Source organism: Arachis hypogaea, chromosome 9 (assembly GCF_003086295.3).
Source record: "Arachis hypogaea cultivar Tifrunner chromosome 9, arahy.Tifrunner.gnm2.J5K5, whole genome shotgun sequence".
NCBI classification, from domain to species: Eukaryota; Viridiplantae; Streptophyta; class Magnoliopsida; order Fabales; family Fabaceae; genus Arachis; species Arachis hypogaea.
This window is the reverse complement of record NC_092044.1, coordinates 105270919-105415097: the sequence shown is the minus strand read 5'-3', so window position 1 is coordinate 105415097 and position 144179 is coordinate 105270919. Positions and strand designations below refer to the sequence as shown.

The 144179-nt window shown below is 37.8% G+C and overlaps 6 protein-coding genes, 2 non-coding genes and 1 pseudogene across 8 annotated transcripts; 3 read left to right on the top strand and 6 right to left on the bottom strand.

Moving 5' to 3' along the window:
• Positions 1–5131: 5131 nt before the first annotated feature.
• On the bottom strand, positions 5132–6974 carry LOC112711486 (zinc finger protein ZAT5-like). Its single transcript, XM_025764154.3, has one exon. It carries the CDS (start codon positions 6778–6780, stop codon positions 5713–5715), a length of 1068 nt encoding a protein of 355 aa, XP_025619939.1. The 5' UTR covers positions 6781–6974; the 3' UTR covers positions 5132–5712.
• Positions 6975–34324: 27350 nt separating this feature from the next.
• On the bottom strand, positions 34325–36589 carry LOC112713060 (uncharacterized; annotated as a pseudogene).
• A 20005-nt stretch (positions 36590–56594) lies between these two features.
• On the top strand, positions 56595–59767 carry LOC112711485 (uncharacterized). Its single transcript, XM_025764153.2, has 7 exons — positions 56595–56752; positions 57516–57596; positions 57720–57833; positions 58026–58304; positions 58422–58535; positions 59315–59387; positions 59487–59767. Exons 2-7 carry the CDS (start codon positions 57531–57533, stop codon positions 59522–59524), a joined length of 684 nt encoding a protein of 227 aa, XP_025619938.1. The 5' UTR covers positions 56595–56752; positions 57516–57530; the 3' UTR covers positions 59525–59767.
• Positions 59768–66360: 6593 nt separating this feature from the next.
• On the top strand, positions 66361–74341 carry LOC112711483 (pullulanase 1, chloroplastic). The gene is made up of 28 exons (XM_025764151.3): positions 66361–66807; positions 66907–67054; positions 67153–67205; positions 67341–67449; positions 67629–67765; positions 67867–68066; positions 68248–68397; positions 68501–68561; positions 68906–69026; positions 69426–69516; positions 69597–69690; positions 69842–69937; positions 70060–70200; positions 70422–70472; positions 70709–70779; positions 70936–71028; positions 71146–71236; positions 71767–71838; positions 72023–72079; positions 72221–72289; positions 72445–72501; positions 72638–72712; positions 72966–73054; positions 73237–73314; positions 73390–73528; positions 73631–73740; positions 73845–73944; positions 74102–74341. The coding sequence occupies exons 1-28, from the start codon at positions 66580–66582 to the stop codon at positions 74210–74212; spliced, it is 2892 nt and encodes a 963-aa protein (XP_025619936.1). The 5' UTR covers positions 66361–66579; the 3' UTR covers positions 74213–74341.
• Positions 74342–75054: 713 nt separating this feature from the next.
• On the bottom strand, positions 75055–75461 carry LOC112711484 (small acidic protein 1). The gene has a single exon (XM_025764152.3). It carries the CDS (start codon positions 75413–75415, stop codon positions 75227–75229), a length of 189 nt encoding a protein of 62 aa, XP_025619937.1. The 5' UTR covers positions 75416–75461; the 3' UTR covers positions 75055–75226.
• A 1639-nt stretch (positions 75462–77100) lies between these two features.
• LOC112709426 (uncharacterized) lies at positions 77101–79773 on the bottom strand. The gene is made up of 4 exons (XM_025761311.1): positions 79741–79773; positions 79620–79648; positions 77724–78442; positions 77101–77624 (listed from the first exon to the last, which is right to left on the bottom strand). The coding sequence occupies exons 1-4, from the start codon at positions 79771–79773 to the stop codon at positions 77101–77103; spliced, it is 1305 nt and encodes a 434-aa protein (XP_025617096.1).
• Positions 79774–88061: 8288 nt separating this feature from the next.
• Positions 88062–90032, bottom strand: LOC112711481 (protein PHR1-LIKE 2). The gene is made up of 6 exons (XM_025764150.3): positions 89606–90032; positions 89216–89292; positions 89080–89134; positions 88929–88995; positions 88784–88853; positions 88062–88696 (listed from the first exon to the last, which is right to left on the bottom strand). Exons 1-6 carry the CDS (start codon positions 89817–89819, stop codon positions 88313–88315), a joined length of 867 nt encoding a protein of 288 aa, XP_025619935.1. The 5' UTR covers positions 89820–90032; the 3' UTR covers positions 88062–88312.
• A 21645-nt stretch (positions 90033–111677) lies between these two features.
• LOC112713990 (small nucleolar RNA R71) lies at positions 111678–111785 on the top strand. The gene has a single exon (XR_003158948.1). It is a non-coding gene; the product is annotated as a small nucleolar RNA R71 (small nucleolar RNA).
• A 15115-nt stretch (positions 111786–126900) lies between these two features.
• LOC112713569 (small nucleolar RNA R71) lies at positions 126901–127008 on the bottom strand. Its single transcript, XR_003158539.1, has one exon. It is a non-coding gene; the product is annotated as a small nucleolar RNA R71 (small nucleolar RNA).
• Positions 127009–144179: the final 17171 nt, after the last annotated feature.

Genomic DNA, 144179 nt, shown 5'->3' with positions numbered 1-144179 from the left:
AGCATGCCAATGTAGTTCCACGATCTCTACTATCTAGATCTTTTCTAGGATGGAAAAAATAGGATTTGATTGATATTGAAAATCATCATTCAAGGATGTGTTTACCATGTCTGCCATTTTAAGAAATTAATGAATCACAGAGTAATAAGGATTCAGATCTTCTTCCTTCCAACTCGTTGATCGGAACAGCTATGTTCACCAAGAAAGAATAATCTTGAGAAATAGCCTCTCATCAAACTCTATTTAATGAGTTTGAAGGAAGAAGTAAAAATGGGAAAAGAAAATGTTGAAAGAAAAAATAAGGAAAAAAAGAAAATAGAAAAATTGGATTAGATTTTAATTCACAACTTTTTCAATTTGAATCACAGTTTAGTGGTTCTCTACGTTCACCATATCAGGAAGAAAATTTTATACCCTAAACCGTTCAAGCTGTGATATTGATGGTTTAATGAATCAGAATTGATTAAGAGAAGAAGCAAAATAAATTTTTTTCATTGTTAAAAATAATAAAAAATTTCCTTAAAAAATATTTGTTGAGTAATCATATTCGCTAATCATCGTTCTAAACCATCTAATAATGTAAACTGTTTTGTTTTTCTCATGTTAAAAGAAAATATTTATTTTATGATAGTTCACGCACTTTGGAAAAGAAAGTTATACAAGACGTGTCATCAACAATATATTTTAATATAATTATTAATAGAAAAAATCTTTGGAATCAACGTTATAACAAACATTCAACACAAGAAAAACTGAAAAAGAATCCCAAATTTTTAAAACAAAAGATTTGATATTCAATTAGAAAAAATATTTAAAATTCAAACTCAATAAAAATTTTTTTAGTGAGTTTTATAATGAACTTATTTGATAACTTGGTATAATATTAACTGAAATTAACGGTTATAGTGCTAGATTTTTTTAGCATTATTTATATTAACAATATTATTTTAAAGACTAAATTGATTGTCTGTTTAGCATATTAAGAACCATAAACACAGCAAAGAAAAGAGAAAAAAAAAACTCAAGATTGGGTAGTTTGGGATGAAAATATAATTAAGAAAAACCTATTACGTAAGCAATGATTAACTAAATGTTTAGTTAGGATATGGAGAATCATGTTCGTAGTAAACTTGGAAGTAACAGATAAAGGAGGTAAAGTGGGGTAGAGGCAAAGTATATTGAAGACTGTTGTATTGTGTATACTCTACGTATATATTACCCTTTGCCACTACAAGTAGTTATGGGTATACTCGTTTTCTAGTTATATATCTATATATATTGTAATCTAAATAATAATAAACCTAAAGGCAAAGTGTGCTTCAAAATTAAGCTTTTGTCTACTATAAAATAATAAATTAAAATATTAGTAATGGCTTATAGCTGCAAGTGCAGTGTGCACGAGCAAGCAAGGTCTGCAATAGCAGTGCAACTAGGGTTTTCTATTGAAAAGCAAAATGCTTGGTCAACCAAATAAATACGAGAGTGAAAATATTCTTAATAAAAGATGGGTTCATGCTCCTTAATTAGCTTGGAGAATTTAATTTATGTATGTAGTAGTTGAATATATTCATTTAAGGTAAAGTACTGAGCACTCTCTGCAGATGAACTTGATGAATCAAAAGTAGAACTTAACTATTGACATACATAGATTAAAATCTGTTCTACTATGTTATATATGTATATTGAAATCAATTATTAAAATTATTTATTAATATAAAATACATATTAAAATATAAATATATATTAAAAATAAATTAAATTATCCATATATTTATATATAAATATATTTGTGACTAATTTTAATATACGAAATAATATTTTTAAAATATGTTACATAAAGCTTGCGGTGATAGTAATTAATTAATTTGAACTAAATAGTTAATTTATTTGTCATTTGACAAATAAACAAGTAAACCAAACTAACTAATTAAATACAATAAAATAATATATTTATATAATATTTTAAAAAAATAATTTTTTTATTTTATTAATTTAAACCGGTTAATCATTTAAAAAATCAAATGGTTCAATTAATTTATTATTTTTTTATTTTTAATTGATTGACTAACAATCGAATTTAGCTAAAAGTAGCCTAATTTAATAGCCCATTTCTAGTTATAATCCGATCGAAGAATTGGTCAATTTCATCCCACTCTCAAAAACCATAAAAATTATTCTTTTTTTTTTTCATTTCATTGTTCACCATTTTTAAAGGAAACTTGATGGTTTTTTTTAACTGAAATAAATTAAACAAAATAAAACAAAACAAACGATATATTTAAATAGAGGAATAGTTCTTTTTAAGACTACTCTTAAACTCTTTCCAAAATGAAAGAAGCTCTACATGAGAAAATTGTAACTTCATCGTCATCTTTACTATATTATCTGTCACCGTGTTTGTATCTCTCATAATCAAACGAAAGTTAGCACGCTAATTCCAATGCATGATATCTCTTATTTTGAGTACCAATGGATCAATAAACCCAAAATCATCTTGGTGATTAGTAACAAGATTAAATGCTTCTACACAATCCGTCTCACAAATAACATCTCGTTGACCCACATCCCAAACTAAGAGATATCCTCTCCAAATAGCAAACAATTCCCCTTGAAAATACTATTACTCTCAATCATTTCCAAACACTCCCTTTGCCAACTTCCATTACAATCTCTAATAACACAAGCAAAACCAACACTATCACCCGAACCAAGATAACTAGCATCACAATTAATCTTAAAAGTACTAATGGATGGAAAATTCCAAAAACTATTTAGAGTAGAGGAAAGGGACATACGTTGTAATTCAAAAAAATTTCTAAACTCCTTTTCTGAAGTTAATGCCAAACAAATCGCTTTTTCCGGAGGCCAAGTTTCATGAGAATTAAAGATGTCATTATTCCTAACTCGCCATATCCACCAAAGTCCCGAAAAGAACATAAACGGATGATTTCTGCTATGAAACAAGAACCAGTTCTTCAAATCTAAAGGATGACAAGAAATATCCAACCTATGCCATACAAGCTGAGCTTCTGGGCAATCCCAAATATAATGTAAAACCGATTCCTAATTAGAAAGACATCTTGGACACCTATCCGATGACGACATCCCTCTTTTAAAGCGAAAACTTGCAGTAAGATGGTTTATTATAAGAGATTATTGAAACGTCAATTGAAAAATTAATTTAAATTCCACAACCATATTAAAATGATAGAATCCCGCTAGAAAACCAAAAAGGGTCTAGCCAACAATAAGCCAACAAATATTTTTGAATTATATTATATATTAATTAATAACATTAATTGTCATTAATTAGTAGTTATTTAATTTTTTAAAAGATATAAAATTAATTATTATTAATTATCTCTTTTTACTCTAACTTACCTTTTACTATTTATTACGCAAACACTAATTCCTCTTTTCAAAAAAAAAAACTTCGAAACTCCAAAAAATAAAAAGCACCAAAACATAAGATAAAGAATCATCCAAATCTTAAGAAAAAAAACATACAAAACATAAAAAAAAGGAATCATCCAAAACTAATAAAAGAATCATCTGAAATGTAGAAAAAAGAAACATAAAAAACTAGTTAAAAAAATCATTCAAAACCAAATAGGAGAAGGAGAAAAAGAGCCGCAGGGTGGCCGGCGACGATGTCTTGGACGGTGTTGAGTGGACATTAGGAGGACTCGCGGTGGCGTGTTGCGACGAGTGGAGGAGTTTCCATATGGATCAGAGTAATTAATCGCACGTCGCGAATGGGGACCTGGTGGTGGCTGCGTCGCGACGGATGGAGAGTCGTGGGGTGCGAGTGGCGAGCGATAAGGAGTCGCGATGGGACGCGAGGAGGGTGAAGTAGAAGCGCAATGGTGGCTGTCTTTCCTGCACGAACGGCAGATGAGGTGGTGGAGAAGGATGCAAGGATGACTGGCGATGGCGCGCAAGGATGGTGTTGCGGCAACGCTAGTGGCGCAAGGACGAAACTGCGACAGTGTGGGGCATTGGAAAGAAGGATTAGGATTTGTGGTTTTGTGTAGTGAATGGTGAGTGAAAGTAAAAATAAATTAGGGTAAGTTTTGATTCAAAAATGCTATTAATGTTAATTAATCAAAATTTAAATTAGTCAACAAAAAATACAAAGTCACAAAAAAAATCAAAATTTAAATTTAAAAGATAATTTAAAATTAATCATTATTAATTGAGTTATTCGGTTCTTAGCTAGTGGGCTGCTATACTTTTCCAAATTGAAAACCAATTAACTAAACTAGTTAAAAACCCTTTGCCCCCATCATGCTCGCTCCTATCTCTTCTTTCATTTTATTTCTTTTAATTTGTTCAATATTTGATTAGTAATTAGATAAATTAAATCCTCAATACCTAACTTAATTGCACTTACATAATCTCATGCAACATGAATTCTGACTTTTGATGCATTTAACGAAATATAAAAAGCTCTTTATGGATATGAAGCCTTTTGAATATTGAACTTCTAAAACAAAATGGCCCTACTAATAATAATAATAGGTTGAGTGTAAATCTCTACTTGTGGATGAGGAATTAAGTTTTCTTCAACGCCTTTCTCTTCTTACTTTATCGAAAAGAAAGGGAAATCATCAGCATAAAAAAATTTTAAAAATTAAATAATGACTCAAATCTTATTAACTACTTTCTCATAGCTTGTGGGTTTGATCTAATGATTCAACTTTGGTACATGTATTTATTAGCTGTATATTTAAGGCAAGGTTGAGATCAGAATCCAGTGGAGAAATTTATAGGCTTGTGAATTGTGAAGTGTGATGGATGTGGTTTCATGCTGAGGTGTAATGATTAGGCAATTAACTAGCACAAGAGAAGAAGCAAGCAAAAGAAAACAACAAAAATAACTGAATAAAATAAGACCGAGTAACATTATTTTTTTCGAAAAAGATTAATGGCAACATAATGTTATAAAGGAAGAGAAAGGACTGTTAGGATTCATGTGAGAATAGCATTTACTCACTGGCTTTCCATATTTTTATTCTATTTCCATGACCAAGAGGACACTCACTTCTAAATCATATTTAATATATACACATTCTAATTATATTTACAGTTACTTATTATTGATTTATATATAACTTTTAAACACTAGAAATAAAAATATAATAAATGAATTAATGAATATGCAGCTATTTATCCAAACAGAGAGTAGAAAAGGTTTCTTGTGCACAATAACAATGAAAATTAAACAAAGACTTTTGGGACAGTACCAATAACCTATGAGCTATATGCCTCTATCTCTCTCTTTGTAGTAACAATAAGGGTATTAATATTTAATACATCATATTCTGTGGCACTGAAAAATAGCCAAAAAAAGAAAATAAAAAACAGAAAAAAAGAGAGTAGCCAACATGAGCTATCCATGAGTTGTATAGAGGACTTATCCAGAGAACAAAAATTATGATTTTTTTTTTTAAAACTTTCAATGAATTAAACAACTGATGAAGTCACCATAATGATTATTCCAGGTGCTTAATTCAAGTTGGTAAAGGATCAAAGGAATGATTGTAAAATCTTTTCAAATGTGTATGTGTGTATAATCAGTTAATCATACATACATACAAACAAATCAATAATGTATTGCTAAACAAAAAAAAAATGTTGTTCTTAATTCTTTCACATGATGAATGAATTGAATGAATGCCAATAAATTTTCAAACTTTTTAGTTTCCCTGTTCAGTAATGACAATCCACCAAAGCTGGTGTAGTAGAGAAGACAAGACTTGTTTGTGGTTGCTGCTTCTGCGGTTGCGGTTGCGGTTGCGTTGGTGGTTGCTTGGATACAAAGGCAAACTTGGATTCCCTTTGATCTTGATCTTCCGGTGCCGGAAGGTTGAGATCCAAATCCAAAGACAACACCTTCGTCTTCTTCTTAGGCTGCTCCTCATCTGCTTCCATCGCGGCCGCCGTGGTGGTGGTGGTCAGCGAAAGCGTGGTGTTAGTGTTAGTGTTAGTGTTAGTCCCCACCGGAGCTCGGTGCCGCCTCATATGTCCACCAAGTGCCTGTCCAGATGTAAATTCAGCTCCGCAAATGGAACATTCGTGAACCTTGGATTTGTTATTGTTATTGCTATACAAATTATTCCCTCTTGTGTTCAACTGGAGGAAGCTTGATTTGTTGGCGGTGGTGTTCTTGAATTGGAACTCTTCTTCGTCGGAGGAGAACAATGGCGGTGGTTGTTTTCTTTCTTGGTGAATGGAGATTGCAGGAATGGCGGCCTTGGGTTTCTTGTGGCTTGCCCTGTGTCCACCAAGTGCTTGAAAAGATGGAAATGTCCTGTTACATGTTTTGCACTCGTATACATAATATCCTCCTGTTCTTCCTCCTCCGTACCCAACGCCGACTCCGGCAGCTTCTAGAAACTTCCTACTGCTGTACTTGTTGTAGCTTGTTCCTCCTCCTTCTTCTTCTGCTACGGCGGCCGGGCGTCTTGGGGATTCCCTGGATTGTCCTTGTGCTAACAGGATGAGGCAGTTGGCCATGTCCTCCTCTTCTTCCGTGCTGTCTCGTGGACCCACGGAAGAAGTAGTTGCTGTGTTGCCATTCGCATTCGCATTGTAAATAATATCTTCTTTTTCTTCTTCTTGTTGTTGCGATGGTATATTATTCTCCCCTCCTTCTTCTTCTGCTGCCGCGACGGAGAAGGGGATGGGGGATTGAGGCCTTACCCTCTTTGTTCTCTTGCCTTTGACAATGTTGGTATGGTCTTTGGAACCCAAGGTGAGTTCCTCTGGTGTTTCCATGATGGTCCTCACCGTGGGGAAGGAAGAGAAACCTTAAAAGAAAGAGAGAAGAGAGAAGAGAGAAAAGAGAAGAGAAGAGAGGCTAGGAGAGTTGTAAGGAAGCAGAGGAAAACAAGAGTTTAAGGGGTTGGTTATTTATATATTGATGATATGTGTTTAAGGGATGAGTCAAAGTGAGTGTGAATTAGGCGTGCAATATCTAAGTTATGCTATGTGGGAGATGTTTAATTATAGAATGATTTAGGAATTGAGAGGGGAGGGAATATAGCACTCTAAGGATAGAGCCAAAAATAAACGTGATTAACAGAAAGTGACCAAATATGGTTAGTGTTAACAGATTGGAAGACAAGAAAATTGAAGGACTGGTTTCTTCAGCACATAGTCCGTCCCACACTCTCTTTCTCACACTTTGCCAACGCACTTCCACCATATCAATCAAACTAACTCAACCATTCTTCTCTTCTATTTATTTTCATTATACTACTTATTTATTTGCTCCTTCAAAAAATACATCCCATTAAATATTTAATTTGGTTTCTCAAATTGTATGTGCCAGTCAAATTAGTTTGACCTACGCTGATGAATAATATTAATTAATTTGGAGAGACTAATTTAGTTAACCTGTAAATTACAATAGGCCAAATTAATTATCGAAAATATTTGATAATTAAAAAATATTAGTCAAAAATCGACAAAATTTATTATTTTTTATTTTATTTAATATATTCTGTAATAAATAAATTTAAGCTGTTTGGACTTATTATTTTTCATTTTTCTGACATTATCATTTTTATAAGATGTATATTTCATCGATTCAACTATTAAATCACAATTGTATATATTGGAAAACATCTACACCATATTTTATATTAAAAAAAGACATTAATAAATATGGAATTGAAGAATCATTTGTTTATATATATTTTGAACAAATTTATTACGTTGATTTTTAAAGAATATAAAAATCACAACAAACTATTTTGGATTTAAATGAAACTTTCTAAAAATGATTTATAATTATAAATTTTTAATTTATTGGTTGATTTTTTTTAAAATTACACAAATAAAAAATTATTTAACTATATAGTATTTATTTAAATTAATTTTGATGTCATTTTATCCTAATTATGTACATAAATAATTTGATTCAAATTGAAGAAGCTCATTATGTGAACAATTGTTACTTTTCTAAAAAAAAGGTTAAAATTGATATAATTTCACTTATGTGGGATTCCATCTTCAAGTGGTTTAAAATACAGACCAAATGGTGCAAGTTACAAACATAGAAGTACATCAAAGCTTTCGGTGGCTTAGATCACCAAGTTAGTGAAAAGTTAGAAGAAAGCTGCTTCAATTTTTGTAGCATGAAATTTAGGGTGCATTCTTTTTCTCCTTTTGTTTTTAGTGGTTTGCATAAAATGGTGCAAATTACAACACAGCAAACCCCAATTGTGTGGTTACATATCCAAGTCAGTGAAAAAAATATTAAAAAATAAAAATAAAGCAACATTTTGAGAGGCTGGAGTCACATGCAAGCTATCTATAGAAACAATCCACCCCATCAAAATATTAGGGTAGGAAGGTGGTGTTGGCAGTAAATAGTAAGTACATTCATTACTTGAAGCAGCTTAAATAAATTAACAAATAGAGGGTAATAATTGGTAATTGACTAAATTAGTCATTTCATCCACTGGTATAGTATAATAATGCATATATTTTCAGTTTAGTCACTAAAAAAGTTTGTTAAACTCTAATTTGAGTTTTAAAAGATTGTGACAACGATTTATTTTTTGAAAATTTTAAATCTTTTTATTCTTTTTATGAATTTATTCAAGAATAAATAATTTAATAACAAAAAAAATTAGTCAAAAATAACATTATAAGTTCTGACTTTTTTTTTATATTCCTAGCATTATTCTTTTGTTAGTATTTAATCATCAATAATTTACTCTCATATTTAAGGAATTTCGTACCTATATTTACTAAAATTTTTGTACCATGAAAATTAATATAATTTGTATTTAATATTTTTTAGAATTTATACACATAAATAAATAAAATTTATTTGTTAAAAATAATTTAATGTTTGTGTTAGTCAAATAATAACCAAAAATATTAAATATAGCTTACTCTCAAGAATTTTTTTTTTACTTAAATTAACACTAATATCAACATATAAATATATAATTAAACTTGTAATAAAGTTATTAATTTTTTTATTATATATAATATAATCAATTTCTTTTATAATACTGAATATGTGGTGATCATTTTTGTTGTGTATGATTTTATTATATATTATATTAGAGTTTTGTATGTATTATTATGATGGCGTTGAAGAAGAGGTGAAGGAAGGGAATAATGAGGAAGGATGGAAGCAATAGGGCATAGACAATAGAGAAAATGCATTACTTTGTTTCAACGGTTTGTGTATCTGATAAATATTACATGATTGGAATGCAAGCCTGGAACCACGGAATCTGCGTTGCTTTCTCCTTCTTCATTTGCCTTAATCTTCCCCTTTCTTTTTTATTTTCTGTTTTTTTTTTAATTATATATTTGGATTGAGTCCTGACTCAATGAAGGTCTCCTATAAGAGATGAAAATTTTAAGAATTCAAGTCTAAACTGTTAATTAAGAAACCAAAATACATATGATTATCATTATTAGAGTTTAATTAGTTTAATTTTGATAATCATCTTACATAGACATTTAATCGTATATGTAACTGAGTGTGCGTATAAAATTATTTTACATTATTATTATTATTATTATTAAGTGTGATGCTTTTTGGCATTATGTGATGGCTGCAACTGCATGAGCAACAACACATGCATTCCATGGACTTCTTGTGGTTCCGTCTGCCACTCTCACTCTCTTCTCTTTATTTTTACTTATTTATTCATATATGTCTCTCACCAGTTGTATGTGGTGAATGCAACTAACTCACAAATTTCAGGTTTCATTTCCCCATTTTGATGTCTTGCTTTCCAGAACTTTCTAAAGTATTTAGAAAATGATGCCAAGGAACAGGAAACCACTCAAAGTGTGAATGTGACATCAAATTAAACTATCAAACACAATTCATAAAAACAAAAATTTAAAATCATATTTCTATATTTAAATAGCTCTACAATTTTTATACATACAACAATCTAGCTATAATCATTATTACATTAATCAGATTGTTAGTTTTACATATTTACATTGACTTATATATATATATATATATATATATATATATATATATATACCACCTAAAGAAATTAAAATGAGACATTTAATATTTTTTTAATCTAAATTAACACTTTGCAGAATACCAACAGCTCATTAAGCATGCATTGTCATAGACTAAAACCAAATCTATATGTTCTTATTTTTTTTGTTTTTTAACTTTTTTTTGGGTGCTTTATTTGTAGAATTTTCACTGGAGTTAATTAATTCAATAAAATAACCAACATTACAAAATTTTAAATGTCTTTCTTCAACTTTTAATTGCCTTTCATCCTCAAGTTAACTTCAGAAAGAGAAATTAGAGCATGGGTTAACTCATGCCTTCTTTCAGTATTATTTATGTCACAGAAGAATTTTTCAGTGATTAATACTCAGATGTGAGTGTTGATTTAGGATCTCATTATTTCAAGACTTTTAAAAATTCATAAAGGTTTTTGATGTAAACATGCTTATCACACATAAGAACTTCTATATGCAAACATTTTTATTGTCAATTTTAATTTTCTAAACTATGAGCATTTCATACGGTAGATTATGAAAATTTTCAAAAATATAATCATAATTAATAATATATATAGATTAATTAATTAATTAATTAATTAATTAATTATAGGATGAAAATTGTGTGACCAGTTGTGCTGTCATTGGAGTAACGTTACTTTCTTATCTATTGGATCTATACAAAGGAAATCATTTTAGTTAGTCATCAATCCAATTAATGAACATTATTATGACGTACTAGCAATTGCATCAATGGAATTCTTTTTGTCAATAATAATATGATGATGTGGACTTTCGTACACACTGTGAGTGTGAGTGACATTACAGTGTAAGCTAAGTGAGAAACGAGTTGATTATGAAATTAAGTGGGAGATCAGATAACATCTAAGGTTTTGAAAGAGTGTGACCACTATTATTATATTGTATTAAATAATCCGCATTCTTCCTTTCTAAGAAATAGAACAAGTAACTGTATTTTTTTTTACCGAAATAAATTAAATAAAAAAAATAAAATAAAAGATCGGTTTAAATAGAGGACAATCCTTTTTAAGACTACTTTGAAACTTCTCTCAAAGTGAAGGAAGCTCTACATGAGAAAGCTATAATTTCATCACTATCTTTGTCATAGTATCTGTCACCGTATTTGCATCTCTCATAATTAAACGAAAGTCAACACGTCAATTCCAATGCATGATATCTCTTATTTTGAGCACCAATGGATCAATAAACCCAAAATCATCTTGGTGATTAGGAACAAGATTAAATGCTTCCACACAATTCATCTCACAAATAACATCTCGTTGACCCACATCCCAAGCTAAGAGATATCCTCTCCAAATAGCAAATAATTTCCCTTGAAGAATACTATTACTCTCAATCATTCCCAAACACCCCATTTGCCAACTCCCATTACAATCTCTAATAATACAAGCAAAACTAACACTATCACCCGAACCAAGATAACTAGCATCACAATTAATCTTGAAAGTACCAATGGATGGGGGATTCCAAAAACTATTTAGAGTAGAGGGAAAGGACATACGTTGTAATTCAAAAATATTCCTAAACTCCTTTTCTGAAGTTAATGCCAGACAAATCACTTTTTTCGGAGGCCAAGTTTCATGAGGATTAAATATGTCATTATTCCTTACTCGCCATATCCACCAAAGTCCCGAAAAGAACTTGAACGGATGCTCTCTGCTATGATACAAGAACCAGTTCTTCAAATCCAAAGGATGACAAGAAATATCCAACCTATGCCATACAAGCTGAGCTTCCGGGCAATCCCGACTATAATGTAAAACCAATTCCTGGTTAGAAAGACATCTTGGGCACCTATCCGATGACAACATCCCTCTTCTAAAGAAAAAAACTTGCAGTAGGAAAAGCCTTCTTAAGACACAACCAAGCCAAAAACTTGTGCTTTTCTGGAACAAGCTGACGCTAAAGCCAAAGCCAATTCTCCCGCTCCTCCTAACCAAAAAGCTTCTTACACAACCACAAGTAACCATTGCGTGAGTCGTAGACTTTGGCCGTAGACCAAAACCAATACCAACCCACTTCCGGACCTGCTTGCACATCTGGATTGTAAGAGAGAATATTACCTTTCAGATTTTGAGATAAAGGAGAATAAAGAGTATCCAAATGCCATCTACCAACCGATCAAATATCCTGTATCCGGAGATTCGAATTAGAAATGTGAACATAATCCATCTCGTTAAATAACCGTCCTTCTCTCCTCCAGCTAAAAAACCAAAAATTCTGGTTCAAATCTCCAATATACCAAGCAAATCCATCATTCAACACTTCCCAAGCCTTGCAAAGACTCCTCCAAATGGGAGAGCCCTTGTTCTTAGAACAACTAAAACAGTTATATAGAGAGGATTGGTATTTGGCATCCAACAATTGGACCCATAACTTGTTTGGCTGCTGGAAAAAAAGTCCAAATTAGCTTCCCAAGAAGAGCAATATTCACACAATAAGGATCTCTAATCGCCAAACCTCCATATTTTTTTGGAGTAACTAGTACCTTCCAACTAACAAGATTCAATCCTCTTCTATCAACTTGTCCTTTCCAAAGGAAATTCCTCATCATAGACTCCAATTTACTAATGATTCCTTTGGAAAAATTAGAGACCTGCATCTGGTACATGGGAATAGTGGCTGCAACAGAATTAACCAAGCATAGTCTACCAGTCCGATTGAGCAAACTCTCTTTCCAGCTTGCTAGTCTACTTCGAATCTTATCTAGGAGATACACTATTGAAAGCCAAACGGGTCACCCTAGAACGGCTAAGGGTAACCCCAAGATACTTGCCTAAGTCCTGGACAAATCTGATAGAGGATACCCCAGTGAAACCCTCTTTCCTCGTTGCAGAGACATTCTTGGAGCAAAGCGCTTTAGACTTCTCCACATTAATCTTTATCCCAGATGCTTTGCAAAAAGTCTCTAAAACCAACATCACATTTTGCACTTGTCTCTTTATAGCTTTACAGAATAGAAGCAAGTCATCCATAAATATTAAGTGGGATATTCTTGGCCCTCCTCTAGAAATAGCAACTGGCTCCCACAAGCCCAAATCCACCTGATGACTAATAAAGCGTGCCAATCGTTCCATACACAACACAAAAAGATAGGGTGACATAGGATCTCCTTGTCTAAGACCCCGGCTAGGAGTAAAATCATTCAGACGATTCCCATTCCAAAGAATAGATAAGGAGGAAGCAGTGACAAAATTCATAATCAAATTAATTGTAGGAATAGGGAAACCAAAGCTCTTAAGGGTATGAGCTAAAAACCTCCAATCAACTATGTCATAAGCTTTCTCTAGATAAATCTTAAAGGCCAGTGTGCCTTTCTTTGATTTAGTCTTCTTTATAAAGTGGAGGTCTTCTTGAGAAATAATGATGTTGTCAGGAGTTTCTCGTCCCGGAATAAATCTTCCTTGAAGCGGGCCAACAATCTCCACAAGATGAGGACGAAGCCTATTAATAAGGACGTTCGTGATGATCTTGTAAACTACATTGCAGAGACTAATTGGCCTAAAATCTTTCATAGATACCGGTGATTCAACCTTTGGACTAAGAACCAGTAAAGTCTCTATCATTCTTGGATCAAGAGTAACACTGGAGAATGCCTGCTTAACCATCTTCCAAATATCAAGACCAATGATCTCCTAATATTTTTTGAAGAAGAAAGCTTGAAACCCATCAGGACCCAGAGCTTTAAAGGAGTTCATGTGAAAAACAGATGTTCTGACTTCCTCCATAGTAACTGGTGTCGTAAGATTATTGCAAGCTTCCTCATTCAGAGAAGGAAGAGGCACATCACCAAGGCAACCCAAATCAATATCTATACAAATTTTTGACGTAATTTTTATCTCCTTCCTAATCTAACATATATAAATACACAATAGTTTTTATTGAGAAATACTGAGAATCATGAAGATTTATTATTTATGATTAGTAATTAGTCATTAATATTTTAAAAATATGAAATAAAGTATGTTGTTATATTACTTTTTCATACCTTGACCCAACACTAAGGCCCAGGTCCAAATAAGATAAAAGGCCCAATCCATATATTGGCCTTCCCACGTAATCGACCTCCTCCCGAGAGGTCGGATTTGACACAGGCTCCACCCTAAGGAAGTCCGAAACGAGGGTTAGCTGGCAGATAACACTTATTCAAATAAATAATTGCCCCTAAAATCTCTCAACCCACTTCCAAGAGCCATACCTTAACTTCCTTAAGATAAAGGGACGGTTATCCTCCTTAAAAGGTGGAACTACTCCAACGGTGGTTATTAGTTCACCACTATAAATACACTGACATCCCTCAGGTATCTCTAAGTTCCAATATTCTCCAAACTTACTTAGACTCTTGCTGACTTAGGCATCGGAGTGTCTTTGCAGGTACTACCCCCCATTCTCTCGCATGCACACAAGTCGGACGGAGGCTCCTATACGCGAACCTAGTTAGAGGGCTCTTTTCTTCAAGCGATTGGGCCAACCCAACGAGCCCAACTCATTAATCTCTGGTTACTTATCGTAACATTGCCGCCGTTGCCGAGGATCCGAGAGATCGACCAGTGATGGCGGACCATTCGCCCAAAGATGGCCACACAACGTCTGATTCTGAGCAAGAGAATCTGGACATTAGGAACGGCAACGCTGACATAGCCATCCACCAGGGGGCGACCAACCAGGATAGAGAGGGTACCTCTGGGTTAAAAGACCCAAAAGCAAACTCCTTTGAAGGACACGAATCAGAAAAGAATGACAAACCCATGCAGCCGATTTCATGAGATTGTTCCATGGCCACCAAGGGCGCCTGGAATAGTTGAAGCAAGAGTTAGAGTGACAACGAGAGGCAGAGAGAAACTTGAGGAACGAGATAGAGCGATGAAAAAAGTTAGAAGAAAAACTCTTAAAGCTAGACTCCACTCTCAAAAGTCGAAGCTCCCGCAACGACCGAGAAGATTCTCCCTTGGGAGGAGAAGACCCGTTTAGCGAGGACATCATGAGGGCTAAAGTTCCAAGGAACTTTAAAATCCCTGATATGGACCTCTACGATGGAACCACTGATTCAAAGCATCATTTAAGCAACTTCAAAAGTCGGATGTACCTGGCCGATGCTTCTGATGCCACTCGCTGCAAGGCTTTCTCGACCACCTTGACAAAAGCAGCGATGAAATGGCTCGACAGTCTTTCCCCAAGGTCAATCACTAGATTCGACGACCTCTCGTGGAAGTTTCTGATGCGATTCTCTATCCAGAAGGATAAAGTAAAGCACGCATCAAGCCTCCTAGGAGTAAAACAGAAGGTCGGAGAACCTTTAAGGGACTACATGGAAAGGTTCAATAAAGCGTGCTTGAAGATTCAAGACCTGCCCACAGAGGCAGTAATTATGGGCCTAGTAAATGGACTTCGAGAAGGCCCCTTCTCGAAGTCCATATCGAAAAGGCACCCGACTTCTCTGAGTGATGTACAGGAAAGAGCTAAGAAGTACATCAACATGGAGGAAAACTCCAGGCTTCGATCACCAAACTGGCGACCTGGGCACTCTCACTCATCGAAAGAGAAAGAAAGAGAGCCCAAGAAAAAAGAGGAAGTTGGTCTCGAAAGCCCTAGGAGATATCACTCCCATACTCCTCTAAGAGTTTCCCTAGTTGATGTATACAAGGAAATTTGCATTACGGAAAGGCTACCACCCCTTAGACCCATCAAAAATAAAAAGGGGAGAGTCGTGACGACTACTGTGAGTACCATAAGATATATGGTCACTCAACAAATGATTGTTACGACCTTAAAAATGTGATAGAAAAGCTGGCCAGAGAAGGTCGGCTTGATGGATATCTCATGGAAAGGTCAGACCATCACGGAAAAAGAAAGCGAGATGACGATGACCGAAGGGACCCACCATCTTAGACCCCGAAAAGACATATATATATATATATATGATCTCGGGAGGATTCGATGGAGGCGGCCTCACAAAGTCATCTCGCAAGAGGCATTTGAAGGAAGTCTACCAGGTCAGGGGCGAGGCTCCCGACCTTTCCACCATCTCATTCACCAAAGAAGATGGGCAAGGAATCATTCCTGGACATGACGATCCTGTAGTGATAACTATGGTCCTAGCCAACTCCTATCTTCACAGAACCCTGGTAGATCAGGGGAGCTCAGCCGACATCCTTTTCAAGCCAGTGTTTGATAAGCTGGAGTTAGATGAAAAGGAGTTAAGAGCTTACCTTGACACCCTGTATGGACTGGGGGATACACCAATAAAACCACTATGATTCATACCCCTCCACACAACTTTTGGGAAAGGGGAAAAATCCAAAACTCTAAGCATCGACTTTATAGTCGTCGATGTGGGGTCAACCTACAATGCCTTAATCGGCAGAACTACCCTAAATCGGCTCGAAGCAGTGGTGTCCACCCCTCATCTTTGCATAAAATTCCCAACACCATAGGGAATAGCAACCATCAGGGGAGACCAGAAATTGGCAAGAAAATACTACAATGAAAGCCTGAATCTGAGAGAAAAGGGCAAAGAAGTTCACGCATTTCAGCGGAGTCAGAGCTAAAGAAGAGCTGCGGCCACAACCAGGGGAAAAACTGAAGAAGTACAGGTTGGAAAGGAGGAAGGAAAAAACACCAATATAGGGGACAGCCTAGGGGAAGACCTGAAACATAGGCTGATAAAGCTTCTACGAGACAATTCTGACCTCTTTGCCTAGAAAGCTTCTGACATGCCAGGGATAGATCTCGAACTCATGTCTCACAAACTTTCAGTGTATCCCAGATCACAACTTGTTCAGCAACGAAGACGGAAGCTCAAACCAGAACGGGCTCAAGTGTTGGAAGAACAAGTACAAGCCCTCTTAGAAGCCGGCTTTATCAAAGAGGTCAAGTATCTGGCATGGCTGGCAAATGTAGTGCTGGTCAAGAAGCAAAATGGCAAGTGGAGGATGTGCGTCGACTACACTGACCTGAATAAGGCGTGCCCCAAAGACCCATATCTACTTCCAAATATTGATACCTTGGTAGACTCCAGCTCGGGGTACCAACACTTGTCGTTCATAGATGCATACTCGGGATACAATCAAATCCCAATGTACAAAGCCAGATCAAGAAAAAACATCCTTCATCACGCCTAGAGCAAACTATTACTATGTGGTCATGCCTTTTGGGTTGAAAAATGCCGGAGCCACATATCAAAGGCTAATGAATAAGGTGTTCGCTCCCCACCTTGGGAATTTAATGGAAGTCTATGTAAACGACATGCTAGTAAAACCAAAGAAGAGACCGACCTCTTGACAGATCTCTCGCATGTCTTCAACACCATAAGGTTGCATGGGATGAGGTTGAATCCCGCAAAGTGCACCTTCGCGGTAGAGGCTGGAAAATTTTTGGGATTTATGCTGACACAAAGGAGGATTGAAGCAAACCCCGACAAGTGCAAAGCAATCCAAGAAATGAAAAGCCTGACTTGCCTAAAGGAGGTCCAACAGTTGAATGGCCGACTTGCTGCTCTCTCCAGGTTCTTGGCAGGATCAGCACTAAGATCTCTACCTCTCTTCTCTCTACTAAGGAAAGGATGCCAGTTCGAATGGACTCTTGAGTGCGAAGAAGCATTTCAAGAGTTTAAAAGGTTTTTAAGCCAACCTCCAATTCTGACCCAATCTATAGACGGGGAAGAACTCGTCCTGTATTTGTTTGTAGCAGACAAAGTTGTAGCATCAGCTCTAATACGGGAGGATTGGTGCGGTATTTTATAACCCACAGACTATCCAGCAAGTGTACCGGGTCGTACCAAGTAATACCTTACGTGAGTAAGGGTCGATCCCACGAGAATTGATAAACTAAGCAACAATGGTTAAATGATTTACTTAGTTAGACAAGCATAAAATGGTTTTGAGATTTTTAAAAGGTTTAAGTTTGAACTCAGAATATCAAAAGGATAGACAAATAAATAAGTTGGGAATAAAATATTAAGAAGGCAGTTAAGGTTTCAGAGTTATCTATTTTTCCAGATTAACTTTTCTTACTAACTATTTTAATTATGTAGGATTTAATTTATGGCAAACTATATGTGACTAGACCCTAATTCCTTAGACCTTTCTAGTCTCCTCTAAAAGTTTATTAACTGCCAATTCCTTGGTCAATTAATTCCAATTAGAGGGTGATAATCAATTTCTAGTTTATATGCCACAAAAACTCTAATTACCCAAGAAATAAAAGGATTATATATCACGTCTCCTGTTAAATTCAGATAATTAAAATTTAGGAGAATTTGTTTTCAAGCTGTTGTTCAAGTAAAGAGCTTTTCCAAGTTTTACAGGAACTCAAATAGAAAGAGGGTCATACTTCCGTTCCACCCAAATTCATAAGATAAAGAACGAAAACAATTCTTAAATATAAATCCAAAACATAAATTAAAATAGAAAGAGCAAATGAATCAATCCATACAAATAGACAAAGCTCCTAACCTTAACAGTGGAGGATTAGTTGCTCATAGTTCAGAAAAAAACTAGGATTGTGATCAAATGTACAGAGTTCCAATCTAATGGCATGTGAATGGAATCCCCTTTTTATATCTATTCCCTATTTAATTAAAAAATCTATTTATCTAAAATTAAAAATAATATCTTTTCCTAAAAGATAAGATTTGAATTTAAATTTGAATTAATTAACAGGTCTTCAGTTGATGGGTGGGGTACTTGATTTGTCCATTCTGCAACTTCTAATCTGTGTTTTCTGGGTTAGAAACTGGGTTGAAACAGCCCAGAAATCGCCCTCAGCTATTTCTGTTAATTCTGCAGATCGCGCATATGACGCGTCTGCGTCGTTCACGCGTTCGCGTCATTTGTGCAGATTCCAGTCCAGGCATTTGTGTCAGGCACGCGATCGCGTCATTGCAGTTTTCTCCATTTCGTGCGGTCGCGTGAGCCATGCGTCCGCATCGGTATTCGCTGGTCATCTCCTTGGTTTCTTGTGCTGCAGAAACTTCATCAAATCCAGCCGATTGCTACCTAAACTAAATAAAATTGCACAAAACTCAAAATAGCATCCATAGTAGCTAAAATATAATTAATTCTTAATTAAACTCAACAAATTAGATGCAAATTCACTAGAAAAAGATAGACAAGATGCTCACACATCACATTACCAAACTTGAACTGTTGCTTGTCCTCATAGTGGGGTTTATAACTGTAATCCTAAATAGTGGGGTTTATAACTGTAATCCTAAATAGGTTTGGCATGTCACTCTTCTTTGAATAAGAAGAATGTTATTGTCATTCGGAATTAGAATCCGAATAATATTATGAATTCTCTGATCTTTTATATTTCAGTTTAATCCTTGAACACAGCAAAATTTACTTTAATTTTTTTTTCATTGGTTCTTTGCACCTTGAGCCTAGTCGTGACTTTAAATGTTTTGTCTCAAGCTTTACTTGACACAGAAACACCGCAAGCACTTAATTGGGGAACTCTCTTTGAGTTCTGATTTTTTTTTCAGTTACTCCCAGACAGTGGTGCTCAAAGCCTTTGGCATACTCTGTTAAATGCAATTGATCTCGACTCTAAGTGTTCTGTCTCAAGTATTACTTGACATAATCACACTACAAGCATATGACTAGGGAAACAACTCTTTGAGCTTTTAATCATGTCTGACCTCTCTAGTCATTGATGCTCAGAGCCTTGGACTTTGCTTTTATTTATTAATTAATTTTTTTTATGTTTCTTTTGCTTCAAGGGTTGGCCTTTTATTTATTTCAGAGAAGTCATAATAATTCTCTAAATTTCTGTTTCTTATACATCAACATTCTTTGATTCAAATTCAAATATGAACTGTTCATATCATGCATTCAAAAATCACAGAAAATACCACCACATTTAAGTAAATAAGACTATTCTTAAAATTAAACTCAATTTCTCATGCAATACATCACTTCTTTTCTTTTCTTTTTTAGATTCAAGTTCAGTGAGTGGTACATGAAACATCTTTTCAAAATTAAAGCAATTAAAAGAAAACTAAACTAGTCCTAGGATTCTAACTAATAAAGGATCATGCAACAAACAAAGCAAAATAGCAGAAGGCCGGAACATAACATAGAAAAAGAGGAGAGGAATAAAAAATGAAAGGAACTCAACCACCTTAGTTATCCTAGCGGTCGTTTTATTCTTCAGGTTGTGCTTCCTCAGTGAAGATGATTCGCCTCCCTTTTGGTGCCATAGCAATAAATAGAAAACCCTTAAGCGAAGCGTCAACACCAAACTTAAAGGTTTGCTTGTCCTCAAGCAAATAAGAACTGAAAATAGAAAGAGATAAATATTATAAGGAAAGAAAAATAAAAGGGTAAAATAAGAAGAGAGAATTAGGATTGGGAGGGAGAGAAAAAGAAAATTGGGCGGCGAACTAGTGTAGTTGTGTGGCGCAAGCGACGCGGACGCGTGGGTCACACGTTCACGTGTTGTTGCAGTGACGCGGACGCGTGGAGCATGCGTTCGTGTGGAGTGATTTGTGCCATTGGCATGAGAGCAGCCTCGCGTTCACGCAACTTTCTGGTTAAAAACTCATTCTGCCAAAATTGTGGGTGACGCGATCGCGTGGATGGCCTATTTTGAAAAACAACGTGGACGCGTGGGGTACGCATTCGCGTGGTAGAGCTTGTGCTCCTAGCATGGTTCCAGCCCAATACTAGCTCAACTTACTGCCATACACCCTTTTTTACGTTGATTTTTAGGTCACGCGTTTGTGTGAGTGACGCGGACACGGTCGCGTGGATCCATTTGTGCCAAAGGCATGCCTCCAGCCACGCTTTCACATGACTTTCTATAAAATCTCTTTTCTTCCTAAGGCAACTTTTTTTATATATCCGGCTCCTGTCCTAAGATAGCTGCATGATCAGAAAATTAGTAAGATCTCAATAGAATCAAATAAGTAAGAAAACTACTACTACGAAAAATAACTAAGGATACGAAATTATCGGGTTGCTTCCCGACCAGCACTTCTTTATTGTCACTACCTTGACGGTCAGCTCCTCTAAGGAGGAGGATCATAGGGGCTCAGCTCTTCACCCCTTACTTTGAACTTCTTTCTTGTGTCTCCATAACGTAGCTCAATATGCTCCAGAGAGAGGATTCTGGTTACTGTATAAATCCACTTTGGATCGCTAGTCAACACCACTTTCATTCCTGGGGAGAAACCTTCAGTGAGGATCTTTTTGTTTTTCCATCCTCTGAGTACTTTCTTCTTTTTGGGAACATCTTCCTTGGTAGATGATGCATTCCCAACACCAAACTTAGGTTTAATGTCAGGAGGAATTTTATTAATTGTTACCAAGGGAGGTTTGAGCTGCAGATTCTGCTGCGTATCATCAGGGGGTTTTTGAAGGGTTGGATCAATAAGCTCAGTCTGCATGCACCTCTCTTCTTCACCTGCTGAATGTACATCTTTGAAAACATAGAAGACAAGTTGCTCATCATGCACTCTAAGCACTAATTCGCCCACTTCTACATCAATCAAAGCTCTTCCAGTGGCTAGGAATGGTCTTCCAAGAATTATAGAGGCATTCTCATCCTCCCCCGTGTCAAGAATCACAAAGTTTGCTAGGAGGAAGAACTTACCCACTTTGACCAAGATATTCTCCACTAATCCGAATGCAGGCTTCATAGATTTGTCTGTCATCTGTAATGCTATCTTTGTGAGTTTTGCCTCTTGGATTTGCAGCTTCTTCATCACAGATAAGGGCATTAGATTTATGCTTGCACCCAGATCACATAGGGCTTTCTCAAAGGTTGTGCTCCCAATGGTGCATGAAATTTGAAAGCTCCCTGGATCTGGCATCTTTCTTGGTAAGTTATTCTAAATTACAGCACTACATTCCTTAGTCAAGACTACTGTCTCATCTCCCTTTAAACGGCTTTTCTTTGACAACAGCTCCTTCATGAACTTGACATAGATAGGCATTTGCTCCAAAACTTCATGAACTTCCAAGAACTTTGAAAACTGCTTGTCCTTGGTCTCCTTTTAAAGTCTCTGAGGATACGGCATCTTAGGCTTGTACTCAGGAGCCTTTGGCAGTCTAGGATAAGTGTCAAGAGAGTCTGGGAATGGGTTGTCCGCATGCTTTGGAGGGGCGTGCTCTACTTCTTCCTTCTTCTCCTTTGGAGCTTCTTTTTCAACTAACTCTTCATTGACCTTGGTCTCAGAGCCAGCTACTTTACCACTTCTCAGTTGAATAACATTGCAATCTTTTTTAACTGGCTCCTCATCAACTTGTGCTTTCACTTGTCCACTTATCAATGTGATAGCCTTGCATTCCTCTCTTGGGTTTGGAATTGTGTTACCAAGAAGGCTATTAGTGGTCCTCTGATCAATTTCATTAACTCTGGTGGCTATTTGACCCATCTGAATCTCCAAATTCTTGATCGATGCTCTGGTTTCCTGCGTAAAACTCTTCATCATTTCCCAATTAGAATTTTCTTGGGATTTAGAATTTGCCTGTGGAGGTGGTTGTTGTTGATGAGATTGAAATTGGCGGTTATTGTAATTGTTCTGTTGGAAGCCGCCCTGAGAATTATTGTTGAAGTTTTGAGGTCTCTGAGGTTGGTCCTTCCACCCAAAATTTGGGTGATTTCTCCACCCCAGATTGTATGTCTTAGAATATGGATCATTGTTGGGATTTTTGAGACCACTCCCCATGTAATTGACCTGTTCAGAAGAGGGTTGAGCATAATCATAATTATCATTTTGCACAAAATTACCTGTCATGTCATAAGAGATCTCTTGAGGTAGATTTTTGGTGTTGATAGCTGAGACTTGCATGCTATCCATCTGTTGAGTAAGTAGACTTATTTTCTAAGACATAAGCTTGTTTTGAGCAAGAAGAGCATTAAGAGCTTCTACTTCCATAACACCCTTCTTCTGAGGAACCTCAGAGTTCACAGGGTTCCTGTTAGATGAGTATAAATATTGGTTACTAGCAACCAATTCAATAAGCTCAATAGTCTCCTCTGGTGTCTTCTTCTTGTGCAATGAATCTCCTGCAGAATTATCTAAGCACATCATGGACATTTTCCCCAGGCCTTCATAATAGATATCTAGTTAAGTCCATTTGGAGAACATGTCTAGAGGGCATTGCCTAGTCAGTAGCTTGTATCTCTCCCAAGCTTCATAAAGAGTTTTACCATCCTTCTGCCTGAAGGTCTGAACCTCCACCCTAAGCTTCGCCAGCTTCTTTGGTGGGAAAAATTTAGTCAGAAACTCAGTAACTACCTTGTTCCAAGTATCCAAGCTCTCCTTGGGTTGGGAATCTAGCCATAGCTTTGCTCCATCTCTTAGAGCAAACGGGAAGAACATGAGTTTGTACACCTCTGGGTTCACTCTATTTGTCTTCACAGTATCACAAATCTGCAAAAAATTGGAAATAAATTGATTTGGGTCTTCGTGGGAAAGACCATGATACTAGCAGTTTTGTTGCACCAGGGTGACTAGTTGTGGCTTCACTCAAAATTGTTCGCAGCTATAGGAGGCACCACAATGCTTTTTCCATAAAGATCTGCAGTAGGAGCAGAAAAAGAGCCAAGCACTCTCCTTTGTTGCTCATCCCTATTCGGATTTGCCACATTGGCATTATCAGCATTATTAGGATCCATAGTGAGTTCTACAGCCTTGTAAAGTCTTTCTTGTTGTAAACATCGCCTGAAAGTCCTTTGAGGTTCAGGATCAAAGTCTAAGAGATGTTCTTCATCTCTGTTCCTACGCATAAACAAACAGAAAACAAGAAAAGATGGGAATCTCTATGTCAGAGTGCAGAGAATTTCCAGTGAGGTAACCTGTGTAAAGAGATAAAAATATATATTTTTTTCGAAAATAATAAAAAACAAAATTTAATTAAAATTAAAAATAAAACGCCTAATTTAAGCAATCAAACAACTGATAGTTGTTAATTACTATCAATCCCCAGCAACGTCGCCAAAAACTTGGTGCGGTATTTTATAACCCACAGATTATCCGGCAAGTGTATCGGGTCGTACCAAGTAATACCTTACGTGAATAAGGGTCGATCCCACAAGGATTGATGGACTAAGCAACAATGGTTAAATGATTTACTTAGTTAGACAAGCATAAAATGGTTTTGAGATGTTCAAAAGGTTTAAGTTCAAACTCATAATATCAAAAGGATAGTCAAATAAATAAGTTGGGAATAAAATATTAAGAAGGCAGTTAAGGTTTCAGAGTTATCTATTTTTCCAGATTAACTTTTCTTACTAACTATTTTAATTATGTAGGATTTAATTTATGGCAAACTATATGTGACTAGACCCTAATTCCTTAGACCTTTCTAGTCTCCTCTAAAATTCATTAACTGCCAATTTCTTGGTCAATTAATTTCAATTAGAGGGTGATAATTAATTTCTAGTTTATATGCCACAAAAACTCTAATTACCCAAGAAATAAAAGGATTATATGTCACGTATCCTGTTAATTTCAAATAATTAAAATTTAGGAGAATTTGTTTTCAAGCCGTTGTTCAAGTAAATAGCTTTTCCAAGTTTTACAGGAACTCAAATAGAAAGAGGACCATACTTCCGTTCCACCCAAATTCATAAGATAAAGAACGAAAACAATTTTTGAATATAAATCGAAAACATAAATTAAAATAGAAAGAGCAAATGAATCAATCCATACAAATAGACAGAGCTTCTAACCTTAACAGTGGAGGATTAGTTGCTCATAGTTCAAAGAAAAACTAGGATTGTGATCAAATGTACAGAGTTTCAATCTGATGGCATGTGAATAGAATCCCCTTTTTATATCTATTCCCTATTTAATTAAAAAATCTATTTATCTAAAATTAAAAATAATATCTTTTCCTAAAAGATAAGATTTGAATTTAAATTCGAATTAATTAACAGGTCTTCAGTTGATGGGTGGGGACCACTTGATTTGTCTATCCTGCGGCTTCTAATCTGTGTTTTCTGGGCTGAAAACTGGGTCAAAACAGCCCAGAAATTGCCCCTAGCTATTTCTGTTAATTCTGCAGATCGCGCATGTGAAGCGTCCGCATCGTCCACGCGTTCGCGTCATTTGTGCATATTCCAGTCCACGCCTTGGCGTCAGGCACGCGATCGCATCATTGCGATTTTCTCCATTTCGCGCGGTCGCGTGAGTCATGCGTCCGCGTCGGTATTCGCTGGTGATCTCCTTGGTTTCTTGTGCTGCATAAACTCCATCAAATCCAGCCGAATGCTACCTAAACTAAATAAAATTGAACAAAACTCAAAATAGCATCCATAGTGGCTAAAATATAATTAATTCTTAATTAAACTCAACAAATTAGATGCAAATTCACTAGGAAAAGATAGACAAGATGCTCACGCATCAAGGATGAGGTCGGGCAGCATCTTGTATACTTCACCAGTAAAGTTCTACAAGGCCCTGAACTGAGGTATCAAAAATTGGAGAAGTTTGCGTACTCCTTAGTGGCAGCCTCACGAAGGCTACGGCCTTATTTCCAAACGCATACAGTAAGGGTACGAACAATCCAGCCCATGAAGTAAATCCTTCAGAAGACGGATATTGCGGGCAGAATGTTTCAATGAGCAATAGAGCTCTCCAAGTTCGATCTGAAGTACGAAACTCGGACGGCAATCAAAGCCCAATATCTCACCGACTTTGTAGCAGAATATGCAGGAGATCAAGAGGAAGAATCCGCTACATGGGAGCTATATGTAGATGGATCCTCAAACAAAGTAGGAAGCGGTGCAGGGATAATACTGGTCAACAAAGGGAGAACGCAAATAGAAGTCTCCCTCAATTTTGAATTCCCAACTTCCAACAATCAGGCAGAATATGAAGCCTTGATTGTAGGATTAAAGCTGGCAGAAGAAGTCGGTGCAACAAAAGTGGTGATATTCAGCAACTCTCAGGTGGTGACCTCCCAAAAAAACGGAGAGTATCAGGCTAAAGACCCCAACATAAAGAGATACTTAGACAAAATCTTGGAGCATCTTAGGTGCTTCGCAGAAACCGAGGTCAAGCATATAACTCAGGATCTTAACAGCAGAGCAGACGCCCTTTCCAAGCTAGCAAGTACCAAGCCAGGGGGAATAATAGAAGCCTGATCTAAGAAACTCTCCAAGAGCCCTCTGTGGCAAAAATAGAGGCCAAGCAAGATGTCCTTGAAGTCTCTGGATTAGACCTCAGATGGATGAACCCTTTAATCGAATACCTAAAATTCGACATCCTACCCAAGGAGGAAAAAGAGGCCAAGAAAATTCGGAGGGAAGCACAAAACTACACTCTGTAAAAAACATCCTCTATAAAAGGAAATATCAACACCATTATTAAAGTGCGTCCCAACCTCAAGAACAATAGAAGTTTTAGAAGAAGTCCACAATGGTATCTGTGAAAACCATCTCGGAGCTAGGTCATTAGCCAGGAAGGTCATCCGAGCTGAGTTCTACTGGCCGACCTTACAGAAAGATGCCACAGAATTCGTGAAAAAGTGCCAGCCGTGCCAAATGCATGCAAACTTCCACGTCGCTCCCCCTAAGGAGCTCATTAGTATAACTTCTCCATGGCCTTTCACAAAATGGGGATTGGATTTGTTAGGACCCTTTCTCCAGGCGCCTGGACAAGTAAAATACCTAATAATGGGGGTAGATTACTTTACAAAGTGGATCGAGGCAAAATCATTGGCCACCATCACCATCCAGAGAAGTCGAAAGTTTCTCTACAAAAATATTATCACAAGCTATAGAGTACCTCACTCCATTACCATTGATAATAGCACTCAGTTCACCGACTCAACCTTTAGAAACCTAGTAGCCAATATGAAAATCAAACATCAGTTTACCTCGGTAGAACATCCACAAGCAAATGGACAAATTGAGGCAGCTAACAAAGTCATACTGGCAGGGTTGAAGAAAAGGTTGCAAGATGCAAAGGGAGTCCGGACTGAAGAACTCCCCCAAGTACTTTGGGCTTATCGGAATACACCTCAGTCTGCCACAGGGAAAACACCCTTCCGACTTACTTATGGCGTAGAAACCATGATACCAGTTGAAATCAATGAGCAAATTCTAAGGGTAAGCTTCTACGACGAGGTGAAAAACATACAGGGGCACAAAGAAGAGCTTGGACTACTCCCTAAAGTCCGAGAACAAGCCCAAATAAAAAAATCAGCATTGAAACAGAGGATGACAAATAGATATAATAAAAAGGTCATTCGAAGAAGTTTCACCCCAAACGACCTAATTTTGATTAGAAACGACACTGGAGTCAACAAATCTGGGGATGGAAAGCTTGCTGCCAGTTGGAAAGGACTATACAAAATTAGTGAGGTCTTAGGAAAATGCTACTATAAGGTGACCGACTTAAACGGCACCGAGCTACCTAGGTCGTGACATACTTGTAATATGAAAATGTACTATAGTTAAAAGCGAACTCCACTCACTGATGTACTCTTTTCCCAACTTCATGGTTTTTTCCAAAAGAAAGGTTTTCCTGAAGGGGGTTTTTAACGAGGCATCAAAGTGGGGACTAAGGGCCAACGAATTGTCAAAACCCTTAGTAGCAAAAAGTACCTTTCGTGAATAAATAAAGATCCTTTTCACATCTCTTTATAAATTCCTTTTGCGTTATTTTCACTTTTTCTACGAAACGCGCCGACTTAAGCTCGACAAAACGTGAAAATCCCATGAACCGACCTAGATGGTCGTCAGAATAAAACGACGAGGTATAGGTCAGTGTAAAGAGGTTATAAAAGTAGATCATAATAAACTCGGAAATTAATCGACCTACAAGTCGGATAAACCGAGAAGAAAGAAAATGCATCGCGAAAATAACCTAAGTTACGGAAACTCAATAAAACAAAAATTGAGTACAAGGAATACCAAAAAAGAGATAAGAAAATCCATGAAAAAATCAAAGGCAGAGGCTGTCCTAAGTCGTTTGAGAAAACTCAAACAAAAGACAGCCAGCCAAGATAAAATATTTTCAGAACAAAAAGATCAAAAAGGTTTCTCAAAACCTAAACAGAAAGCATGCACGCAAAAAAGATATCCTAAACCCTTATCCAAAAAAGGGTATTTTTAAATATTTTGTTTACGGCCACAAAGAGCCAGAAAATGTTAAGTACCAACCACCACATGAAACAAAATATAAATTGTTTAAAAACAGGGGACCCACAGGTCGGGCCCCCATATAGCCATAATCAGTTAGAGGAAGGGAGATCACCATCACCAGGAGAAGGACCATCACCACCAGAAGGATCTACAGGGCGAGAAGTCGGAGCAGCACCAGGGGAGGATGGAGCAGACTGTTCGGGACCCTGAGAAGGAACCCCAGACGAACTTGGCAGGTCTTTATCTTGGCGAGGAGGGGACTCCGCTATCCTTTTCCCCTCGTCTTCAAGTCGGAGTCGGTCTCAGGACGGGGAGGATAGACAATGGCCCCATCAACTACGATTATGTCGGGGTCCAGCGGAGAAAGATCCAGGTTGGGAGCAATAACCCCGACTTGTTCCTTGAAGATCCTCCACGCCTCCTCAAAACCTTTAGCTACAGAGTCCTCCAGGTCCTGGAAGGCCTCTCGACATCCCGCCAGCTCCTTTTTTAAGTCCCGATTCTCCCCGAAAAGCCTAATATAGTTCTGCTCCGCCTTCTCCTTGAAGCCCTCCGCCATGGCGCACTGGCCCATCAACCTCTTCTCCCTCTCCTGGAGACGGCCTCTTTCCTCCTTCAACTCGGCGATCTCCTCCCTAAGCCTCTTCTCTTCTTCTTGATATAAGAAAATTCTCCCCTCCAGCTCCTCAACCTTTTGGGAAGAACCTAAAGAGCTGAGGGGAGTCTTTTCAAAAATATCAAGCAATTTGATGCATACTCCAGCCGTACGGACGCTCCTCTGGACCAGAATGTTAAGATGGTTTCGCACAGAAGCATCATCGATACTTATTCGAGTATGAGGATAGACATGATTCTGAACGAATTGAGGGCCATTAAATTTAGCCTCACCATTAAGAGAAGAGCCAGACTCTGAAGTCTTGCACTTCTTCTTTTCTGGTTCAGGGGAAGATCGGGGTGGAGGAGAAGGAAGAGAAGAAGTAGAAGAGGATATCACAATAGGTCGGGAGGGGGTCCCCAAGTTGTAAAGAGGAGGAGGAGGAAGAGTGCCAGCAGTCCTGGCAGCATTCACTCGGGCACGAGATCTCGTCTTGGCATCTTGGACCCTCTAATAGGAGGAGCTGGAATTCTTCTTCACCATTTCTATAAAAACCATAAAGTAATAAAAGAATCAGGCTACAAGTCAGAGATAACAGCTCGAAAAAAAATCAAAGTTGGAAGTAGCAAAATCAAGTCAGAAATTAATAAAAAAACAAAAGCTACCTAATTGAGTTCGTACAAAAGTCGGAGACCCCTGAAGAAACTTTTTTGTATCAAGATAAGGGGCTCTTCTCCAAACTTCTCGAAAGAATCGCATAATAGCCTCCTTTACCTCGTCCAAATTATCCAGGCTATATTTCTCTACAGGAGAGGCCTCTGACCAGTAAAGAGGAAAACGGGGAGAAGAATTTTCGTCCAAAAAAAAGGGGTGGTGACCTTCTATGGATTGAACTTTAAAAAAGAAATTCTTGAAGTCATGGAAAGATTCATCAAAAAGGATAAAAACTCTCCGACCTTGAATGGCCCGGACAGATACCCACTGTTGTTTATTATTTTGTCCACTGAAGGGCTTGGTCATATGAAAGAGAAAGAAGAAAATCTTCAAAAGAGTTGGAAAATCTATTCACAGCTAATGAATTGGTAAATTTTCATGAAACCCCAAGAGTTGGGGTGAATTTGGGTGGGAGCAATACGGCAGTGAGATAAAACCGTTATCTCAAAATCAGAAAAAGGAAGAAAAATACCCAGGCAAGTAAAAAGGCTCTCATACATAAAAAAGAAATGGGAGTCTGCATTATAAACCCTTCCAAAACAAACCCGGTCTTCTGGACCCGGGGCAATCAATTCATATTTTGTCTCATCCTCGTCAAAAGCACAGATCCTATGATGGGTACGCAGGTCGGTAATATAGTTGGTATCTACCAATGGGCTCTCCCCAAGAATGGTGTCATCCATCCACAGTGAAAGATACTCTAAAGAAGACATCTTTTGTAAAAAGGTGATGAATCCTACAAAGAAAAAAGGAAAAAGAATAAAAAACAGGGTCTCTAAAGGGCCTAAAGTAAGTTTCTCAATAAAACAAAGTCAGTAGGCCTACAGTCAACACTCCTCTAAACAAAAAATATGCAAATAAAAGCATTTGTAAAAGAGGAAAAGGAAAAGGAACTGACCTTTCGCTTGCGAAGAAAGTAGATGCGACAAACAGTCAGAGCACTCAAAGAAGGAAGGAGTTTTTCTTTCGAACAGAGAGTGCAAGTGAGAAAATTTTCAGAAACGAAAAAAAAAGAGAGGAAAAAGTATTTATAAACACGCTAGGGGCATAGTAGTAAAATGACATAATCATTAAAGAGAGACACGACGTTTGATTAGACGCGACGGTTGAGGAATTTTGAATCACATCGGTTTTTTGAAAAATCACGTCGGTTCCTCACCAAGTCGGCTACGAGCCCGAGTTCAATACTTGAGCCCAACTCATAAATGAAAGAGCTTGGACTCGAGTAGGGGCACTGTTCATACCTTGACCCAACACTAAGGCCCAGGTCCAAATAAGATAAAAAGGCCCAATCTATAGATTGGCCTTCCCACGTAACCGACCTCCTCTTGAGAGGTCGGATTCGACATAGGCTCTACCCTAAGGAAGTCGGGAACGAGGGTTAGCTGGCAGATAACACTTATTCAAATAAGTAACTGCCCCCAAAATCTCTCAACCCACTTCCAAGAGCCATATCTTAACTTCCCTAAGATAAAGGGACGGTTATCCTCCTTAAAAGGTGGAACTACTCCAACGGTGGTTATCGATTCACCATTATAAATACACTAACATCCCTCAGGTATCTCTAAGTTCTAATATTCTTCAAACTTGCTTACACTCTTGCTGACTTAGGCATCGGAGTGTCTTTACGGATACCACCCCCATTCTCTCGCACGCACACAAATTGGACGGAGGCTCCCAGACGCAAACCTAATCAGAGGACTCCCTCCTTCAAGCGATTGGGCCAACCTAACGAATCCAGCTCGTTAATCTCCAATTACCCATCGTAACATTACTAAATTAAAAGATTTAAACTAAAAAAATTAAATAATAAATAAAAATAATAAATTCTAATAGTTCTAATATTTTTTATTTATCATTTATTGATTTCACCTATAATAGTCTATAGCATTTTTATTACCATAAAATAATATAAGTGGTTTTTTCTTGTTAGAGTACAAGGCCTAAGCCCGAAAAAAAAAACAAATCAGACATTACATTGGAGGCACCTTTTTCTTCCTTCTCTAATTAACTGCTCCTTTAAGTCATCAGGTGGGTTGTCAAGGAAAGTGATCCGTGGTTGAACTTGAAACTTCGCTTGGCTAGCCAGTCAGCGCATTCATTCCTCTCCCTTCGTGTGTGTTGGAATGAGATTTTTCATAGTCTATTCTTCATCTCGCAAATCTGAATTATAGTGAGTTCCACCATTTAATTCCCTATTGATTTTTTCTATTATCTCCATTGAATCACTACTTTTTTGATCTCATCCCCCAAGTTTCAGGCTACGAAACCATTAATCTATTCTCCCTTGTATGTTCTTAACAGTCCTCTAGATTCATTCTTAACTGATCTATCAGTGTTTAATTTCACCTAACCTTGTATAGGTGGGTTCTATTTGATGTCTTTATTCGTCTCTTTTGTTGTCGTCTTATACGGTTCATCCTTGTATAAAGTCTTTTTAATTTTGTCAAGGACTACTGTGATCTACCAGCATACAACAAAAAAAGGTATCTTTTGATTGGTGTTTAGATGAGATGTCGATGTTGTTTTTTAGATTTAACTCCAAAGAAGATAGCCAAGGCCTGTGGTTGAACTAATTATGTCCATTCTCCTCTTTCTCCCACGTAGTCAGCCACTGCTGCCTCCCTTTCCTCATCTGAGATAGGTTTTAGCGTATAATTAGACAGCTTATTTTCATTTGGGACCCAATTTTCCTGTCAGAAAAGAGTATTTTTTTTCTTTGAGATAAGTGATTTAATTTCCTGTCTCTTATTTATGTATTGACTTTTTAGACCCTTCGCCCATAGAGATTCTAGCTCTGTTATGAGTCTCCAAAGAACTTTCATGAGGAAAGCTTCATTCATGCTGCTCATCTTTCTCAGACCTATTCCTCCTTGCATTTTTGGCTTGCATAGCATGTTCCATCCCACATGATGTACCTTTCTCTAACCTTGATTCTCACCCAAGATAAAGCATCTCTAGATTTTTTTCAATCTGTTCACATATGCCTTTGGGAATCTTGGTGTGTTGCATCTCAAAATTTGCAATTGGATTAAAATCTGACTTTGTAATTGTGACTCTCCCATCCAAGGATAAGAACTGCATTTTTCATCCTTTTAGTTTATTTTGTACTCTTTTCAAAACATTTTTGAATTTATCCCTTTCTTTTAAATTTTAAATTTGTACTTTAGAGGGTAAAGTGTGATCCTCTACCCTTGAATGGTTTCTCTCTCATATTTATTTTTGGTCCCACCTATAAAATAAATGGTGAGAGATCACACTTTACTTTCTAAAGTGAAATTTAAACTTTAGAGAATCCAAATCCTTTTTGAATTTATCCCTTTCTTTCCTCTGGTTGGTTAACATAGCACCTAGATATCTCCTTATGCTAGTCTTCTCTTCATACTTGTTCAATCCCATTATCTGGTTTCTCTCTTCTCTTTTTACATTGCTTGAAAAGATAACTAGGTCTTGGCTTCACTTATCTTTAATCCCGACACCTCGTAGAATGTTTTCATGTAATTATTCACTTCCTTCATTTGGTTCTCTGGCGCTTCTGCAAATATAAGTAAGTCATCTGCGAATAAGAGGTGTGATATTTTCGGTCCATCTCTACCAACCCGCATAGGTCTCCACATATCCTTCTCTACCTTCTTTTCTATGAGATGAGATAATCTATCTATAGTTATGACAAAAAGGTAAAGGAATAACGGATCCCCTTGCCTTATTCCTCTTATGGAGGAGAAAATCTTTGTCCCCTCTCTATTCCACAGCACATCAAAATAGACAGATGAAAACACATTCCATAATGAGATGGGTGAACTTCCTTTCTAAACCAAATTTCAGTAAATATTCTTTTAAAAAGCTCCATCTTAAACGATCATAGGCTTTCTTGAAGTCGTATTTGATAGCCATACATCCCAATATTTGTCAAATTTCTCTAACATAGATGCTGTTATCCTCTTTATTATCTCAATTGGAAATTGCAACGACTCCATCAATGATAATTTAACCTCACATATTCGAGAAAAATATAAATTAGGAGCGGGATATTTAGTTCGTGAAAACATCTCAGTCACATTAAAGAAAACTTTTAAGCTATTGCAAACTTACCTTGCAATTTCCTTCCTTTCAATAGGTAAAGCCTTATACTTGGTGTCTCGCTGCTTTAATCTATTAGGTAGCATTTAGTGGAGAGACAAAAATGGAAAGACTGGGACTGAAAGACAAAGACTAAGAAACAGAGATTGAAATAAATCTTAGTATTCTATTTAGTGCAAAGTGGGAGACAGAAATTGAAACAAGAATGAAATTCTAATTTAATTTGTACAAAAGGTAAAATTGGAATTAATAAATTGAAATGAACGTATTTTAAAAATAAAATATTATTAAAATTTTAGTCTCTATCTCTAAAAATTTTAGTCTCCTGTGTCCTCCCTTTTTAGAAGTACTGAAATACTGAAATTTTAGAGACAGAGACAAAAATTTTAGTACCAGTCTCTGAACTAACAAACATGATACTGAATCACAGTCTTCTAGTATCAGTACCTCAAAACGCTAAGAGCGTTTTTTTTATTATTTTATTTCTAAAGTTAAGAGTGAAATTTGAATCTAAAATCTACAAGTAACCATGAAAAAATATGACATTTGAGTTATAAATTTTGGAGATAATGGGACATATTGCCCCATACCCAAACAAAAAACAATCAGGTCGACCAAATCCGCTCCATTTAACATGGGGCGGATAGAATTGCCTTCCCAAAATACAATCTTGACACCATAGATATTTCTTAAAAGTTAAAACCATAAAAACTTCCCTCTAATTCATATGTTTGATGTTTCACCCTTTCAAGTTACTAAAAACAAATCTTTTTCATTACAACAAAAACCACAGATGATAGTGAACTTTTTTCTACATGATGAAGTGGATTCTACTCTAGCAAATCAAGAATCAAAACCAGAATATATACCATTTTCCCTCAACAACCTCTTCTCTTCTTCAACATAACTTTTCCCTCTACTTGCCTGACCAAGTTCTCTTTTCCTCTTTTCCTTCTGAAAGAATGAAAGATTCTTCTTATCATTCCGAGTCTGAACAGTCGCCAGCTGCTCTCCAATCGATATAGCCTCCCTTGTTTTCTGTTGCTATTCGTATGATACTTCAGTTTCCTTGTTGTCACGCTTGTCTTTTCCAGTGGACCAAGGCCAATCCTACTTTGTGTCGCCTTCTTTCGGCGAGGGTACCCTCAATACCGACGGTCCACCTTTATATCCATGCCACCTCAGAGCCTCAAAATCAATTGCAGCACTTTTCTGCTTCCCAGATTTTCCTGCAGACATGTACAGAAAAATCATATTGCAATCAAAATAGTGAGCAAATTTCAATATGTCAACTTTTTAAAAGCACCAAGTATGAAGCAATAATAATAATATTGGTTATGGAAAATAGGAACTTCATGAACCAACAACACTCACCAATCATGCTAAAGATCCCAATGTTTCTCATTTAAGTTCAATTGAAAATATCTAGGGCGAATTATACCGGTGTCTCCCTAGGTTTCATGAAATCCAACTTCTTTCTAAAATCACACATTATTGATTATCCTATCCATAGATTTGAGTAGTAATACACTTGATACTTTCGTATTTTTTATAATATGATACTAAGACCCTATAAACAAGACAGTAACATCAGAAAGGTCAATGTCACCTAGACAAATAGATGAGAATCACGATGAATTTCGCCAAACCTGAGTGAAGGTTGTCATAATTTGCCCAAATATCTGTTATTCTAGAAGGTAAAGAAACCATAACTGGAATCACATTTGTCATACTTGATTGTATACTCACATTTATCAATCCTTTTTATGCATGTATAGATCTCAATCAATTCTTCTAATAGGTAATCTAACATTTCACGTGATATGGATCACGACATTAGGTGACGTAACATCCTCTGGAAGACCATGATTATATAGTCATCAGTAATTGCTTGGTATGCAATTATCCTCAAGACCTCAACATTATCACTAGATTATTAATCACTATCCACATTAACAAGAAGAAACAACATATCTGACAATGCAGCATCATCAAATTGTGCAACCTCTCTTCCATAAATTGTCTCTCAACCATCTTTCAACTTTAGGGTATGTTTGGTTAGAACATACCATGAGAAATTCTACTCTATCAGTTGCCAACAACGATATGATCATCAAGGAATGTTCCATTTTTTTTGTTTTTGTGCTAAAAAATATTCAAAACAAAACCTGAAAGAACCATATCAAGGTTTCACAACTAGAATGGAAGTTGATACACATGCTAGAGTTGAAGCAAATATAGAGAATAAAACCATGAGATACATTGTGAATAATATATATGTTGGGATATTTACAACCCTCGCACAGCTCGAAACACAGTTTTTGTACATAATCATAACAACCATCTATGTGCATTGCCACATTCATCTTTCAATAAAACTAGGATACTCTTCAGAATCTACTCCCTCCATTTCATATTGATAAGTCGTTTTAATTTTTCTAGTATGCAATTTGTACAATCTGCACCTATCATTCATTCAAATCGACCTTTTAGTTTGAAATGAAGGGAGTCACAGTGGGACACATAGATTCAGCCTAGATACAATTTGCAACTATCATTCAATCAAGAACTTTTCATAAGATCAAAACTTCATCATACATGTCACCAATTCATTCAATCAAATACCTTTTGATTTCTTCCCACTGGCTTCATTATCGTTGTCAGAGTCGGAATGCGAAGCCGGCAACTCGTCACCCGAGGAGTCATCATCTTCATCACTCCATGGCATTGTCCTCTTCATGGTAGGTAGAAAATCACTGAAAACAAATAAAGGGTGCTATCAAAATGAAGAAATATGAATAAAATCTCCAAAAGTTTGATACAAACAGGTAAATCAACCAACAAGAACACATTGACAAAATGTCCAATCACAATTAAAAGCAAGCAATTAGCAAGTAATACAGCTAACTAATTCTATGCTCACAACAAATTATATACATAAGGATGAAAGAAAATTAAAAAGTATAACTAAGAAATAAATAATGTCACAAAATTAACAGCAACTGACCATGGCATGCCACAAAAGCAAAGAATCCCATGAAATTAAACAGAATCTACAAACCCAAAAGCCCTGAAAATTTTGCAGCAATAACAAAAGAAGAAACTTTGGTGTGATATCTTTTAGAGTATATACTCATTTTGGTCCTCAAAGAATTTCAAACTGGACACTTTAGTCCCCAACTAAAATTAATTACTCGATTGGTCCCTAACAATTAACTTCGTCAGTTACTTAAGTCCTTTATTCCGTTAATTCTAACGGAGGACCAAATAGTCCCTGACAACTCTAACAAGGGACAAAATGGTCCCTGATCTCCTCTGTTCGGAAACGACACTGTTCTCTTCCAAATTTCATCATATCTCACATAACACTAACAGTCTAACACTGTAACTTCAAACTACACAATGCACACTCTTTAAATTTAATGTTCACAAGAAAAAAAAATCCTTCACGGGTTGAGTTGCTGATGTGGTTTGTAATTTTAGAAAGATTGAATACTAGAGACAGATTATGTAAGTTTAAAATTGTACCAGAAGCGAAATTCTTTTGTGTCTTATGTAAGGATAGATTGGAGATGGTACATCACTTATTTTTTTCATGTTATCATATATGGAAGTTGTGGGCATCAATCTTGGTGGATTGGAGTGTGATTTGGGTTTGGCCAGGAACCACCAAAGCATGCTTTGAGGTATGGATGGATAGAAAGATAAGAAAAGATATGAAGGAAGTATGGATGGTATTTTTTTTTTTGCAATATGGTTCACATGGAGATGTAGAAATAACACTGTCTTTAATAATGGAGTGTTAGTATTAGAGAAGTTAAAGGAGGAAGTTGTAGAATGCACAAATTGATGGTGTCAAGATCGACAATATAGGAGTAATGGATGTACTTATGAGTGCAAATATAAAGTCAAAGGTGAATAAGAAGACATATGAAGTTGATCTTTGATGCATGATTTACTGATCTATGAAAAAGGCCAATAATTTTGCAGAGTAAAAATTGGAAGGAGAATGATCATGATTTGATGTTGTATAACTGATCGGGTTTATCTTGAAGTGTCTTTGGAGGAGTTAAAATCATTATATTCTTTTGCTCCTTGTTTGCTGTTTTATGCTAATTTTTATGTTTTCTTTGTAGTTATTGCTCTGTTTTTGTTATCAAAGACATTATCAGGGTTGGAGGTGATGTTATCAAAGACGTAGAAGTGGATGCTTTTAGTGGGTGAAGTGCAGAGGAGTTAGATGTACCAGTCACAAAGATTTAGGAAGTGTGTGGTCCATGACATGTTGAGGTAGGTGCAACATGTGTGACAATTACACCATAACTTAATCTTGGAGCTAAAGAGGAGAAAGAAAAGATGAAAAAAAAGACTGTGAATGTGAAGAATAAGAGTATGAATGTTAGGGTTATGCGAGATATGATAAAAATTGGGGAAGAACAGTGTCGTTTTCGAATAAAAGGGTCAGGGATCATTTTGTCCCTTGTTAGAGTTGTCAGGGATCATTTTGTCTCATGTTAGAGTTTTCAAGGACCATTTTGTCTTCCGTTAGAGTTGACGGAGTCAAGGACCTAAGTGACTGATGAAATTAATTGTTAGGGACCAATCGAATAATTAATTTTAGTTGGGGACTAAAATGTCTGGTTTGAAATTCTTTGAGGACCAAAATGAGTATATACTCTATTTTTTAAAATAATAAAAAAATATATTTTTTGAATCAAAATCAGCATACATAGCATGGGTTTTAGGGACAAAAATAAGAGATGAAAAAAAGGAAGAGACAAAGTGCGAGAAGAACAGAACAAGAGAGTACCGTGAAAGAGGAAAGAAAAAAAAGCTTATATGGTTCTCTAAATTTCTCTGGCAAGTGGATCAGCTACTCTTATTATTTTGATAGTTTCATGTTTTCAGCTCCATTCATCAAAGGTTTCTATGCTTTCTAGGGATTTCCAAACCTTTTTTTTTCTTATATATTTTTACAAAAATCATTTATTAGTAGGACTTTTTTATTTTTTGCTTTTTGGGTATGTTTTAAATTTTTAATGGCTAATCATTCGGTTAAATTTTATAATTTTATTTTTGGATAAATTATTTTTTAAATGTTTAAAAATATAATTTGTTAAGATTCAATTTATAAAATATAATTTATTCTGCCTAAAATTTTAGATCAATTATATTTACCTAAATTAAAAGATATCATTTATAGGACAAATTATATAAATAAATAAAGTGTAGACCAAAATTATCCAATTATGATAATAGCTAGAATCTCGATTTAATTTTAAAATTTTTTTTATATTACGATTTTAAATAAGTCAATCAATTTTACGAAATTTATATTAAATCTGACGATTTTACGATTTAAATCTTATTAAAATTTTAGGGTAAAAAACCTAATTAAGCCAAGGTGAGGAATTTTTTTACCTGAATCCGCCAAACAGAATTCTGCTTCATGAATCAGCCAATGCACGTTTGTATATAGTTTGAAACAGGTCAATTCGAACTCTATTTGAACATAATTCGAATGACCTTGATTCAAATTATAGAGAGGGAAACACACAACAATTCGAATCAAGCAGTAATTCGAATAAAACTGATTCGAATTACCTCCAACACCCAATTCCAAGTAGTTCGAAACAAGCTATTTTGAATTACACTATATGTAATTTGAATTAGGCTGGTTCGAATTATAAAGGACCAGAGGTGTATATATATGGTGTGAACGTGAATTGATCTCATTAGAGTGGAAAAATGGCTAGTGAGGAGAGTTTTGTAGTCTTGGTTCAGCACAGAGGATCGATTAAGAGGAAAACACGATCCGGTGTGAAGTTCACTGACAAGGATCCTCTCAGTATTTTCGTGAGGCCTACGACGAGCTATGATGACCTTGCTAGTTCTGTTCTACGGAAATTTGGTCTAGAAGGCGTGAAACGGGTTAAGAAGTTCTTCTATCGCATTCTAATCTCGATCCTCCAAGAAATCGTGAAATATGATTGTTTCACGATCGGTAGTGATGAGGACTTGCAGGTCATGTTTCATTGTCGCCGGCAGTTTCCCAAAGTGAGGACACCAGAACTATTGGCGAAGTTGGTTGACGTGGTATCCAGCTCGGGGGTTCGAACCGGAATACCCCCACTTTAGCTATGGTAGCCGATTCTAGCTCCAGACCTGCGGATGCATCTTCCTCCATCCCTGTGTATGAACCTCCGGTCCAACCTGTCGCCTCCCCTTCGTTCGCTGTGGATCTCGATGGAAGTGGAGGCGGCGAGGTTGGAATAGGGGATTATGTGCCGACCCCTTTATAATGTGCTGCACCGGCTGGTCTTAGAGATACATTGTTGGATGATCCAATGGATGACGATGTGTTGCCGGATATCATTGCTGATGATAGTAGTGATGATGTTGGACCGAGTGAGCCTGCTGGTGTGGGAGGTGGTTCTAACTCTGGCACACAGTAGTACCATCCATATTTTTTATCTCTGGACTTGGATGCAATGAGGCAGCAGGGAGATTCTGGGGAGCCTGCTGGTTTTGGCGCTATAGATGCGGAAAGGTCTGCAGGTCTGACAGAGTTTCAGGTTGGTCAGCAATTTCAGGACAAGGATGAGGCCGTGTTAAGTGTGAAGACTTATAGTATCCGACGCGGGGTACAGTATCTGAATATCGCCGGTATGTTGGGAAATGTTCTGAGTTTGGGAATGGGTGCACATGGTTGATTCGGCTTAGCCTCCGGCAGCGCAAGGGCATTTGGGAGGTCAAAAGGTACAATGGACCACATACATGTCTAGCGACCTCCATCTCCAGTGATCACAGGAGTTTGGATTATCATGTGATCTCGGCATTCATCATGCCAATGGTTCGGGCTGATGCATCCGTATGCATCAAGGTGCTCTTAAATGCCACGGCCGCACACTTTGGGTTTAGGCCGACGTACATGAGGGTCTGTGGTGCGCGAAATTGTGAACAATACTTTTCACAACTCTCATAATCCCCGGTCATGAACCCCAAGAACTTGGTAGCTCAGTACCATGGCATTACACAACTTCGCACAACTAACCAGCAAGTGCACTGGGTCGTCCAAGTAATAAACCTTACGTGAGTAAGGGTCGATCCCACGGAGATTGTTAGTATGAAGCAAGCTATGGTCATCTTGTAAATCTTAGTCAGGCAAACTCAAATGATATGATGATGAACGAAAATAAACATAAAGATAAAGATAGAGGTACTTATGTAATTCATTGGTAGGAACTTCAGACAAGCGCATGAAGATGCCTTCCCTTCCGTCTCTCTGCTTTCCTACTGTCTTCATCCAATCCTTCTTACTCCTTTCCATGGCAAGCTTGTGTAGGGTTTCACCGTTGTCAATGGCTACCTCCCATCCTCTCAGTGAAAACGATTGCATATGCTCTGTCACAGCACGCGAAATTCAGCTGTCGGTTCTCGGTCAGGCCGGAATAGAATCCATCGATTCTTTTGCGTCTGTCACTAACGCCCCGCCTGCTAGGAGTTTGAAGCACGTCACAGTCATTCAATCATTGAATCCTACTCAGAATACCACAGACAAGGTTAGACCTTCCGGATTCTCTTGAATGCCGCCATCAGTTCCAGCCTATACCACGAAGATTCCGATTAAAGAATCCAAGAGATATTCACCCAATCGAAGGTAGAACAGAGGTGGTTGTCAGTCACATGTTCATAGGTGAGAATGATGATGAGTGTCACGGATCATCACATTCATCAAGTTGAAGAACAAGTGATATCTTAGAACAAGAACAAGCGGAATTGAATGGAAGAACAATAGTAATTGCATTAAAACTCGAGGTACAGCAGAGCTCCACACCTTAATCTATGGTGTGTAGAAGCTCCACCGTTGAAAATACATAAGAACAAGGTCTAGGCATGGCCGAATGGCCAGCCTCCCAATGACCTAAGATAGCATAAAATGAAGATAGCTACCCTTTGATGTCCAAAAGATCAAAATACAATAGTAAAAGGTCCTACTTATAGAAAACTAGTAGCCTAAGGTTTACAGAAATGAGTAAATGACATAAAAATCCACTTCCGGGCCCACTTGGTGTGTGCTTGGGCTGAGCAATGAAGCTTTTTCGTGTAGAGACTCTTCTTGGAGTTAAACGCCAGCTTTTATGCCAGTTTGGGCGTTTAACTCCCACTTTGGTGCCAGTTCCAGCGTTTAACGCTGGGATTTCTGAGGGTGACTTTGAACGCCGGTTTGGGCCATCAAATCTTGGGCAAAGTATGGACTATCATATATTGCTGGAAAGCCCAGGATGTCTACTTTCCAACGCCGTTGAGAGCGCGCCAATTGGGCTTCTGTAGCTCCAGAAAATCTACTTCGAGTGCAGGGAGGTCAGAATCCAACAGCATCTGCAGTCCTTTTTAGTCTCTGAATCAGATTTTTGCTCAGGTCCCTCAATTTCAGCCAGAAAATACCTGAAATCACAGAAAAACACACAAACTCATAGTAAAGTCCAGAAAAGTGAATTTTAACTAAAAACTAATAAAAATATACTAAAAACTAACTAGATCCTACCAAAAACATACTAAAAACAATGCCAAAAAGCGTACAAATTATCCGCTCATCACAACACCAAACTTAAATTGTTGCTTGTCCTCAAGCAACTGAAAATCAAATAAGATAAAAAGAAGAGAATATGCAATGAATTCCAAAAACATCTGTGAAGATCAGTATTAATTAGATGAGCGGGGCTTTTAGCTTTTTGCCTCTGAATAGTCTTGGCATCTCACTCTATCATTTGAAATTCAGAATGATTGGCTTCTTTAGGAACTTAGAATCCAGATAGTGTTAATGATTCTCCTAGTAAGGTATGATGATTCTTGAACATAGCTACTTTTTGAGTCTTGGCCGTGGCCCAAAGCACTCTGTCTTCCAGTATTACCACCGGATACATACATGCCACAGACACATAATTGGGTGAACCTTTTCAGATTGTGACTCAGCTTTGCTAGAGTCCCCAATTAGAGGTGTCCAGGGTTCTTAAGCACACTCTTATTGCCTTGGATCACAACTTTATTTTTCTTTCTTTTCTTTCTCTTTTTCTTTTTCCCCTTTTTTTTCGTTTTCTCTCTTTTTTTTTTTCATTGCTTTTTCTTGCTTCAAGAATCATTGTAATGATTTTTCAGATCCTCAGTAACATGTCTCCTTTTTCATCATTCTTTCAAGAGCCAACATTCATGAACCACAAATTCAAGATACATATGCACTGTTTAAGCATACATTCAGAAAACAAAAATATTGCCACCACATCAAAATAATTAAACTGTTATAAAATTCAAAATTCATGCAATTCTTTCCTTTTCAATTTAAGCACGTTTTTATTCAAGAAAGGTGATGGATTCATAGGACATTCATAACTTTAAGGCATAGACACTAAGACACTAATGATCACAAGACACAAACATAGATAAACATAAGCACTAAAATTCGAAAAACAGAAGAATAAAGAACAAGGAAATCAAGGAACGGGTCCACCTTAGTGATGGCGGCTCTTCCTTCCTCTTGAAGATCCTATGGAGTGTTTGAGCTCCTCAATGTCTCTTCCTTGTCTTTGTTGCTCCTCCCTCATGATTCTTTGATCTTCTCTAATTTCATGGAGGATGATGGAGTGTTCTTAGTGCTCCACCCTTAGTTGTCCCATGTTGGAACTCAATTCTCCTAGGGAGGTGTTTAATTGCTCCCAATAGTTTTGTGGAGGAACGTGCATCCCTTGAGGAATCTCAGGGATCTCATGATGAGTGGGGTCTCTTGTGTGCTCCATCCTCTTCTTAGTGATGGGCTTGTCCTCATCAATGGGGATGTCTCCCTCTATGTCAACTCCAACTGAATAACAGAGGTGACAAATGAGATGAGGGAAGGCTAACCTTGCCAAGGTAGAGGACTTGTCCGCCACCCTATAGAGTTCTTGGGCTATACCTCATGAACTTCTATTTCTTCTCCAATCATGATGCTATGGATCATGATAGCCCGGTCTTATGGTAACTTCGGACCGGTTGCTAGTGGGAATGATTGAGCGTTGGATGAACTCTAACCATCCTCTAGCCACGGGCTTGAGGTCATGCCTTCTCAATTGAACCGGCTTCCCTCTTGAATCTCTCTTCCATTGGGCGCCCTCTTCACATATGACTGTGAGGACTTGGTCCAACCTTTGATCAAAGTTGACCCTTCTAGTGTAAGGATGTTCATCTCCTTGCATCATGGGCAAGTTGAACGCCACCCTCACACTTTCCGGACTAAAATCCAAGTATTTCCCCCGAACCATAGTAAGATAATTCTTTGGATCCAGGTTCACACTTTGATCATGGTTCTTGGTGATCCATGCATTGGCATAGAACTCTTGAACCATCAAGATTCCGACTTGTTGAATGGGGTTGGTAAGAACTTCCCAACCTCTTCTTTGGATCTCATGTCGGATCTCCGGATATTCACCCTTTTTGAGTGAAAAAGGGACCTCGGGGATCACCTTCTTCAAGGCCACATCTTCATAGAAGTGGTCTTGATGCACCCTTGAGTTGAATCTTTCTATCTCCCATGACTCGGAGGTGGAAGCTTTTGCCTTCCCTTTCCTCTTTCTAGAGGTTTCTCCGGCCTTGGATGCCATAAATGGTTATGGAAAAACAAAAAGCAATGCTTTTACCACACCAAACTTAAAAGGTTTGCTCGTCCTCGAGCAAAAGAAGAAAGAAGAGAGTAGAAGAAGAAGAAATGAGGGGAAAGGGAATGGCTTTTGTTTTCGGCCAAGAGGGGGAGAAGTGGTGTGTATGTTGTGTGAAAATGAAGGAGTGAAGGAGGGTTTATATAGGAGAGGGGGATGGTAGGGTTCGGCCATTTGAGGGTGGGTTTGGGTGGGAAAGTGGTTTGAATTTGAATGGTGAGGTAGGTGGGGTTTTATGAGGGATGGATGTGAGTGGTGAAGAGAAAGATGGGATTTGATAGGTGAAGGGTTTTTGGGAAAGAGGTGTTGAGGTGATTGGTGAATGGGTGAAGAAGAGAGAGAGTGGTAGGGTAGGTGGGGATCCTGTGGGGTCCACAGATCCTGAGGTGTCAAGGAAAAGTCATCCATGCACCAAATGGCAAACAAAATCACGTTTTTAGCCATTTCTGGCATTAAACGCCGGGCTAGTGCCCATTTCTAGCGTTTAACGCCAGCTTCTTGCCCATTTTTGGCATTTAACGCCAGTCTGGTGCCCCTTTCTGGCGTTAAACGCCCAGAATGGTGCCAGACTGGGCGTTAAACGCCCAACAGCTAACCTCACTGGCGTTTAAACGCCAGTGGGTGCGTCCTCCAGGGTGTGCTGTTTTTCTTCCTATTTTTCATTCTGTTTTTGCTTTTTTTCATTGATTTTGTGACTTCTCATGATCATCAACCTACAAAAAACATAAAATAACAAAAGAAAATAGTTAATTATAAAACATTGGATTGCCTCCCAACAAGCGCTTCTTTAATGTCAGTAGCTTGACAGAGGACTCTCATGGAGCCTCACAGATATTCAGAGCCATGTTGGAACCTCCCAACACCAAACTTAGAGTTTGAATGTGGGGGTTCAACACCAAACTTAGAGTTTGGTTGTGGCCTCCCAACACCAGACTTAAAGTTTGACTGTGGGGGCTCTGTTTGTCTCTGATTTGAGAGAAGCTCTTCATGCTTCCTCTCCATGATGATAGAGGGATATCCTTGAGCCTTAAACATAAGGGATTCTTCATTCACTTGAATGATCAACTCTCCTCTATCAACATCAATCACAGCCTTTGCAGTGGCTAGGAAGGGTCTGCCAAGGATGATGGATTCATCCATGCATTTCCCAGTCTCTAGGACTATGAAATCAGTAGGGATGTAATGGTCTTCAACTTTAACCAGAACATCCTCTACAAGTCCATGGGCTTGTTTTCTTGAGTTGTCTGCCATCTCTAGTGAGATTCTTGCAGCTTGTACCTCAGAGATTCCTAACTTCTCCATTACAGAGAGAGGCATGAGGTTTACACTTGACCCTAAGTCACACAAGGCCTTCTTGAAGGTCATGGTGCCTATGGTACAAGGTATTGAAAACTTCCCAGGATCCTGTCTCTTTTGAGGCAGTTTCTGCCTAGACAAGTCATCCAGTTCTTTGGTGAGCAAAGGGGGTTCATCCTCCCAAGTCTCATTTCCAAATAACTTGTCATTTAGCTTCATGATTGCTCCAAGGTATTTAGCAACTTGCTCTTCAGTGACATACTCATCCTCTTCAGAGGAAGAATACTCATCAGAGCTCATGAATGGTAGAAGTAAGTCCAATGGAATCTCTATGGTCTCAGTTTGAGCCTCAGATTCCCATGGTTCCTCATTAGGGGACTCATTGGAGGCCAGTGGACGCCCAGTGAGGTCTTCCTCAGTGGCGTTCACTGCCTCTCCTTCCTCCCAAAATTCGGCCATGTTGATGGCCTTGCACTCTCCTTTTGGATTTTCTTCTGTATTGCTTGGGAGAGTACTAGGAGGGAGTTCAGTAATTTTCTTGCTCAGTTGACCCACTTGTCCCTCCAAATTTCTGATGGAGGACCTTGTTTCAGTCATGAAACTTTGAGTGGTTTTGATCAGATCAGAGACCATGGTTGCTAAGTCAGAGATATTCTGCTTAGAATTCTCTGTCTGTTGCTGAGAAGATGATGGAAAAGGCTTGCTATTGCTAAACCTGTTTCTTCCACCATTATTGTTATTGAAACCTTGTTGAGGTCTCTGTTGATCCTTCCATGAAAGATTTGGATGATTCCTCCATGAAGGATTGTAGGTGTTTCCATAGGGTTCTCCCATGTAATTCACCTCTTCTATTGAAGGGTTCTCAGGATCATAAGCTTCTTCCTCAGATGAAGCCTCCTTAGTACTGCTTGGTGCATTTTGCATTCCAGACAGACTTTGAGAAATCATATTGACTTGTTGAGTCAATATTTTGTTCTGAGCCAATATGGCATTCGGAGTGTCAATCTCAAGAACCCCTTTCTTCTGACTAGTCCCATTGTTCACAGGATTTCTTTCAGAAGTGTACATGAATTGGTTATTTGCAACCATTTCAATCAGTTCTTGAGCTTCAGTAGGCGTCTTCTTCAGATGAAGAGATCCTCCTGCAGAGCTATCCAAAGACATCTTGGATAGTTCAGAGAGACCATCATAGAAAATACCTATGATGCTCCATTCAGAAAGCATATCAGAAGGACACTTTCTGATTAATTGTTTGTACCTTTCCCAAGCTTCATAGAGGGATTCTCCTTCCTTCTGTCTGAAGGTTTGGACTTCCACTCTAAACTTACTCAATTTTTGAGGTGGAAAGAACTTTGCCAAGAAGGCATTGACTAGCTTTTCCCAAGAGTCCAGGCTTTCTTTAGGTTGAGAATCTAACCATGTCCTAGCTCTGTCTCTTACAGCAAAAGGGAATAGCATAAGTCTGTAGACCTCAGGGTCAACCCCATTAGTCTTGACAGTGTCACAGATTTGCAAGAACTCAGCTAAAAACTGATGAGGATCTTCCAGTGGAAGTCCATGGAACTTGCAATTCTGTTGCATTAGAGAAACTAATTGAGGCTTAAGCTCAAAGTTGTTTGCTCCAATGGCAGGGATAGAGATGCTTCTCCCATAGAAATCGGGAGTAGGTGCAGTAAAGTCACCCAGCACCTTCCTTGCATTGTTGGCATTGTTGTTTTCGGCTGCCATGTGTTCTTCTTCCTTGAAGAATTCGGTCAGGTCCTCTAAAGAGAGTTGTGCTTTGGCTTCTCTTAGCTTTCTTTTCAAGGTCCTTTCGGGTTCAGGATCAGCCTCAACAAGAATGCCTTTGTCTTTGCTCCTGCTCATATGAGAGAGAAGAGAACAAGAAATGTGGAATCCTCTATGTCACAGTATAGAGATTCCTTGAAGTGTCAGAGGAAAAGAAGAGGAGAAGACAGAAGTAGAAAATTCGAACTTTGTCAGAGGAGATGGAGTTCGAATTTTGCATTAAGGAATAGTGTTAGTCCATAAATAGAAGGATGTGAGAAGAAGGGAAGTAATTTTCGAAAATTAAGTAAAAATTTTGAAAACATTTTTGAAAAACACTAATTAATTTTCGAAAACCAAGAGTGAGAAAGAGATCAAGTGATTTTTTGAAAAAGATTTTGAATTTAGAAATTAAAAAGATATGATTGAAAACTATTTTGAAAAAGATGTGGTTAAGAAAATATGATTGGTTTTAAAAAGATGTGATTGAGAAGATATGATTTGAAAAACATTTTAAAAAGATTTGATTTTGAAAATTAAAAACTTGGCTAACAAGAAAAGATATGATTCAAACATTAAACCTTTCTCAACAGAAAAGGCAACATACTTGAAATGTTGAATCAAATCATTAATTGGTAGCAAGTATCTTTGAAAAAAAGAAAGAAATTAAATTTGAAAGAGATTTGATTGAAAAGATATGATTTGAAAAAGATTTGATTTTGAAAAACTTTGAAAACTGAAAAAAAATTGCATTGAAAAACAGAATCTTCCCCCTTGTGCCATCCTGGCGTTAAACGCCCAGAATGGTGCACATTCTGGCGTTTAACGCCCAAAACTATACCTTTTTGGGCGTTAAACGCCCAACCAGGTACCCTGGCTGGCGTTTAAACGCCAGTCTGTCCTTCTTCACTGGGCGTTTTGAACGCCCAGCTTTTTCTGTGCAATTCCTCTGCTGTATGTTCTGAATCTTCAATTCTCTGTATTATTGACTTGAGAAGACACAAATTAAAGTATTTTTGGATTTTTAATAATAAGAAAAAGTCAAAATGCAACAAGAATCAAATAACAATGCATGCAAGACACCAAACTTAGCAGTTTGTATACTACTGACACTAATGAGAATGCATATGAGACACACAAATACTCAAGTCAAGAGAATTCAAAGATTAGAGTAAGAAATCATCAATAACTACTTGAAAATCCTTAAGACACATGAATGAATGCATGCAATTGACACCAAACTTAAGATGAGACACTAGACTCAAACAAGAAATTTTTGGATTTTATGATTTTTTTGATTTTTTTGTGTTTTTCGAAAATTAAGTGGAAAAAGGTATCAAAATTCTTAATGAGAATTCCAGGAATCAGTGCAATGCTAGTCTAAGACTCCGGTCCAGGAATTAGACATGGCTTCACAGCCAGCCAAGCTTTCAAAGAAAGCTTCGGTCCAAAACACTAGACATGGCCAAAGGCCAGCCAAGCCTTAGCAGATCACTGCTCCAAAAGCAAGATTGATAAGAATCAACAAGCTTTTGTGATGATAAGTTGAAACCTCGGTCCAATGAGATTAGACATGGCTTCTCAGCCAGCCAGACTTCAACAAATCATCATGAAACTCTAGAATTCATCTTCAAGAATTTCGAAAAAAAATAAATACCTAATCTAAGCAACAAGATGAACCGTCAGTTGTCCAAACTGAACAATCCTTGGCACTGATGTTACCAAAAGCTTGCTCAAAACTTGAACAATCCCCGGCAACGGCGCCAAAAATGGTGCGCGAAATTGTGAACAATACTTTTCACAACTCTCATAATCCCCGGTCATGAACCCCAAGAACTTGGTAGCTCAGTACCATGGCATTACACAACTTCACACAACTAACCAGCAAGTGCACTGGGTCGTCCAAGTAATAAACCTTACGCGAGTAAGGGTCGATCCCACGGAGATTGTTAGTATGAAGCAAGCTATGGTCATCTTGTAAATCTTAGTCAGGCAAACTCAAATGATATGATGATGAATGAAAATAAACATAAAGATAAAGATAGAGGTACTTATGTAATTCATTGGTAGGAACTTCAGACAAGCGCATGAAGATGCCTTCCCTTCCGTCTCTCTGCTTTCCTACTGTCTTCATCCAATCCTTCTTACTCCTTTCCATGGCAAGCTTGTGTAGGGTTTCACCGTTGTCAATGGCTACCTCCCATCCTCTCAGTGAAAACGATTGCATATGCTCTGTCACAGCACGCGGAATTCAGCTGTCGGTTCTCGGTCAGGCCGGAATAGAATCCATCGATTCTTTTGCGTCTGTCACTAACGCCCCGCCTGCTAGGAGTTTGAAGCACGTCACAGTCATTCAATCATTGAATCCTACTCAGAATACCACAGACAAGGTTAGACCTTCCGGATTCTCTTGAATGCCGCCATCAGTTCCAGCCTATACCACGAAGATTCCGATTAAAGAATCCAAGAGATATTCACCCAATCGAAGGTAGAACAGAGGTGGTTGTCAGTCACATGTTCATAGGTGAGAATGATGATGAGTGTCACGGATCATCACATTCATCAAGTTGAAGAACAAGTGATATCTTAGAACAAGAACAAGCGGAATTGAATGGAAGAACAATAGTAATTGCATTAAAACTCGAGGTACAGCAGAGCTCCACACCTTAATCTATGGTGTGTAGAAGCTCCACCGTTGAAAATACATAAGAACAAGATCTAGGCATGGCCGAATGGCCAGCCTCCCAATGACCTAAGATAGCATAAAATGAAGATAGCTACCCTTTGATGTCCAAAAGATCAAAATACAATAGTAAAAGGTCCTACTTATAGAAAACTAGTAGCCTAAGGTTTACAGAAATGAGTAAATGACATAAAAATCCACTTCCGGGCCCACTTGGTGTGTGCTTGGGCTGAGCAATGAAGCTTTTTCGTGTAGAGACTCTTCTTGGAGTTAAACGCCAGCTTTTATGCCAGTTTGGGCGTTTAACTCCCACTTTGGTGCCAGTTCCAGCGTTTAACGCTGGGATTTCTGAGGGTGACTTTGAACGCCGGTTTGGGCCATCAAATCTTGGGCAAAGTATGGACTATCATATATTGCTGGAAAGCCCAGGATGTCTACTTTCCAACGCCGTTGAGAGCGCGCCAATTGGGCTTCTGTAGCTCCAGAAAATCCACTTCGAGTGCAGGGAGGTCAGAATCCAACAGCATCTGCAGTCCTTTTTAGTCTCTGAATCAGATTTTTGCTCAGGTCCCTCAATTTTAGCCAGAAAATACCTGAAATCATAGAAAAACACACAAACTCATAGTAAAGTCCAGAAAAGTGAATTTTAACTAAAAACTAATAAAAATATACTAAAAACTAACTAGATCCTACCAAAAACATACTAAAAACAATGCCAAAAAGCGTACAAATTATCCGCTCATCAGTCTGGCTGGCAAAGTAGAAGGCCGTTGCCCACATCTATGGTGACTGGGATGAGTCGTATAACAAGCTCCCTAGGTGGGTGTTAGGAGTTCAGTTGACGATGCCTGGTACGGTTGCAGTCCTTAGGACGAGCCCAGTTCGAGTTGGGGGACAGGTGGACGAGTCGCAAGCTTATTTTCACCGACTGTTTTGGACGTTTCTACCATGTATCGAGGCATTCCGTCATTGCAAGCCGTTATTCAGTATTGATGGCACCCATTTGTATGGCAAGTATGGCGGAACATTGCCCGTCGTGATTGCACAGGACGGGAATTCCAATATTCTGCCTGTTGCATTCGCCCTGGTTGAGGGGTGCCTAGTCTTGGTCCTTCTTCCTCTCCTACCTGCGTCAGCACGTGACTCCGCAGCCGGGACTGCTGGTTATATCAGACAGGCATAACGGCATCAAGGCCGCCCTTGAGGCTCCGAACAAAGGATGGCTACCTCCAGCTACGTATCGCGCATTCTGCATTCGACATGTGGCAGCAAATTTCGCACTTACCTTCACGGGCAAGGACGCAAGAAGGCTACTTGTGAATGCAGTTTATGCTAAGACCGAGGTGGAGTTCGATTACTGGTTTGATATTCTGCGGTCTAAAGACCCTGCCATGTGTGAGTGAGCGAACCGGATTGAATATTCATTGTGGACACAGCATCGTAATGAGGGTTGGAGATTTGGGCACATGACGACAAATATCTCCGAGTGTGTTAATTCCATCCTCAAGGGGGTCAGGAATCTCCCTGTCTGCTCGCTGCTCAAGGCAACTTACGGTAGGTTGGCCAAACTATTTGTCCGCCATAAGACTGTATGAGGAGGCTCCAACACCTCCGAATGCACAACCTGAAGGACGTCGGCGAGCTATATGGCATCCAGATAAACTGAAAAAACATCTCAACATTGTAAGGCCAAATCGTAAACCGAAGTCTGAAACTTTAATTAACTAGTCATATGAGGTTAGTATACTCACATCCATGGCCTGTAACATGTCTATCTTGAGCCTCCACATCTGCACTCGAGGTCCCTTCTCGCTACCGGAAGGATTGTGACCTGACCACCTGCATATCACATCGGTGTTATAGCGTGTAAAAAGTGTGACAAAATAGTATAACATTATAAACGGACATGGAATTCAATAATTTAACTCGAAATAGAAAAGTCCAAGAATGATACCTTGAGGCCAAGGGCTAGCTGAACTCATCATAATCAACAGGCCTAAATCCAGAAAAGTGCCAGAAGATCCAGGACTGAAGCAACTGTAACGGGCCTGCTAACTTCACCACATGCCTGTTAGCCACTCGGCATATGCACCTGTATAACCATGCTAGTGCCGCCGACCCCAGCTGTATCCACCTATCTCCTCAAGCCTAGCCACATAGGATAGCCATCTAATGTGAACACGGTTGCCAGACTTGTCGGCAAACAATTGGGTGCCCAACAACATCATGATATAGGCACGAGTAAAGCGCCTCACTGTCTCCTCATCAGCTCCCGCGGGGCACTCTTCAAAAGTCTCCTGGAACCAGGTGTGCAGTTCACTGCGAACTTCTGAATTTGGTTCGCAGGAGGTAACACACCAAACAACTCCTGGAATCACACCCAAGCCGGACGGCTACCATGGATGTATATCTGGAAATCTATCAGGGAACCACTAACATAACGTCCATCCACTGGCAATCCCAACTGGTAGGCCACGTCCTGAAGTGTGATCGTGAACTCTCCGAACGGCATGTGGAATGTGTGCGTCTCCGGACGCCACCGCTCGACGAAGGCACTGATAAAGGGCTCGTCTAATCGGAACCATCTATCGTTCAGTCTCGCAAGATGGTATAATCCAGCCATTTGCAAGTACGGAACGTACCGCTCATCGAGTCGCATGCCCTGCTGCGGCCGCATGCTCGAGATGCATCGCTGGGGCTGCGCATTACATGGACCGCGTAGTTAGAATCACTTACAAAACCACTAACAAAAACAATTAACAACATAAACCACTTATGGAAACCACTAACAATAACCACATGCAAAATATTTATAATAAATCCCCTAGCAAGTCAGCATGCATAAACCGTTAACATAAACCACTAACATAAACCACATGCAAATCCACTTAAGAAAACCACCTATGTTACTACTAACATAAACCGTCTAGCAAAACCACTGAATAAACCACTTCCAATACCACCAACATAAACCGCTAACATAAATCGCTAACATAAACCATCAACAAAACCGCATACAAATCCACTAAAATAAACCGCATGTAATACCACTAACAAAAACTACTAACATAAACCGCCAACTAAAAACCATGCAAAACTTCTAAAATAAACCACTTGCAATACCACTAACATAAACCAATAACATAAACCGCCAACAAAACCGCATACAAAACCACTAATCTCAGATAAACCACTAGCACAAAATTTTCTATCTACTAATCTCGTCGTTGATGACCCCGGCTATGTGAGCAACTCCATCCAAACGATATAGCCTTCCCGGATCGTCCCCCATTGGCTGAGTATTCTGCTCGAGTCTTTGTCGGAGCGAATCTGAGTCGTTTTCTCTGGGATTTGGTGGGGTATGAAAATGGAAAAGTGAATCGAATGAGCTTGGTTCGAACTCCTTATATAGTCGTTCCTAGTGTAATTCGAATCAACTCCATTCGAATTACTTATATAGGCGAATTGCTACTAATTCGAATCAACTAGGTTCGAACTACTTTGGGAACAGTGCACAAACGTAGTTCGAAGCAACCTAGTCCGAATTATACGTTTTCATAATTCGAATCAAGTATATTTGAATTAGCTTCATCGTGTGTTACTATATAATTCGAAATGAGCTAGTTCGAATTATGAGCAAATGTAGTTCGAATCTACCTCTTTCGAACTTCATATAAATCTACTTTGGTTGATTAATGAAGATGTTTTGCATTTGGCTGAATCATGTAAATTTGTGCTCTCCTTAATTTAATTGGGTTTTTTGCCCAAAATTTTATGTTTTACATATTTAATTTACTTTTTCGATTTCACGTAAAATCTCAATTTTCTCTCTCTTACTAATTATAATATTTTTAAAATAGTTATATTTTAATCTTGTATTTAGTGTTAAATATTAAAATATAAATAAAAGTGTTAAATAATTTAGTTTTTTTTAGAATAAATATTTTTTTGATTTTTTATTATTTGTTTGGATAAAGCCATTTTTTATCTCTTCTTTTTTTGGGGATTGGAGATTTTTCATTATTTAATCATTCTTAATTAATTACTAATCATTTAAATAATTGGTTAAACCAATCCTCAACAATCAAATAATTAAATTAAATGATCTCTATAAAAAGTAATTTACTAATGTATCAATAACTACTTTATCCTTTGAATCGCACTCCTAGTTAAAAAAAACGAAAATTTGATAGATTAACTTATTATCCATTTATACTAGTTAAAATGTTAAATTTATAATTGCCTTTTTTATAATAAAAAAATAATAGTTAGATTCATGAGATACCAAAAATATCTTACATAAAAGTTAATATACCAAAAATGTCCCTAGCTTATCTAAAATAAAAAAACTAAATAGAGCAATGCTAGGGAACCAAAAGGATATTAGCCAAAAACCAGTCAAATATTTTTAGGGGAATCCAAAATCTCTACGAGTTAATATATATGGATGTTTCTTCTACTAAGTATTAGAATGTTTCTTTTTCATACTAAATGGATGTTCTTTTATATATTTTTCGAATTTTTTTATATTGCAAATGCGAATGTCTCTATTTCTTTAAGAATTTTATTTTTTAAAAAATTTTATAGATATTTAATTATTTTTGCTAAAATATAACTGGATATTTTTTTGTTAAGTATTAGGATGTTTTTTTCATATTAAATAAATATTTTTTTATTTCTGTAATTGTTTAAGTACTCCTTTTAACTAAGATCAAGTGTGTAGTTTGCAGTCTCTTTAATCATCAAAATGATTGTGTACAAGGTAGAATCTCTTCATACAATGTGATGAAATCTTCGGCAGTGTTTAACTCCTGTATTTCAACAACGCAGCAAATAATAAATACCAATTAGCACGTGGCAAAGATCAAGTAAAAGGCCACTTGAAAATTTTTTTCTATTTTTTTGGAATAGAAGGAAAAGATAGAGGAAGCAAAACTCTCTTCTCCCTTCATTTCAAATCTCCAAGGAGATTAATAATTACAGATGTTTTTTTTTTAATAAGAAAAGAGTGTGTTCAAACACAAAAGGAGCGCATTCTATAAAAGGGAACTAGATCATAACAGTCAAGAAATTCAGGAGAACATAAAGAACTAAAAGCATAGTTAGCAGAACCGGACCGGACCGGCCGGTTCGACCGAAAAACTGATAAACCGAACCCTATACCGGTCCAGTCCAAGGATAAGACCGTTCAAGGCCGAGAACCGGAATAAACCGGTTAAACTCGAAACGAATCGGCCAAAACCGGTGAAAACCGGCCCGGACCGAACCGCTCAGTCCCAACCGAAGGCGAAGCTACGACGCATCTGGATTCTGCAAGTCCACCATGCTCTCCTCATGCTCCAGCGTGCCAAGTGTCAAAGCTTTGTGTTTTTTGGAAAATTTTTCAAAATAGCTACAATGGGGTTCAAACTTGTCACATGAAGGATGCAAGTAGGACGCCCATGCCACCAAGCTGCACTGCTTCTTGCCAATCGGTGAAAACCGGCCCGGACCAAACCGCTCGGTCCCAACCGAAGGCGAAGCTACGACGCATCTGGATTCTGCAAGTCCACCATGCTCTCCTCATGCTCCAGCGTGCCAAGTGTCAAACTTGTCACATGAAGGATGCAAGTAGGACGCCCATGCCACCAAGCTGCACTATTTCTTGCCAACCTATATCCAATATATAATACATATAGTAACTTTTTATTATACTTATATTCAATTAATTTTAATTTTAAAGTCCCTCATTTTTAAATCAATTATATTTTATTTAACTATAAATTTTATTAATATATATATATATATATTAAGATAAACAAAAAAATTATTAATCACAAATTATTTTTTCTTTTCATGATTATATGATATTTATTAATTTTTTTTTAATAAATACTTGTAGTATATAATAATAAGTAAAGACTCACATGCAATTGTCTTCATATGAAATTGATAGTTGAAAATCATTAGATGATATTTAGTTAAACTTATCAAATCATCTAACTATTTTTAAATATCAACTTCACATAAAAATTAACTGTATGTAAGTTTTTATTTATAATAATATAATAATACAATAAATATAAATTAATTAATAAAGTATTAAAATTTGAAAATGATAACTATTTTTATAAAAACAAAATAAAAGTACTTATAATAAAGAAAAAATAATTAAATTTTACATAATTATTTAATTATACCAGGTTAACCGGTTCAACCAGTGACCCACCGGTTGAATCAGTAACCCAGTGACCCAGTAATTTCACCGGTTCGATCACCGGTTCGGTTCTGATAACTATGACTAAAAGAAATATGAATATAACCTTGAATTTGATCTGGTTTGCGAAAGAAAAGCAATTTTTGTCGACGGTGACGAATCTGACAAGTCAGATGTCGGTGATAAAAGAGGAATGAATCGCGGTGGAGATACAGAAATAGTCTGACAATAAAAAAGAAGTGTATGTAATTGTTGAAAATAAATAGATTAATATAAAAAAAAGACTTTTATAAATTTTAGTTAAGTTTACTTAATTAATTTTAATTTTTCTAAATTTTAAATTTAAAAAAATTAAAATTAATTATTAATATAAATTAATATGATTTTATTTTGGTTTCATATACTTTTCCAAATCTAAAACCCTTCTCTCTGTGTTCCCCGCTTGTTTCTTCCACAGCCACCAACTGCCAAGTGAGCGTCCCTGCTGCTCTTCTCCCGCGGTCCCGCCACTCCTCGCCGCCGCCGTCACCGTTGGTCTTCGCTCTCCTTCCACCGCAACCGTTACATCCTTCTTTGTGAGTTTTATTCTGCTATTTCCCTTTTAACTCTTTCAGCGCTTCACTCTCTTGTTCCCAAAGCATACACACAATGATGTTGCCTTGCTTCCTTCCGTCATCAAAACCCTCGTTTTTGTGAGAAGTAAAAACTAAAAAACTTTACCGATTTCAACGTGAAATGCTACCATCAATTTTTGCCCCCTTCGGACTTTTGTCAACCTTAAACCCCAAATGTGAAATGCTATCATTTAGAATATGAAATTTTGTATGGAATTGTTTGTGGTGCAGTAGAGACTAGAGATGCTTGTCAAATAATTTGATAGGATCAATTTGGAAGCTGTGGTATTCAATTTGTAATCATGGATTGTCATGCTATTGATATTGTATAAATTTTTTATGTAATATGATTTTGTATCAATTATACAGTCCGCACAATGATGAAAAAAAAAAACTGATTTATACATTGGTTATTGATTTGATTTTGATTATATCATGCTGTTTAAAAAATAATTGTGTGTGTAACTATTAAAATATAATGTTTTATTTCATTTAAATAGTCATTTCAAATCATATAATTGAATCGATTCCATTAGTATACTAGTTCCTAACATCAGAAGTTAATTCTCACATATTCAACTTTCCAAACACTGTCAGTTAGTTCTTCAAATTGCTTGGTTATGTCATTGTCTCTCAACTATTTTCACTTGAATATCATCGCATTCAAATCAATATCGTAACTTTACCATTTCTATACCCGATTTTCCATTTTGTCAAATTGAAGGAATTTTCTACCATAATGGAGGAGACTGAAGCTTGTGCAAACCACAGCCCGCTCGTTCTGTTAAAGCAAGGTGCTGAAGCTGTAAGTGCTAATATACGTCAATGTCATATTGTCAACTTCCTTTATATGAATTTTCAAAAACCCATCCATGTCTGATATAGTTGACTTGCTTTTTGTTCTGTTGATTTTAATCATTCTTTGTAGAGGGTTTTTGAGTCCAATTTTGTGGGGAGGAGGTCTGTTATCAAGGAACGCTTCTCAAAGAAGTATAGGCATCCAACTTTGGATATTAAGCTTACCCTTAGGCGCTTAAATGCTGTGAGTATCACAATAGTTTCATTATTTTCTGTTTATGTTTATTATGATGCCCCGGAATTCAATGACTTGGTTTAATTCATGTAGCTGATGCCATATGGTGAGAAAAGGTTTAGTTGTATTACTATTTTCTGTGCTTTTTGAATTATTTTGACATGCTATCCTTTTACCAATCAAATCAATTTGTTTGAACAGGAGGCTAGGTGCATGACCAAAGCGAGAAAGCTTGGGGTTTGTACTCCTGCACTCTATGCCGTGGATACTGTGTTGAACACTTTAACTTTTGAGTATGTTGAGGGCCCTTCCCTCAAAGAAGTACTTCTTGAATTTGGGTTGAAAGGTGTTGTTGAAGAGCGGCTTGATGATATTGCTTCCCAAGTTGGTGATGCAATTGGTAAATTGCATGATGGTGGCCTTATTCATGGTGACTTAACAACATCAAATATGTTGCTGAAGAGTGGTACCAATCAATTGGTGAGTTGTTTTAACTGTCATCTCATTAGGACTATTGTTATTTGTAGACTCAAATTATGTAATTATGGAAAATATCATAAAACTGATAAAACATAACTCAACTGTGTTTTTATGCAGGTCCTAATTGACTTTGGATTGAGCTTCACTTCAACTCTACCAGAAGATAAAGCTGTTGATTTGTATGTTCTGGAAAGAGCTCTTCTTTCAATGCATTCGTCATGTGGGAATGTGGTAATTCATTATGCCCTTTTTCAATAATCCTAACTTGTATGCGCATATGCTGCAGATTAGAAGTGCCATTGTTTGTGTTTGTTGTGCTTCAAACAAAATGGTGCTGTTAGAAATATTTCCAGTTGTGAATTGTGATTGCAGGCTTATTATATAGCTTTATGAGAACTATAAGAGTGCGCACACAATAATGTCTATTAGAATTTCTAATGAGTCATCACTAGTTTCAACCTTGGGGTTTTTATTTATTTATTTATTTTTAAATTCTTAAATTGTATTTGGCTTCTAAAGAGTCTGTGACATATATTGATAATATATATTACTAGTTGGGTTGTAGCTCCGAATGTGAGATATGAACTGAAACCAAGAAAAAATAATAATGCCTCGGCAGCTAGGTCAATGCATTAGTCCAGGTACTGCTTAATCTCCTTCTAGAATGACTGCCTCTCATCGATTACTTGCACAAGAGTGTGTAACCCTGTAACCCTGACTTGGCAATTAAAACTAAAGCCTAATTTATGATTAGCATGATAATTAACGGAGTTCAAACGTGCGGAGATGGTGAGACATTCCCAAGATGCTCATGCTAGCTGAGTCAAGATTTCCAATGAGGGACTATAGATTGTTATTCTGTTCTAATATATAGCTTATTTTATGCTGATCTAATATTCTTTGTGCTTGGTTTCTTTTATTGAAAAAAAAATGCTTTATGCTTCATCAAACAGAGGCAACAAACAATATTGATTTCTCACTTAGTACGATACCATAATCTTCCTTGACAGATGGATCGAATACTTGCTGCATACCGCAAGTCATCAAAGCAGTGGTCATCCACATTGAATAAACTTGCTCAAGGTATCAACTTCCCTCTTGTTTGAAATTTAGATTTTCCCCCCTTTCCTCTTTCTTTTCAAGAAATGTTACTTATAGTCACACTTAACAATTTTATTGTAGTGCGACAAAGAGGGCGAAAGAGGACCATGGTTGGATGATTCTTTTCCAATAATAGTTTCCTTGCTGCAGTAAAAGAAATATGTTTTAGCAATGTAATGAATGTTACTAATGTAATTTTCTTCTGAACATAATGTATTAGACTAGAAGTGTAAGTTATTAGGTGAAGGCTCAGAAATGGTATCATTATTATATTATCTCTGTAATATTTTCCATCTTCACTATGAACATATCCACGTTGTTTGGAATAGAAATTCAAAGTGACATTGCACTTTTAGTTGCCATCCGCTTGAATGCCTAAACATACCCAACTAAAAAGTCAACCATTTTAAGAATGGTACTGACCGATTTAAAGAAACTTGTGAGCATCGTTTGATCATGTGGCGAACTAGCTACAGTTCTACACTGATATGAAGTATTTTGTGTGCACTGATTGTGTATACATATTCTTCTTTCCACACTGTTTTGGTGTTACACATCTAGATGTGAAAAATGATTTGGCTCACCTCTTGTTGAAGATCTTACAATTTATCATCTTTTGCAACTTAGCCCTTGTTCTCTAAAATTATCATTTTATCTTTATACTTATTAAAATTTACATTATTAATCTCAACCTCCATTTGACTAGAATTACCCTCTACGGACTTATTTGAGTTTTAGATCATTTCAAATAAGCCAACTTTTGTATTTTACATCAAAGACCTCAAACTCTTCTAAAATTACAATTTTGTCCAAATAGCATAACTCATACTAGTTTTATGTTATTTACAATTTGACCCCTAATCATTGAATAATTCTTAAATAAGCCATGTTTCATCAAATTGATCAAGAATTTACACATAACTTTAAATGATCATTCAATCATCATCAGTCACACAATTTCACTTTCAATTTATCAATACATCCATAAATCAACAATCAGCCTACCAGCTATAACTTAAATGATATAGTCTTCTCATACTCAATTATACTCAATTAGAGGTTACGGGTTCGAATTTCCCTATTTTGGTAAAAAAAAAAGTTCAACAATTAGATAAACTAGGTAAAAAGATTCTTCTTAATCCTTAATTTAATTCCAAGTCTTTTAATCAATTCTTGATTATTGAAACCCGCCAATAAACTTAGTTGGCAAAAATAGTGTATTTTGCCAGAAATAATTTAGGGCTTTACAATACAGATTTGAACAAACTAAAATTTATCCATATACCATTATCATTTGATCAGAAGACAGATTAGAGATTCTCAATGTTGATAGTACTATCATTGATTCTCAAAAATAAGATCTTTAAAAGATGGATCTCAAAACACGATTTTGGATGAATAATGAAGAAAATGTATGAGCTTTAGAAGTGAATATTATGATATATGCTTTTGGTCACCATATTCGTTATCACTGTTATAAAACATAAATTGCATGAAAGAAAAATACCTTAAGTTCATACTTTAACTTCTGTCTCATGATTTTTAATGGCAGGAAAGAGCAGAAAGAAAAAATAGCAAATTAGCAATTATAAAACCATGGCAGAGGCAAAACAGATAAGGGGGGCAAAAGCAAGACCAGGTCAATGGCACGGTGGCTATGGTGCTTTACGGCGGTGACGACGGTGAAGCGGTGGTGACGACGGTGAAGCGGCGGTGTATCGTAGCTGAAGGGCTCCTCCTCTTCCACGTTCTCTGCTTCGGGTCTTCCTCTCTACTTTTCTTCTTCCAATTTTTTGCTCTCCTCTCTTTCCAATGACTTTCTTCTTCGGTGGTGGATTTAGCAGCAGCAGTGGCCTCCATTACTGTCGTCACCTCCTTCTTCTTCCTTTCTCCCTGACTATTCTATTTTTTCTCTTCAATTGATTCAGTAGCGACGACAACCTCTCTCACTGCGGTCGTCGCCTCCGTCGTCTCCCTTTTCTGCTTCATCCATTGCGCTTCCCTTCACCGGCGTGGTTTCTTCTTCACTGCTACGGTGGGAAAGTGGGTTGGAAGGAGAACGTGTGAGAGGAGAGAAAAGGGACGGGCTTTGAAGAAAAATAAATCCCAGATTTAAAATTTGAATTCTCACTGAAATTTGGTTTGTCGTCTATATGATAGATAAAATGGTGGTCAAGCAGCGTGTGACCTAGACGCAGTAAAGGACCAAAGGTCAAGAAAAGAGAGAATAGATTTTTGGTTATTATTTACTGATGTCACTTATTGATTATACAAAGCGCCACTTAGTCACTCAACAAACCTATATACTTGTCGTTCAACAAACCAACTATTACTCTTCTATTATATATTAATAGATTATTATCTAGAAATCAAGAGGATTTAATACCCTATGCTCAATTATACATAAACTAGGAATGGAAATGGGTACTTTAACATTAATACAAGTGCTCATATAAAAATTTATGTTAAAAATAAGGTCAAACGAAACTAAAGAACAAAAATCAACCAACCAGATAATATGATCACATATGAATCTATCTATGATCACACTGCATCTTCAACAAAGAAAACAACTTGAGATTACCCAAGTGCAAAAAAGGATCCAGAGAGTGAAAAGGGATACTTCCAAATTCCAATTTGGTTATGGTACCGAAGTTTGAAGAAGCTAAGGAAGCGTAATCAGAGTCACTGGTCACTGGACACATCATCATACCGTACAAACATGAGGAATTAGATTTTTAATGTTGGTCATAGGAGTATACAGGGACAAAGTTTAGCCCATCAATGAATTATTGGTCAATAAATTAGTTCAAATAGCATATTCTCTTCTTTTTTATCTAGAGTTTTAAGTCCCACCAATTGCACCCAATCAAAAAAATCTCCTAACTGTTGAGAAATGGGTGGATATATTATGTGGTACTTAAAATTAAAAATTGTCCAATTCATTTAAAAAAAATTAAGAAATCAAACACAAATTCCATACCAAAAATAAAACACATACCAAAAATAAGATGAAGTCAACCAATTCTAACAAAAGAAAAATAAAAATAAAAAATACACCAAGAAAATCAAAGTAGCATCTAAAATTCTAAATAAACCAACTGGATTCAAAAAAAATAAAAAACTAATTTTGATTGATCTAGTGATTAGCTCACTAATTTGCTTAACAATTTCGTTAGGTAAATAACGAAAATTATAAATAATGTGAACAATAAACTCATCCTAGATTAATTAAACAAGAAAATAATATCCAATGTAATTACCCACTGTATTTTCAATTTCACTTTTCCATTTTACCTTTTTTCCTAACCTAAATCATGTTTTCACCTACCTCTAATGTCAATCTTGTTTTATCACTGCATCACCTCACCACCGCTTTCCCTATCGTCGGAAACAAAGCTTTCCAGTGCCACCGTCGCTAACTTGCCAAGAAGAATCGCAATTCTTCCGTTGCTCGGACACTGCACCATTGCCGCTGTGTCACCGCCGCACAGTTGCGTCTTCTATCCATCCTTCGCGCACCACTGCTTTTTGAAGCCCACGAAGTGATGTCCCACCGTCGCTGAGCCAGAGGTCTTGTTCTGCCATTGCTCCAATGTTGCACCTCTACCCTTGCTTCCACGTCGCTATGTCGTGTCTTCACCACTTTCATCGCATGCTGCTTTGTTTTGTTCGGTCAAATGATATGACCCAAATAAATATCCATATCTTAGTGAAAAGAACCATCCACATACATAGTAAAATGAACATCCGCCTTAGTTGATAAGAGACAACTAACAAGTTTACCAAATACCACTCATGCACCATGTTTAAATGGCATAACTCAAATCCAACTTGAATTCAAGCAAAATTAAAAGAGATCTAATCCAAACCACATAACAAAAGAAACATACGGAGCATGTGCATGCAGAATTAAGCAAATCAAGTAAAATATGGTATTTTACCCAAATAAACATCTACTTTAGAATGAAAAGATCAATCCACATACATAGTAAAATGAACATCCGACTTAGTTGATAAGAAACAAATAACGAGACAAAAGCTACAGGGGGCATATCGGGGTCGCGATACAGTAGCAGCGGCGATGACACAACATTGCGAGAGAGTTGTGGTGGCTGCACGTTGATGAGCCATTATTTTATGGTTTATTTTGTATTGAATTGAGTGAATTTTGTCAACTATTCTCACACTTATTCATGTAAATTGCATGTTTTTAAGTTTCCTTCCTAATTTTGTGCTATGATTGAAAACATGCTTCTTTGGCCTTAAATTTGCTAATTTTAATCCTCTCTTATTACCATTCGATGTCGTGATGTGTTTGTTAAGTATTTTCAGGATTTATAGGGCAGGAATGACTTAGAGGATGAAAAGGAAGCGTGCAAAAGTGGGAGGAATACAAGAAATTAAAGTTTTGAGAAGCTGGCAGCGACGTGTATGCATGGACGACGCATATGTGTGACTGGTGCGGCAGACAAGCGATGCGCATGCGTGGCCGACGCCCACGCGTTGCCAGTGAAAAGTCCAGTGACGCGTACGCGTAGGTGACGCGTACGCCTGACAGAGCGTCACATGCTGCAATTACAGAAAATGCTGGGGGGATTTCTGGGATGCTTTTGACCCAGTTTCAGGGCCGAAATTAGAGGCTATAGAGTGAAGCTAGAAGAGAGAATCAAACTAACTTTCATTCACAAATTTTAAGTTTAGATGTAGGTTTTTTAGAGAGAAAGACTCTCTCTCTCTCTAGGTTTTAGGGTTTCTTCTTTCAATTTTTCCTTAGGTTCAGGTTCAATCTTCCTTTAATTTAGTTTTTTCTTACTTTTATTTATTTAACAACTTTAGTTCATCTTCTTCTCTTGTTAATTTTCCTTTTTCGCCATTTTTATGTTTACGAGCTCTTGTTATGTTTGATATCTTTTAATGTAATTTATGTTTTCTATGTTTATTGTTACTCTCTTTAATTGTTAGTCATTGATTCTTGCAATTGGTTATTTAGATTTTATTATCTCTTATTAATTCTCTATGCTTTTATTTTGTGCCTTTCAAGTGTTTGATAAAATACGTGGATGGATTTTAAATTATATTTTTATATTCTTAGCTTAAATTGAGTAATTTGGAGACTCTTGAATTGTCAAAGTCTCTTGTTGGTTGGTGATTGAAAGTTGCTAGTTGGCTTGAGCTTCACTAACTCTAGTATTTGGTTAAGACTTGTGAACTCAAGTTGATTTGCTCACTTGACTTTCTTTCAATTGTTAGAGGTTAACTAAGTGAGAGCAATTTGCAATTACCATCACATTTGACAATGATAACGAGGATAGGAAATTCCGATTCTCAACCCTTGCTAGGACTTTTCTTAGTTGTTAGTTTATTTCCTTGTTATTTACATTCCTTGCTTATTAAACTCAAAACCCAAAAAGATACAATCTCATAACCAATAATAAATACAATTCCCTGTAATTCCTTGAGAGACGACCCGAGGTTTGAATACTTCAGTTAATTTTATTGGGTTTGTATTTGTGACAAACAATTTAAACATTGATTGAGGTTTAATCGTCAGTTTAGAATTATACTTGCAACGTGATATTTTTGTGAAAATCTTTACCGACATTTTCCTTCGTCACACGTGTAACGCGATACAACGGCACTCGCGGCCAAGCGCACACCTCGCGGACAGACTGACACCTCGCGATGCCTTTCCTTTTGGTGGCGGCGAAGATCTGCATAGGCGGATCGGCGGCACATTATGGATGGCTAGCAGCAGAGGTCTAAACAGTAGGCGGTTAGAAGAAACAGGAGGACGGTACGAAAAGACGGAAGGTGATATTGTTTGAAAAAAATGATTCAAAAATAAAAAAATTTAAAATTATGATTAAACTTAATTAATTTAAAATTTGATTTTTAAAATTAAATTAACTTTTTTTAAATTTATTATTTAGGTTGTTAAAAAAACGTTATTTTTCTATACTTTCTCTTTGCTTAAATAGGTATTAGAAATTCAAATCTCACTTTATTATGTATACAGCATGACCAACAACAAATCATAATGAATTAGTTCTTTGCATATCGAGTTGGGATATAACGTGAAAAACAAAAAAATTGCATTTAAATAATTACTTTTGTGAAAATAAAATTTAACTTATTTTATATTAATTTTGGTGAAATTTATAATAATTTCGGTTAAATCACTATACAAATGAATTAATAACTATAAAGCCGTGTTTGTTTACAGAGACACAGGACACTAAGACAGGGACACAGAGACACAAAATTGTGTTTGGCAGAAGAGACATGAATAGAGACAATGTGTCCAGAGACACTGAATTAGTGTATTTTGTGTCCATCCTGACAAGAAGGACACGGAAACACTAACAAGGAACACAACTTATTTTTTATTTTTTCTTTTATTATTGTTGTTAATTTTTCATAATTATATTTTTTATTATTATATTTTTCATCTCAAATTTTTTGAATAAAAAAAAATGAGAATAAATTGGATTTTCATAATTTGTTCTAGTTTATCACCAAACAAACACAAAATTTTGTGTCTCTGTCCATTAATGTCCTATCATATTCTCAGTGTCTTGTCCTATCCTATTCTTGAAAACAAACGCAGCCTAACAGTTTAATAACTAATTCAGTTTTCAATTTTTTTTTTGAAAAAAATCTTGCTTTAAAGATATCACAAATAAAAAATTTGAATAATTAATTATAATTTTTAGATTTTTTATATATATTGTGTTAAAACAAATAAAAAAAGTGTTTAGCTCCTTTAATTTTAAGTAATTTTTTAAATAAAAATATTATTTATATATTAAAATTAATTACTAATATATTTATATATAAATATATATAATTTAATTTATTTTATTTTTAATATATATTTATATTTTAATATATATTTATGTACTAATAAACTAATTTTAGTGTATATAATCCTTTCTTCAAAACACCTTTTAGCTAGATCCAAAAATAATTAACTGACAATTTTCGTTCCCTTTCGTCCCTTCTATGATTGAATTGGAGGATATTCAGTGATACTTGCATCGTTGCACGTGCATGCAACGAAGTTAGCAATCTCATCATCACACACTCACTCACTCTGTTCCAAACAACAACACAATAATAAGATCTCCATGTCTGTGAAATGATCCTCTCTTATCATTGATTTAACAAAACAATGCTTCTCTTAGCTACTTCTTCTCTCTTTCTTCCTTCTCCTTCCAAGCTTCACCGCTACCTCAATCCTTCTTCTTCTTCTTCTTCTTCTTCTCACTTGATTCCCTTCTCTTCTTCCCTTTCGAAAATCATAACCCCACTTCACTCGCACACCCCAAAACTACAACCCTCACCCCTTTTCTGTTCATCATCTCCTTCTCTGCAACAACAATCTCTTTCATTTTCTCAGGTTTTGTTTTTATCCATTTCAACATCTTCAATTGGTTTCTTAGCTTTCTGACAAAAACTTCACGCTAACCGTTTATTTGACAATGAAATGATGATTCAGATGCAGAATGATAGCTTGTTGTACTCCAGAGCTTATTGGGTCACTGAATCCATCATTGCTTGGAACATTGACATTGTTGAAAACGGTTTTTGTTCCTTACTTGCTAGCAAGGATGCTTCTTTCACCATTTCAGATAATCAAATTCAAGGTTCTAATTTCCCTTAACGAAGCTTTCTAATTCCTTGTGCCCTTTTGATTGATATTAAGTGAAAAATGTATTGACTCAATTGTGGTGCTAATTTGCAGGTGAGGATGTGAAAATTAAGCTTCAAGAGGATAGGGCTGGCCTTCCTGCAAAGGTAATAGATAGACCTCTTTTTGAATTTGTATCATCTTGTAAGGCTTTTCAAATATCTACCATTGCCAAATGGAACTGGGGTTGATTGATATATGTCCAATTGTTCTTGACAATGTGGTGGCTTATGAGCTTTTAGGTGGTGGAGAAATTCCCACATATTCGAGGTTACAAAGCTTTCAAATTGCCACCGGATTCGGATGTGAAATCTCTTCTTAAATCCCAATTAGCTGTTGCTGTTTATGATTGTAAGTCCTTTTGCATTAGAATAATAGAATGTTGAAATGTATCAACTAGTTATGCAAATAAATGTACTTTGATTAGACCCTTTATTAGTATAGCTTAGCTTTCTTTGTCTCAATGTGGGAAGAAAGGGTATCTTGTGTTCATAGGTGAGTAATGAATTTCCTTTCTTCATTTTGCGCAGCTGATGAGAAATGCAGGAACTGTACTGGTTTGCAGTTACCTGGTGTCTTAGATGAGCTTTTCTCGTATAACGGTCCGCTGGGTGCGATTTACTCAGATGAAGCTGTGTCACTTTCCTTATGGGCACCTACTGCTCAAGTATATTATCCTTTAATAAATAAGAAATGTAATTTTGTTTCTCTCTAAAACCTTATCTGCATACTGAGGTATATCTTTCTAAATTTGCCCATATAAAACAGGCAGTAAATGCTCACATCTATAAGTATCCATCAGGAGATGATTCGATAGAAGTTGTTTGCCTTGAAGAGGAAGATGGTGTCTGGAGAACAAAAGGACCAAAAAGTTGGGAAGGTTGTTATTATGTTTATGAAGTATGTGTTTACCATCCTAGCACCTTACGGGTTGAAAAATGCTATGCAAATGATCCATATGCTAGAGGGTATGCTTTTATTCGTGCCAGTTTTCCATCAATCATCTTTTGTGTGTTATTTCTTTGCTCTAGATTCTTGTATTAACAAGTGCAATTTAGAGATACCAATTTTATGTCATTCAATATAAAGTTGAATTTCCGTGATGTTCTAGTTGATTTTAGTTACCTTCTTTTTCCTGTATTCAAGCAGACTTTCAGCGGATGGCAGACGAACTTTTCTAATTAATATTGACTCTGATGAATTAAAACCTGATGGATGGGATAATCTGGCAGATGAGAAACCTGTTCTACATTCTTTCTCTGATATAAGCATATATGAAATGCATATAAGGGATTTCAGGTAACTGTGGTTGTGGTTGTGGCTGTGCTGCTTGTAATGCCTGTTTCCTATTTCTATTTCCATAAACTTTAAAGTTGTTGATTATAGTCTTGTTGCAATACAGCGCCAATGACCTCTCCGTGGAACCTGAATTTCGTGGTGGTTATCTGGCCTTTACATTGCTGGTAGTCCTACAATCCTATATAAGTCTTCTCATTATGATTTTCAGGCTTCTTCGATAAATGGAATCAGATTCTGTATACGCACATAAATAGAAAATATATTGATAAATTTAAGATATCAAGTTTTCCTTGACTTAACAGTAGAAATGATGGGATATTGAGCCCTTTGAAAGTTATAGGAATCATTAAAAGAGAATATTGCAAGAACAAGTGTCATGTCATAGATTCACTTTTGTGGATTTCTTTCATGAGGAGAACCTGTTATCTATTGATGTAATGAATTCATATGATGTCCTAATCCTGTTGTGGAATGTACAATTTCATTTACTATGAGCATCTGTTTGAAGGATTCAGCCGGGGTACTTCATCTAAAGAAGTTGTCTAGTGCTGGTATCACCCATGTCCATTTGTTGCCAACTTTCCAGTTTGCCGGTGTCGATGATCAAAAGGAGAACTGGAGATATGTAGGTAAGGTTACAAGACAGATTATCTTCTAAAAGTCTGATTTTAACCGTCACTTCCGTTTTTGTAGGGAAACCCTTTCTCTTATGCTTTGTAGATCTTTTGAATCTTGAAGTTCACTCATTTATGAATTAGCAATAGTTGTAAAATATTATGTAGTATTTGAGAAAAAGCTATGCTATCCACCCTCTTAGTTTTCCTTCTTTAGGGAAACTTTATCTTTATGGATCTCATATTATTATTATCCTTCTATCATGAAACTTGTTATCTTTTGTTTGTACAAACATCAATACATAATATACATACTTGATTCCTTATGCTATCCCCCTCCTAGCAAGATAAACATATACCATTTGACATGTATGTTTATGAATGCGTTTTTCTCTGACACTAACTATCTGATAGATACCTTGGTACTGGAAAGTTTTCCACCCGATTCAGATCAGCAACAAGCTCTTATTACAGCCATCAAAGACCTCAATGGATTTAACTGGGGGTAAGCTCCTAATTCCACACTGTTGGTAATTCCAACATTTGTTTGCTGTAAAATTTGCTTATTTTCATTGTCTTGGAAAGGTACAACCCTGTTCTTTGGGGTGTTCCGAAAGGAAGTTATGCAAGCAACCCAAATGGCCCCTACCGTACAACCGAGTTCCGTAAGATGGTTCAGGTCTGAACTCAGTGTTTCTTTATCCATGGATCTTGTTTTCTGCTTAGTTTTGCAATGTGGACCCGCAATACCATGTTTCTTTGTGTGTGTATATAGTCAGCTAAATCAAATTTGTGTTGTTTTTATCTCTTGAAATTTATTATACTTACAGGCTCTTAATCATATTGGCCTTCGCGTTGTGTTGGATGTTGTCTACAATCATTTGCAAGGAAGTGGACCATTTGATGAACATTCTGTCCTTGATAAGGTCATGATTCAACATCCTCTTTTCTTTTTTCTTTTCAGCAGTTTAGACACCTATACATATAGATTCCTGTTGCATACTGCTTCATTGTTTTGAAAAATTTCTATTCTTTTATGGATGTGTAGATTGTCCCTGGTTACTATTTAAGGAGGAATGCTAATGGTTTTATCGAGCACAGTACTTGTATGAATAACACTGCTAGTGAGCATTTTATGGTTGAGCGTTTGATTGTAGATGATCTTGTACATTGGGCAGTTAATTACAAGGTGATTGTTTATGTCTTTGATTGCTCTTCACACATTACCTCATCAATCAATATGATCTCGAAACAGCTTCTATTTTTCTATTTTCTGCTCACTCCTGCTTCAATGAATTGGTTGCTATGCCGTTGTAGTGTAAATTTCTTCAGTGTACTTTCCCTTTTTATTTCTTTTCCGGAAACTGTTCATCATAGGTTTTGCGAATATTTTTTCTTTGTTCCTTCCAGGTTGATGGTTTCAGATTTGACTTGATGGGTCATATAATGAAGAGCACAATGGTATTCAATTCATTTTGTTATATTCTTACATGATTTAATTTGAAGATAGATAGCTTATTGAGTTCCAGAAAAATAAAAATTTCACTAATATGTTGTAATTTTTCATTTTGTGCTTGGAAAATGTAGCTTGTAACTTAAGAATCATCCCAGAGTATACGGGGTATATAGGGGAAAAAGCATAGAGAAGTAAAATGGAAATTGTGGAGAAATATTGATTACATGATGTGTGAATGCAGGTGAAAGCAAAAGATGCTCTGCTTAGCTTAACAAAACAAAATGATGGAGTTGATGGTTCAAGCATCTACATGTACTTGTTCTTCAATGTTGGATTTTCTTGAAGTAGACACACTATCTACCTTTTTATTTCATTCGCCCCTCTTATATTTATTCATTTGCATGTTGTTCTTTTGCTACATTATTTCTTTAAACTTCATTTCTTTTCATTTTAATTGGGAAAAAAAAGATATGGTGAAGGATGGGACTTTGGTGAAGTTGCCAAAAATGGACGTGGGATAAATGCGTCTCAATTCAATCTCTCTCAAACTGGAATTGGGAGGTAGGACTGTTCATCTACACAGTGACTTGTGCAATATTCGTTTTTTTTCCCCCTTTCTTTTTTATCTTCATAATATACTTTGTTTCTGTTGATGAGTTATTTTGGTCCGTAATTCAGCTTTAATGATCGCATTCGCGATGCTGTTCTTGGTGGGTCTCCATTTGGTCACCCTCTTCAACAGGGTTTTGCAACTGGGCTACTCTTGCAGGTATTTCTTTCTTTGTCCACATTTTTGGCTTTGACCTTCACATATAAACATCCTGCAATGGTAACAATTTTTAACCTTATCCATTGTTCCTTCCTACTCTGGATCAAGCTCATTGTCATGAAGTTAATATGTTTGATTGCGTTTCCACAAATCTGCACTGGGAAATATTCATAGTTTATATTTTATATCTTCTTCAAGACAAAAGTTCATTGGTTTATATGAAAAAAAATGATATCTATATGAAACTCAGTACACTATATAGCTGCTATTTAGTTTTCTTTCATAGTTGAATATAAACCTGGGTTAGGTAGTGATTATGCTTTCTTCCTAGACATTACATTACACATAACATACGAATCTAAAACTAATTTTGATTTATCCAGAAATAGTATTGCAGAGGTTTTAAATTTCTGCATATTCCTTTTTCAACTTCAACATCTGGCATTCGTCATGTGACGCATAGATCTCTTGCAGCTTGCACGCAATGTATTCGAAAACTTCTGAATATTGTTATTCATCTGTATCTGTAGCCTAATGGTCATGATCATGGAACACAAAAAAATATGGAATCTATGCTTGCTACATCAAAGGATCATATCCAGGTTATTTTGGCTTTATTGATTCTTCTATTTGTTTGGGTGTTCTGTTTTTTCAATTTGAGAAAGCATTTGAATACACTCGTGATTTGTTATATTCTGTTGTTGATAATGATATCGTTTGAATGTTTTTCAATCTGCTTTTGGTTTCGGCGTATATAATCCTTTTGCATTCTTTCATGTTTTCCAGATCGGAATGGCAGCAAACCTGCGTGATTTCATGCTAACAAATTCTGATGGAAAAGAGGTATTCAAATTGGTCCAATTTCTTTGTCTACTTATTCATGAAAATTGCTGTCTTCCCTATACTTGAGGCTAGATGTTATCTTCGAAAGAAATGGTTTATATGCGAAATCTTTTCTAGTTACTTTCATTCTGATTGTCTCAGGTTAAAGGGTCTGAAATATTAACGCATGATGGGTCACCTGTTGCATATGCCTCATCCCCAGTAGAGACTGTAAGTTTCTTTAGCTTGAATATGTTCCGAAATTTAACCAACTATCAACATTTTGAATCACGATTATCCAACATCATTATCAAAAGAGTAGGGGGGAGAGTGTAAAACATTTTGAACCAGACATCATCTAATTGGTTTCTTTGGCCGTTTTGCAGATCAATTATGTTTCTGCGCATGACAATGAGACCTTATTCGACATAGTGAGCTTAAAGGTACGGTAGTTATGTAAGAGATATGATATAAGCTCTTCATGCTCCTTTATGTGATGGCTTAAACCATTCTCAGCATTCTGTTTTGTTTATGCAACATTTTCTTAGTCACTGGTGCTGTTGTGTTCCATGCTTACAGACTCCAATGGACATCACTGTAGCTGATAGATGCAGGATAAATCATTTGGCAACAAGTATTATAGCACTTTCACAGGTTCAAGAAACCAGTTGTTTTCCTTTTACCATTGGCTTGAACTTTTCAAAATTTCATTCTTTTTTTGGAGAAAATTCCTTTCGCATTTGAGAGATGAAGGGCACTTTTAGCCAATCTTATAAAGTATATCAGGGTAAAGTACACTTTTTGTCCTTCAAGTTTTCGAAAAGTTTCAAAACTTTACCCAATATATTACAATAGATGCTTTCTTATAGTGAATCTATTGTGGTAGTAAAGAGATTTTTGTTGTTAGGGTATACCATTTTTTCATGCTGGAGATGAGATACTGCGCTCAAAATCGCTGGATCGAGACTCGTACAATTCTGGGGATTGGTTCAACAGGTACTTTATACAACAGACTCTGTAGTCTGAACTTAACTATTTTTGTTATTGTTTAATCTTCCCAAAATTAATATATGATCTTCCTCATTATAATGTTCCAATAAGAGACCCTGTTATTTACCACAGATTAAGTGTCAGTTATGGTGTCTTTCCCTCTGCATTTTCTACTTTCTCAATTTCAGGCTTGACTTCACATACAATTCTAATAATTGGGGTGTTGGACTTCCTCCACAGGAGAAAAATGAAAAGAACTGGCCACTGTAAGCATTTAAATATTTTCAATATCATAACTCTCTAACATAAACGTGATCTTTGAGTTATCCTTTGGCTTTCAGAATCAAACCAAGACTTGCAGACCCATCCTTCAGGCCTCAGAAGGATGACATACTTGCTGCTGTGGAAAATTTCTTAAACCTTATGCGTATAAGGTACTCTTCGCCACTTTTCCGGCTCAGGACAGCAAATGCAATTCAGGTGAGACATTTTTCATTAGTTTTCTTTCTATACTTAGGTGATATTTGAAAACCTCTATGTTGTATATCATGATTTGTTTTGTTTTCCCGCTGATGTTTGAAGCAACGAGTACGCTTTCTTAATACCGGACCATCATGGGTTCGTGGAGTTATAGCAATGAGCATTGAAGATGGCCATGAAGGCTTTCCTGGGTTGCCTCAGCTGGATCCCATGTATGTTAAAACATATGACACTTTCTTATTTTTTTCTTTTCTCTCCGCCGCAATGATACTGATCTGCTGTAATGGTTTCATTTCGTCGACAATGGGGGCGGCAGATATTCGTCCATTGTTGTTGTTGTCAATGCAAGTCCAAAAGGTGTATCATTTGTTTGCCCTTCCCTTCAATCCAGGAGTTTTGAGTTGCATCCCATACAGGTATGAATAATAATACTTTTTTAAGTTTTGAAAAATTGGGATATTTCCAAACTAGTTATGTTTTGGTAAAATAATTGTTTTGATGGACTCAATAATAAGTTTTGATGGACCCATTTATATCTTCAAATCCATTGTCTGTGCTTGTGCTGTATTGTAGGCAATGTCATCTGATGATCTTGTTAGGAGCTCAACATACGAGGCGCCATCTGGTTGTTTTCTTGTGCCTCAAAGAACAACAGCTGTGTTTGTAGAGCCAAGAAAAAACTGATTTGTGGAATGACAATATTCTATATTGACAGTTATGTATACTAAATTTTCCTGAAATTAAACATCAATAAACGTCTAATTATATTTAAAACAATAATATTATGTTGATCCTATAAAGTTATTTATTAAACTGTTACGTATTGACATAAAATTTTGGTGAATGTTAGAGCATCCTTGTCTAGCTAAACCTTTGTCCAAAAAAATAAAATTTAACTGAACTTCTCAATCGAAATCAAAAGACCATATATTGCAATGCTCGAGAAACAAGGATGGAGACTCACCAACAATGAACACTCTTTACTATATATACAAAGTGTTAAAAAGCAAGTACTTTAGATATACTTCCCTCTTGAAAGTGGACATTGATACAATCCCTGGTCACTGAGGAGCTTAACGGAGAAGGAGGAAGGTCATATAGAGAGGTCTGAAATGGAGCGTTGGTAAAAGAGATTCCATTAAAATTAGAGAAGAACCATGACTGTTTGACTACCACCCCTTCAACCACCCAGAAGGTACTTGTAGTAATCAAAGTCTCCTCAGGTAAGTTAACTATTACTACTATCCATGGTTCATGGGATCAGCAACTAATTAGATTAGAGAAAGTTTCACATCAGAGGTGGCTCAGGCAATTCTTCAAACAGGTACAGTGCAGGGTGAAGATAATCTAATTTGGGCAAGACAGAAGAATGGCATATAATCATATGTGCCGTTGCTAATCGCGTTATTTCGATGGTTCAAGACGGTACTAATTCATTATATTAAATAAAAGAACAGTAGAATCAATCGAAAGAAAACCAATAAATCAAAACAGAGACTGGAAACTAAAGCAGAAAATTAAGGACGTTAATCGCAAGAAGAGGAAAGGATATTATATTATTAATTAACATATAAATCGGCGAACTAAAGTACAACGGTTTTCATGGGAAAACAAAAACCACAAAATAACGAACCCTAAGCCCTAATCAGAAGAGCGAATAAGATCATAACCATAACCATGGCGATGATGGAGGTAGGATTAGTTGATATCAGCATCGTCGAAATCGTCTTCGAAGTTGTTGAAGAAATCGGCGTCGGCGAGCTTGTTGTCGGCGGAGATGACGCCCTCCGGGAAGATCTCGAGAGGGTCGACGTCGTCAACATCCATGGCCATGGCGGAGACCTGCTCATCCATCTCTCCGAACAAATCCATTGGCATTGGCCTCATTATCCTCTTTCTTTATCGTCTTTCTAATTTGTGAATCACTTTAGGTTTTTATATCATAAGAGGAATCCAGAAGCAACGAAAAGATGTTTCCAAATTTGATTTTTGAAAAAAAAAATTTAATAAAAAAGATCATCTTTTTAAGATTTTAAATCGGTCAAATTAGTATTTTGATTTTTATTACTTTCACAAAAATTTTAAGTTAGTTATATTAACTTTTTTCGTTATTTTGATTAAAACAATTTTTAAAAATTAAATTAAAAAATAAATAATTTTTTAAATACAAATTTTATAATTTATTTTTTAATTTTTAATTTTTATTAAAAAATAATGTATTTATGTATATTTTGTTCTTTTATATTTTATATTCTAATTTAAATTTTAAATATTAAATTCTCACACATAAAAAGATTAATTTTTTTATATGAAAAAATATTAGTGTTTTTGTTAAAAATAAAATTATTTAGTATAATTATAGGTGGGTAGATTTTACAAGTAGAGAATGAACACATAGGATACATATATATTGGACACGTATCAACACTCTTACTAACGCAGAGTGCGTATTAGACACGTATCAAATTGCAGCAACATGCCACTGCGTATTGGTGTTTTCTACACATCCACAATTATGGACGGATCTAGAAATATTATCATGGGGATCAATAACATATATAATATTAAAAAATTATGCAAAAAATTATATAATGTAAAATGTATTACAAAAATACATTGATAGAGAATATATTTTAAGGTACAAAAAATATATATGTACTTTTTATTAACGAAATGGTCGATTCTTTGTATCATAAAATTCATTGATAATAGAATCTGTGTTAAAATTTTCAATAATTTTCTTTTCAATATAATTAAAAGACAATTAGCAAGAAATTCATCTTTCATTTTGTTTCTGAGTTATTCTTTACAATATTCATAGCTGAAAAAGATCTCTCATTTATAATAGTTGAAACAGAGAGAATTAATACCAAATGAATTAAGAAAGACACTCACAAGAAGAAAAAAAAATCACTTTATAGGATTTAAAATTTTTTATTTAATTAAAAAATATTAACAATAATATCTTTTCAGATTTTTTTAATATTGTTACTTACTTTTTAAATATTAGAAATCACTAATATTTAAGTTAGACTGGACTTTTATTTATATTAGACTAAATACTAAATAAATTTTTTAAAAAATTAAATCGTACTTAATAACCTATTACTATTAATCTTTTCTTAAAAAAGTTGGGGCCGAAGTCTCCACTCGCCCTCCACCCCCCTGCCCGTATGTCCGTCCCTGCTCGGACCTCCTTGTGTTGTACATCATTCAAATAGTTTGAAGAAAGTGTGGCCAACAATTTTGGCACACATCTTGTGTCAACATAACACTACATTGATGTAAATGAATTTTTTTAACATAAAAAATAAGATAATCAAAATATAGATGCCAAATAAAAAACAAACAACGAAATACAAAATACCTTTTTCCACTCTATCCCTTTTTATATGTCTTTAGTGTACCTGTTTTCTGGTTCTCTTTGTACTCGTTTCGGTGTAGACTTCTTTCACATTTTTCAAAACTAGCAAATTAAGTAACCAAAATTAAGCAACCTCTTCTAGGAATATGCAATGCATTCATATCAAGAACTTCAACTTTATGTTTCTCACAAAACAATATAACTTCTTTTATGAAGCCTCCCAACTTGATTCTCTCATTCGTTGGATTAAAGTCTTGGTAGTAGAAATCAGAGTTAAAACATTAAATATGTCTTGATTTTTTCGTTGCAAAGCTTGACAAAGATCATGACTGACTTCCAAAATATTTCTCATCAAATGCAAAACAAAGACAAATTCAAAAGATGTGATAGCATCAGAAGCAGCACTAGCATCACCACGAGTGGAGAAATTACCTTCTTCAGTGCTTTTTTCAAGAACTTCATAAGTAGCATCAAACATGCATAGCAAGCTACGTACAGAATTCAAATGAGACCTACATCTAGTATCTCCAGCTCTTTGCAAAGTACCAATTTGATTAAGTCCACTACCTATCACAATTTGATCATCAGAAATTAAGTTTGCAACATTATTTGCTTGAGCAATCCTTAACTGATGATGACGTTTAGGAGAAATAGTCACAACATTCACAATTAGTGTAAGTTTGGAAAAGAATTGATGAACATAACAAACTTCTTTGGCTGCAGAAACAAGTGCTAATTGTAATCGATGAACAAGACAATGAATGTAATAAGCAAAAGGGCAATCTTTCAAAAATAGAGCTTGTAATCCAATTCATTCACCACGCATATTACTAGCTCCATCGTACCCTTGTCCCCTAAGATTTTGAACATCAAGATTATGACGAGAAAGAACTGATGAAATTTCTGTTTTCAATGTCAAAGAACACGTATCAGAAACATGTATAAGATCAAAAAATCTTTCTTGAACACAATCGTGCTTGTCTACAAATTTCAAAACCACAGATATTTGTTCTCGCTTTGACTCATCTATTGCTTTATCAATAATTATACAAAATTTAGAATCACCAGTTTCTTCTCGAATTGTTGCACGCACTTTTCTAGCAAAGATATGCAATATATCTTTTTGAACACCGGGAGATATATATTGAGCATTTCCAGGAGCATTTTCAAGGACAATATTATTAACATTCTGATTACATGAAGCTAAAAGCTTAATTAACTCAATAAAATTTTCCCTATTCAAAGATCCAGGACTTTCATCGTCGCCTCTAAATGCACATGCTTGAAATGCAAGCCATCGAATAGCATCAATATATGTCTTCAACCTTAAGCGGTTATTTGCAATAGTTTCATCACTATGCTTATCAAGAACTTTGTCTATATGCTTAGATTGAGCCAATAAATCATCACAAGATTTCACACATAAATTATGGGGAGAATTAGAAATAGAACCCTCGTGACATACAAATGTACAATTCACTCCATTATTTACTTTCTTCCAATTATTAAATCCTAACTCTAAAAATGCATTTTTTCCATCATTGTGAGCACTATAATATTTACTAAACAAATAGCAAGGCAAACAATAAGCAGCATCTTTTTCTGGTGAATATTCTAACCAACTTGAAAATTTCTTAAACCAAGAAGATTAAAAATATCGACAGTGATTGTTATTACCAGAAGCTGGATAGCTAATATTTGTTGGTTGGTATGATCTAACTATTATGTATGCTCTACGAATCTTATCACGTTTATTGATATTATACTGCCAAATTGGACGTCACTTTCCTAGTAAAGAGATATCAACATCTCTTTCTAATCTTGGAATTTTGGCTTCATGTTGATGTGTATTTTGAGTAAGATTAGAGAGTTCACTTACTTGAACTTCTTGTAAAATAAGATTAGAGAATTGACTTCTTTGAACTCTAACATTATCAGTAGCTTTTCTCTTAAAAATTACATCAATTTTACTTTGCTTTCTCATCATAAAATGTTCTAGTTTCTTTTTAACTGGAAAAAAATTCAAAAAATTATATACTCACAAGAATAAACAAAGTCTAAATATTTTTTATTAATTAAACATCAACAACAAATTAAAAATATTTTTCACTAAGTCACTATCAATTTTACTAAAAAAAAAAATAAAAAAACTACTAGGTGTACAACATCAATGAAATAGAACTCAAAGTGGCATTTGTTCACAGTGCATTTGCTCAAAAACTACTAGGCGTACAGGCGGTATGGCATCAATGGCATCCGTATCAATAGTTAAATGGTGGTGAATTGGTCATGATAGATGTTACACACAAATGAGGATGCTATCTTGCAAAGAAGATCAGTTATTAATTTATTACTAAATAATTAGAATTATTTAGAGCTTCTACCGTCTTTGGATCAAACTTCAAAGACTAATTCCATTTATAATGTACTATCCACGCCAGGTATAGAATATAACAATTTTATACATGTATAATAAAAAAGTGTTTAGCATATTGTACCTTGTACGGTTGTACCGTTGTGACACTTGAAAGTGGAGGACATGGTTAATTGGCTATAGCTTCAAAAGAATACTAAGCGTCAAAAGGAATAAGGGAAGAAAGATAATGTAGTGTTTATTTAAATACCATTATATTTTATTGGATTGTGCTTCTTAAATTTTACTATTAGTTTTTTTTTTTTAAAGCTGGAGGGCCCAGGCCTCCACTCCCCCCTGTATCCATCCCTAACTGTATATTTTCAGGCTTACAAAATGCAACCTGCATTTTGTTAATAACGAAAAAAAAAATCTTCTGCAAAACGCAACGGCAAAAGATGTCCCACCTTTGACCTGAACCACGCAAAACAAAACCTGCGGTTTGCAGGTGACGAGACTAAAGCGCATCTTGCGTTTTGCAGGTGCACCACTCTTCAAGTCGATGCATGTGCAACATGTGTCACATATATTAATTGTTTTTTTTTCTTTTTCTTCTTTATATACTCATTGCTTCATCATCTGCGTTTTGCATTCTTCTTCGTGGGTGAGAGAGGGTGAAGAACTTAAAACTTGTTCTTGTTCATCATCAGCACAAATTTTTTATTTTTTAAATTTAATTTAATTAAAATACTTCGTGATTTTATATTAGTTACGAAGTATGTTGTTGAACATTTGGATGATCTTCAATATGTAAATTTTTTATTTTTTATTAGTAATATAATGTTATTGTTAATAATATTATTACTATTCTTATTATTAATAATTATAATTAGTGTTATTGTTGTTATTATTATTATTATTATTATTATTATTATTATTATTATTATTATTATTATTATTATTATTATTATTATTATTATTATTATTACATGGTTGTTTGGCTGCGTTTGTTTTTTGAAGACAGGACACAGAGACATGGATAACAAATGTTTAAAAAGTGTTTGGAGGTAGAGATATATAGACACTGAACACATTATCTCCAGAACAGTTTTTTGTATTTTTGTGTCAACTTTTTTATGAAGGACAATGATGAACACGAAATTTGACAAAGTGGACACAAAATTTTTAATGAAATTATTTTTCTTTTTTACCCATAGATATGTTTATTATTCCACCTTTTAAACTTAAAAAAAAAATCCTAATTTGACATATTCTCAATCGTCGATCTCTGATCTTCCAAGGTATTCTCTTCTCCCTGTTCTCTGTCGCATATCTTCTTCTTCTATTGATTCTCTTCTCGTCTTTCTCTAGCAGGTTCTCTCTTCCTCTTCCTCTTTCTCTTCTTCTTCTTCTCTTTTCGTCTTTTTGTAGCAGGTTCTCTCTTCTTCTTCCTACTCTCTTCTTCTTTTTTCTCTTATTTTTTTCGTCTTTCTTTACATGCCCAGGTAATTCTTCATCTTTTTTTCGATGCACTCTCTTCTTCTTTTGTTTCTTTTTATTTCCTCTTCTTATTCTTATTTGTTCTCTTCGGATTCTTTTTCTTCTTCTTTTCTTCTTTTCTTCATATTTTTTCAATTAATTTAACTACAACCAATTATCCATTTTTTCGTAATAGTTGTTGAAAATCGCATGTTCTTCACTTTCTCAGTGACATAGCCAGGTATAACTCTGCCTATCTTGTTCTTGCTTCTTTTTTTTTTTTTGTTTATGTTTTTTTGTGAATTGAAAATCTGAAAATTAAATACGGACAAGAATGATTGTATTTTGTATGACAAAATTAGTGATTTTTTCAATGATGTTGTGAATGAATGAATGGACAAAATTGTATGTATGTTTCTCTTAATGGAAGAATGAATGAAAAAAATTATACTGAACTCTTCTTTTTATTTAAATTCAAAAATAAAATAATTAGTGGGTTATGTTGCTGTTATTCTTATTATTGGTGATTACTTTTAGTATTTGTGTAAATTTATAATAGTTTATAATTTATATTTTTGACCTGTTAATTAGCGAAGAATAAAACCATTGGACTGCTCCAAGAAATTTAAATGATTTCTTTTTTTTTTATTTTCGGATTCAGCATGAGCTTGAGGTTGTTACGATATTTGTTTTGATGTTTGTATTTTTCTATTTGAGAAACAAGAGAAGAGGACATTTGTTGATTATGAATAGAGAAATTAATACTAATCTCTTAAGACGGAATGTGTTAAACCACATAATAGGAGGAGGCGATAGAAATTGTATTTGGGAATTAAGGATGAGTGTAGATGCATTAGGAAGATTATGTCAGTTACTTAAAGTTCAAGATGACTTTGCGATGAATGTCGTGTAAGTATACATGAGCAAGTGATTATATTTTTAATAATATTAGCTCATCATAAAAAGAATTGCACACTTCAAGTTAGATTTTATAGGTAAGGAGAAACAATAAGTAGGTATTTCAATAAGCTGTTGTAATCGGTTATATGTGTCCAAAGCTTATTGTTTGCAAATGTTGTTCCTGTTCCAAATGACTGCATAAATCCCCGATGAAAATGGTTCAAGGTAAGTCTACTGAATAACTGCCATAGTGGTTTTGTCTTAGTATAATTTTGTAGAGTTAGTCTTGACATTTAAGTTCCTTTGGTTTAGGATTGTCTAGGAGCATTAGATAGAACATTTATAGATATGACTGTTCCTGAAGAAGATAAATCAAGATACCCAACAAGAAAGGGTAAAATATCAACTAACGTCCTAGGCGTATGCAATCGAGATTGAATTTTGTGTACGTACTTAGTGGATGAGAAGGATCCGCATCGGATTCAAGAGTCCTTAGAGATGCTATTTTACGTCGTAATAACCTCAAGATACCAATTGTTATGTAACGGTTAATTTTTAGGTAACAAAAACAATTCAAAATTTTAGTTGATAAAAGTTTCTTAATCCTTATAACGTATCCCTTTTTTGCAGGAAATTATTATTTAGTGGATGCTGGTTATACTAATTGTAAGGAGTTTCTAGCACCATATAGGCATACTCGATACCATGTACAAGAATGGGCCCATGAAAGAAATGCGCCTAGAAAGTTTAATTTTGAGAATATTTTAACAAGAAGCACTCTTCAGCTAAGAACAATATTAAGTGTTGTTTTGGTTTACTTAAGAAGAGATGAGCAATTTTGAAGAGTCCATGTTTCTACAAAATTAAGACACAAAATAGAATAATAATTGATTGTTGTCTACTACAAAACTTTATTAGGCTTAATATGGACTCCGATCCTGAGGAGGACATATTACTTGAGGATGACCAAGTGCTTATTGGAGAGGAGCATGGTGGTAATGAAGATGATGACGATGAGATGATTGATAGTGTAAAGGGCAACAACGAATGAATTGCTTAGCGAGACAACTTAGCACATGAAATATACAATGAGTGGATGCATAATTGAATCAATTAGTTGGTTTACTTATTGTATGTGTGTTTCATTTGAATTATTATGATACGTTGTTGTCTTGGATATTTACCGTAAGACCTAATAGTAAGCACAGTAAATGGATTCCATCATTAGAATGCCAAAATTTTACTTGTCATGTAAATGGTTCACTAATAAGTTCTACAACCGTGTATGTATCTTAATAACAATTATTTCATGATGTAGATGATGATGATGATGATCATGATCTTCTATTGTGGTGACTAGCCACCATGCAAAGTTGATATAAAAACTACCACATCTTTTTCTTCTAGTGATGTATTCAACTGATCAGATAGCTCCCAATCACAATCGTTCACAAGGATAAGAACTCCAAGTTGCCTGCATCACGAACAGCAAAAAGCAAAAATAATTATCAAATAAGCACAACATAAAAAATTATTTTCAGCTAATTTCTAGTTTAGGCAACAGGGAAAAGAGGAAACCGATACAAAATCAATATATAAGTGTACTGACTACAAAATCAGTGCAACTAAGAAAGTATTATGTTCAGCAAAATTTTAGTTTAGGCAAACATGGAAAGGATGAAATCAATACAAAATTGATATCCTTGGCAAAGTTGCCTTTACCAGAGATAATCAACACAAAATTACAAGCATTGATTTAATATTGCACCATGTTAGTTCCAATAGACAACTAAGCTGACAACAAAATCAACACAAAGAAACTATTATTTCAGCAAAAAATAATGCAATACTTACAATGTGATCCTGTGATAATCTAGGCGGAAAATGTATTGAAACTAGTGTAAGAAACCAACAAATTAGATATGTAAATTCTAGACTGCATTCGACAGGAGATGCTCTATCAGAGTAACTATGACATATAAGCTTCACTTGGACAATTTTCCATGGCTTTTAGTAAGTGTTCATCATTAGGGTAGAGAGTTTGAAAACACAAGGAAATAGGGAACTCCTGAGTATCTTTATCTGTTCGTCTGATACCTTGTCAGATCTAAAAACTAGTATATTGCAGAAGCTTGTGGTGTGTGAGAGCAAGTGGGTGAAGAAGTTATTTTATAAGATCCCTATTGTAGTTGTCTCGAGTGGTGTGAAGTATGTGATAGTGTTTGACAAAGATCTGCAAGTTCTGTTTCATTGTCGGAGAAGTTTTCCAGAAGTGAGAACACACGAGTTATTTGCAAAGTTGAAGGATGGTCTCGATAATTCTCGGCATCAGCTCCGAATCCTCAATCAACTACGTTAAGGTGCTTCAAGTTCGATGCCAGTGGTTGCAGCGGCTTGTCCATTGGTTGTATCTCCATCTTTTGCAGTTGGGATGGCTAGTTCTCCTCGCATGATTCCTGATTCTGTAGGTGACAGTGAACCGAATCGAGTTGAAAAGGTAATGCGAGAAGTTGATTTAGACGAAGAGCCTGTCGACATAGATGGGGACATTGATGAGGATACAAGGAGCAATCCACCTACACAACATGGCCCATCAAGTTCCGACACACAGCAACATCCTCCACATTTCTCAACCTTGAACTTAGAAGCTTTTGGGTAACAGCCAGATGTAGATGCTACCTTTGGCGGTCAGGGATTGCATGATAGAACCGCTCCTACAGAATTTCAGATTGGGCAATCATTCCAAAATAAAGAGAAAGCTATGTTGAGTGTAAAAAGTTATAGTATCCGTCGTGGAGTTGAGTACAGGGTATTAGAGTCAGATCATCTTAAGTATCATGAAAAATGCAAGGAGTTCGATAAAAGTTGCACTTGGTTGATTCGCATCACACTTCGGCAACAAAATGGTACTTGGGAGGTTAGAAGGTATAATGGACCTCACACTTTCTTGGCTACATCAATTTTCAGCAATCACTGGTAGTTGATTATCACGTTATTTGTGCGAGAATCTTTCCGTTGGTTAGAGACGATGCTGCGGTTATGATAAAGGTGTTACAACAAGCTACAGAAGAAACCTATAGTTTCAGACCTAGCTACAGAAAGGTCTGCCTAGAAAAGCAGAAGGCAATAGCACATATCAATGGAGATTGGAAAGAGTCGTACCATGAGTTGCCATGTTGGATGCTTGGTGTGCAATCCACCATGGTTGGAACCGTTGCAGTGTTAAAGACTTCTTTGGTTAGAGTTGGTGATCGGTTTGATGAATCCATAGTGTACTTGCGTCGTCTTTTCTGGATATTTCCTCCTTGTATTGAGGCCTTTCGATATTGCAAGTCATTGATGAGCATCGATGGTACTCACTTGTATGGCAAGTATAGAGATACTTTGCTTCTAACTATCGCGCAAGATGGAAACACAAATATCTTGTCCATTACATTTGCACTTGTTGAAGGAGAAAATGCAGAGTCATGGTCTTTTTTCTTGACCAACCTACGACAACATGTGACTCCACAAGAGGGTATTCTTGTGATCTTTGACAAGCACAAGGCATCAAGGTTACTCTAGGGGAACCTGATAATGGTCGGCTCCCTCCTCGTGCTTTATCGAGCACTCTGCATTCATCATGTTTCAACAAATTTCTCTCTGAGTTTCAAGGATCAGGATGCAAAGAGGTTATTTGTGAATGCTACATATGCAAAAACCGGGCGGAATTTGACTATTGGTTTGTGAGGATTAAGAATCCTGCTATGTGTGATTGAGCAAAAAGAATGGAATATGATAAGTGGACTCAGCATCATAATAGCAGCAGACGCTTCGGCCACATGACCACCAACATATCTGGGTGTTTTAATTTTGCTCTAAAGAGAACAAGGAATCTTTCAGTCACTTTGTTGGTAAAGTCCACATACAAAAGGCTTGCAGTGCTATTTGTTATTCAAGGACAAATGGCAGAGGTGCAATTGGGTACTGTGCATCAATTATGTCAGGTCTAGGTGAAAACAATAGAGCGCAACTTGAGAGATTCGAGGTGCTTCACCGTCACTTTGTTTGGCAAGCATCAGTTTGAGTACACAGCGGCAGAAACAACTCCTACAGATAACTTCTTGCTTGGCACGTATCGAGTTTTTCTTAGGGATCATACATGCGACTGTGGCTATTTTCAAGCTCTGCATTACCTATGTTTCCATGTGATCGCATGTTGTGCTCACTTGTGCTTGAACTGGGCAATAAACGATACTTGGATGCCAATGGAAAAGTAAATGTGTCATAATCATGCAGCCACAATGTAGGGAACCACCAGAATATCCAAGACTGAAGAAGCTGAAGCGGACCAGCCAAGTTAGTGACATTTCTGTTGGCCACCCGACACATGGATCTATACAACCATGCCAAAGTAGCTGAATCCCAGCTATAATTGCCCATCTCGTCAACCTTTGCCACATACGGCAACCACCGAAGGTGAACCCGATTCCCACTCTTTTCACCAAAAAGCTGAGTGGATAGTAGCATCATAAATGTAAGCACGGGTGTATATACTTGTATCCTCATTTGCATTGCTTGGGAGCACCCTAAACCTCTCATGGAACCATGTGAAGTGGATTGTCATATGCTTGACTTTATTCGGCAGCGGCAGCTCACCGAATAACTCTTGAAACACATCCCACACTGGTCTGCCATCCTCAATAAACTGTTCGAAGTCAATGAGGCACCCACTAACAGCCACCCTATTAATGGGCAACCCCAACTGATACGCCACGTCCTGTAGCATAATGGTACACTCTCTGAACGGCATGTGGAAGGTGTGCGTCTTAGGACGCCACCTCTCAATGAATGCGCTCACGATAGGCTCATCTACCCATAACTAATGAGTATTTAGCCTAGCCAAGTAATACAAACTAGCCCTTTCCAAATAAGGTATGATCCACTCATGCAAAGACATATTCTGTTGCTTCATAAGGCTGTAAATATACCTAGTTGGTTGCATCGTATGAAAAAAATAATTACATAGATGTTACGTGAAAATAAAAAATATAAAAATTCTAAAACATACAAGTCTAAATCATAAATTATTTATAAAAAAATCCTAATCGAATTTCAAATACACAAATGCGTGTTATCTATTTAATCTTTCATTTATATAAAAACTGCATATATGTTAGATCGGCATATATGTTAGATCAGAAGAAAAAATATAAAAATTCTAAAACATAAAAGCCTAATCTATAAATTATTTATAAAAGTGTCCTAATAAAAAAGTAAATATAAAAATGCGTGTTATCTATCTAATCTTTTAAATATACAAAAAAGGCAAAAATATTAGGTAAGATAAAATATATAAAAGACTTGTATATTTAAACCGCTATAACTAATCTCTTAATAAAACGACAATTTTATAGTTAAAAAAAAACTAACATCTTCGTCAATGCTTCCAATCACGTGAGCAACACCATTCAGACAGTACAAATAATTTTCTTCAGTCATGGCTCCACTGGAATATGGTATCCCAAAATTCTTTTTCAACCTCCTCTCAATCCAAAATTTTCTCACGCAAGCGAATGAAGAATCTGCTGCTGACTATCGCGGCAACACGTAAACCGCGACAGTCTTTAGCAGATTATATTTTACCATTTCTTCATAAACCGAGATAGGGTACAGTGATTTATGTCTTGCATTTTAGTTATAATTTGCAGGTACAACGAAAAATTTAAGAATATTAATACTATTACTATTATTGTTGTTGTTATTATTGTTGTTGTTGTTATTATGGTTGTTGTGTAATACTAATATTTTTTTCATATGTAAAAAAATGAACCCTCTTTTGGAGACTATATATAAAACTTTAAAAAATATTTTTCAATCTAATATGAATTTTTTTTTAATGATAATCCTCCGAGATGTTATTATGGTTCTCTAATCTATACCAAGTTCTTGCTCTTGACTCTTTTGATAGAGTAATGTATAGTCAGTCGTGGAAAGTATGGTTGAAATTTTCTTTAAAATTTTATTTGCTAATTCTAATTATTTGGAAATAAGATTCACCCGACCACGGCACCACCTCTATTGCCAGTAAGAATGTTGGCTTTTCATTAGAAGAGAGAATAAATTATCCATTTGGTAATTGGTACTAATTTCGACTATAGAATTTGAAAAGACGTAGCCACACTATTTATGGAATTTTTTATTTCCTCTATATACAAAAATTAATTATGATAAATAATTATTAGTATAAAATATATATTAAAATATAAAAATATATTAAAAATAAATTAAATTACACATATATTTATACACAAATATATAATAACTAATTTTAGTATATAAATAATAATTTTGAAAAAAATAACATTAAAAGACCTTATGTTCTTTGGTTTAAAAACAGTTTGCTCGCATCAATCCAAAGCTTGGTAAAGATCTGTAGTAAAAATAGTATCCGAATATTTCTTTTTGAACTTAGAAACTAAATTAAATATCAATGGACGAAAGTACATGGATGGCCAGCACCATCTTGGTCTGATGTATAGTATTCTTAATTTACAAAATGTAAGTAGTTAAATTTGAGCATCTGCTACCACCAAGATATAAGAAAACCAAAATTAATCTGGTCTAGGTACTAAACCTTCATACCCTGTCTTCACAGTTCACATCACATAATATGGTGATGAGGAACAATTATGTTAATCTTTCCTGCCTACATACCATACCCAGTTATTTCGTGATGAGGATTCACTTGACTTGAATGGATACCCTGAGTTCTCATGTTAGCTTCGTTCCACATCAAAGGAGCTACCACTGAGTCTAAATTCAGAATTCTCTTCCTTGCCCCGCTTGGAGATCCCTCCAGCGTCAATCCGCCGAGATTCTCAAGTGATGTTAGGCAGCTTTCAGTTCCCTGGGGCAGCAGAATAAGCGAAGGCACCAGCACTTCCGAAACATGCAATCCTTCCAACCTTTGGCTGCCTGTGTCGACCATTGGATTGCTAATAATTTGATCAGCCAGCATCTTGCAAGCTCTCTCAAGCATGACCATATATGTCTGTTCAGCATCCTGGCAAATTAGCAAGTGCTTCTCTGCCTGCAACAGTACCATAAATTCTTAAAAATGGTAAGTGTAGCGTATCAAGTTACAACACAAAGATGTTTAGCATGAAATAAAATTTACCTCCACTAACAAATGTAGTTTACTTTGCACTTCCATTTGTGCCCTTAATGCTTCCTTTACTTCTTGGCCCCTAGCCATAACATTGCGAGTATCCGCTTAATTGTTAATCAAGAAATTAACAGGCCATAATACATGAAACACTTACTCATTTGCATCATAAGACGCCTTAGGAGATGAGTTATTTGTACTGGGGCTTTCCAGAGGGTACGAAGCTGACATTCATTCCATAATTATTCAATGAGTAAGTTAAGTTTAGATTATAACCGAAGAAATTCAATCGGTAATTATAAACCCACCATCTTTGCATCCCTCATCAAAATCTTTTCCAGATTGCTTACCAAGCCTGTATTTCTGCAATGCATCAAAGGATCACTTAAAAAGAAAGTCTAATCTTACCAAATATTTTATTATTAGGCCAATGATAAAATAAACCTGCAGATGACTCTTTAAGTGATATAGAGTCAAACCCTTGACATTCATTGTCCGCAAAATCGCTTTTGGTGTGGCTTCTGCAAGTAAAAGATATTGATAATTACTTAGCCTCCTACTTTATTTTCCTAAGCATAACATACATTTTCACCTCAAAATGGAATTTGCCAAGAAAAACTCACAAAAAATGTTCAACCCAAGCAAATTCCCATTCTATCAAAAATTGAGGAAGTTTTCATTTCATTTGAATCATAACTACCTCTCTCACACACATTAGGTTGTCAAAGACATAGTAATGATTATTCATTAGTCAGCAATTACATAAAATTCCAAAGCTTGAAGCTCGGTCCCTATTCCTAAAACCGCAAAAAGCAAGAAACGAGAGTGACTCACTGGTGGCACCGCCGAGTTGAGTGACAGCATCAACGAAGCGTTCATGGAGGTCCGTGGTCCAACGAAGCCGAGGCTTCGGATCAGAGGTCAAAACCAGAGACGGCTCTCCACCTCCTCCTCCTCCTCCTCCTCCTCCTCCGCCCTGCACCATCATCTCTTCCACTCCGTCGCCATCACCGCCACCGCCGCAGGGATGTACCAACCTTGAAAACATGCTCCTTCTTCTTCTTGTATGGTTACTCACAAAAGAAACAAAAAGAAAGATACACCCAAAAAGGAAAACAATGTTTGGTTATTGCAGAAATGGAAGGAGTTTGAGATGACTCATTTGGCGATGACGAGGGCAAAAAGGTAAAAACAGGGGATTGTGTTTGTGCTGCCACTCTCACGCTTTACTGGGATTTTGTCACTTTCTGCTCCTTTCTTCTCACTTTCTTTCACTAATATTATAATATTATAAAAAATTAAATTTTAATTCATTAACTTGTAAAAAGATTTTACACAATTATATAATTGTGTATGTAAAATTTATTCGTTTTTAAATTTCTTAATTAAAAGTTTAATTAAACTCATGAATTTAATTGAATGTGTACAATTTTTATGTGATTACTGAATCAAAATTAAATTATAAAATAAATAAGACACATATATTTAATTATAAAATTTATAAAAGGATAAAGTATATATTTTTTCGTTGAAGTTTATTAAAAATTTTAAAAATACTTTTAAATTTTATTTTGTTTCAATTTTATTCTAAAAATTTTTTTATTTATATTAAATATACTCCTAACGGCTAAGTTTTTAAAAAATTTAGAACCAATTTAGCAATAATTTCACAAAAACAACATTCAACACAAGTAAATCAAATATAGTTGTTATGTATTATTATTGAATAGGTTCTAAACTTTCTGAAAATTTAATTGTCATGAATATATTTACTGCAAATTGAAAATTTTAGAGATAAAATTTTGAAGCAAAATAAATTTTATGGATATTTTTAAAATTTTTAACAGATTTTAAAGACAAAAAATATACATTATTTTTTATAAAATAATGTATATAAAATAATAAAAAAAAGTTAATGATTATTAAATTTATAATTATCACTTATGAATCTCATTATTTTTATTTTAAAATAATTAGATTCTTAATTTTTATTTTACTAATTTTTTATTTTAGAAAAAATTAATCCTTAATTATGTGTTATAATATTAATAAATTTATTTTTTTATATATAATATTTAAAATTTCACCAAAAAAAGGATTTATTATAATGTGCTTATAGATTTTTAAGTGATTATTAAAATAAAATATAATATATTTTAGCGCTATTTTTCCCCTCAATTTTCAACTGTTTTTTTCTTTTTCCTGTGGGCTTTATTTTTGTTTTAGAGAAAAGCAGTGATAGGCCAGTTTTGGAAAGTTGAACGCGAAAATGTGAAATAACAAATAAGTGTGTGGCAAAGAATATTCAAGTCCTCTTCTTTGGGTTGGACCATCTTGTATATTATTGGTTTATGATCACCACAGCCATAAATGATTGTTTCTTAAAATTGAAAGCTTCTTTGTGGAAATTTTCTTGTTTGATGTTAACAAATATTTACATGTTTGGTTTTAATTTGCAAATATAAAAATAAAGATGTCAAAATGATACATAATTTGCTCAAACGGGGATAGTTTATCATGTTTAATTGTTGTTATTTAAAAAATAAAAAAAGATAATTGTTCCGAGAGTTATCTGATGAGGGATTGGTTCGACATTTTTTCCGGCAATATGAAGTTGTCTGAGTTCTTTGTAAGCTATGGTGGGGGATTGGTCTGACGTTTTTTCCTACTCCGATGCTTAAGTTAGCAAGGGTTTTAGACAAATTTTTAGTAAATTGGAGTTCAAAATATACTTGAGGGTGTCAGGGTATTTATAAGTATAAATGTAGAATCAATAACCACCTTAGAAGTAGTTCCACTTTGGATGGTGGATTTGTTACTCCCTTTAGTTAGAGAGGTTGTTGAGAGCTCCTTTTTAGATGAGTAAGAGAGATTACAAAAGTTAGTTACTTATTTAGACAAGTAAGACTAGACCCATTTCGTCGCGTCCGACCTCGGGTAGAGCTCAGTTTTATCTGTAGAGTATTGATTGAGATTTATCCCTTTTGGGTCTAGCTAAGTTGTGGGCCAGGGTATGAACAGTGTCCCTATTTAAGACCGAGCTTCATTAGATCGGGCTCAAGCATTTCTAAGTCGGTCTTGATCTCTTGTAGTTTTTGTTCCATCACGTCAGGTTTATGGCCTTCCTTGGGATCAGGCCGGGTACTCGACGTATTTTTTGAATCTAAACGTTACGTCTTTTCGTAACCATTTGCGCATCTTTTCAATTACCTTGATAACCATGCATGTCATTAATGGGGATGAGATTACCACTTTGCCCCAGTGACTATATAAACGTAATTCTTTTTCTCTTTCCTCTTTTCCGTTTGAACTTTTGAAACTTTTACTTCATTTCTCTCAAACTTTCCTTCTTCTTCTCCATGATTCCATTTCTGTTGATCTTCAAGATTTTTCCATCTTAAGATTTTGTTTCGAATCTTCGTGTCTCTTGAGGTATTTTGGGATCATCCGTTTGCTTTGCTGCTACTTACGTTTTTTCTTGCTTCCTGTTCTTCATCAATGTTAGTTTTTCTTTCCCTTTTATTCTTCATTGTCGTTGTTGGTTAATGTTTCTTGATGGGTGAAGCTTTTATGCTTCTCAAAATATGGCCTTTTAAAAAATATGGCCTCTTGCTACGTGCTTATAGAGATTTTTTTGTTTGTTGTCATTGCAATGATCTTCTGGTTGCTTTTATAATGGTATATTTTCTTTTATCATTTATGTTCATTATTTTTTGTTATGGATTTTGTTATTGTTTGCAAAAACTTTGGAATAATTATAGATTCTGGATTTATGTTGAATTCTAGGGTTTTATCTTACTCCCAAATGGTGTCATTTTCATCCTAAGTAACGGCATCATGTTGTATTCTAGTACAACAGGTTGAATGTTCCATCCTTAAGCATGGTCCAACTTCTTTGTGTACTTTGAATGTCGTGTTGTTATTCCCGATTTGTAACTCGTGAATTTTTATAGTGATAGCTTCATATTGATTTTTTGTACGTATAACCCTTTATTTCTTAGAAGTTCTCAGCATGTCATCTAAAGTACCTTCCAACTTAAACTGAGTAGATGTTACTGTTCTTTCTACTGTCTCCGTAGTTGATAATAAATATGTAGAAAAGTTTCATTTATAGCATAGAGTTTGTAGGACTGATGAGTCCGTATTTGACAATAATTTTTGGCTTGAATTAGACGGATTTCATCATATAAACTCCCACTTATTCACTTAAATATCATACTTTTGTGATTTCTCCCTAATTTGGACCTAAATGTGAAAACATGCGATTTTGTACTTAAATTGATCATTTTAATTCCACTTTTATCCCATTCGATGTCGTGACATATTTTGTGAGTGATTTCAGGTCCAGTAGGCAAGAATGGCTAAGCAAAAGTAGAAGGAAGCATGCAAGAAGAGAGAACACATGAAGAAAACAAAGGAGAAGCACACACTAAAGTGTGCATATGCACAACCTCCTGTGCATACGCACAAGTGGCAAAATAAGCAAGTGTGCGTACGCACACATATGTGCGTACACATAATTCTCAGCGTGTGACTTTATTAAAAAGTCATGTGGCTCGTGAATTTGGGGCTCTCTTGGCCCAATTTTTGGAGTTGCTGAAGCCAAATTGAGTGCTATATCAAAGGGGAATGATCACACATCAAAGGGAGCTCACCTTTAGATAGAAAAACGTAATTAGGAGTAGGAGTAGTATAGAGTAGTTTTCTCTCAATTCTATCTTAGGGTTTACCAAAATCTCATTGTAGCATTTTATAGTTTCAATTTTGGTCTTGGATTTTGCTTATCTTATTGTAAGTACTCTTTGATTTCCTGTTTAATTCACTACTCTTGCTACATTTTCTTCTATTTCAAGTTACTTTGTTAATATATGAAATTTTGATTTCTTGAAGTTTTGGTTGATGAATTTCATGTTTTATGTTTTATACTTGTTTGATTGAATGTTTATTGTTGATATTGTGAATAGTTTGGTTATAGTTTTCATTTTCCTTTGCAATTTTACATGTTTTGTTTTTATGCCCACAAGGTGTTTGTGAAAATGCCAATTATGAGTTTTGAGTAGATTTTCACACCTTGACTTGGGAAATAAATTCCTAGGATACTAGAGTCATAATGTCTAACATTTAGTGGTAATTCTTAGGTAGTTAGTTGGTTCTTGTTTCCATTGACGCTAGCTTTTTACTAAGTATAAGTAAGTTAGATAGGACTTATGGATTAAGGTCAATTATGCTTGCTTGACTTTCTCCTCAATGTTAGGAGTTGACGAAGTGAGATCAACTCATCATAGTTGCCATAGTTGTGGTTATGACGATGATAGGATTCCTTAATTCTCATTCCTAAGTCAAGGCTCTTTTATGCATTTATAGCATTTTCACTAAGTTTTGATCTTGTTTCTTTTAATTTGCGTTAATATCCTTTTTTATCCTTTGTTAATTATTTTATTCCTTGGTTCTTTTACATTTTCCGTTTCATGCTTGAAAACCCCCCTTTCTTCACAACCAAGAGTATGACATCTTAATTGCATTGTCCGAGGGAGACGACCCGGGACTTAAAATTTCCGGTTTTTATTGGTTTTGGATAGTGACAAATCTTTTAAATTTAAACTTTGATGTTGGTTGATTGTTGGGTTGGGACTATACTTACAACGCTAATTCTATTTTGAGGAAAATTCCTAACCCACTATTGGCTCACATCAAGTTTTTGGTGCCGTTGCCAGGGACATGCAATTGGTGTCATATTTTTTGTTGTTGTAAATTTGTCCATAGTGTAAATAGCCTACTTTTTGGTTATTTGGTTGTTTTTATTAATACTTAGGCGTTTGTTTTTCTTGTTTATTGATGTCTTTAGATTTTATTTTCTACTTTTTCTATGAGTTATCACCCTTGTTGCTTGGACTTTGGTTGTGATTACATTGTAAGGTATGATGACTTCAAATTTGGATTGCATCATGGAGTGGGAGAATCAATTGAGGGAGAAATCGTATGCGTATGAGCAACACTTATGGCAACTACCTCCCCCATGTTACAATGAGACAATCCCTTCCCAATGTGCATACCAATCCAAAGATATGAATGGTACCCCTTACACAACCCCCAACTACCAAAGCTTCAAGCACCACACCATCTACCTCCATGGAATCCAAATGTTTATATACTTTGCCACCAACCATATGAACCATCACCTCTTTACACACCACCTCAATACCCTCACCCACATAACACACCTTCCAACTATACAACCTTTCTCTCAATAATTGAACCTTCTTTTTCACCTAAATGTGAAGTTCTCCAACCCTTGCCCCAAGAACAATAAGATCTTCAAGCTTTTCTCCAAGAGCAAGGAGAATTCCGAAAGAAGCAAGGGGAGTTCATGGCTACCATAGCCAAAGTGGTGAATCGCTTGGCCTTACTACACTCAAGCAATCAAGACATTTCCCTTGAGGAATGTGGAGGATCAACTAAGGAGTGTAGTGAGGAGGAGAACATGGAGTCTCAAATAGAAGAAGTGGAGTTAAGGCTTGAGTCACAAGAGGAGGAAGGTAAAACAATTGAACCGGAAGAAGTAAAAAGAGAATTGAGGAAACTTGATCAAGAAATGGATTCCATCATCAATGATTTTTTGTCCACTTTAGTCAATCACCTCAATGATCCTGATTAACCTTCTCTTTTTGAGTTTGAGAGAGGTATGGAAGTAGACTTCACACAACCTCCTAAGTATGGATTGAATGATAGTAGGGAAAACTTAGAGAAGGTTGGTGAGGAAGAGCTAGAAAAGGGTGGCGAAGAAGAGGTGAACACCCAAGAAGTGGAAGCTTTCATGCAAGAGTTTAATAGGATGATTCCATTCCAAGGACAATTTGAGTGGGTATCAATATTCTTAATGCACTTCATAGGCCCACATCACTTTGTAAGAAGTTTTTGATGAGTCTTTTCAAGATTTTAAGAAGTATTTCTTTAAGGTTCGACCTATAGAGGGTATCTGACCATTTTTCTTCAATGAGAGAAATGAACTCCCTTTTTTTATACTGGAAGGAGGATTCCAGTGTCATTAAGTATAACCTTGATGGTCTGGAAGAGATAGAGGAGTGTCTAGTAACCTTGTTTTAGGAATGTTGGGGCTAATTTCCTCATCTCAACACCAAGAAATTTTTGAGGGGCAAGCCGAGCTATGTTGGTACCGAACTAGTAGCTAGCTTTTCATTTTGCAGACACTTGTATGTTTGTCTGACTTATGTAACGTTAGTCTCTTTCCTAGTTTTGTTTTTTATTTTTGTAGCAAGGATGACCAACGGTTCGGATGCTTTACAAAGAGTGCGTCAGGAAAAGAAGAATGTTGTTGCTTGGGCTATCCAGTTGAGAGATGCCAGTAAGTCGGGAGACCTTTCTTCTCCCTCTAAGTCAGATTTGTCCTTTTTTTTAGTTGCCCAAAATCGTCCTTCCTCCTTCTCCACCTTTGACTATGGAGCCTTTATCTCGAACTATTCTCCTTGTGCCTCCCTTCACCGACTCGGATTCTCAAAAATGAAAAACTCCATCTTCCGAGATTTGTAGTGCTTACAATCAGGTTTTCAATATCATTGCCTTTTGTGAGGAATATATCCTTCCTTATAGTTCTATAAGGATGGAAGATGTCTCCCTCAAAAGACACCTGGAGGTACTGGCTCGAGGAGGTATTTGGATGGCATGGGTGTGTTCAACCATTGTAAAGCAATTGGAGTAAACTCTGCTTGGTACTATCTAGAGAGAGTTGTCTGACCTTTGAGCTGAGGTCACTTCTCTATGGGAGGCCAAGTCGGGGTCGGAGGCTGAGAAAAGGGTTCTTACTTTCGATCTTTCAAAACTTTGTGAGAGGGTGAAGCAGTCCAAGACAGCTCATGCTATGGCAGAGGGATTGCAGAAGAAAGTTAAAGAAAGTTATACTTGCGTGTTTAAGGAGAAGTTGGATTTGAAGGAAGAACTTACTAGGCTGAAGGAGGAGCATGGGTACTTGGAGGAATCAGTGGCTCTGGGGATAGATGAGATGGCTGAAAATCTGAAAGCTCAATTCTGGATTCTTGCGCCCGAGGTCGACCTCACTCTTATTGATCCCAACAAAGTTATGATTGATGGAAAGATTGTTTCTCTTAAGGCTGAGACCATCCTTACCGAGGAATTGAAAACCTCTGGTGCCTGAGTTCATGAAACTCTCCTAGACTCTTCCACTCCAACTGCCAAAAATCTCCCTTCCTCTCTCTATTACGTTAGAACATTTATTTCTACATTTGTGGTGACCTAGCTTGTGGATTTTAAACACTTTTTTGTAATAGCTGTGTAACACCCTAATTAGCCTAAGCTTTACCTCGCGTCGTAAGGCAAATGTTAATCAAAGGTTATGACAGTTCTAAAGCTCATACATATAATATATAGAAGAATATTCTAGAAGACCGATGAAGGATATAGCTCAAAAATAGGATTTGAAAAGTGCAAAACGTACTAACGAAGCTACTAACTTAAAGCACAAGGTATAGATATAATATAGCAAAAGATAAGCAGCAAACTCCACGTATTGGTTATTCGGAACATGCTGCGCTTGTAAAGCACGCTCCATGGCCTGAAACCAGTTGTCCACTTTTGTGGGGTTGGATGAACCTTGAGAAAAGTCGCCAAGGTCATCGGGGCACCTCCCATATTATCTTCATTCCCTTCAACATTATCATTCGCATTTCCTTTGCCATTCCCGTTTCCATTTCCAGCTTGTTGGCTTGACCTCTGCACAACTTGCAGAGTCACAACAGCATTAGCCTCCATGGTGTTTGCAAGATTCGCCATTGCTGCCATGAATTTGGCATGGTTATCGACCAGTTGCAGATTTCTACTCTCAGCTCGTGAACGTGTATGACCTCGTCCGCGAGTGACCATTAGGGTTCCTGTCTACACCAAACATTTGATATCAAGGTGATCAGTCTCAATGTCAAAATTCTAGTGCTTTAATTATCCCAAACAGACATTCACAAACAAACATGCTAAGCAATATCAAGTAGATAACCTAATAGCATCAAAGAAAAGACACACAGAGTATGCAATGAAGCACAATCGGTCCATCCCTCAGCCTCACGAGAACGAACCGCTCTGATACCACTAAATATAACACCCTAATTAGCCTAAGCTTTACCTCGCGTCGTAAGGCAAAGATTAATCAAAGGATACGATAGTTCTAAAGCTCAAACATATAATATATAGAAGAATTAATATATTCTAGAATCCCGATGAAGGATATAGCTCAAAAACAGGATTTGAAAAGCGCAAAACATACTAGCGAAGCTACTAATTTAAAGCACAAGGTATATGTATAATATAGCAAAAGATAGGAGTATAATATCATAAGAATCTAGCCACGGCTCGCGGAGTTTAAGCCGGCTTGCTATAAAATAGACATACAGAAACCAGACAGTTTAAAACTGCTTATACAAGTTTTTCTCTCTCAATACAAGCCTCTAGGCAAAAGCAAAATACAAAAGTGAGATATATATAAACAAAATAATCAAAAGGACTCTAAAAAGTATCCATGATCCTCCACTTTTGTCACCATCAGAGCAACTCACTGAGGTGGGTTGTGACCTGTATCAGAAAAATAACAACAGAATATGGTATGAGAACCGGAGGTTCTCAGTATGGTAACAGTGCCCAGTGATGTAAGATATAAGACCCTGGGACAATCTTAGACTTCATATTCATCACAAGATTCATCTTAAGGCATAACTAAAATATTAAGCATAACTTAAAACATAGAAGAATAACTTAAACCATAACATAATAAAGGGGTAATCTAACTTAAGGGATTTTCTAGTCTAACAATTCTCTGCTATCCCACAGCCTTCACCAACCTATCCTCCATGCGATCTGACAATGTCCAATAGCATGGGTTCGGATTTTTACACTAAAAATAGAATTTGTCCGTTGCAAGTATAGCCCTAACCCAACAATTGAATATCAATCAAATATTAAATTCAAATCAAGATAACCGAGATCAAGAGTAATTAAACCTCGGGTCATTTTCCCTAGGAGTTGCAATTAAAGTGCTTATCATTGGCTATGAGAGGAGACGGGGGTTGGATGACATGAGGCAAGGAATTAAAATGCAAGAAAGTAAATAAACATACAAGAAAAGAAATGAATGAAAGCAAGTAAAGGCAATGAAAATGGAAATTTAGATTGTAAAAAGAGCTCTTGGTGAGAATTGGGTAATTAAGGATTCCTATCCTAGTTATGGACCACAAACATGGCAATTGTGTGAAATTAATCCCAATTAGTCAATCCTACTTGAGAATTAGTCAAAAAGGCATAATTGATCCCAATCCCTGAGTCCTACGTCAACACTAGTGGGTCACTTAGAGTCAAGAAAAATCAAACCAATTAACAATCCTCACACAAAGCGGAATGGACATCCACAACTCAATTTCACCCAAACACCCAATTTCTCAATCAAGAGTGTGAAAACTAAGCATGCAAGAAATTAAACATCAAAGCAATAAAAGTCAAAGCAATTAAATGCAAAGAAAGTAAACTTCAAATGCAAGCTGGCAAGTAATTGAGAACTAAGATTACCTATCCTAGCCATTGACCACAAACACATGATGATTATGAAAAGTTAATCCTACTTAGTCAACCTTACATCAAGGATAAGTCAAGTAGGCATAGTTAATTTCAATCCATAAGTCCTATGTCAACACTAAGGGTCACATAGAGTCAATGGAGACCAAATCAACTAACTACTCTAATATATCAAACAAGAATGGACATCAATGACTCAAGAGTCACCAAAGTCATCAATTTCAAGCCAAGAGTGGAGAAAAACTATGTAAAAACTAAGCCAAGCATTTTATCAAACACTTGGTGTGCATGAGAATAAAATAAAATAAAATTGCATTAAAAATAAAATCTAAAATACCAAAAGCAAGAAAATCATAACAGTAACTAAAGAAAGCAATAAATGAACATAAAACATAAATTACATTAATTGAAGGTAAAATTAATAAAGAGTGTTCATAATATAAAAATGACAAAATAAAGGAAGTAACAAGAGAAATAAAGAATATCAAGATGAAGGAACAAGGAAACATAAAGAAATCTACACTAAAACAAGAATTAAAGTGACGAAATTAAAAGGAAGCTAAGCTAAAAACCCTAATTCTAGAGAGAAGGGAGAGTTTCTCTCTCTAGAAAACAACCTACATAATGCTAAACTAACCCTAATTTTTCCCCCCTTCACATGGAGTGAGGCCTTCTTTGATATAGCAAGAATCAACTTTAGAAGATCCCAAAACTGGGCTCTGGAGGCCCAGAAATCACCCGCAGCGATTTTCATTAAATGAGTCACGTGTTGGGATGTGTGCGTACGCACAGGTGTGTGCGTACGCACACATGCTGATTTTCTTCTTGTGCGTGTGCACATGTACTTGTGCGTACACCCAGTGAGTTGTGCGCACGCACACTCCAATGTATGCTTCTCCTTTTTTTCTTCATGTTTTCTCCCTTTTTGCATGCTTTCTTCCACTTTTGCGTTGCCAAACTTACCTATAGGACCTAAAATCACTCAACAAATATGTCATGGCATCGAATGGCATAAAAATGGGATTAAAATCACTAATTTAAGCTCAAAATAGCATGTTTTCACAATTAGGCACAATTTAGAGAGAAAACACCGAAGTATGCTATTTACATGAATAAATGTGGCTTTATGTGATGAAATCCACTCAAACCAAACCAAAATATATTGTCAAATATGGATTCATCACGATCCCATCGCCACCGCCTTCCGAATCTCCTCAATCCCAGTAGAAATCACAGATAATATCAATGCAAGTAAAACACAAGTAGAAGCATATAAGGCAAATAATTCAAGTAAGCAATTAGGAATGTTATACAATTAGGCATACAATTACAAGTCGGCAAAGCAAACAAACAGATAAAAGATGCACATGACGAATGCCTGTCCTATTGGTTGTGATATCACATTGTCGATTCAACTGCCAACCCGACACATCTCCATGGAGATGTCGCCCAATAGAATCTTCATTGGGAACCCCCGAGATATGGTGCTCGGATCACCGTCCAGGATTTTGTGCCTACACACTCTATTGATCCGAAGGGATGCAAGCGGGATACTCTTGCCACAAACCTCACATCTCAACATAAGCGTAAATAACCACCATCCTTACGCCGCCACTGCTACCTCCACAGGCGGGATTAACCACCGTCCCTGCTGAGCGCATAGCGTCTCAAAAATCTTAATATAAAATGATACATCAGTGGTTTTCAGAAAACATTTTTATTATATCATGGATCCGTCATCTCATTCCGAGTCCTCGACTCATTTCAACCACTGTCAATTCAACCTTTCCATTTTGAACTCATTAGTTCGTCACTTTCTCAATTCATACATCTTTCATCCTTCTCAATCCACCAAATCCATCCTCAGTACACCAGAAACCTAGCCTCTGTTCTCTAACTTTTCAAAGAAATACCAAATAATTTCTCCTAAGACATTTCCCATGTTTCAATGCCTAAAAATAAGCCCAAGAATCTTAAAATGGTGTCACAGAAGCTTACAAGCTTGTTGGGAAGGTGAAGTAGTTGAAAACAAAGTTTAAGTTTGAAAAAGAGGGCATGTGCGTACGCACAGGGGTGTGCGTGCGCACGCCCGGAGAAAGTTTCAAAACGTGTGCGTCCGCATAGAGGTGTGCCTACACACAGGTACTAAATTTCAGAATTCTTTTTTCTCGCACAAGGTATGCTAGTGCCCTCAACAGACTGCCATTCCCAATGTGTGCGTGTGCACAGGTTGTAAAACTCCATTGGTTATGTGCACGCACAGGTTGAGCTAGCGCTCTAAACAGGAAGCATTCCCCTGTGTGTACGTATACACAAGTCTGTACGTGCGCACAGGTTAGAAAAAATCACAGGGGTGTGCATGCGCACATACTAGAAATCACAAAATTCTGTAACTTTGCAGAATTTTAGATTTTGACACCAAACTTCCCACAATCATATCTTCTTCTACCGATATCGGATTTCCACAAAACTTAAACCATTTTAAAGCTTGTTCAATCACCTATCATTTGGTATAAAAGGAATTAAATTTCAAGTAAGGTAGCTCAAGATATGATTCATGGAAGTTTACCAAAATTTTCATTTTACCAAAAGTTCACAATTTACCAATTTCTCAACTTTTCCAACTCAAACCAACCAAAACCACATTAACTCCATCCCACATCAAATCTTACCATTTTCCATACCTCAATTCACCCCTCCACCTTATAAAATCATCAATTCTCATTATCAAATACAGGGTAATACACTCATATTTTCACCAACACATTAATCAAATATCATTTCACCCTTACTAACCATCATTATTATAATAAATTTCAAGCTCAATCTCCAATATCATGCTACCAACATCAACGTTTTAATTTATCAATATTCTAAATCATCAAATCATCATATATTATCATACAACACTTCCATCAACATAGCCAAAGCTCATCAATTAATCATTCATCATTCATCATATCTCAACAAACCAAACAATCAATATAATCCAGTCCTATCCTATAGGTCACTAGCCTAAGTATCCATGAATATTATATATTACATAAAGAAAACTGAAACCATACCTTGACCGATTCCCAATATACACCAAAATCCCAAATGAGCACAAGTTGAGCTTTCAACCACAATCCAAGCTACTAATCACTCCATTAAGCATCAACAAGCTCTAATAACTGCCAATAATCACAACCTCAAGCTATACTACATATAAATCATAACTAATCAACCTAGGACTCACCATAATCAAAATTTCACAAGAGTTCAAGACCTCTTACCTTGCCCAACAGTTTTGGAAGCCAAACCCAATGGTAATCAAAGGTTAGAGTGTACCTAAACACCCAAAATCATAAAATCTCACTTATTTCAAAACCCAAAAACTCGAAATTCTTAGGGCAGAAAACTAGACAGAGAATCTCAAAAAACTTACGACAAGGCTTAGCTAGAAGTGACGGGTTCAGTGAGAGCTTTGCGTAGCCACTGACGGCACGCGAATCGGAGCACCGTAGCTCGAGATATCGTGGATTGAAGTTGTAGGTGAATAGTGACTTTGGAAACCCTCACTCTCTTCTCACTTCAGCTGCCCTCCCTCTCTTGAATGTGTTTTTAGCCCGTTTAGCCCAACTTTGGGCCAAACCTTTAAAATTAACGCTCGGTTTTCAACTTCTAATATTTTTCTAAGGTTTTTGACTGTTTTAAATTTTTCTCACCCAGTACTGGACAGACTTAAACCGGTTTGACAGGTTTAGCTGCCGGTTCGCGGTTTTTCTCGATTTTTTGCAGAATAAACATTTTCTGACTCAGAAAAATCTATTGAGCCCAAAAATCATATTTAAATCTTCCAATTCTCATTCTAAATTGTCGGATCCTATTTTAGGCAATTTTAATTATCTAATTAGGCAGTTAATTAGGCTCAGTTCTTACAAGCTGAATACTATTTTGCCCTGGTTTGGGATTTTGAATGCTTTAGCTTTTAACTTTCTACACTTATATAAGTGTTTATAGTTTTTGCCTGCATAGTAATAATTTTGTTTGTTTTTTGTGAATTTTGAATATCATTTAGTAAACATTTTATTAATTGAGGATGTTATCCTCCTTACTAAACATTTTTTGTATAGTTCGGTTGTTTTCCGAATCATTTCTAAGAGTTGGTAATGTTTTTACATGTTATTTTAAAACCTTTTTTCAACTCGTTTGGTCGAGCTATTTTATGAGGTCAGATAACTTGTTCTTACTATGTCAACTTAGAAAGGTTAGACACTTATTTCAATTACACTCCTTTTCTCAGTTCATTTTTAACAAACGGTTGTAAGTTAGGGTAATAATTTGTTCTATTAATATCGAGACTCAAATCCAACCTTAATAGGTCGGTTAGGTTTTTATCAAGTTACTTTTGTGTTTCATTTTAGGTTTGCCTCTTGCTAACTTGTTTTTGTATGAGTAGATGAGGTCAGATCACGACTTGCTTATGTAACTTCTTACACCAATTTGGACCTCATCACTTTATCTTGCAGACCATCTAGGTTGGGCAATGATTTTCGCGCTTTATTAAGGTTAAATTGGTGTATATAGTAGAATAACAACATAGAAAGCGGAAAATAAATAAATATCATTAAAAAATGATTTACAAGTTCATTTGGTTTTTGTTACTAAGAGCTTTTCTATCTTAACTCTTATCCTTTGATATGATACCTCATTAAAACCCTCTTCAGAAAAACTCTTGAAGGTCGGATACTTAGTAGTAACATTTTCCCAAGATATCAATGATCTTGTAAGATCCTTTTCAATCTGCAACCAACTTTTCTTCGTCCGACCTCTATACCCCGATGTCATTCTGATCAGAACAAGGTCATTTGTGGCAACGTTTCTTCTGATGACTTTTTTGTTGTATCTTGTGGACATCTTTTATTTCAATGCTTCCTCCTTTACCCGAGCTTGTTCTCAGACTTCAGGAAGAAGGTCGATTTCTTCCTTTTGAGCTTGGATGTCTCCTACGTCATTGTAAAATCTCACCCTTGGACTTTCTCAATTGACTTCTACGGGAATGGCTTCTATGCCATAAGCAAATCGGAATGGAGATTCTCAAATTATAAAATAGGGAGCTGTCCGATATGCCCATAGAACTTCAGGGATCTTCTCAATTCCTGCTCTTTTTGCGTTTTGTAGTCTTTGCTAGAGCCCGACCATTATGACTTTGTTTGTAACTTCTGCTTGTCCATTGGTCTGAGGGTGCTCTACCGATGTGAATTTATGTTTAATTTTAAGGCTTGCCACCAAGCTTCTGAAGGTCAAGTCAGTGAACTAAGTACCATTATCAGTAGTGATGGAGAATGGGATTCCGAATCGGATGAAAATATTTTTGTAGAAGAATTTTGACTTTTTTAACTGTAATGGACACTAAAGGTTCTGCCTTAATTCACTTAGTGAAGTAGCCAATCCCTACTATATGGTATTTCACTTGTCCGGGTGCTTGAAAAAATGAACTGAGCAAGGCCAAACCCCATTTTGCGAAAGGCCATGGTAAAGTGATGCTTATGAGCTCTTCTGGTGGCGCCACATGGAAGTTGGCATGCATTTGTCATGGTGGGCATTTCTTTACAAAGTCGGCTGCTTCTCTCTATAAGATCAGCCAATAAAAACCAGCTCGTAACACCTTTTTAGCTAGTGACCTTGCTCCTAGGTAATTTTCATAGATGCCACTAGGATTTCTTCTAGGACTTCTTCAATCTTAGAAGTTGGAATGCACTTTAGTAAGGGTGTAGATACTCCTCTTCTATAGAGGATGTTATGAATCACAGTGTAGTTCTATGCTTCCCTTATAAGTTTTCTTGCCTCCCTTTCTTCTTTAGGGAGAACATCAAATTTGAGATATTTGATGATGAGAGTCATCCAACCCAAGTTTAGATTGGAGATTGTCAGAGCGTCTGACTTGTCGACTTCTTTGGCCACTGATGGTGTATAGAGAGTTTCCTAGATAAAACTTCTATTATTGTCCCCTGGTTTGGTTGTATCGAGTTATATGTCTGAGCTCTGTGGTAGCGCGAAATTGTGATCAATACTTTTCACAAATCAAATAATCCCCAGTAATGAATCCAAAAAACTTGGTGTTCAATACCATGGCATAAACACAACTTGCAACTAACCAGCAAGTGTACTGGGTCGTCCAAGTAATAAACCTTACACGAGTAAGGGTTGATCCCACAGAGATTGTTGGTATGAAGCAAGCTATGGTCACCTTGTAAATCTTAGTCAAGCAAACTCAAATGGGTATGGTGATAAACGCATAAAACATAAAGATAAAGATAGAGATACTTATGTAATTCATTGGTAGGAATTTCAGATAAGCGTATGAAGATGCCTTCCCTTCCGTCTCTCTGCTTTCCTACTGTCTTCATCCAATCCTTCTTCCTCCTTTCCATGGAAAGCTTAAGCAAGGGTTTCACCGTTGTCAGTGGCTACCTCCCATCCTCTCAGTGGAAATGTTCAACGCACCCTGTCACGGCACGGCTATCCATCTGTCGGTTCTCGATCAGGCCGGAATAGAATCCAGTGATTCTTTTGCGTCTGTCACTAATGCCTCGCCCTCAGGAGTTTGAAGCACGTCACATTCATTCAATCATTGAATCCTACTCAGAATACCACAGACAAGGTTAGACCTTCCGGATTCTCTTGAATGCCGCCATCAGTTCTAGCCTATACCACGAAGACTCTGATCTCACGGAATGGCTGGCTCGTTTGTCAGGCGAGCACTCGGTTGTCAGGCGATCAACCATGCATCGTGTATCAGGAATCCAAGAGATATTCACCCAATCGAAGGTAGAACGGAGGTGGTTGTCAGTCACACGTTCATAGGTGAGAATGATGATGAGTGTCACGGATCATCACATTCATCAAGTTGAAGAACAAGTGATATCTTAGAACAAGAACAAGCGGAATTGAATAGAAGAACAATAGTAATTGCATTAATACTCGAGGTACAGCAGAGCTCCACACCTTAATCTATGGTGTGTAGAAACTCCACCGTTGAAAATACATAAGAACAAGAGTGATCATTGGCTTCGGTCCCAGAGAGGGAACCAGAAGAACTAAGATGAAAATACAATAGTATAATGTCCTACTTATAGAAAACTAGTAGCCTAGGGTGTACAGAGATGAGTAAATGACATAAAAATCCACTTCCGGACCCACTTGGTGTGTGCTTGGGCTGAGCAATGAAGAATTTTCGTGTAGAGACTCTTCCTGGAGTTAAACGCCAGCTTTTATGCCAGTTTGGGCGTTTAACTCCTATTTTGGTGCCAGTTCCGGCGTTTAACGCTGGGATTTCTGAGGGTGACTTTGTACGCCGGTTTGGGCCATCAAATCTTGGGCAAAGTATGGACTATCATATATTGCTGGAAAGCCCAGGATGTCTACTTTCCAACGCCGTTGAGAGCGCGCCAATTGGGCTTCTGTAGCTCCCGAAAATCCACTTCGAGTGCAGGGAGGTCAGAATCCAACAGCATCTGCAGTCCTTTTTAGTCTCTGAATCAAATTTTTGCTCAGGTCCCTCAATTTCAGCCAGAAAATACCTGAAATCACAGAAAAATACACAAACTCATAGTAAAGCCCAGAAAAGTGAATTTTAACTAAAAACTAACTAGATCATACTAAAAACATACTAAAAACAATGCCAAAAAGCGTACAAATTATCCGCTCATCACAACACCAAACTTAAATTGTTGCTTGTCCTCAAGCAACTGAAAATCAAATAAGATAAAAAGAAGAGAATATGCAATGAATTACAAAAACATCTATGAAGATCAGTATTAATCAGATGAGCGGGGCTTTTAGCTTTTTGCCTCTGAACAGTTTTGGCATCTCACTCTATCCTTTGAAATTCAGAATGATTGGCTTCTTTAGGAACTCAGAATCCAGATAGTGTTATTGATTCTCCTAGTTAAGTATGATGATTCTTGAACATAGCTACTTATTGAGTCTTGGCCGTGGCCCAAAGCACTCTGTCTTCCAGTATTACCACCGGATACATACATGCCACAGACACATAACTGGGTGAACCTTTTCAGATTGTGACTCAGCTTTGCTAGAGTCCCCAATTAGAGGTGTCCAGGGTTCTTAAGCACACTCTTTTTGCCTTGGATCACAACTTTATTTCTTTTATTTTTCTTTCTTTTTCTTTCTTTTTCTCTTTTTTTTTTCTTTTTTTTTTCGAAATTTTCTCTCTTTTTCTTTTTTTTATATTCACTGCTTTTTCTTGCTTCAAGAATCATTTTTATGATTTTTCAGATCCTCAGTAACATGTCTCCTTTTTCATCATTCTTTCAAGAGCCAACATTCATGAACCACAAATTCAAAAGACATATGCACTGTTTAAGCATACATTCAGAGAACAAAAGTATTGCCACCACATCAAAATAATCAAACTGTTATAAAATTGAAAATTCATGCAATTCTTTTCTTTTTCAATTAAGAATATTTTTCATTCAAGAAAGGTGATGGATTCATAGGACATTCATAACTTTAAGGCATAGACACTAAGACACTAATGATCACAAGACACAAACATAGACAAACATAAGCACTAAAATTCGAAAAACAGGAAAATAAAGAACAAGGAAATTAAGGAACGGGTCCACCTTAGTGATGGCGGCTCTTTCTTCCTCTTGAAGATCCTATGGAGTGCTTGAGCTCCTCAATGTCTCTTCCTTGTCTTTGTTGCTCCTCTCTCATGATTCTTTGATCTTCTCTAATTTCATGGAGGATGATGGAGTGTTCTTGATGCTCTACCCTTAGTTGTCCCATGTTGGAACTCAATTCTCCTAGGGAGGTGTTTAGTTGCTCCCAATAGTTTTGTGGAGGAAAGTGCATCCCTTGAGGGATCTCAGGGATCTCATGATGAGTGGGGTCTCTTGTGTGCTCCATCCTCTTCTTAGTGATGGGCTTGTCCTCATCAATAGGGGTGTCTCCCTCTATGTCAATTCCAACTGAATAACAGAGGTGACAAATGAGATGAGGAAAGGCTAACCTTGCCAAGGTAGAGGACTTGTCCGCCACCTTATAGAGTTCTTGAGCTATAACCTCATGAACTTCTATTTCTTCTCCAATCATGATGCTATGAATCATGATAGCCCGGTCTATGGTAACTTCGGACCGGTTGCTAGTGGGAATGATTGAGCGTTGAATAAACTCCAACCATCCTCTAGCCACGGGTTTGAGGTCATGCCTTCTCAATTGAACCGGCTTCCCTCTTGAATCTCTCTTCCATTGGGTGCCCTCTTCACAAATAACTGTGAGCACTTGGTCCAACCTTTGATCAAAGTTGACCCTTCTAGTGTAAGGATGTTCATCTCCTTGCATCATAGGCAAATTGAATGCCAACCTTACACTTTCCGGACTAAAATCCAAGTATTTCCCCCGAACCATAGTAAGATAATTCTTTGGATCCGGGTTCACACTTTGATCATGGTTCTTGGTGATCCATGCATTGGTATAGAACTCTTGAACCATCAAGATTCCGACTTGTTGAATGGGGTTGGTAAGAACTTCCCAACCTCTTCTTCGGATCTCATGTCGGATCTCCGGATATTCACTCTTTTTGAGTGAAAAAGGGACCTCGGGGATCACCTTCTTCAAGGCCACAACTTCATAGAAGTGGTCTTGATGGACCCTTGAGATGAATCTCTCCATCTCCCATGACTCGGAGGTAGAAGCTTTTGCCTTCCCTTTCCTCTTTCTAGAGGTTTCTCCGGCCTTGGATGCCATAAATGGTTATAGAAAAACAAAAATCAATGCTTTTACCACACCAAACTTAAAAGGTTTGCTCGTCCTCGAGCAAAAGAAGAAAGAAGAGAGTAGAAGAAGAAGAAATGAGGAAGAAGGGAATGGCTTTGTGTTCGGCCAAAAGGGGGAGAAGTGGTGTTTGTGTGAAAATGAATGAGTGAAGGAGGGTTTATATAGGAGTGGGGGAAGGGTAGAGTTCGGTCAATTGAGGGTGGGTTTGGGTGGGGAAGTGGTTTGAATTTGAATGGTGAGGTAGGTGGGGTTTTATGAAGGATGGATGTGAGTGGTGAAGAGAAAGATGGGATTTGATTGGTGAAGGGTTTTTGGGGAAGAGGTGTTGAGGTGATTGGTGAATGGGTGAAGAAGAGAGAGAGAGTGGTGGGGTAGGTGGGGATCATGTGGGGTCCACAGATCCTAAGGTGTCAAGGAAAAGTCATCCCTGCACCAAATGGCAAGCAAAATTGCGTTTTTAGCCAATTCTGGCGTTAAACGCCGGGCTGGTGCCCATTTCTGGCGTTTAACGCCAGCTTCTTGCCTTTTTCTGGCGTTTAACGCCAGTCTGGTGCCCCTTTCTGGCGTTAAACGCCCAGAATGGTACCAGACTGGGCGTTAAACGCCCAACAGCTAGCCTCACTGGCATTTAAACGCCAGTGGGTTCTTCCTCCAGGGTGTGCTATTTTTCTTTCTGTTTTTCATTCTGTTTTTGCTTTTTTCATTGATTTTGTGACTTCTCATGATCATCAACCTACAAAAAACATAAAATAACAAAGAAAACTAGTTAAAATATAACATTGGATTGCCTCCCAACAAGCGCTTCTTTAATGTCAGTAGCTTGACAGAGGGCTCTCATGGAGCCTCACAGATGCTCAGAGCCATGTTGGAACCTCCCAACACCAAACTTAGAGTTTGAATGTGGGGGTTCAACACCAAACTTAGAGTTTGGTTGTGGCCTCCCAATAGCAAACTTAGAGTTTGACTGTGGGGGCTCTGTTTGGCTCTGTTTTGAGAGGAGCTCTTCATGCTTCCTCTCCATGGTGACAGAGGGATATCCTTGGGCCTTAAATACCAAGGATTCTTCATTCACTTGAATGATCAACTCTCCTCTATCAACATCAATCACAGCCTTTGCTATGGCTAGGAAGGGTCTGCCAAGGATGATGGATTCATCCATGCACTTTCCAGTCTCTAGGACTATAAAATCAGTAGGGATGTAATGGTCTTCAACTTTTACCAGAACATCCTCTACAAGTCCATAAGCTTGTTTTCTTGAGTTGTCTGCCATCTCTAGTGAGATTTTTGCAGCTTGTACCTCAAAGATCCCTAGCTTCTCCATTACAGAGAGAGGCATGAGGTTTACACTTGACCCTAAGTCACACAAGGCCTTCTTGAAGGTCATGGTGCCTATGGTACAAGGTATTGAAAACTTCCCAGGATCCTGTCTCTTTTGAGGCAGTTTCTGCCTAGACAAGTCATCCAGTTCTTTGGTGAGCAAATGAGGTTCATCCTCGCAAGTCTCATTTCCAAATAACTTGTCATTTAGCTTCATGATTGCTCCAAGGTATTTAGCAACTTGCTCTTCAGTGACATACTCATCCTCTTCAGAGGAAGAATACTCATCAGAGCTCATGAGTGGCAGAAGCAAGTCCAATGGAATCTCTATGGTCTCATTTTGAGCCTCAGATTCCCATGGTTCCTTATTGGGGAACTCATTGGAAGCCAGTGGACGTCCATTGAGGTCTTCCTCAGTGGCGTTCACTGCCTCTCCTCCCTCCCAAAATTCGGCCATGTTGATGGCCTTGCATTCTCCTTTTGGATTTTCTTCTGTATTGCTTGGGAGAGTACTAGGAGGGAGTTTAGTAATTTTCTTGCTCAGCTGACCCACTTGTGCCTCCAAGTTTCTAATGGAGGACCTTGTTTCAGTCATGAAACTTTGAGTGGTTTTGATTATATCAGAGACCATGGTTACTAAGTCAGAGGTATTCTGCTTAGAACTCTCTGTCTGTTGCTGAGAAGATGATGGAAAAGGCTTGCTATTGCTAAACCTGTTTCTTCCACCATTATTATTGTTGAAACCTTGTTGAAGTCTCTGTTGATCCTTCCATGAGAGATTTGGATGATTTCTCCATGAAGGATTATATGTGTTTCCATAGGATTCTCCCATGTAATTCACCTCCTCCATTGAAGGGTTCTCAGGATCATAAGCTTCTTCCTCAGATGAAGCTTCCTTAGTACTGCTTGGTGCATTTTGCATTCCAGACAGACTTTGAGAAATCATATTGACTTGTTGAGTCAATATTTTGTTCTGAGCCAATATGGCATTCAGAGTGTCAATCTCAAGAACTCCTTTCTTCTGATTGGTCCCATTGTTCACAGGATTCCTTTCAGAAGTGTACATGAATTGGTTATTTGCAACCATTTCAATCAGCTCTTGAGCTTCTGTAGGCGTCTTCTTCAGATGAAGAGATCCTCCAGCAGAGCTATCCAAAGACATCTTGGACAGTTCAGAGAGACCATCATAGAAAATACCTATGATGCTCCATTCAGAAAGCATATCAGAAGGACACTTTCTGATTAATTGTTTGTATCTTTCCCAAGCTTCATAGAGGGATTCTCCTTCCTTCTGTCTGAAGGTTTGGACTTCCACTCTAAGCTTACTCAATTTTTGAGGTGGAAAGAACTTTGCCAAGAAGGCATTGACTAGCTTTTCCCAAGAGTCCAGGCTTTCTTTAGGTTGAGAGTCCAACCATGTCCTAGCTCTGTCTCTTACAGCAAAAGAGAATAGCATAAGTCTGTAGACCTCAGGGTCAACCCCATTAGTCTTGACAGTGTCACAGATTTGCAAGAATTCAGCTAAAAACTGATGAGGATCTTCCAATGGAAGTCCATGGAACTTACAATTCTGTTGCATTAGAGAAACTAATTGAGGCTTAAGCTCAAAGTTGTTTGCTCCAATGGCAGGGATAGAGATGCTTCTCCCATAAAAGTTGGGAGTAGGTGCAGTAAAGTCACCCAGCACCTTCCTTGCATTGTTGGCATTGTTGTTGTTTTCGGCTGTCATAGGTTCTTCTTCTTTGAAGATTTCTGTTAGGTCCTCTACAGAGAGTTGTGCTTTGGCTTCTCTTAGCTTTCTCTTCAAGGTCCTTTCAGGTTCAGGATCAGCCTCAACAAGAATGGTTTTGTCCTTGCTCCTGCTCATAAGAAAGAGAAGGGAACAAGAAAATGTAGAATCCTCTATGTCACAGTATAGAGATTCCTTTAGGTGTCAGAGGAAAAGAAAAGTAGAAGACAGAAGTAGAAAATTCGAACTTATCAAAGAAGATGGAGTTCGAATTTTGCATTAAGGAATAGTGTTAGTCCATAAATAGAAGGATGTGAGAAGGAGGGAAGTAATTTTCGAAAATTAAGTAAAAGATTTTGAAAACGTTTTTGAAAAACACTAATTGATTTTCGAAAATGAAAGTGGAAAAGAAATCAAGTGATTTTTGAAAAAGATTTTGAAATTAGAAATCAAAAAGATTTGATTGAAAACTATTTGAAAAAGATGTGGTTAAGAAGATATGATCAGTTTTAAAAAGATGTGATTGAGGAGATATGATTTGAAAAACATTTTTTTTTAAAAAAAGATTTGATTTTGAAAATTAAAAACTTGGCTAACAAGAAAAGATATGATTCAAACATTAAACCTTTCTCAACAGAAAAGGCAACATACTTGAAATGTTAAATCAAATCATTAATTGATAGCAAGTATAAAGGAAAGAAATCAATTTTGAAAACATATGATTGAAAAGATATGATTCGAAAAAAGATTTGATTTTGAAAAACTTTGAAAACTTGAAAAAAAATTGCATTGAAAACAGAATCTTCCCTCTTGTGCCATCCTGGCGTTAAACGCCCAGAATGGTGCACATTCTGGTGTTTAACGCCCAAAACTATACCCTTTTGGGCGTTAAACGCCCAACCAGGTACCCTGGCTGGCGTTTAAACGCCAGTCTGTCCTTCTTCACTGGGCGTTTTGAACGCCCAGCTTTTTCTATGCAATTCCTCTGCTGTATGTTCTGAATCTTCAATTCTCTGTATTATTAACTTGAGAAGACACAAATTAAAAATATTTTTGGATTTTTAATAATAAGGAAAAATCAAAATGCAACTAAAATCAAATATCAATACATGCAAGACACCAAACTTAGCAGTTTGTATACTACTGACACTAACAAAATGAGAATGCATATGAGACACACGAAACACTCAAGTCAATAGAATTCAAAGATCAGAGTAAGAAATCATCAAGAATTATTTGAAGATCCTTAAGACACATGAATGAATGCATGCAATTGACACCAAACTTAACATGAGACACTAAACTCAAACAAGAAATATTTTTGGATTTTATGATTTTGTATCTGTTTTTTTTTGTGCTTTTTCGAAAATTAAGTGGAAAAAGATATCAAAGTTCTTAATGAGAATTCCAGGAATCAGTGCAATGCTAGTCTAAGACTCCGGTCCAGGAATTAGACATGGCTTCACAGCCAGCCAAGCTTTCAAAGAAAGCTTCGGTCCAAAACACTAGACATGGCCAAAGGCCAGCCAAGCCTTAGCAGATCACTGCTCCAACAGCAAGATTGATAGAAATCAACAAGCTCTTGTGATGATAAGTTGAAACCTTAGTCCAATGAAATTAGACATGGCTTCACAGCAAGCCAGATTTCAACAGATCATCATGAAACGCTAGAATTCATTCTTAAGAACTCTGAAGAAAAAAAATACCTAATCTAAGCAACAAGATGAACTGTCAGTTGTCCAAACTCAACAATCCCCGGCAACGGCGCCAAAAACTTGGTAGCGCGAAATTGTGATCAATACTTTTCACAAATCAAATAATCCCCAGTAATGAATCCAAAAAACTTGGTGTTCAATACCATGGCATAAACACAACTTCGCACAACTAACCAGCAAGTGTACTGTGTTGTCCAAGTAATAAACCTTACGCGAGTAAGGGTCGATCCCACAGAGATTGTTGGTATGAAGCAAGCTATGGTCACCTTGTAAATCTTAGTCAGGCAAACTCAAATGGGTATGGTGATAAACGCATAAAACATAAAGATAAAGATAGAGATACTTATGTAATTCATTGGTAGGAATTTCAGATAAGCGTATGAAGATGCCTTCCCTTCCGTCTCTTTGCTTTCCTACTGTCTTCATCCAATCCTTCTTCCTCCTTTCCATGGCAAGCTTAAGCAAGGGTTTCACCGTTGTCAGTGGCTACCTCCCATCCTCTCAGTGGAAATGTTCAACGCACCCTGTCACGGCACGGCTATCCATCTGTCGGTTCTCGATCAGGCCGGAATAGAATCCAGTGATTCTTTTGCGTCTGTCACTAACGCCCCGCCCTCAGGAGTTTGAAGCACGTCACAGTCATTCAATCATTGAATCCTACTCAGAATACCACAGACAAGGTTAGACCTTCCGGATTCTCTTGAATGCCACCATCAGTTCTAGCCTATACCACGAAGACTCTGATCTCACGGAATGGCTGGCTCGTTTGTCAGGCGAGCACTCGGTTGTCAGGCGATCAACCATGCATCGTGTATCAGGAATCCAAGAGATATTCACCCAATCGAAGGTAGAACGGAGGTGGTTGTCAGTCACACGTTCATAGGTGAGAATGATGATGAGTGTCACGGATCATCACATTCATCAAGTTGAAGAACAAGTGATATCTTAGAACAAGAACAAGCGGAATTGAATAGAAGAACAATAGTAATTGCATTAATACTCGAGGTACAGCAGAGCTCCACACCTTAATCTATGGTGTGTAGAAACTCCACCGTTGAAAATACATAAGAACAAGAGTGATCATTGGCTTCGGTCCCAGAGAGGGAACCAGAAGAACTAAGATGAAAATACAATAGTATAATGTCCTACTTATAGAAAACTAGTAGCCTAGGGTGTACAGAGATGAGTAAATGACATAAAAATCCACTTCCGGACCCACTTGGTGTGTGCTTGGGCTGAGCAATGAAGCATTTTCGTGTAGAGACTCTTCCTGGAGTTAAACGCCAGCTTTTATGCCAGTTTGGGCGTTTAACTCCTATTTTGGTGCCAGTTCCGGCATTTAACGCTGGGATTTCTGAGGGTGACTTTGTATGCCGGTTTGGGCCATCAAATCTTGGGCAAAGTATGGACTATCATATATTTCTGGAAAGCCCAGGATGTCTACTTTCCAACGCCGTTGAGAGCGCGCCAATTGGGCTTCTGTAGCTCCAGAAAATCCACTTCGAGTGCAGGGAGGTCAGAATCCAACAGCATCTGCAGTCCTTTTTAGTCTCTGAATCAGATTTTTGCTCAGGTCCCTCAATTTCAGCCAGAAAATACCTGAAATCACAGAAAAACACACAAACTCATAGTAAAACCCAGAAAAGTGAATTTTAACTAAAAACTAATAAAAATATACTAAAAACTAACTAGCTCATACTAAAAACATACTAAAAACAATGCCAAAAAGCGTACAAATTATCCGCTCATCACTCTGCTTCTTGAAAATAAGTTAGTTGTCCAGTATTTTTTCCAAGTACCTCTTCATGTTAGGATCTTTGGCTTGGTAATCCCTATTTATCTGAGAGATAATTACTTGGGAGTTGCTAAACACTGTAATTCTTAATGGCCCATGTTCTTTGGCAAGTCTCAAGCCTGCGAGCATGGCTTCATATTCAGTTTGGTTGTCAGAGGCTGAAAACTTGAAGTTTAGTGAAAGCTCTACCCGAGTTCCTTCTTCTTTCTCAAGAATGATTTCTACTCTACTGCCAGCTTTATTTGACGAACCAGTCACATATAGATTGCCAGGTTTTAGAGCCTCCTTGTAGTTCTCATGTGTATTCAACTAAGAAGTTGGCGAGGTACTGCAATTTGATGGATGTTCGAGCTTCGTACTTCAAATCGAACTCGGACAGTTCCACAGCCCATTGTAACATCTACCCTGCAATATTCGTTTTCTGGAGGATATGCTTTATGGGTTAGTTAGTTCAGATTTTAATGGTGTGGGCTTGAAAATAGGGTCATAGCCTTTTGGAAGCTAAAACAAGGGCATAGGCAAATTTTTCTATTTTTTGATAGTTCAATTCTGCCACTTATAATGCCTTGCTCGTGAAGCAGACAGATCGCTGCCCCTCCTTATCTTCTCGGATAAAGGCAGAGGCTATAGCCTTGTTTGCGACAGCTAGATATAGCACGAGCTCTTCTCCTTCTTCGGGTCGGGTAAAGATAGATGGTTGGCTCAAGAAGTTTTTGAAGTCTTGAAAAGCTAGTTCACATTCTTAAATCCATTAGAATTGATATCCTTTCTTGAGGATTGCAAACAAGGGTAGGGAATTCAAGGTTGATCTCGCCAAAAATATAGACAAGGCTGTCAGTCTGCTGTTTGGTTGCTGAACTTCGTTTTGATAGGTCACACTTTTCATCTCTAGGATTGTCCTGAATTTATTTGGGTTGGCTTCAATGTCTTTTTGGGCGAGCATAAATCCTAGGAACTTTCCGGCTTCTACTAGAAAGGTTCACTATGTGGGATTTAATTGCATCCCGTGCTGCATTATTGTGTTAAATACTTCTGTGAGGTCAAGCAACAGACTGGTTTCTTCCTCTATCTTGACAAGTATGTCATTCCTGTAAATCCCCATCAATTTCCTGAGCTGAGGTGAGAACACCTCGTTCATTAACTGTTGATAGGTAGCCCCAACATTTTTCAACCAAAAGAGCATTACCACGTAGCAATAATTTGCCCTAGGAGTGATGAAGGATGTTTTTTCTTGATCCAGTTTGTACATCAAGATCTGATTATATCCCGAGTATGCATCCATAAAAGAGAGGTATTTATAGCCCGAAGCTGATTCTACCAGAGCATCAATGCTAAGGAGAGGATAAGGATCCCTAGGACAGGCTTTATTGAGGTCGATATAGTCAATGCACATCCTACATTTCCCGTTCTATTTCTTCATGAGTACCACATTAATAAGCCATAACGGGTATTTTACCTCCCTTATGAACCCAGCTTCTAACAGTACCTGGACTTGCTCTTCTATGACTTCTGCTCTTTGCTTGAGCTTTTGTCGTTTCTACTGGATAGGTCATGAGCTGGGTAAACAGCAAGCTTGTGGCTCATGAGGTTGGGATGGATTCCAGGCATGTTAGAATCTTTCCAGGAAAAGAGATTGAAATTTTTTGTAGGAGCTTAATGAGCTCTTGCTTTAGATAATCTTTCAGGTTAGCCCTTACATTTGTTGTCTTTTCGATCTCATCCCCAATCTAGACCTCCTCGATATTTTCTTCAGGTTGGGGTCTCAGTTCCTCCCGAACTTGGCACTTTCGAGTTCTATGGTATTGACCTCTTTTCTTTTCACGCACCCTCAAAGGTTTAGGCTTTCATTGTAACATATTCTTGCTAGTTTCTGGTGTCCTTTTATAGTGGCTATTCCCTCAGGAGTAGAAAATTTCATGCAAAGGTGAGGAGTGGAGGCTACTGCAGTAAGTGTGTTTAACATTGTCCTACCTATTAAAGCATAGTAAGCTGATGCCATGTTGATCACTATGTAGTCTATGCTCAAGGTCTTCGCTTTAGTACCCTTACTAAAGGTGGTGTATAGAGATACGAAGCCTAGAGGTTGGATAAGTGTTTTTTCCAAACCAAAGAGAGCGATTGGGTATGTTTTCAACTCTTTTTTCTCTAAACCCATCTTGTCAAAGGCTGGTTTAAATAGGATATCAGTCGAACTTTCTTGATCTAATAAGGTTCTGTGGAGGTTTGCATTGGCAAGGATCATCGTGATCATAATAGGATTGTCCTGTCTGGGTACTTCCCTTTGGACATCTTCTTTTGTGAAGGTGATTGCAGGCAGATCGGGCATTTCAGCTTTCTCCTTGGCCTGGTAGACTTCTTTCAAGTGTCTCTTGTGGGAGGATTTTTTTATTCTTCCTCCTACAAATACTCTAGCAATAATGTGAATATGTCTTTTGGTGCACGAAACTGGCTCCGCACGTTTCACACAGATAGATCGGCAAGTATACCGGGTCGTCCAAGTAATACCTCAGGTGAGTGAGGGTCGATCCCACGAGGATTGTTGGTTTGAGCAAGCAATGGTTACCTTGTAGATATTAGTCAGGCAGATGGAAAATATAGTTGTCACGAGAAAATGCATAAAACAGATAAATAAATAAAACATTACTAGATAGGTGTGAAATCAATAGTATGAGAAAGGTTGAGGCTTCAGACATGCTTCTTCCTTCTGGATCAACTTTTCTCACCATCTACTCCAACTTTTGATTGATTCATTCCATGGAAGGCTGTATATGATTAACGCCAGGTCAGCGGTCATTAATCTCCTCTGCTTCAGATCAAACGTCGGGTCAGCGGTCATCCAATCTGAACGAGGGTAAAGCTCTAGCAGTCCATTCCCTCGGTGATCCTACTTAAAATGCCACAGACAAGGTTGGATCTTCTAGATTAGAGAATACTGCTCTTTGGTTCTAGCCTATACCACAAAGACCCTGATCACCCCGCACCTCGGTTGAACTAATGTCTCGAGAAGGCACTAATGAAGCCGTGGATTAGCCGTCTAAGAGATGTATAATCAAGCTTGTGGTTCAGTACTATCCCGTCAAGTACTCGCAAGAACCCATGTGAATAGGAATGACGGTCAAGTTACACTCCCAATCCATTAGGATGAAGAACAAAGATACATCTTAGAATAGAATCAAGCATAGAATGAAATAGAATAATGATATTATTAATCTATAAGAATCAGTAGAGCTCCTAACCTTAACCTTAAGAGGTTATTGACTCATACTATACAGAAAATAATAGTGAAAGGTTCGAATAGGCAAAGATCTCTAACAAAGGTGATCTTTGTTCTATATATACTAGTCTAGCAACTAAGAATTACAGTAAATAAGATAAACTAGTCTAATAGTGCAAAAATCCACTTTCCAAGCCCACTTGGTGAGTGTTTGGGCTGAGCTTGAGTGAAGACACGAGCTAGTGCTCCCTTTTAGGCATCCAATGCCAGCTTTAGACTCCAGAATGGGCGTTGGATGCCAGCTACTCCCCTTTGGGTGCTAGACGCCAAGAATGGGGCTAGTGGCTGGTGTTGAACGCTAGTTTTGGGCCTTCATTTCCAAAGCAAAGTATAAACTATTATATATTTCTGGAAAGCGCTGAATGTTAGCTTTCCATAGTCATTAAAATCGTACCATTTGAACTTTTGTAGCTCTAGAAAAGCTCCTTCGAGTGCATGGAGGTCAGATCCTGACAGCATCTACAGTCCTTTCTCTGTCTCTGGACAAGACTTTGCCAAAACTCCTCAATTTCAGCTAGAAAATATCTGAAATCATCATAAAACACACAGACTCAGTAGAATCCAAAAATATGAATTTTTCACTAAAACCTATGAAAATATAATAAAACTTAAACAAAACATAATAAAAACTATATGAAAATGATGCCAAAAAACGTATAAAATATCTGCTCATCAGAACACCAAACTTAAACTGTTGCTTGTCCCTAAGCAACCAAAAACAAGCAGGATTAAAAAGAAGAGAAGGATACAATAAATCTCAAAATTCTCAATGAAGCTCACTTTCAATTAGATGAGTGGGACTAGTAGTTTTTTGCTTTTGTATAGTTTTGACATCTCACTTTTCTTTGGAGCTCAGAATAATTGGCATCTTTAGGAACTCAGAATTCAGATGATACTATTGATTCTCCTAGTTTAGTTCTTTTTTATTCTTGAACACAGCTTCTTTTGAGTCTTGGCCGTGACCTTTAGTGCTTTGTTTTCCAGTATTACCACTGGATATATAAACGCCACAGACACTTAACTGGGTGTACCCCTTAGGATTGTGATTCAGCTTTGTTAGAATCCCTAGCCAGTGGTGTCCAGAGCTCTTAAGCACACTCTTTTGCTTTGGACCACGACTTTAACTACTCAGTCTCAAGCTTTTCACTTGACACCTACACACCACAAGCATATAGTTAGCGAAGCAGCTCATTTGAACTGTCTAGGCCAAGATTTTGTTTCTTTTAAGCCCTCATAACCATTGATGCTCAAAGCCTTGGATCCTTGATCTTGTCTTTTGGTTTAAAGAGCTATTGCCTTTTTCTTCTTTCTTTTTCTGCTTGCTTTTTTTCTTCTTTTTTTTTGCCATTTTCTTTCTCTTTTTCTTTCTTTTTGCTGCTTTTTCTTGCTTCAAGAATCAAGCTCTGGATTTTTCAGATCACCAATAATACTTCACTTTTATCATCATTCTTTCAAGAGCCAATATTCTTAATTCCAACATCAAATATGCACTGTTCACTCATGCATTCAGAAAATAAAAGCAATGCCACCAGATCAAATAATTGAACTATTCTTAATATATAATCCAAAATTTATGTATCATTACAACTTCTAAAAAAATCAAAATTTTATTCAAGTTCAATGAGATGATAAGAAGAACATTTTATAGCTAATTGGAAAATAAAAACTGAAATCCTAATAATGCTTATGCAATTCTGAAATCAAAAGATAAAAACTTAAATAAAGGCTTAAATGCTACTAGTGATCATGTAAATCTAAACATAAGAAACATGAATTAGAATAGGCACAGGAATAGGGAGGTAGAACTCAACCACCTTAATCATGGTTGATGTGAAGCTCTTCAGGGGATAATTTCTGATGCTTCAGTTCTTCTAGTTCACTCCCCTACTTCTCTTGTTCGTTGACTAGTTTGCAAAGCATGCTAGTTTGGTCTTTTTGCTCCTCTCTTAATTGATCCAAAGTGGTTTGTAATTGTGTGACAAATGCTTCCAGTTTGGTCCAATATTCAATTGGAGGGATCTCTTGTGCTTGCTCAGGCATCTTTCTTTTGGGTTGGTCATTTGGTAGTCTGGCGCTTTCCATCACTTGCTTGGAGATTGGGCTTTCTACTGGGATAAATGAGTCCCTGTTAATCAGGACTCCTGCCTCTTTGCACAAGCGAAAGATAAGGTTTGGATAGGCTAATCTGACCTGAGTTGACATCCTGTTTGCAACCTTGTATAGATCAAAGGGATCAGTTGGTGGACTTCCACCTCATTTTCCATCATGATGCAGTGAATCTTCACAACCCTTCTGATGGTAACTTCAAAGTGTGCTAGTAGGGAGTATGGAAGGACCAATAAAATCCAACCAACCCCTAGCAACTGGTTTGAGATCTATTCTTCTCAGTTGGTTTGGATTTCCTTTTGTGTTATTGATCCACTGAGTTCCAAGCAGACATAAGTCATCTAAAATCTTATCCAAATTTGGATTGGCTAACACCCTCCTATTAAAGGATTATGGATCATCCCTTTGTGGAGGTAACTTAAAGATCTCTCTCACCTTGTCAAGATGAAAATAGAGAGTCTTCCCTCAGACCATGGTGCGAAAAGTATGAAATCCTTGTCTATATTTCTTTTGCTTATCTATCATCCACAGATTTGCATCGAATTTATGGATCATTATTATTCTAACATTGATCTCAGGGTTGAATAGGATCTCCCAGCCTCTCTTTTGAATTTGCTCTTGAATCTCCGAGTACTCATCTTCTCTTAATTCGAATTTAGCCTCCGGGATCACTGTCCTCTTGCACATTATTTTGTAATAATTTTCTTCATGCTGCTTTGTGTAGAATCTGAGAGGTTTGAAAACAACTGTTTGGTTGTCTTCTTTCTTGCTTCTTGAAGTGATTTTTCCACTTTTAGAGCCATAGAAATCGAATAGAGTGAGAAGGCAAGGCTCTTTCCACACCAAACTTAAAGTTTGATCATCCTTGAGCAAAAGAGAAGAAAGAAGACGAAGAGGAGGAGAAGAATTCAAAAAGAGTGTGGATGAGGGAGTGTGTGGGGCGAATGTTTTATATAGGGAGGGAAGGGTGGGTTTTCGAAATTAATTAGATAAAAGATAAAGAAGATATTATTCACACTTTAGTAAAAAGATAGAAAAAGATAAGTTTTAAAATCATAGGATATGAAAAAGATAAAAAAAAAATAAGATAGACGGTATGAAAAAGATTTTAAAGTTAAATAAAAGATTTCAAAAAGAATTGCAAAAGATATGAAATTTTGAAAAAGTTTTGAAAAAGAATTAAAAAAATTTGAAAAGATTTTAAATTTGAAAGGAATTTGAAATTAAAAGATGGTGGTTGAAAGAATATTGTTTAGAAGATATGATTAAAAAGATAATATTTGGAAAAGATAAGTTTTGGAAAACTCAAAAACTTCCCTAACCCATGTTGGGCGCTGAACGCCTAGAATGCCTTGATTCTGGCGTTCAACGTCATCCTGGTACTCCCTCTGGACATTGAACGCCCAGCCAATGCCTCATGGCTGGCATTCAACACCAGCCTACTACTCTTCTCTGGGTGTTGAACGCCCAGTCAGTGCTCTCTGGCTGGCGTTCAATGCCATGTTTGCTGCACCTTGAGGGCGTTCAACGCCATACCAGTATCTCCTGGCTGGCGTTGAACGCCAGTCTTGTTGCCTCTTGGGGGCGTTCAACGCCCCTCTTTCCCTATTGTCTGGAATTCAACACCAGTAAGAGCTTTTTCCAGGGTGCTCTGTTTTTGGCTCTTACTGTCTCTGCTTCTGCTTTAACTACTTCACATGATCACAAACCTAAGGAAACAATTATGAAAATTAAACTGATATAATTAAAATATACTTAATAAAAATAGAAATAACTTTAATTATGGTTGGGTTGCCTCCCAAAAAGTGCTTCTTTAACGTCACTAGCTTGACGGTTGATGAGCGGATAATTTGTATGCTTTTTGGCATTGTTTTTAGTGTGTTTTTGGTATGATATAGTTAGTTTTTAGTATATTTTTATTAGTTTTTAGTTAAAATTCACTTTTCTGGACTTCACTATGAGTTTGTGTGTTTTTCTATGATTTCAGGTATTTTCTGGCTGAAATTGAGGGACCTGAGCAAAAATCTGATTCAGAGACTAAAAAGGACTGCAGATGCTGTTGGATTCTGACCTCCCTGCACTCTAAGTGGATTTTCTGGAGCTATAGAAGCCCAATTGGCGCGCTCTCAACGGCGTTGGAAAGTAGACATCCTGGGCTTTCCAGCAATATATGATAGTCCATACTTTGCCCAAGATTTGATGGCCCAAACCGGCGTTCAAAGTTACCCTCAGGAATTCTAGCGTTAAACGCCGGAACTGGCACCCAAATGGGAGTTAAACGCCCAAACTGGCACTAAAGCTGGCGTTTAACTCCAAGAAGAGTCTCTACACGAAAATTCTTCATTGCTCAGCCCAAGCACACACCAAGTGGGCCCGGAAGTGGATTTTTATGTCATTTACTCATTTCTGTAAACCTTAGGCTACTAGTTTTCTATAAGTAGGACCTTTTACTATTGTATTGAGACATCGAGGGGTAGCTATCTTCATTTGTATGCTATCTTAGATCATTGGGAGGCTGGCCATTCGGCCATGCCTAGACCTTATGCTTATGTATTTTCAACGGTGGAGTTTCTACACACCATAGATTAAGGTGTGGAGCTCTGCTGTACCTCGAGTATTAATGCAATTACTATTGTTCTTCCATTCAATTCCGCTTGTTCTTGTTCTAAGATATCACTTGTTCTTCAACTTGATGAATGTGATGATCCGTGACACTCATCATCATTCTCACCCATGAACAAGGTGACTGACAACCACTCTTGTTCTACAAGCGATCAAGGCTCTAGTGAATATCTCTTGGATTCCTGATTGCACGATGCATGGTTGATCGCCTGACAACCGAGTGCTCGTCTGACAAACGAGCCAACCATTCCGTGAGATCAGAGTCTTCGTGGTATAGGCGAGAACTGATGGCAGCATTCAAGAGAATCCGGAAGGTCTAACCTTGTCTGTGGTATTCTGATTAGAATTCAATGACTGAATGACTGTGACGTGCTTCAAACTCCTAGCGGGCGGGGCGTTAGTGACAGACGCAAAAGAATCGATGGATTCTATTCCGGCCTGACCGAGAACCGACAGCTGAATTCCGCTATGCTGTGACAGAGCATATGCAATCGCCTTCACTGAGAGGATGGGAGGTAGCCATTGACAACGGTGAAACCCTACACAAGCTTGCCATGGAAGGGAGTAAGAAGGATTGGATGAAGACAGTAGGAAAGCAGAGAGACGGAAGGGAAGGCATCTTCATGCGCTTATCTGAAGTTCCTACCAATGAATTACATAAGTATCTCTATCTTTACCTTTTTGTTATTTTCGTTCATCACCATTACCATTTGAGTTTGCCTGACTAAGATTTACAAGATGACCATAGCTTGCTTCAATACTAACAATCTCCGTGGGATCGACCCTTACTCGCGTAAGGTTTATTACTTGGACGACCCAGTGCACTTGCTGGTTAGTTGTGCGAAGTTGTGTAATGCCATGGTATTGAGCTACCAAGTTTTTAGGATTCATGACCGGGGATTATGAGAGTTGTGAAAAAGTATTGTTCACAATTTCGCGCACCAAGTTTTTGGCGCCGTTGCCGGGGATTGTTCAAGTTTTGAGCAAGCTTTTGGTAACATCAGTGCCAAGATCCGGCAACAACACCAAGTTTTTGGCGTTATTGCCAGGGATTGTTCTAGTTTGGACAACTGACGGTTCATCTTGTTGCTTAGATTAGGTATTTATTTTTTTCGAAATTCTTGAAGATGAATTCTAGAGTTTCATGATGATTTGTTGAAGTCTGGCTGGCTGAGAAGCCATGTCTAATCTCATTGGACCGATGTTTCAACTTATCATCACAAGAGCTTGTTGATTTCTTATCAATCTTGCTTTTGGAGCAGTGATCTGCTAAGGCTTGGCTGGCCTTTGGCCATGTCTAGTGTTTTGGACCGAAGCTTTCTTTGAAAGCTTGGCTGGCTGTGAAGCCATGTCTAGTTCCTGGACCGGAGTCTTAGACTAGCATTGCACTGATTCCTGGAATTCTCATTAAGAATTTTACCTTTTTCCACTTAATTTTCGAAAATCACAAAAAAATTACAAAATCATAAAATCCAAAAATATTTCTTGTTTGAGTCTAGTGTTTTATTTTAAGTTTGGTGTCAATTGCATGCATTCATTCATGTGTCTTAAGGATCTTCAAGTAATTCTTGATGATTTCTTACTTTGATCTTTGAATTCTCTTGACTTGAGTGTTTTGTGTGTCTCATATGCATTCTCATTAGTGTCAGTAGTATACAAACTGCTAAGTTTGGTGTCTTGCATGCATTGTTATTTGATTTTAGTTGCATTTTGGTTTTTCTTTATTATTAAAAATCCAAAAATATTTTTAATTTGTGTCTTTTCAAGTCAATAATAAAGAGAATTGAAGATTCAGAACATACAGCAGAGGAATTGCACAGAAAAAGCTGGGCGTTCAAAACGCCCAGTGAAGAAGGACAGACTGGTGTTTAAACGCCAGCCAGGGTACCTGGTTGGGCGTTTAACGCCCAAAAGGGTAGTATTTTGGGCGTTAAACGCCAGAATGTGCACCATTCTGGGCGTTTAACGCCAGGATGGCTAGAAGGGGAAGATTCTGTTTTTCAAATCAAATTTTTTTAGTTTTCAAAATCTTTTCAAAATCAAATCTTTTTCAAATCAATTTTCCAATCAAATCTTTTTCAAAATCAATTTCTTTCTATTTTTAAAGATACTTACTATCAATTAATGATTTGATTCAACATTTCAAGTATGTTACCTTTTCTATTGAGAAAGGTTTAATGTTTGAATCATATCTTTTCTTGTTAGGCAAGTCATTAACTTTTAAAATCAAATCTTTTTAAAATGTTTTTCAAATCATATCTTCTCAATCACATTATTTTTTTTAATCAATCATATCTTCCTAACCACATCTTTTTCAAAATAGTTTTCAATCAAATCTTTTTGACTTCGAATTTCAAAATCTTTTTCAAAAATCACTTGATTTCTTTTTCATTTTCATTTTCGAAAATTAAGTAATGTTTTTCAAAAATGTTTTCAAAATTTTTCACTTAATTTTCGAAAATTACTTCCCTTCTTCTCACATCCTTCTATTTATGGACTAACACTATTCCTTAATGCAAAATTCGAACTCCATCTTCTTTGATAAGTTCGAATTTTCTACTTCTGTCTTCTACTCTTCTTTTCCTCTGACACCTAAAGGAATCTCTATACTGTGACATAGAGGATTCCACATTTTCTTGTTCTCTTCTCTTTCTTATGAGCAGGAGCAAAGACAAAGGCATTCTTGTTGAGGCTGATCCTGAACCTGAAAGGACCTTGAAAAGAAAGCTCAGAGAAGCCAAAGCACAACTCTCTTTAGAGCACCTGACCGAATTCTTCAAAGAAGAAGAACTCATGGCAGCCGAAAACAACAACAATGCCAACAATGCAAGGAAGGTGCTGGGTGACTTTACTGCACCTACTCCCGATTTCTATGGGAGAAGCATCTCTATCCCTGCCATTGGAGCAAACAACTTTGAGCTTAAGCCTCAATTAGTTTCTCTAATGCAACAAAATTGCAAGTTCCATGGACTTCCATTGGAAGATCCTCATCAGTTTTTAGCTGAATTCTTGCAAATCTGTGACACTGTTAAGACTAATGGGGTTGACCCTGAGGTCTACAGACTTATGCTATTCCCTTTTGCTGTAAGAGACAGAGCTAGAACATGGTTGGACTCTCAACCTAAAGAAAGCCTGGACTCTTGGGAAAAGCTAGTCAATGCCTTCTTGGCAAAGTTCTTTCCACCTCAAAAATTGAGTAAGCTTAGAGTGGAAGTCCAAACCTTCAGATAGAAGGAAGGAGAATCCCTCTATGAAGCTTGGGAAAGATACAAACAATTAATCAGAAAGTGTCCTTCTGATATGCTTTCTGAATGGAGCATCATAGGTATTTTCTATGATGGTCTCTCTGAACTATCCAAGATGTCTTTGGATAGCTCTTCTGGAGGATCTCTTCATCTGAAGAAGACGCCTACTGAAGCTCAAGAACTGATTGAAATGGTTGCAAATAACCAATTCATGTATACTTCTGAAAGGAATCCTGTGAACAATGGGACTAGTCAGAAGAAAGGAGTTCTTGAGATTGACACTCTGAATGCCATATTGGCTCAGAACAAAATATTGACTCAACAAGTCAATATGATTTCTCAAAGTCTGTCTGGAATGCAAAATGCACCAAGCAGTACTAAGGAAGCTTCATCTGAGGAAGAAGCTTATGATCCTGAGAACCCTTCAATGGAAGAGGTGAATTACATGGGAGAACCCTATGGAAACACCTATAATCCTTCATGGAGAAATCATCCAAATTTCTCATGGAAGGATCAACAGAGACCTCAACAAGGTTTCAATAATAATAATGGTGGAAGAAACAGGTTTAGCAATAGCAAGCCTTTTCCATCATCTTCTCAGCAACAGACAGAGAGTTCTAAGCAGAATAACTCTGACTTAGCAACCATGGTCTCTGATCTAATCAAAACCACTCAAAGTTTCATGACTGAAAAGGTCCTCCATCAGAAATTTGGAAGGACAAGTGGGTCAGCTGAGCAAGAAAATTACTGAACTCCCTCCTAGTAATCTCCCAAGCAATACAGAAGAAAATCCAAAAGGAGAGTGCAAGGCCATCAACATGGCCGAATTCTGGGAGGAAGAAGAGGCAGTGAACGCCACTGAGGAAGACCTCACTGGACGTCCACTGGCCTCCAATGAGGAACCATGGGAATCTGAGGCTCAAAATGAGACCATAGAGATTCCATTGGACTTACTTCTGCCATTCATGAGCTCTGATGAGTATTCCTCCTCTGAAGAGGATGAGTATGTCACTGAGGAGCAAGTTGCTAAATACCTTGGAGCAATCATGAAGCTAAATGACAAGTTATTTGGAAATGAGACTTGGGAGGATGAACCCCCTTTGCTCACCAAAGAACTGGATGACTTGTCTAGGCAGAAACTGCCTCAAAAGAGACAGGATCCTGGGAAGTTTTCAATACCTTGTACCATAGGCACCATGACCTTCAAGAAGGCCTTGTGTGACTTAGGGTCAAGTGTAAACCTCATGCCTCTCTGTAATGGAGAAGTTAGGGATCTTTGAGGTGCAAGCTGCAAAAATCTCACTAGAGATGGCAGACAACTCAAGAAAACAAGCCCATGGACTTGTAGAGGATGTTCTGGTTAAAGTTGAAGACCATTACATCCCTACTGATTTCATAGTCCTAGAGACTGGGAAGTGCATGGATGAATCCATCATCCTTGGCAGACCCTTCCTAGCCACAGCAAAGGCTGTGATTGATGTTGATAGAGGAGAGTTGATCATTCAAGTGAATGAAGAATCCTTGGTGTTTAAGGCCCAAGGATATCCCTCTATCATCATGGAGAGGAAGCATGAAGAGCTTCTCTCAAAACAGAGCCAAACAGAGCCCCCACAGTCAAACTCTAAGTTTGGTGTTGGGAGGTTCCAACATGGTTCTGGGTATCTGTGAGGCTCCATGAGAGTCCTCTGTCAAGCTAATGACAATAAAGAAGCGCTTGTTGGGAGGCAACCCAATGTTTTATAATTAACTATTTTCTTTTGTTATTTTATGTCTTTTGTAGGTTGATGATCATAAGAAGTCACAAAATCCATGAAAAAAGCAAAAACAAAATGAAAAAAAGGAAGAAAAACAGCACACCCTGGAGGACGCACCCACTGGCGTTTAAACGCCAGTGAGGTTAGCTGGTGGGCGTTTAACGCCCAGTCTGGCACCATTCTGGGCGTTTAACGCCAGAAAGGGGCATCAGACTGGCGTTAAACGCCAGAGAAGGGCAAGATGCTGGCGTTAAACGCCAGAAATGGGCACCAGCCCGGCGTTTAACGCCAGAAATGGCACAAAACGTGATTTTGTTTGCCATTTGGTGCAGGGATGACTTTTCCTTGACACCTCAGGATCTGTGGAACCCACAGGATCCCCACCTACCCTACCACTCTCTCTCTTCTTCACCAATCACCTCAACACCTCTTCCCCAAAAACCCCTCACCTATCAAATCTCATCTTTCTCTTCACCACTCACATCTATCCTTCATAAAACCCCACCCACCCCACCATTCAAATTCAAACCACTTTCCCACCCAAACCCACCCTCAAATGGCCGAACACAAAGCCCTCTCCATCTCCTTCATTTCTTCTTCTTCTACTCTCTTCTTTCTTCTTTTGCTCGAGGACGAGCAAACATTTTAAGTTTGGTGTGGTAAAAGCATTGCTTTTTGTTTTTCCATAACCATTTATGGCATCCAAGGCCGGAGAAACCTCTAGAAAGAGGAAAGGGAAGGCAAAGGCTTTCACCTCCGAGTCATGGGAGATGGAAAGATTCATCTCAAGGGTGCATCAAGACCATTTCTATGAAGTTGTGGCCTTGAAGAAGGTGATCCCCGAGGTCCCTTTTTCACTCAAAAAGGGTGAATATCCGGAGATCCGACATGAGATCCGAAGAAGAGGTTGGAAAGTTCTTACCAACCCCATTCAACAAGTCGGAATCTTGATGGTTCAAGAGTTCTATGCCAATGCATGGATCACCAAGAACCATGACCAAAGTGTGAACCCGAATCCAAAGAATTATCTTACTATGGTTCGGGGGAAATACTTGGATTTTAGTCCGGAAAGTGTGAGGGTGGCGTTCAACTTGCCTATGATGCAAGGAGATGAACATCCTTACACTAGAAGGGTCAACTTTGATCAAAGGTTGGACCAAGTCCTCACAGTCATATGTGAAGAGGGCGCCCAATGGAAGAGAGATTCAAGAGGAAAGCCGGTTCAATTAAGAAGGCATGACCTCAAACCCGTGGCTAGAGGATGGTTAGAGTTTATACAACGCTCAATCATTCCCACTAGCAACCGGTCCGAAGTTACCATAGACCGGGCTATCATGATCCATAGCATCATGATTGGAGAAGAAATAGAAGTTCATGAGGTTATAGCCCAAGAACTCTATAAGGTGGCGGACAAGTCCTCTACCTTGGCAAGGTTGGCCTTTCCTCATCTCATTTGTCACCTCTGTTATTCAGTTGGAGTTGACATAGAGGGAGACACCCCTATTGATGAGGACAAGCCCATCACTAAAAAGAGGATGGAGCACACAAGAGATCCCACTCATCATGAGATCCCTGAGATTCCTCAAGGGATGTACTTTCCTCCACAAGACTATTGGGAGCAATTAAACACCTCCCTAGGAGAATTGAGTTCCAACATGGGACAACTAAGGGTGGAGCACCAAGAACACTCCATCATCCTCCATGAAATTAGAGAAGATCAAAGAATCATGAGGGAGGAGCAACAAAGACAAGGAAGAGACATTGAGGAGCTCAAGCACTCCATAGGATCTTCAAGAGCAAGAAAGAGCCGCCATCACTAAGGTGGACCCGTTCCTTGATTTCCTTGTTCTTTATTCTTCTGTTTTTCGAATTTTATGCTTATGTTTATCCATGTTTGTGTCTTGTGATCATTAGTGTCTTAGTGTCTATGCCTTAAAGTTATGAATGTCCTATGAATCCATCACCTTTCTTAAATAAAAATGTGCTTAATTGATAAAAGAAAAAGAATTGCATGAATTTTGAATTTTATAACAGTTTAATTATTTTGATGTGGTGGCATTACTTTTGTCTTCTGAATGTATGCTTAAACAGTGCATATGTATCTTGAATTTGTGGTTCATGAATGTTGGCTCTTGAAAGAATGATGAAAAAGGAGACATGTTACTGAGGATCTGAAAAATCATTAAAATGATTCTTGAAGCAAGAAAAAGCATTTCTATTCAAAAAAAAAAAATTTCGAAAAAAAGAAAAAAAAGAGAAAAGAAAACGAAAAAAAAGAAGAAAGAAAAATAAAGTTGTGATCCAAGGCAATAAGAGTGTGCTTAAGAACCCTGGACACCTCTAATTGGGGACTTTAGCAAAGCTGAGTCACAATCTGAAAAGGTTCACCCAATTATGTGTCTGTGGCATGTATGTATCCGGTGGTAATACTGGAAGACAGAGTGCTTTGGGCCACAGCCAAGACTCAATAAGTAGCTATGTTCAAGAATCATCATACTTTACTAAGAGAATCAATAACATTATCTGGATTCTGAGTTCCTAAAGAAGCCAATCATTCTGAATTTCAAAGGATAGAGTGAGATGCCAAAACTATTCAGAGGCAAAAAAGCTAAAAGCCCTGCTCATCTAATTAATACTGATCTTCATAGATGTTTTTGGAATTCATTGCATATTCTCTTCTTTTTATCTTATTTGATTTTCAGTTGCTTGAGGACAAGCAACAATTTAAGTTTGGTGTTGTGATGAGCGGATAATTTGTATGCTTTTTGGCATTGTTTTTAGTGTGTTTTTGGTATGATATAGTTAGTTTTTAGTATATTTTTATTAATTTTTAGTTAAAATTCACTTTTCTGGACTTTACTATGAGTTTGTGTGTTTTTCTGTGATTTCAGGTATTTTCTGGCTGAAATTGAGGGACCTGAGCAAAAATCTGATTCAGAGACTAAAAAGGACTGCAGATGCTGTTGGATTCTGACCTCCCTGCATTCGAAGTGGATTTTCTGGAGCTACAGAAGCCCAATTGGCGCGCTCTCAACGGCGTTGAAAAGTAGACATCCTGGGCTTTCCAGAAATATATGATAGTCCATACTTTGCCCAAGATTTGATGGCCCAAACCGGCGTTCAAAGTCACCCTCAGGAATTCCAGCGTTAAACGCCGGAACTGGCACCCAAATGGGAGTTAAACGCCCAAACTGGCACTAAAGCTGGCATTTAACTCCAAGAAGAGTCTCTACACGAAAATGCTTCATTGCTCAGCCCAAGCACACACCAAGTGGGCCCGGAAGTGGATTTTTATGTCATTTACTCATTTCTGTAAACCTTAGGCTACTAGTTTTCTATAAGTAGGACCTTTTACTATTGTATTGAGACATCGAGGGGTAGCTATCTTCATTTGTATACTATCTTAGATCATTGGGAGGCTGGCCATTCGGCCATGCCTAGACCTTATGCTTATGTATTTTCAACGGTGGAGTTTCTACACACCATAGATTAAGGTGTGGAGCTCTGCTGTACCTCGAGTATTAATGCAATTACTATTGTTCTTCCATTCAATTCCGCTTGTTCTTGTTCTAAGATATCACTTGTTCTTCAACTTGATGAATGTGATGATCCGTGACACTCATCATCATTCTCACCCATGAACAAGGTGACTGACAACCACTCTTGTTCTACAAGCGATCAAGGCTCTAGTGAATATCTCTTGGATTCCTGATTGCACGATGCATGGTTGATCGCCTGACAACCGAGTGCTCGTCTGACAAACGAGCCAACCATTCCGTGAGATCAGAGTCTTCGTGGTATAGGCGAGAACTGATGGCATCATTCAAGAGAATCCGGAAGGTCTAACCTTGTCTGTGGTATTCTGATTAGGATTCAATGACTGAATGACTGTGACGTGCTTCAAACTCCTAGCGGGCGGGGCGTTAGTGACAGACGCAAAAGAATCGATGGATTCTATTCCGGCCTGACCGAGAACCGACAGCTGAATTCCGCTATGCTGTGACAGAGCATATGCAATCGCTTTCACTGAGAGGATGGGAGGTAGCCATTGACAACGGTGAAACCCTACACAAGCTTGCCATGGAAGGGAGTAAGAAGGATTGGATGAAGACAGTAGGAAAGCAGAGAGACGGAAGGGAAGGCATCTTCATGCGCTTATCTGAAGTTCCTACCAATGAATTACATAAGTATCTCTATCTTTACCTTTTTGTTATTTTCGTTCATCACCATTACCATTTGAGTTTGCCTGACTAAGATTTACAAGATGACCATAGCTTGCTTCAATACTAACAATCTCCGTGGGATCGACCCTTACTCGCGTAAGGTTTATTACTTGGACGACCCAGTGCACTTGCTGGTTAGTTGTGCGAAGTTGTGTAATGCCATGGTATTGAGCTACCAAGTTTTTGGGGTTCATGACGGGGATTATGAGAGTTGTGAAAAAGTATTGTTCACAATTTCGCGCACCAACGGTACTGTGCTCATGTCAGCAATAAGGTGGATTTTTCTTGCTCAACTTCATCACCCAAGTAATGTTTCACTCTCTGGCCATTAACAGTAAATATTTTGTCAGAGTAATTGCTCTGGAGTTCTATATGACCATATGGTGATACATTAGTGATCAGGAAGGGTCCTGTCTAACGTGACTTAAGCTTTCCAGGGATGAACTTCAGTCTAGAATTGAAGAGCAGAACTTCTGTTTAGGTTCAAAGACTTTGGAAGAAACCTTTCTATCATGCCACTTCTTGGCCTTTTCTTTATAGATCTTTGTATTTTCAAATGCAGCAAGTCGGAATTCATCCAACTCATTTAGCTGGAGCAACCTTCTTTCTCCTGCTGCTTTTGTATCAAGGTTTAGGAGTTTGGTTGCCCAGTAGGCTTTGTGTTCTAGCTTCACTGGCAGGTAGCACGCCTTCCGATACACCAATTGATATGGTGATGTTCCTATAGGGGTTTTGAAAGCTGTTCTATATGCCCAGAGAGCATCATCAAGCTTTCTTGCCCAATCCTTTCTCGAGGTATTCACCGTTCTTTTTAGGATTCTCTTTAGTTCTCTATTTGAGACTTCAGCTTGCCCATTTGTCTGTGGATGATATGGGGTGGCCACTTTATGGCAAACTCCATATTAGTTTAGCACAGAGTCAAGCTGTTTGTTGCAGAAATGAGTTCTTCAATCACTGATTAATGTCCGAGGGACACCAAACCTACTAAATATATTCGTTTGGAGGAACTTCATTAACACTCTAGTGTCATTTGTGGGTGATACGACTGTCTCAATCCATTTAGACACATAATCTACTGCCACAAGGATATAGATGTTTGAATATGAAGGTGGGAAAGGACCCATGAAGTCTATACCCCATACATCAAACAGCTCAATCTCTAGGTGTTCCGAGGGTTACCTGAAACGTGTAGCTCGGCCGTCTGGCAAGACCCGAGGTGAGGGTTCTGCGACCCGAGCTTGATGTGCCGAGCGGCTGGTGGTTGTACCTGCAATGACACTCCGATGCTTAAGTTAGCATGGGTCCAAGCAGATATTGAGTAGAATTAGAGTATGAGTTATACCTGGGTGCTCCAGTGTATTTATAGTAGTTGGTCGTGATCTTCCCTGGATAAGATATTCTTATCTTATCTTATCTTTGGGAGCTTTATCCCTATCTTTGTGGAACCGCCTTTCTTTAGGCCTTTTCGGCCTTTAGGTTTTGGGCTTCGTTCCTTCTGATGGGCCTTCTTAGCTTATTTGTCCGAGGTCCGACCTCAGGCGTGGGCCTTGGGACGAGGTCGGACCTTCTATGAACTTCCGAGTTGGGGGAGCTCGATCAGGGTATGAACAGTGCCCCTGCCCGAGTTCGTCCTTTGAGAGGTCGAGCTCGGGCATAGTTCAAAATTTCAAAAAATGGCCGTTTTCAGCATTTATTGCTTTTTACCGTTTCTCCTCGATTTCCGTTCGGGCTCTGTGAAGGCATTATTTATTTGCCCCTTTCCTCATTTTTCTTCGTTTATTCTGTTCCCTTTCCATTTTCTGAGTTTTCGCCACCTCTCTTTCGAGCGCCGCTCCTTCTTTGTTCTTTTTCTCCGATTCTTTCTGTGCGTTTTTCCGGGGTTTCCCCTGTGCCGCCGTTTTCGTTCTCCTTGCATCGGAGCTCGTCGTCTTCTTCCTTTCTTCCAGGTTTGTTCTCGTCTTCATTTTCTTTGCGCACATATGCTTCTGTTTCTTTTTCTTCTATGCCTGGGTTTGCCCCGAAAAGAGGCGCCGCCATTGCTTTGGTTGTTTGTATGTGGGGGGGGGGCTCTTTTCTCTTGGTATTTTGTTTTCGGGTTTCTTGTATTTTCTTCTAAAAGAACTTGGTTTTCTCGCCTTGCTGAATGAGTTTTTGCTGTCTGCCTTTATGTGATTTTTGCTTTGCTGTTTGTATTCTTCTTTGTAGGCAAGATTTTTATGTCTCGAAAGGTTCTGCAAGCGATGTCGACCAAGATTCCGAGTGGTCTTGGTTGGGTAGATCCTGTTCCTTTAAGAGTCCCTTCTGTGGTAGATTCTGAATATTTAGCTAGGTTTCGTAGGCAATGTAGCATATGTGAAGATAGAGAGTCTGAGAGGGATTATGAGTTAGTAGCCCCGGATTCCGAGGAGAGAGTGTGCTTCCCGCCTTTAGACAGTTCCGAGAAGCTTTTCTTTTACGCTTATGATTTCTTTTTTTCTAAGCTGAGTGTCCGACTTCCTTTTACTGACCTGGAGTCCGAGGTGTTGTGGTCTTGTAACCTTGCCCCTACGCAGCTCCATCCAAATTCCTGGGCATTTTTAAAGCTGTTCCAACTTTTGTGTCAGTTTTTGGGTGTTTCTCCCTCTATTTCTCTTTTTTCTTATTTGTTTGTGTTGACGAAGCCGGGGTCGGGCGGAGGGAAGGTGTCTTGGGTCTCTTTTAGGGCTAACCAGGGGAGGAAGTTCTGTACCCTGTATGATGAGTCTTTTCACGATTTTAAGAACTTTTATTTCAAGGTCCGGGCTGTTGGAGACGTCCGACCTTTCTTTCTAGATGAGAGTGGGGAGCCTTCTTTTCCTCTTTGTTGGCAGGAGAATATAGTGTCTGTTAAGTATTCTTTTGAGAGTTTAGATGAGGTGGAGCAGGCCTTTGTGGGTGTGGTGAGCAGTTTATGGGGTCGGGCACCTCACTTGGACACGAAGAAAATGTTGGGAGATCCAAGCCTTCTCCGTTCCGAGTTAGGTAGTTCCCGACCTCTTTGAGATTTATCCTTCTTAGTATTTGGGTTTTGTTTTGGTGGAATTTCTGTTGTGGTGATCTTTTTCCTTTTTATTTCTGCAGAGATGTCTTCTCAGGCGGATTCTATGAAGTTTCTTCGTCGGACGAAGAAGTCGGTGGCTGCTCGAAATCTCGAGGCCGGGGATGCTTCTGCCCGATCTTCTCCGCAGAAGACTACTATAGGTGTTCAGACTCGGTCAAAGACTATTCCGACTCCCCAGTTCCGAGCTTTAAGTCAGGATCCTCCGACCTCTGGGCCTGCTACCTCTTCTCCTCCTCCGTTCTCGGGTCCTCCTCCCAAGAAGCAGAAGACCTCTCAAGAGCTTGCCGGTTTCAATGATAAGGACTTTGACGCTCTTGGTTGGATTGAGCAGCATATTCTCCCTCAGACCTTTATTTCCACTGATGATGTTTCTATGGAGCATCATTTTCAGTATATGGCGCGGAGCTGTGTCCGGATGGCTAGTCTTCATGCCGCTATTGCCCGGGAGTTCAAGAAATCCCCTCTTGGGGCGACCAGCTCCCGACTTGAGAAGGCTCAGTCCGAGCTCGATAAGATTAGTCAACTGAAGGCTGCCAGGATTACTGAGCTGGAAGCCTCTTTGGAGAAAGAGAAAACTAAAGCTACCGCGGCTGTGGCGGCAGCGAAGACATCTGAGGAGGTGGCGAAGGTGGCTACAGAGAATTATACCAAGCTATATGCTGAGCTTGTGGAGACGAAGGAGAAGTTGCAATCTGCTCGGGATGATTTTTACGAGCTGGAGGGTCACGTGGCTAAGGGTATGGATGCTATGTTTGAGAACTTGAAGGCTCAGGTCCGGGTTCTTGCTCCCGACCTGGATCTGAGCTTATTTAGTACGGATAATGTTGTCGTGGAGGATGAAGTTCCGATGTCCGACCCCGGAGTTCCTGTTCAGAACCCGACTTCTCCCTTGGTCGGGGATGGATCTGGTGTGGGGGTTTCGAATCGAGAGGACGTTGCCGTCGATGCTGTCCCGATTTCTATGTTTGCTCCGCAGCCTTCTGTTGATGTGGAGTCCGGGAAGGACTTTGATCCTCTGTAATCTTTTTATTCTGGTTTTGTGCCCGGCCTGTGGGCTCTTTTGTCTTTTGGATGGTTTCTGTTGAACGCTTTGAACACCTTTTGCTTTTAGCTACTTTTTAGTAACTTTTTTAGCTTATTATGCGGTGTTTTTGTTCGCGTTTTGACCTTTTGTTTCCGCTTTTGTGCTTTTTAGTTGTTTTCGGATAACAACTTTTTAGCTAGCGTTTTGACTTTTTGTTTCCGCTTTTGTGCTTTTTAGTTGTTTTCGGATAACAACTTTTTAGCTAGCGTTTTGAAACTTCCTTTGATTTCGTTCTTTTCGCTTGTACTTTTTAGTTGCTTTTGTAAAGCAACTTTTTAGTAAGCGTTGTCGAGGCTTCCTTTGATTTCGTTCTTTCGCTTGTACTTTTTAGTTGCTTTTGTAAAGCAACTTTTTAGTAAGCGTTTTTCGAAATCTTGGTTCTCGCCGTTTTAAGGCTTCTTTCTTGGGTCCGAGCTTTTTCTCGGACATCGGGTGCTCGAGTACCTCCTTTTTGTTAGGTCCGACTTTGTCGTCGGTCGGCCCTTTTGAGTTATTTCTGTAATCTCTTTTTATTTGGCTTTTCGAGCCATTTCAGAGTTACTTTATAACTTTCCCTTGGTTGGGTCCGACTTCGTCATTTGGTCGGCCTTTTTAAGTTATTTTTGTAACCTCTTTTTCATTTGGCTTTTCGAGCCATTTCAGAGTTACTTTATAACTTCTCACATTAATTTGAACCTCGTCGCTTCATCTTTGCCGACCTTGTATGGTCTCTTGGCAAATGATTTTTTGCGTTTTGCCGAGCATAAATTAATGCGCCTTGGTGGGGTACTTTCTAGGATTTGCTTCATCATGAGGAAGAGAAAATAGAGAAATTTGATTAGTATTAAAAAAGAAAGAATATTTACAAACTGTTTACCCTTTGACTAGGTCGGGTATCTTACTTAACCGGGTGTCTCATTAAAAAACCCTTGTAGGGAAAAAGAGTACACCTCGGGTTAAGTTTTTCTAGCTGTAGTACCGTCTTAGATTACAGGCGTGCCAGGCCCTGGGCAGCTCATTGCCTTCTAGATCGGATATTTTGTAGTAGCCTGTCCCTAAGACTTCTGTTACCTTGTAGGGTCCTTTCCAATTTGCGGCTAGCTTTCCTTCTCCCGACTTTTGTGTTCCGATGTCATTTCGGATTAGAATCAGGTCGTGAATGGAGAAACTTCGCTTTATTACCTTTTGATTGTATCTGAGGGCCGTTCGCCGTTTTAAGGCTTCTTCTCGGATTCGGGCTCTTTCTCGGACCTCGGGGAGGAGGTCGAGTTCTTCCCTTTGTGCCTGTGGGTTGCCTCCTTCGTTGTAGAAGATGACTCTGGGCGACCCTTCATCTATTTCGATAGGAATCATTGCCTCCATCCCGTAGGCTAGTCGGAATGGGGATTCTCCCGTTGTAGAGTGCGGGGTTGTCCGATATGCCCATAGTACCTGGGGGAGTTCTTCGGCCCATGCCCCTTTGGCCTCTTGGAGTCTTCGTTTTAATCCGGCCAAGATGACTTTATTTGCAGCCTCTGCTTGTCCATTGGCTTGTGGGTGCTCGACCGATGTGAATTGCTGTTTGATTTTTAGTTCGGCCACCAAGTTCTGAAAACTTGTGTCCGTGAACTGTGTTCCATTGTCTGTTGTGATGGAGTAGGGGACTCCGAACCTCGTGACAATGTTTTTGTATAGGAATCTACGGCTTTTCTGAGCCGTAATAGTGGCTAAGGGTTCAGCTTCGATCCACTTTGTGAAGTAGTCGACCCCTACTATGAGGTATTTGACTTGCCCCGGTCCTTGTGGAAACGGGCCGAGTAGGTCGAGTCCCCATTTTGCGAAGGGCCATGGCGCAGTGATGCTGATAAGGTCTTCGGGCGGTGCCTTGTGAAAATTGGCGTGTTTTTGGCAGGGAGGGCATATTTTCACAAACTCCGTTGCGTCTCTTTGCAAGGTCGGCCAGTAGAACCCGGCTCTGACTACTTTTTTGGATAGTGCCCGAGCTCCGAGATGGTTCCCACACATGCCTTCGTGGACTTCTTCGAGGACGCTTTTTGTTTCTGAGGTCGGAACGCACCTAAGGAGGGGGTTTGAGAATCCTCTTCTGTATAATACGTCGTGAATTAATGTATAATTCTGGGCGTCCTTTGTAAGCCTTTTAGCTTCTTTTCTTTCGGCGGGGAGAGTTCCCGACTTCAGGTAGTTGAGTATGGGGGTCATCCATCCTTGTTGTTGGTTGGATATATTTAGTATTTCTTCCTCTCTTAATACGGAGGGAGATTGTAAGGTTTCTTGGAGGAGACTTCTGTTGTTGCCTCCGGGTTTGGTGCTAGCAAGCTTTTGAGAGGGCGTCTGCCCGGGCATTTTGCTCCCGAGGTATGTGCTGGATTTGTATTTCTGGGAAGTGGCGTAACTGTGCCTGTGTTTGGTCCAGGTATTTTTTCATAGTTGGGTCTTTGGCATGGTAACTTCCGTTTACTTGTGATGTGATGACCTGGGAGTCGCTGAAGATCGTGATTCTCTGGGCTCCGACCTCTTCGGCTAGCTTTAGTCCTGCTAGTAGGGCCTCGTATTCGGCCTGGTTGTTCGAAGCCTGGAACTCGAACTTTAGGGATAGTTCTATCCGCGTTACTTGGTCGCTTTCAAGTATAACCCCGGCTCCGCTTCCTGTTTTGTTTGAGGACCCGTCGACATACAGGTTCCATGAGAGTGGGGTTCCAGGGGTCTCAGTGTATTCTGCGATGAAGTCGGCTAGATACTGGGATTTTATGGCAGTCCGAGCTTCATAGTGAAGGTCGAACTCGGACAGCTCCACCGCCCATTGTAGGATTCGTCCTGCCATGTCTGCTTTTTGTAGGATGTGTCTCATGGGTTGATTTGTCCGGACCTTGATGGTGTGGGCTTGAAAGTAGGGACGGAGCCTCCGGGCTGTGAACACTAGGGCGTAGGCGAATTTTTCTATTTTCTGATAGTTTAACTCGGCCCCTTGTAGTGCCTTGCTTACAAAGTATATGGGGTGTTGTCCTTGGTCATTTTCTCGTATTAATGCTGAAGCGACTGCTCGATGTCCGACCGAGAGGTATAGTACGAGCTCTTCCCCTTTTAAAGGTCGGGTTAGGATTGGTGGCTGCCCGAGGAATTCCTTGAATTTTTGGAAGGCTTTTTCGCACTCCGGGGTCCACGCGAAGGGTTTCCCTTTCTTTAGGAGTGAGTAGAGAGGTAGTGATTTTATCGCTGATCCTGCCAAGAATCTTGATAGGGCGGCTAGCCTTCCATTCAGTTGTTGTACTTCTTTGACACACGTCGGGCTCTTCATATTGAGTATTGCTTGGCATTTATCCGGGTTTGCTTCGATGCCTCTTTGAGTCAGCATGAAGCCTAGGAACTTTCCGGCTTCTGCGGCGAAGGTGCACTTTGTCGGGTTAAGTCTCATGTTGTGTTTCCTGAGGGTGTCGAAGACACTGGTGAGGTCGGCCACCAAGTTTCTGTCTTCTCGTGTTTTTACCAGCACGTCGTCGACATACACCTCTAGCTGTAGTCCGATGTGCTCTGAGAACACTTTATTCATTAGCCTCTGGTAGGTTGCCCCTGCGTTCTTCAGCCCGAAGGGCATTACTACGTAGCAGTAGTTTGCCCTTGGGGTTATGAACGAGGTTTTTTCTTGGTCGGGTCCGTACATCGGGATTTGGTTATATCCCGAGTATGCATCCATGAAGGAGAGATATCTGTAGCCTGAGGCTGCGTCGACTAAGGCGTCGATGTTTGGTAGTGGATATGGGTCTTTGGGGCAGGCTTTGTTGAGATCCGTGTAGTCGATGCACATCCTCCATTTTCCATTGGGCTTTTTTACCAGGACCACGTTTGCGAGCCATAGGGGGTATTTTACTTCCCTAATGAACCCTGCATCTAGTAGTGCTTGTACTTGTTCTTCTATTGCTTGCATGCGTTCGGGCCCGAGCTTCCTGCGTCGCTGTTGGACAGGTCGGGATCCCGGGTACACTGATAGCTTATGGCACATTAGGTCGGGGCTTATGCCTGGCATGTCGGAGGCTTTCCAGGCGAAGAGGTCGGAATTCTCCCTTAAGAGGGTTATGAGTTCCTCCTTTAGGCCTGTTTCGAGGTTTGCTCCTATGTTTGTTATCTTTTCAGGTGTGTTCCCGATTTGGATCTTTTCGGTTTCTCCCTCTGGTTGTGGCCGAAGATCTTCTCGGGCTTGAACTCGCCCGAGTTCTATTGTGTTGACCTCTTTCCCCTTTAGGCTCATACTTTCGTTGTAGCATCGCTGTGCTAGTTTTTGGTCGCCTTTTAGGGTAGCGATTCCCTTTGCGGTAGGGAACTTCATACAGAGGTGTGGGGTCGAGACTATAGCTGCCAGTCTGTTTAGGGTTGGTCGTCCAATGAGGGCATTGTATGCTGAAGTGACGTCGACTACAATGTAGTCGATGTTTAATGTTTTAGTTTGCTCGCCTTTTCCGAAGGTAGTGTGTAACGGGATGTATCCTAAGGGATGGATCGGGGTATCTCCTAGTCCAAATAGGTCGGTGGGATAGGCCTTTAGTTCTTTTTCTTCAAGTCCGAGTTTGTCGAAGGCCGTTTTGAACAGGATGTCTGCTGAGCTTCCCTGGTCAATCAGGGTCCGATGTAAGTTGGCGTTTGCTAGGATGATGGTGATCACCATTGGATCGTCGTGCCCGGGTATTATTCCTTGAGCATCTTCTCGGGTAAATGAGATAGTAGGTAACTCGGGCAGGGGACTTTCTTCTCGGACATGGTAGACTTCTTTGAGGTGTCTTTTTCGTGAGGATCTGGACGTTCCTCCGCCTGCGAAACCTCCGTTTATCATGTGTATGTGCCTTTCCGGGGTTCGCGGGGTTTGTTCGGCCTGATCTTCGTTATCTCCCCGCCTTCTCTTCCTGGTCTCTTCTCCTTTCTCTGCTATGTATCTGTCGAGTTTTCCTTCTCTGGCCAGCTTTTCTATAACGTTCTTTAGGTCGTGGCAGTCGTTGGTAGAGTGACCGTAGAGTTTGTGATATTCACAGTATTCGGACCGATCTCTTCCCGCTCTTTTGTGTTTTAGAGGTCGGGGTGGTGGGATCTTTTCGGTGTGGCATACTTCTCTGTAGACGTCTACCAGGGAGACTCGGAGGGGGGTGTAGCTGTGGTACTTCCGCGGCTTGTCCGAGTTGGATTCTTCTTTCTTTTTCTGTTCCCGATCTCGATCTCGGAGTGGGTAGGTTGGTTCCTTCCTAGAAGAGTCTCTTAGCTGGGAGGCTTCCTCCATGTTGATATATTTTTCTGCTCGCTCCTGCACCTCGTATAGGGAGGTCGGGTATCGTTTGGATAGGGATTGGCTAAATGGTCCTTCTTTTAGGCCGTTTGCTAGCCCCATGATGGCCGCTTCTGTGGGCAAGTGTTGTATGTCCAGGCAGGCTTTGTTGAATCGCTCCATGTACTCTCGGAGAGTTTCCTGGTTGCCTTGTTTGATCCCGAGTAGACTGGGGGCATGTTTTGCCTTGTCCTTTTGAACGGAGAACCTTGTTAGGAATTTTTTGGTTAGGTCTTCGAAGCTGGTGATTGATCTTGGTGGCAGGTTGTCGAACCATTTCATGGCTGACTTGGTGAGAGTGGTGGGGAAGGCTTTGCACCGAATCGCGTCGGAGGCGTCGACTAGGTACATTCTGCTTCTAAAGTTGCTGAGGTGGTGACTTGGATCGGTGGTGCCGTCGTATAGATCCATATCGGGTGGCTTAAAGTTCCGCGATACCTTCTCCTTCATGATCTCTTGCGTGAAGGGATCATGGTTGCCTTCGGGGGTGGGACCGCGGTCCGTCCGATCTTTCAGGTTGGCCTCTATTTTCCGGAGTTTTTCTTCTAATTCTCTGCGCTTGCGAGCCTCCCTTCTCAAATCTTGTTCAGTTTCTTTCTGCTTCTTTATGTCCTCTTCGAGTTGTTTCAGCCGGTTTTGCTGTGCCCGAACTGCTTCTAGAATTTCTGAGCTCTTTTCTTTTTCGGGATTTTGTGGATTTTTGTTTGGGAGTGATGTCTTTGGGTGATTCTGTTTGTTTCCTCCTGGAGTGCGCGGTGATAGAGGGCTGTCCGGTCGTTCTCCGGTGTCAACTTCCTCCTCTTGTTCTGATGTAGCGTGGTTATTGTTGGGAGGATCGTCCGCCATGGTAGAGGGATGACTTCCAGGGTCCCCGGCAACGGCGCCAATGTTCCGAGGGTTACCTGAAACGTGTAGCTCGGCCGTCTGGCAAGACCCGAGGTGAGGGTTCTGCGACCCGAGCTTGATGTGCCGAGCGGCTGGTGGTTGTACCTGCAATGACACTCCGATGCTTAAGTTAGCATGGGTCCAAGCAGATATTGAGTAGAATTAGAGTATGAGTTATACCTGGGTGCTCCAGTGTATTTATAGTAGTTGGTCGTGATCTTCCCTGGATAAGATATTCTTATCTTATCTTATCTTTTGGGAGCTTTATCCCTATCTTTGTGGAACCGCCTTTCTTTAGGCCTTTTCGGCCTTTAGGTTTTGGGCTTCGTTCCTTCTGATGGGCCTTCTTAGCTTATTTGTCCGAGGTCCGACCTCAGGCGTGGGCCTTGGGACGAGGTCGGACCTTCTATGAACTTCCGAGTTGGGGGAGCTCGGTCAGGGTATGAACACTAGGATTCCTTGTTGGGGCATGTCGTGACCATGAGGGAGATTGCCAGCCCTTTGGCAGCTGTCACAGTGACGAACAAATTCTCAGGAATCCTTAAAGAGTGTGGGCCAGTAAAAACCACTTTGGAGGACTTTATTGGCTGTTCGCTCTCCCCAAAGTGTCCTCCATAATCAGAGCCATGGCAGTGCCATAGGATTTTATGTGCCTCTTCACCAGACACACAGTGGCGGATTATCCCATCCGAGCATCTCTTAAAGAGATATGGTTCATCCCACAAGTAGCATGTAGCATCATGAATGAGTTTTCGGGCTTGCTGCCTACTGTATTCCTTAGGGATGAATCTTATAGTCTTGTAATTCGCAATGTCTGCGAACCCAGGTGTCATCCGGATGACAAAGAGTTGCTCATCCAGGAAGGTTTCAGACACCTCAGTAGAAGGAGGGGATGTCCCTTCTACTGGTTCAATCTGAGACAA

Bases quoted from the DNA above. Each gene is read 5' to 3' on its own strand.
- LOC112711485 (XM_025764153.2), top strand. From the start codon at position 57,531: ATGGAGGAGACTGAAGCTTGTGCAAACCACAGCCCGCTCGTTCTGTTA. The intron at 58,305-58,421 runs GTGAGTTGTTTT...GTTTTTATGCAG, and splicing joins AGAGTGGTACCAATCAATTG to GTCCTAATTGACTTTGGATT. The intron at 58,536-59,314 runs GTAATTCATTAT...CTTCCTTGACAG, and splicing joins ATTCGTCATGTGGGAATGTG to ATGGATCGAATACTTGCTGC.
- LOC112711483 (XM_025764151.3), top strand. From the start codon at position 66,580: ATGCTTCTCTTAGCTACTTCTTCTCTCTTTCTTCCTTCTCCTTCCAAG. The intron at 69,027-69,425 runs GTAAGGTTACAA...ACTATCTGATAG, and splicing joins GGAGAACTGGAGATATGTAG to ATACCTTGGTACTGGAAAGT. The intron at 72,502-72,637 runs GTACGGTAGTTA...CCATGCTTACAG, and splicing joins TCGACATAGTGAGCTTAAAG to ACTCCAATGGACATCACTGT.
- LOC112709426 (XM_025761311.1), bottom strand. From the start codon at position 79,773: ATGCGCTTTAGTCTCGTCACCTGCAAACCGCAG. The intron at 79,649-79,740 runs GTTTTGTTTTGC...AACAAAATGCAG, and splicing joins TCGTCACCTGCAAACCGCAG to GTTGCATTTTGTAAGCCTGA. The intron at 77,625-77,723 runs GTAATATGCGTG...GATTACAATTAG, and splicing joins ACAAGGGTACGATGGAGCTA to CACTTGTTTCTGCAGCCAAA.
- LOC112711481 (XM_025764150.3), bottom strand. From the start codon at position 89,819: ATGTTTTCAAGGTTGGTACATCCCTGCGGCGGTGGCGGTGATGGCGAC. The intron at 88,996-89,079 runs GTGGGTTTATAA...AATGAATGTCAG, and splicing joins TGATGAGGGATGCAAAGATG to CTTCGTACCCTCTGGAAAGC. The intron at 88,697-88,783 runs GTAAATTTTATT...GTACTGTTGCAG, and splicing joins AACTACATTTGTTAGTGGAG to GCAGAGAAGCACTTGCTAAT.
- LOC112711484 (XM_025764152.3), bottom strand. From the start codon at position 75,415: ATGAGGCCAATGCCAATGGATTTGTTCGGAGAGATGGATGAGCAGGTC.
- LOC112711486 (XM_025764154.3), bottom strand. From the start codon at position 6,780: ATGGAAACACCAGAGGAACTCACCTTGGGTTCCAAAGACCATACCAAC.